This window comes from Corella eumyota, chromosome 7 (genome assembly GCF_963082875.1).
Source record: "Corella eumyota chromosome 7, kaCorEumy4.1, whole genome shotgun sequence".
Classification (NCBI taxonomy): Eukaryota; Metazoa; Chordata; class Ascidiacea; order Phlebobranchia; family Corellidae; genus Corella; species Corella eumyota.
This window is the reverse complement of record NC_137496.1, coordinates 5,126,852-5,270,123: the sequence shown is the minus strand read 5'-3', so window position 1 is coordinate 5,270,123 and position 143,272 is coordinate 5,126,852. Positions and strand designations below refer to the sequence as shown.

Below are 143,272 nucleotides of genomic sequence, written 5' to 3'. Positions count from 1 at the left end.
ATTAAAAATTTATGAAATCTTAAAACCTAAAATTTTGTATTTTATTAGACGCGCATTGGCCTAACTAACATTCAAGATAAAACATTTCGCGAAAATTTTCAGTAAAACAAAAGTTTGAGGTAATTTTTATTTTGGGTTTAATTAGGTCACGTGATATTTTTGGCCAATGGTATTGCATACAAATTTTTTTAAAAAAAACAACAAATTTTAAATCGAAAAATAATTGTTGTGTTAGAACCGCACAGGTCCGATTATCGTGTTTACAAAATATTTTTCGAAAATATTAATATTCATAAAAGTTATGAAACTTTTATTAAAAATTTATGAAATCTTAAAACCTAAAATTTTGTATTTTATTAGACGCGCATTGGCCTAACTAACATTTAAGATAAAACATTTTGCGAAAATTTTCAGTAAAACAAAAGTTTGAGGTAATTTTTATTTTGGGTTTAATTAGGTCACGTGATATTTTTGGCCAATGGTATTGTATACAAATTTTTTGAAAAAAAATTAAAAATTTTAAATCAAAAAATAGTTCTTGTGTTAGAACTGCACAGGTCCAATTACCGTGTTTACAAAATATTTTTCGAAAATATTAATATTCATTAAAGTTATGAAACTTTTATTAAAAATTTATGAAATCTCAAAACCTAAAATTTTATATTTTATTAGACGAGCATTGGCCTAACTAACATTCAAGATAAAACATTTCGCGAAAATTTTCAGTAAAACAAAAGTTTGAGGTAATTTTTTTTTGGGTTTAATTAGGTCACGTGATATTTTTGGCCAATGATATTGCATACAAATTTTTTTAAAAAAAACAACAAATTTTAAATCGAAAAATAATTGTTGTGTTAGAACCGCACAGGTCCAATTACCGTGTTTACAAAATATTTTTCGAAAATATCAATATTCATAAAAGTTATGAAACTTTTATTAAAAATTTATGAAATCTTAAAACCTAAAATTTTGTATTTTATTAGACGCGCATTGGCCTAACTAACATTCAAGATAAAACATTTCGCGAAAATTTTCAGTAAAACAAAAGTTTGAGGTAATTTTTATTTTGGGTTTAATTAGGTCACGTGATATTTTTGGCCAATGGTATTGCATACAAATTTTTTTAAAAAAAACAACAAATTTTAAATCGAAAAATAATTGTTGTGTTAGAACCGCACAGGTCCGATTATCGTGTTTACAAAATATTTTTCGAAAATATTAATATTCATAAAAGTTATGAAACTTTTATTAAAAATTTATGAAATCTTAAAACCTAAAATTTTGTATTTTATTAGACGCGCATTGGCCTAACTAACATTTAAGATAAAACATTTTGCGAAAATTTTCAGTAAAACAAAAGTTTGAGGTAATTTTTATTTTGGGTTTAATTAGGTCACGTGATATTTTTGGCCAATGGTATTGTATACAAATTTTTTTAAAAAAAACAACAAATTTTAAATCGAAAAATAATTGTTATGTTAGAACCGCACAGGTCCAATTACCGTGTTTACAAAATATTTTTCGAAAATATTAATATTCAAAAAAGTTATGAAACTTTTATTAAAAATTTATGAAATCTCAAAATCTGAAATTTTATATTTAATTAGGCGAGCATTGGCCTAACTATCATTCAAGATAAAACATTTTGGAAAAATTCTGAGTAGAACAAAAGTTTGAGATAATTTTTATTTTGGGTTTAATTAGGTCACGTGATATTTTTGGCCAATGATATTGCATACAAATTTTTTGAAAAAAAATTAAAAATTTTAAATCGAAAAATAATTGTTATGTTAGAATCATACAGGTCCGATTACCGTGTTTACAAAATATTTTTCGAAAATATTAATATTCATAAAAGTTATGAAACTTTTATTAAAAATTTATGAAATCTCAAAACCTAAAATTTTGTATTTTATTAGACGCGCATTGGCCTAACTAACATTCAAGATAAAACATTTCGCGAAAATTTTCAGTAAAACAAAAGTTTGAGGTAATTTTTTTTTGGGTTTAATTAGGTCACGTGATATTTTTGGCCAATGATATTGCATACAAATTTTTTTAAAAAAAACAACAAATTTTAAATCGAAAAATAATTGTTGTGTTAGAACCGCACAGGTCCAATTACCGTGTTTACAAAATATTTTTCGAAAATATCAATATTCATAAAAGTTATGAAACTTTTATTAAAAATTTATGAAATCTTAAAACCTAAAATTTTGTATTTTATTAGACGCGCATTGGCCTAACTAACATTCAAGATAAAACATTTCGCGAAAATTTTCAGTAAAACAAAAGTTTGAGGTAATTTTTATTTTGGGTTTAATTAGGTCACGTGATATTTTTGGCCAATGGTATTGCATACAAATTTTTTTAAAAAAAACAACAAATTTTAAATCGAAAAATAATTGTTGTGTTAGAACCGCACAGGTCCGATTATCGTGTTTACAAAATATTTTTCGAAAATATTAATATTCATAAAAGTTATGAAACTTTTATTAAAAATTTATGAAATCTTAAAACCTAAAATTTTGTATTTTATTAGACGCGCATTGGCCTAACTAACATTTAAGATAAAACATTTTGCGAAAATTTTCAGTAAAACAAAAGTTTGAGGTAATTTTTATTTTGGGTTTAATTAGGTCACGTGATATTTTTGGCCAATGGTATTGCATACAAATTTTTTTAAAAAAAACAACAAATTTTAAATCGAAAAATAATTGTTGTGTTAGAACCGCACAGGTCCAATTACCGTGTTTACAAAATATTTTTCGAAAATATTAATATTCAAAAAAGTTATGAAACTTTTATTAAAAATTTATGAAATCTCAAAATCTGAAATTTTATATTTAATTAGGCGAGCATTGGCCTAACTATCATTCAAGATAAAACATTTTGCAAAAATTCTGAGTAGAACAAAAGTTTGAGATAATTTTTATTTTGGGTTTAATTAGGTCACGTGATATTTTTGGCCAATGATATTGCATACAAATTTTTTGAAAAAAAATTAAAAATTTTAAATCGAAAAATAATTGTTATGTTAGAATCACACAGGTCCGATTACCGTGTTTACAAAATATTTTTCGAAAATATTAATATTCATAAAAGTTATGAAACTTTTATTAAAAATTTATGAAATCTCAAAACCTAAAATTTTGTATTTTATTAGACGCGCATTAACCTAACTAACATTCAAAATAAAACATTTCGCAAAAATTTTCAGTAAAACAAAAGTTTGAGGTAATTTTTATTTTGGTTTTCATTAGGTCACGTGATATTTTTGGCCAATGATATTGCATACAAATTTTTTGATAAAAAATAACAAATTTTAAATTAAAAAATAATTGTTGTGTTAGAACCGCACAAGTCCAATTACCGTGTTTACAAAATATTTTTCGAAAATATTAATATTCATAAAAGTTATGAAACTTTTATTAAAAATTTATGAAATCTCAAAACCTAAAATTTTTGTATTTTATTAGACGCGCATTGGCCTAACTAACATTCAAGAAAAAAACATTTCGCGAAAATTTTCAGTAAAACAAAAGTTTGAGGTAATTTTTATTTTGGGTTTAATTAGGTCACGTGATATTTTTGGCCAATGATATTGCATACAAATTTTTTGAAAAAAAATTAAAAATTTTAAATCAAAAATAATTTTTCTGTTAGAAGGGCACAGGTCCAATTACCGTGTTTACATAATATTTTTCGAAAATATTAATATTCATAAAAGTTGTGAAACTTTTATTAAAAATTTATGAAATCTCAAAACCTAAAATTTTGTATTTTAGTAGACGCGCATTGGCCTAACTAACATTTAAGATTAAAGATTTCGCGAAAATTTTCAGTAAAACAAAAGTTTGAGGTAATTTTTATTTTGGGTTTAATTAGGTCACGTGATATTTTTGGCCAATGTTATTGCATACAAATTTTTTAAAAAAAAACAACAAATTTTAAATCGAAAAATAATTGTTGTGTTAGAACCGCACAGGTCCAATTACCGTGTTTACAAAATATTTTTCGAAAATATTAATATTCATAAAAGTTATGAAACTTTTATTAAAAATTTATGAAATCTCAAAATCTGAAATTTTATATTTAATTAGGCGCGCATTGGCCTAACTAACATTCAAGATAAAACATTTTGCAAAAATTCTGAGTAGAACAAAAGTTTGAGATAATTTTTATTTTGGGTTTAATTAGGTCACGTGATATTTTTGGCCAATGATATTGCATAAAAATTTTTTGAAAAAAAATTAAAAATTTTAAATCGAAAAATAATTGTTGTGTTAGAACCGCACAGGTCCGATTACCGTGTTTACAAAATATTTTTCGAAAATATTAATATTCATAAAAGTTATGAAACTTTTATTAAAAATTTATGAAATCTCAAAACCTAAAATTTTTGTATTTTATTAGACGCGCATTGGCCTAACTAACATTCAAGAAAAAAACATTTCGCGAAAATTTTCAGTAAAACAAAAGTTTGAGGTAATTTTTATTTTGGGTTTAATTAGGTCACGTGATATTTTTGGCCAATGATATTGCATACAAATTTTTTGAAAAAAAATTAAAAATTTGAAATCGAAAAATAATTGTTGTGTTAGAACCGCACAGGTCCAATTACCGTGTTTACATAATATTTTTTGAAAATATTAATATTCATTAAAGTTATGAAACTTTTATTAAAAATTTATGAAATCTCAAAACCTAAAATTTTGTATTTTATTAGACGTGCATTGGCCTAACTAACATTTTGCGAAAATTTTCAGTAAAACCAAAGTTTGAGGTAATTTTTATTTTGGGTTTAATTAGGTCACGTGATATTTTTGGCCAATGATATTGCATACAAATTTATTAAAAAAAAATTAAAAATTTTAAATCGAAAAATAATTGTTGTGTTAGAACCGCACAGGTTTAATTACCGTGTTTACAAAATATTTTTCGAAAATATTAATATTCATAAAATTATGAAACTTTTATTAAAAATTTATGAAATCTTAAAACCTAAAATTTTGTATTTTATTAGACGCGCATTGGCCTAACTAACATTTAAGATAAAACATTTCGCGAAAATTTTTAGTAAAACAAAGGTTTGAGGTAATTTTTATTTTGGGTTTAATTAGGTCACGTGATATTTTTGGCCAATGATATTGCATACAAATTTTTTGAAAAAAAAATTAAAAATTTTAATCGAAAAATAATTGTTGTGTTAGAACCGCGCAGGTCCAATTACCGTGTTTACAAAATATTTTTCGAAAATATTAATATTCATAAAAGTTATGAAACTTTTATTAAAAATTTATGAAACCTTAAAATCTGAAATTTTATATTTAATTAGGCGCGCATTGGCCTAACTAACATTCAAGAAAAAACATTTCGCGAAAATTTTCAGTAAAACAAAAGTTTGAGGTAATTTTTATTTTGGGTTTAATTAGGTCACGTGATATTTTTGGCCAATGGTATTGCATACAAAATTTTTTAAAAAAAACAACAAATTTTAAATCGAAAAATAATTGTTGTGTTAGAACCGCACAGGTCCGATTACCGTGTTTACAAAATATTTTTCGAAAATATTAATATTCATTAAAGTTATGAAACTTTTATTAAAAATTTATGAAATCTTAAAACCTAAAATTTTGTATTTTATTAGACGCGCATTGGCCTAACTAACATTCAAGATAAAACATTTCGCGAAAATTTTCAGTAAAACAAAAGTTTGAGGTAATTTTTATTTTGGGTTTAATTAGGTCACGTGATATTTTTGGCCAATGATATTGCATACAAATTTTTTTAAAAAAAACAACAAATTTTAAATCGAAAAATAATTGTTGTGTTAGAACCGCACAGGTCCAATTACCGTGTTTACAAAATATTTTTCGAAAATATTAATATTCATAAAAGTTATGAAACTTTTATTAAAAATTTATGAAATCTTAAAACCTAAAATTTTGTATTTTATTAGACGCGCATTGGCCTAACTAACATTCAAGATAAAACATTTCGCGAAAATTTTCAGTAAAACAAAAGTTTGAGGTAATTTTTATTTTGGGTTTAATTAGGTCACGTGATATTTTTGGCCAATGATATTGCATACAAATTTATTAAAAAAAAATTAAAAATTTTAAATAGAAAAATAATTGTTGTGTTAGAACCGCACAGGTCCAATTACCGTGTTTACAAAATATTTTTCGAAAATATTAATATTCATAAAAGTTATGAAACTTTTATTAAAAATTTATGAAATCTCAAAATCTGAAATTTTATATTTAAATAGGCGCGCATTGGCCTAACTAACATTCAAGATAAAACATTTTGCAAAAATTTTGAGTAGAACAAAAGTTTAAAATAATTTTTATTTTGGGTTTAATTAGGTCACGTGATATTTTTGGCCCATGATATTGCATACAAATTTTTTGAAAAAAAATTAAAAATTTTAAATCGAAAAATAATTGTTGTGTTAGAAGCGCACAGGTCCAATTATCGTTTTTGTGAAATATTTTTCAAAAATATTAAAATTCATAAAAGTTATGAAACTTTTATTAAAAATTAATGAAATCTTAAAACCTAAAATTTTGTATTTTATTAGACGCGCATTGGCCTAACTAACATTCAAGATAAAACATTTTGCAAAAATTCTGAGTAGAACAAAAGTTTGAGATAATTTTTATTTTGGGTTTAATTAGGTCACGTGATATTTTTGGCCAATGATATTGCATACAAATTTTTTGAAAAAAAATTAAAAATTTTAAATTAAAAAATAATTGTTGTGTTAGAACTGCACAAGTCCAATTACCGTGTTTACAAAATATTTTTTGAAAATATTAATATTCATAAAAGTTATGAAACTTTTATTAAAAATTTATGAAATCTCAAAACTTAAAATTTTGTATTTAATTAGACGCGCATTGGCCTTACTAACATTTAAGATAAAACATTTTGCGAAAATTTTCAACAAAACAAAAGTTTGAGGTAATTTTTATTTTGGGTTTAATTAGGTCACGTGATATTTTTGGCCAATGATATTGCATACAAATTTTTTAAAAAAAATTAAAAATTTTAAATTGAAATATAATTGTTGTGTTAGAACCGCACAGGTCCAATTACCGTGTTTACAAAATATTTTTTGAAAATATTAATATTCATAAAAGTTATGAAACTTTTATTAAAAATTTATGAAATCTCAAAATCTGAAATTTTATATTTAATTAGGCGCGCATTGGCCTAACTAACATTCAAAACAAAACATTTTGCAAAAATTTTCAGTAGAACAAAAGTTTGAGGTAATTTTTATTTTGGATTTCATTAGGTCACGTGATATTTTTGGCCAATGATATTGCATACAAATTTTTTCAAAAAAATAACAAATTTTAAATCGAAAAATAATTGTTGTGTTAGAAGCGCACAGGTCCAATTATCGTTTTTGTGAAATATTTTTCAAAAATATTAAAATTCATAAAAGTTATGAAACTTTTATTAAAAATTAATGAAATCTTAAAACCAAAAATTTTGTATTTTATTAGACGCGCATTGGCCTAACTAACATTCAAGATAAAACATTTCGCGAAAATTTTCAGTAAAACAAAAGTTTGAGGTAATTTTTATTTTGGGTTTAATTAGGTCACGTGATATTTCTGGCCAATGGGATTGCATACAAATTTTTTTAAAAAAAACAACAAATTTTAAATCGAAAAATAATTGTTGTGTTAGAACCGCACAAGTTCAATTACCGTGTTTACAAAATATTTTTCGTAAATATTAATATTCATAAAAGTTATGAAACTTTTATTAAAAATTTATGAAATCTCAAAATCTGAAATTTTATATTTAATTAGGCGCGCATTGGCCTAACTATCATTCAAGATAAAACATTTTGCAAAAATTCTGAGTAGAACAAAAGTTTGAGATAATTTTTATTTTGGGTTTAATTAGGTCACGTGATATTTTTGGCCAATGATATTGCATACAAATTTTTTGAAAAAAAATTAAAAATTTTAAATTAAAAAATAATTGTTGTGTTAGAACTGCACAAGTCCAATTACCGTGTTTACAAAATATTTTTCGAAAATATTAATATTCATAAAAGTTATGAAACTTTTATTAAAAATTTATGAAATCTCAAAACCTAAAATTTTGTATTTTAGTAGACGCGCATTGGCCTAACTAACATTTAAGATAAAAGATTTCGCGAAAATTTTCAGTAAAACAAAAGTTTGAGGTAATTTTTATTTTGGGTTTAATTAGGTCACGTGATATTTTTGGCCAATGATATTGCATACAAATTTTTTGAAAAAAAAATTAAAAATTTTAAATCGAAAAATAATTGTTGTGTTAGAACCGCACAGGTCCAATTACCGTGTTTACAAAATATTTTTCGAAAATATTAATATTCATAAAAGTTATGAAACTTTTATTAAAAATTTATGAAATCTCAAAATCTGAAATTTTATATTTAATTAGGCGCGCATTGGCCTAACTAACATTCAAGATAAAACATTTTGCAAAAATTCTGAGTAGAACAAAAGTTTGAGATAATTTTTATTTTGGGTTTAATTAGGTCACGTGATATTTTTGGCCAATGATATTGCATACAAATTTTTTGAAAAAAAATAACAAATTTTAAATTAAAAAATAATTGTTGTCTTAGAACCGCACAAGTCCAATTACCGTGTTTACAAAATATTTTTCGAAAATTTTAATATTTATAAAAGTTATAAAACTTTTATTAAAAATTTATGAAATCTTAAAACCAAAAATTTTGTATTTTATTAGACGCGCATTGGCCTAACTAACATTCAAGATAAAACATTTCGCGAAAATTTTCAGTAAAACAAAAGTTTGAGGTAATTTTTATTTTGGGTTTAATTAGGTCACGTGATATTTCTGGCCAATGGGATTGCATACAAATTTTTTTAAAAAAAACAACAAATTTTAAATCGAAAAATAATTGTTGTGTTAGAACCGCACAAGTTCAATTACCGTGTTTACAAAATATTTTTCGTAAATATTAATATTCATAAAAGTTATGAAACTTTTATTAAAAATTTATGAAATCTCAAAATCTGAAATTTTATATTTAATTAGGCGCGCATTGGCCTAACTATCATTCAAGATAAAACATTTTGCAAAAATTCTGAGTAGAACAAAAGTTTGAGATAATTTTTATTTTGGGTTTAATTAGGTCACGTGATATTTTTGGCCAATGATATTGCATACAAATTTTTTGAAAAAAAATTAAAAATTTTAAATTAAAAAATAATTGTTGTGTTAGAACTGCACAAGTCCAATTACCGTGTTTACAAAATATTTTTTGAAAATATTAATATTCATAAAAGTTATGAAACTTTTATTAAAAATTTATGAAATCTCAAAACCTAAAATTTTGTATTTTAGTAGACGCGCATTGGCCTAACTAACATTTAAGATAAAAGATTTCGCGAAAATTTTCAGTAAAACAAAAGTTTGAGGTAATTTTTATTTTGGGTTTAATTAGGTCACGTGATATTTTTGGCCAATGATATTGCATACAAATTTTTTGAAAAAAAAATTAAAAATTTTAAATCGAAAAATAATTGTTGTGTTAGAACCGCACAGGTCCAATTACCGTGTTTACAAAATATTTTTCGAAAATATTAATATTCATAAAAGTTATGAAACTTTTATTAAAAATTTATGAAATCTCAAAACTTAAAATTTTGTATTTTAGTAGACGCGCATTGGCCTTACTAACATTTAAGATAAAACATTTTGCGAAAATTTTCAGTAAAACAAAAGTTTGAGGTAATTTTTATTTTGGGTTTAATTAGGTCACGTGATATTTTTGGCCAATGTTATTGCATACAAATTTTTTTAAAAAAAACAACAAATTTTAAATCGAAAAATAATTGTTGTGTTAGAACCGCACAAGTCCAATTACCGTGTTTACAAAATATTTTTCGAAAATATTAATATTCATAAAAGTTATGAAACTTTTATTAAAAATTTATGAAATCTCAAAATCTGAAATTTTATATTTAATTAGGCGCGCATTGGCCTAACTAACATTCAAGATAAAACATTTTGCAAAAATTCTGAGTAGAACAAAAGTTTGAGATAATTTTTATTTTGGGTTTAATTAGGTCACGTGATATTTTTGGCCAATGATATTGCATACAAATTTTTTGAAAAAAAATAACAAATTTTAAATTAAAAAATAATTGTTGTCTTAGAACCGCACAAGTCCAATTACCGTGTTTACAAAATATTTTTCGAAAATATTAATATTTATAAAAGTTATAAAACTTTTATTAAAAATTTATGAAATCTTAAAACCTAAAATTTTGTACTTTATTAGACGCGCATTGGCCTAACTAACATTCAAGATAAAACATTTCGCGAAACTTTTCAGTAAAACAAAAGTTTAAGGTCATTTTTATTTTGGGTTTAATTAGGTCACGTGCTATTTTTGGCCAATGATATTGCATACAAATTTTTTGAAAAAAAAATTAAAAATTTTAAATCGAAAAATAATTGTTGTGTTAGAACCGCACAGGTTCAATTACCGTGTTTACAATATATTTTTCAAAAATATTAATATTCATAAAAGTTATGAAACTTTTATTAAAAATTTATGAAATCTCAAAATCTGAAATTTTATATTTAATTAGGCGCGCATTGGCCTAACTAACATTCAAGATAAAACATTTTGCAAAAATTTTCAGTAGAACAAAAGTTTGAGATAATTTTTATTTTGGGTTTAATTAGGTCACATGATATTTTTGGCCAATGATATTGCATACAAATTTTTTTAAAAAAATTAAAAATTTTAAATTAAAAAATAATTGTTGTGTTAGAACTGCACAGGTCCAATTACCGTGTTTACAAAATATTTTTCGAAAATATTAATATTCATTAAAGTTATAAAACTTTTATTAAAAATTTATGAAATCTCAAAACCTAAAGTTTTGTATTTTATTAGACGCGCATTGGCCTAACTAACATTCAAGATAAAACATTTCGCGAAAATTTTCAGTAAAACAAAAGTTTGAGGTAATTTTTATTTTGGGTTTAATTAGGTCACGTGATATTTTTGGCCAATGTCATTGCATACAAATTTTTAAAAAAAAAACAACAAATTTTAAATCGAAAAATAATTGTTGTGTTAGAACCGCACAGGTCCAATTACCGTGTTTACAAAATATTTTTCGAAAATATTAATATTCATAAAAGTTACGAAACTTTTATTAAAAATTTATGAAATCTCAAATCTGAAATTTTATATTTAATTAGGCGCGCATTGGCCTAACTAACATTCAAGATAAAACATTTCGCGAAAATTTTCAGTAAAACAAAAGTTTGAGGTAATTTTTATTTTGGTTTTCATTAGGTCACGTGATATTTTTGGCCAATGATATTGCATACAAATTTTTTGAAAAAAAAAAACAAATTTTAAATTAAAAAATAATTGTTGTGTTAGAACCGCACAAGTCCAATTACCGTGTTTACAAAATATTTTTCGAAATATTAATATTCATAAAAGTTATGAAACTTTTATTAAAAATTTATGAAATCTCAAAACCTAAAATTTTGTATTTTAGTAGACGCGCATTGGCCTAACTAACACTTAAGATAAAACATTTCGCGAAAATTTTCAGTAAAACAAAAGTTTGAGGTAATTTTTATTTTGGGTTTAATTAGGTCACGTGATATTTTTGGCCAATGATATTGCATACAAATTTTTTGAAAAAAAAATTAAAAATTTTAAATCGAAAAATAATTGTTGTGTTAGAACTGCACAGGTCCAATTACCGTGTTTACAAAATATTTTTCGAAAATATTAATATTCATAAAAGTTATGAAACTTTTATTAAAAATTTATGAAATCTCAAAATCTGAAATTTTATATTTAATTAGACGCGCATTGGCCTAACTAACATTCAAGATAAAACATTTTGCAAAAATTTTCAGTAGAACAAAAGTTTAACATAATTTTTATTTTGGGTTTAATTAGGTCACGTGCTATTTTTGGCCAATGATATTGCATACAAATTTTTTGAAAAAAAATTAAAACTTTTAAATCAAAAAATAATTGTTGTGTTAAAACTGCACAGGTCCAATTACCGTGTTTACAAAATATTTTTCGAAAATATTAATATTCATTAAAGTTACGAAACTTTTATTAAAAATTTATGAAATCTTAAAACCTAAAATTTTGTATTTTATTAGACGCGCATTGGCCTAACTAACATTCAAGATAAAACATTTCGCGAAAATTTTAGGTAAAACAAAAGTTTGAGGTAATTTTTATTTTGGGTTTAATTAGGTCACGTGATATTTTTGGCCAATGTTATTGCATACAAATTTTTTTAAAAAAAACAACAAATTTTAAATCGAAAAATAATTGTTGTGTTAGAACCGCACAGGTCCAATCACCGTGTTTACAAAATATTTTTCGAAAATATTAATATTCATAAAAGTTATGAAACTTTTATTAAAAATTTATGAAATCTCAAAATCTGAAATTTTATATTTAATTAGGCGCGCATTGGCCTAACTAACATTCAAGATAAAACATTTTGCAAAAATTCTGAGTGGAACAAAAGTTTGAGATAATTTTTACTTTGGGTTTAATTAGGTCACGTGATATTTTTGGCCAATGATATTGCATACAAATTTTTTGAAAAAAAATTAAAAATTTTAAATCGAAAAATATTTGTTGTGTTAGAACCGCACAGGTCCGATTACCGTGTTTACAAAATATTTTTCGAAAATATTAATATTCATAAAAGTTATGAAACTTTTATTAAAAATTTATGAAATCTCAAAACCTAAAATTTTGTATTTTATTAGACGCGCATTAGCCTAACTAACATTCAAGATAAAACATTTCGCGAAAATTTTCAGTAAAACAAAAGTTTGAGGTAATTTTTATTTTGGTTTTCATTAGGTCTCGTGATAATTTTGGCCAATGATATTGCATACAAATTTTTTGAAAAAAAATAACAAATTTTAAATTAAAAAATAATTGTTGTGTTAGAACCGCACAAGTCCAATTACCGTGTTTACAAAATATTTTTCGAAAATATTAATATTCATTAAAGTTATGAAACTTTTATTAAAAATTTATGATATCTCAAAACCTAAAATTTTGTATTTTAGTAGACGCGCATTGGCCTAACTAACACTTAAGATAAAACATTTCGCGAAAATTTTCAGTAAAACAAAAGTTTGAGGTAATTTTTATTTTGGGTTTAATTAGGTCACGTGATATTTTTGGCCAATGATATTGCATACAAATTTTTTAAAAAAAATTAAAAATTTTAAATCGAAAAATAATTGTTGTGTTAGAACTGCACAGGTCCAATTACCGTGTATACAAAATATTTATCGAAAATATTAATATTCATAAAAGTTATGAAACTTTTATTAAAAATTTATGAAATCTCAAAATCTGAAATTTTATATTTAATTAGGCGCGCATTGGCCTAACTAACATTCAAGATAAAACATTTTGCAAAAATTTTCAGTAGAACAAAAGTTTGAGATAATTTTTATTTTGGGTTTAATTAGGTCACGTGCTATTTTTGGCCAATGATATTGCATACAAATTTTTTGAAAAAAAATTAAAAATTTTAAATCGAAAAATAATTGTTGTGTTAGAACTGCACAGGTCCAATTACCGTGTTTACAAAATATTTTTCGAAAATATTAATATTCATTAAAGTTATGAAACTTTTATTAAAAATTTATAAAATCTTAAAACCTAAAATTTTGTATTTTATTAGACGCGCATTGGCCTAACTAACATTCAAGATAAAACATTTCGCGAAAATTTTAGGTAAAACAAAAGTTTGAGGTAATTTTTATTTTGGGTTTAATTAGGTCACGTGATATTTTTGGCCAATGTTATTGCATACAAATTTTTTTAAAAAAAACAACAAATTTTAAATCGAAAAATAATTGTTGTGTTAGAACTGCACAGGTCCAATTACCGTGTTTACAAAATATTTTTCGAAAATATTAATATTCATAAAAGTTATGAAACTTTTATTAAAAATTTATGAAATCTCAAAATCTGAAATTTTATATTTAATTAGGCGCGCATTGGCCTAACTAACATTCAAGATAAAACATTTTGCAAAAATTCTGAGTGGAACAAAAGTTTGAGATAATTTTTATTTTGGGTTTCATTAGGTCACGTGATATTTTTGGCCAATGATATTGCATACAAATTTTTTGAAAAAAAATTAAAAATTTTAAATCGAAAAATATTTGTTGTGTTAGAACCGCACAGGCCCGATTACCGTGTTTACAATATATTTTTCGAAAATATTAATATTCATAAAAGTTATGAAACTTTTATTAAAAATTTATGAAATCTCAAAACCTAAAATTTTGTATTTTATTAGACGCGCATTAGCCTAACTAACATTCAAGATAAAACATTTCGCGAAAATTTTCAGTAAAACAAAAGTTTGAGGTAATTTTTATTTTGGTTTTCATTAGGTCACGTGATATTTTTGGCCAATGATATTGCATACAAATTTTTTGAAAAAAAATAAAAAATTTTAAATTAAAAAATAATTGTTGTGTTAGAACCGCACAAGTCCAATTACCGTGTTTACAAAATATTTTTCGAAAATATTAATATTCATAAAAGTTATGAAACTTTTATTAAAAATTTATGAAATCTCAAAACTTAAAATTTTGTATTTTAGTAGACGCGCATTGGCCTTACTAACATTTAAGATAAAACATTTTGCGAAAATTTTCAATAAAACAAAAGTTTGAGGTAATTTTTATTTTGGGTTTAATTAGGTCACGTGATATTTTTGGCCAATGATATTGCATACAAGTTTTTTAAAAAAAATTAAAAATTTTAAATTGAAAAATAATTGTTGTGTTAGAACCGCACAGGTCCAATTACCGTGTTTACAAAATATTTTTCGAAAATATTAATATTCATAAAAGTTATGAAACTTTTATTAAAAATTTATGAAACCTTAAAATCTGAAATTTTATATTTAATTAGGCGCGCATTGGCCTAACTAACATTCAAGAAAAAACATTTCGCAAAAATTTTCAATAAAACAAAAGTTTGAGGTAATTTTTTTTGGGGGTTTAATTAGGTCACGTGATATTTTTGGCCAGTGATATTGCATACAAATTTTTTGAAAAAAAAATTAAAAATTTTAAATCGAAAAATAATTGTTGTGTTAGAACCGCACAGTACCAATTACCGTGTTTACACAATATTTTTCGAAAATAATAGTATTCATAAAAGTTATGAAACTTTTATTAAAAATTTATGAAATCTCAAAATCTGAAATTTTATATTTAATTAGGCGCGCATTGGCCTAACTAACATTCAAGATAAAACATTTTGCAAAAATTCTGAGTAGAACAAAAGTTTAAAATAATTTTTATTTTGGGTTTAATTAGGTCACGTGATATTTTTGGCCAATAATATTGCATACAAATTTTTTGAAAAAAAATTAAAAATTTTAAATCGAAAAATAATTGTTGTGTTAGAACCGCACAGGTCCGATTACCGTGTTTACAAAATATTTTTCGAAAATATTAATATTCATAAAAGTTATGAAACTTTTATTAAAAATTTATGAAATCTTAAAACCTAAAATTTTGTATTTTATTAGACGCGCATTGGCCTAACTAACATTCAAGATAAAACATTTCGCGAAAATTTTCAGTAAAACAAAAGTTTGAGGTAATTTTTATTTTGGGTTTAATTAGGTCACGTGATATTTTTGGCCAATGTTATTGCATACAAATTTTTTTAAAAAAAACGACAAATTTAAAATCGAAAAATAATTGTTGTGTTAGAACCGCACAGGTCCGATTACCGTGTTTACAAAATATTTTTCGAAAATATTAATATTCATAAAAGTTATGAAACTTTTATTAAAAATTTATGAAATCTTAAAACCTAAAATTTTGTATTTTATTAGAGGCGCATTGGCCTAACTAACATTCAAGATAAAACATTTCGCGAAAATTTTCAGTAAAACAAAAGTTTGAGGTAATTTTTATTTTGGGTTTAATTAGGTCACGTGATATTTTTGGCCAATGTTATTGCATATAAATTTTTTTAAAAAAAACAACAAATTTGAAATCGAAAAATAATTGTTGTGTTAGAACCGCACAGGTCCAATTACCGTGTTTACAAAATATTTTTCGAAAATATTAATATTCATAAAAGTTATGAAACTTTTATTAAAAATTTATGAAATCTCAAAATCTGAAATTTTATATTTAATTAGGCGCGCATTGGCCTAACTAACATTCAAGATAAAACATTTTGCAAAAATTCTGAGTAGAACAAAAGTTTAAAATAATTTTTATTTTGGGTTTAATTAAATCACGTGATATTTTTGGCCAATAATATTGCATACAAATTTTTTGAAAAAAAATTAAAAATTTTAAATCGAAAAATAATTGTTGTGTTAGAACCGCACAGGTCCGATTACCGTGTTTACAAAATATTTTTCGAAAATATTAATATTCATAAAAGTTATGAAACTTTTATTAAAAATTTATGAAATCTTAAAACCTAAAATTTTGTATTTTATTAGACGCGCATTGGCCTAACTAACATTCAAGATAAAACATTTCGCGAAAATTTTCAGTAAAACAAAAGTTTGAGGTAATTTTTATTTTGGGTTTAATTAGGTCACGTGATATTTTTGGCCAATGATATTGCATACAAATTTTTTAAAAAAAATTAAAAATTTTAAATCGAAAAATAATTGTTGTGTTAGAACTGCACAGGTCCAATTACCGTGTATACAAAATATTTATCGAAAATATTAATATTCATAAAAGTTATGAAACTTTTATTAAAAATTTATGAAATCTCAAAATCTGAAATTTTATATTTAATTAGGCGCGCATTGGCCTAACTAACATTCAAGATAAAACATTTTGCAAAAATTTTCAGTAGAACAAAAGTTTGAGATAATTTTTATTTTGGGTTTAATTAGGTCACGTGCTATTTTTGGCCAATGATATTGCATACAAATTTTTTGAAAAAAAATTAAAAATTTTAAATCGAAAAATAATTGTTGTGTTAGAACTGCACAGGTCCAATTACCGTGTTTACAAAATATTTTTCGAAAATATTAATATTCATTAAAGTTATGAAACTTTTATTAAAAATTTATAAAATCTTAAAACCTAAAATTTTGTATTTTATTAGACGCGCATTGGCCTAACTAACATTCAAGATAAAACATTTCGCGAAAATTTTAGGTAAAACAAAAGTTTGAGGTAATTTTTATTTTGGGTTTAATTAGGTCACGTGATATTTTTGGCCAATGTTATTGCATACAAATTTTTTTAAAAAAAACAACAAATTTTAAATCGAAAAATAATTGTTGTGTTAGAACTGCACAGGTCCAATTACCGTGTTTACAAAATATTTTTCGAAAATATTAATATTCATAAAAGTTATGAAACTTTTATTAAAAATTTATGAAATCTCAAAATCTGAAATTTTATATTTAATTAGGCGCGCATTGGCCTAACTAACATTCAAGATAAAACATTTTGCAAAAATTCTGAGTGGAACAAAAGTTTGAGATAATTTTTATTTTGGGTTTCATTAGGTCACGTGATATTTTTGGCCAATGATATTGCATACAAATTTTTTGAAAAAAAATTAAAAATTTTAAATCGAAAAATATTTGTTGTGTTAGAACCGCACAGGCCCGATTACCGTGTTTACAATATATTTTTCGAAAATATTAATATTCATAAAAGTTATGAAACTTTTATTAAAAATTTATGAAATCTCAAAACCTAAAATTTTGTATTTTATTAGACGCGCATTAGCCTAACTAACATTCAAGATAAAACATTTCGCGAAAATTTTCAGTAAAACAAAAGTTTGAGGTAATTTTTATTTTGGTTTTCATTAGGTCACGTGATATTTTTGGCCAATGATATTGCATACAAATTTTTTGAAAAAAAATAAAAAATTTTAAATTAAAAAATAATTGTTGTGTTAGAACCGCACAAGTCCAATTACCGTGTTTACAAAATATTTTTCGAAAATATTAATATTCATAAAAGTTATGAAACTTTTATTAAAAATTTATGAAATCTCAAAACTTAAAATTTTGTATTTTAGTAGACGCGCATTGGCCTTACTAACATTTAAGATAAAACATTTTGCGAAAATTTTCAATAAAACAAAAGTTTGAGGTAATTTTTATTTTGGGTTTAATTAGGTCACGTGATATTTTTGGCCAATGATATTGCATACAAGTTTTTTAAAAAAAATTAAAAATTTTAAATTGAAAAATAATTGTTGTGTTAGAACCGCACAGGTCCAATTACCGTGTTTACAAAATATTTTTCGAAAATATTAATATTCATAAAAGTTATGAAACTTTTATTAAAAATTTATGAAACCTTAAAATCTGAAATTTTATATTTAATTAGGCGCGCATTGGCCTAACTAACATTCAAGAAAAAACATTTCGCAAAAATTTTCAATAAAACAAAAGTTTGAGGTAATTTTTTTTGGGGGTTTAATTAGGTCACGTGATATTTTTGGCCAGTGATATTGCATACAAATTTTTTGAAAAAAAAATTAAAAATTTTAAATCGAAAAATAATTGTTGTGTTAGAACCGCACAGTACCAATTACCGTGTTTACACAATATTTTTCGAAAATAATAGTATTCATAAAAGTTATGAAACTTTTATTAAAAATTTATGAAATCTCAAAATCTGAAATTTTATATTTAATTAGGCGCGCATTGGCCTAACTAACATTCAAGATAAAACATTTTGCAAAAATTCTGAGTAGAACAAAAGTTTATAATAATTTTTATTTTGGGTTTAATTAGGTCACGTGATATTTTTGGCCAATAATATTGCATACAAATTTTTTGAAAAAAAATTAAAAATTTTAAATCGAAAAATAATTGTTGTGTTAGAACCGCACAGGTCCGATTACCGTGTTTACAAAATATTTTTCGAAAATATTAATATTCATAAAAGTTATGAAACTTTTATTAAAAATTTATGAAATCTTAAAACCTAAAATTTTGTATTTTATTAGACGCGCATTGGCCTAACTAACATTCAAGATAAAACATTTCGCGAAAATTTTCAGTAAAACAAAAGTTTGAGGTAATTTTTATTTTGGGTTTAATTAGGTCACGTGATATTTTTGGCCAATGTTATTGCATACAAATTTTTTTAAAAAAAACGACAAATTTAAAATCGAAAAATAATTGTTGTGTTAGAACCGCACAGGTCCGATTACCGTGTTTACAAAATATTTTTCGAAAATATTAATATTCATAAAAGTTATGAAACTTTTATTAAAAATTTATGAAATCTTAAAACCTAAAATTTTGTATTTTATTAGAGGCGCATTGGCCTAACTAACATTCAAGATAAAACATTTCGCGAAAATTTTCAGTAAAACAAAAGTTTGAGGTAATTTTTATTTTGGGTTTAATTAGGTCACGTGATATTTTTGGCCAATGTTATTGCATACAAATTTTTTTAAAAAAAACAACAAATTTGAAATCGAAAAATAATTGTTGTGTTAGAACCGCACAGGTCCAATTACCGTGTTTACAAAATATTTTTCGAAAATATTAATATTCATAAAAGTTATGAAACTTTTATTAAAAATTTATGAAATCTCAAAATCTGAAATTTTATATTTAATTAGGCGCGCATTGGCCTAACTAACATTCAAGATAAAACATTTTGCAAAAATTCTGAGTAGAACAAAAGTTTAAAATAATTTTTATTTTGGGTTTAATTAAATCACGTGATATTTTTGGCCAATAATATTGCATACAAATTTTTTGAAAAAAAATTAAAAATTTTAAATCGAAAAATAATTGTTGTGTTAGAACCGCACAGGTCCGATTACCGTGTTTACAAAATATTTTTCGAAAATATTAATATTCATAAAAGTTATGAAACTTTTATTAAAAATTTATGAAATCTTAAAACCTAAAATTTTGTATTTTATTAGACGCGCATTGGCCTAACTAACATTCAAGATAAAACATTTCGCGAAAATTTTCAGTAAAACAAAAGTTTGAGGTAATTTTTATTTTGGGTTTAATTAGGTCACGTGATATTTTTGGCCAATGATATTGCATACAAATTTTTTAAAAAAAATTAAAAATTTTAAATCGAAAAATAATTGTTGTGTTAGAACTGCACAGGTCCAATTACCGTGTATACAAAATATTTATCGAAAATATTAATATTCATAAAAGTTATGAAACTTTTATTAAAAATTTATGAAATCTCAAAATCTGAAATTTTATATTTAATTAGGCGCGCATTGGCCTAACTAACATTCAAGATAAAACATTTTGCAAAAATTTTCAGTAGAACAAAAGTTTGAGATAATTTTTATTTTGGGTTTAATTAGGTCACGTGCTATTTTTGGCCAATGATATTGCATACAAATTTTTTGAAAAAAAATTAAAAATTTTAAATTAAAAAATAATTGTTGTGTTAGAACTGCACAGGTCCAATTACCGTGTTTACAAAATATTTTTCGAAAATATTAATATTCATTAAAGTTATGAAACTTTTATTAAAAATTTATAAAATCTTAAAACCTAAAATTTTGTATTTTATTAGACGCGCATTGGCTTAACTAACATTCAAGATAAAACATTTCGCGAAAATTTTAAGTAAAACAAAAGTTTGAGGTAATTTTTATTTTGGGTTTAATTAGGTCACGTGATATTTTTGGCCAATGTTATTGCATACAAATTTTTTTAAAAAAAACAACAAATTTTAAATCGAAAAATAATTGTTGTGTTAGAACCGCACAGGTCCAATTACCGTGTTTACAAAATATTTTTCGAAAATATTAATATTCATAAAAGTTATGAAACTTTTATTAAAAATTTATGAAATCTCAAAATCTGAAATTTTATATTTAATTAGGCGCGCATTGGCCTAACTAACATTCAAGATAAAACATTTTGCAAAAATTCTGAGTGGAACAAAAGTTTGAGATAATTTTTATTTTGGGTTTCATTAGGTCACGTGATATTTTTGGCCAATGATATTGCATACAATATTTTTGAAAAAAAATTAAAAATTTTAAATCGAAAAATATTTGTTGTGTTAGAACCGCACAGGTCCGATTACCGTGTTTACAAAATATTTTTCGAAAATATTAATATTCATAAAAGTTATGAAACTTTTATTAAAAATTTATGAAATCTCAAAACCTAAAAATTTTGTATTTTATTAGACGCGCATTAGCCTAACTAACATTCAAGATAAAACATTTCGCGAAAATTTTCAGTAAAACAAAAGTTTGAGGTAATTTTTATTTTGGTTTTCATTAGGTCACGTGATATTTTTGGCCAATGATATTGCATACAAATTTTTTGAAAAAAAATAAAAAATTTTAAATTAAAAAATAATTGTTGTGTTAGAACCGCACAAGTCCAATTACCGTGTTTACAAAATATTTTTCGAAAATATTATTATTCATAAAAGTTATGAAACTTTTATTAAAAATTTATGAAATCTCAAAACTTAAAATTTTGTATTTTAGTAGACGCGCATTGGCCTTACTAACATTTAAGATAAAACATTTTGCGAAAATTTTCAATAAAACAAAAGTTTGAGGTAATTTTTATTTTGGGTTTAATTAGGTCACGTGATATTTTTGGCCAATGATATTGCATACAAGTTTTTTAAAAAAAATTAAAAATTTTAAATTGAAAAATAATTGTTGTGTTAGAACCGCACAGGTCCAATTACCGTGTTTACAAAATATTTTTCGAAAATATTAATATTCATAAAAGTTATGAAACTTTTATTAAAAATTTATGAAACCTTAAAATCTGAAATTTTATATTTAATTAGGCGCGCATTGGCCTAACTAACATTCAAGAAAAAACATTTCGCGAAAATTTTCAGTAAAACCAAAGTTTGAGGTAATTTTTTTTGGGGGTTTAATTAGGTCACGTGATATTTTTGGCCAGTGATATTGCATACAAATTTTTTGAAAAAAAAATTAAAAATTTTAAATCGAAAAATAATTGTTGTGTTAGAACCGCACAGTACCAATTACCGTGTTTACACAATATTTTTCGAAAATAATAGTATTCATAAAAGTTATGAAACTTTTATTAAAAATTTATGAAATCTTAAAACCTAAAATTTTGTACTTTATTAGACGCGCATTGGCCTAAGTAACATTCAAGATAAAACATTTTGCAAAAATTTTCAGTAGAACAAAAGTTTGAGATAATTTTTATTTTGGGTTTAATTAGGTCACGTGATATTTTTGGCCAATGATATTGCATACAAATTTTTTGAAAAAAAATTACTAATTTTAAATCAAAAAATAATTGTTGTGTTAGAACCGAACAGGTCCGATTACCGTGTTTACAAAATATTTTTCGAAAATATTAATATTCATAAAAGTTATGAAACTTTTATTAAAAATTTATGAAATCTTGAAACCTAAAATTTTGTATTTTATTAGACGCGCATTGGCCTAACTAACATTCAAGATAAAACATTTCGCGAAAATTTTCAGTAAAACAAAAGTTTGAGGTAATTTTTATTTTGGGTTTTATTAGGTCACGTGATATTTTTGGCCAATGTTATTGCATACAAATTTTAAAAAAAAAAACAACAAATTTAAAATCGAAAAATAATTGTTGTGTTAGAACCGCACAGGTCCGATTACCGTGTTTACAAAATATTTTTCGAAAATATTAATATTCATAAAAGTTATGAAACTTTTATTAAAAATTTATGAAATCTTAAAACCTAAAATTTTGTATTTTATTAGAGGCGCATTGGCCTAACTAACATTCAAGATAAAACATTTCGCGAAAATTTTCAGTAAAACAAAAGTTTGAGGTAATTTTTATTTTGGGTTTAATTAGGTCACGTGATATTTTTGGCCAATGTTATTGCATACAAATTTTTTTAAAAAAAACAACAAATTTGAAATCGAAAAATAATTGTTGTGTTAGAACCGCACAGGTCCAATTACCGTGTTTACAAAATATTTTTCGAAAATATTAATATTCATAAAAGTTATGAAACTTTTATTAAAAATTTATGAAATCTCAAAATCTGAAATTTTATATTTAATTAGGCGCGCATTGGCCTAACTAACATTCAAGATAAAACATTTTGCAAAAATTCTGAGTAGAACAAAAGTTTAAAATAATTTTTATTTTGGGTTTAATTAGGTCACGTGATATTTTTGGCCAATAATATTGCATACAAATTTTTTGAAAAAAAATTAAAAATTTTAAATCGAAAAATAATTGTTGTGTTAGAACCGCACAGGTCCGATTACCGTGTTTACAAAATATTTTTCGAAAATATTAATATTCATAAAAGTTATGAAACTTTTATTAAAAATTTATGAAATCTTAAAACCTAAAATTTTGTATTTTATTAGACGCGCATTGGCCTAACTAACATTCAAGATAAAACATTTCGCGAAAATTTTCAGTAAAACAAAAGTTTGAGGTAATTTTTATTTTGGGTTTAATTAGGTCACGTGATATTTTTGGCCAATGTTATTGCATACAAATTTTTTTAAAAAAAACGACAAATTTAAAATCGAAAAATAATTGTTGTGTTAGAACCGCACAGGTCCGATTACCGTGTTTACAAAATATTTTTCGAAAATATTAATATTCATAAAAGTTATGAAACTTTTATTAAAAATTTATGAAATCTTAAAACCTAAAATTTTGTATTTTATTAGAGGCGCATTGGCCTAACTAACATTCAAGATAAAACATTTCGCGAAAATTTTCAGTAAAACAAAAGTTTGAGGTAATTTTTATTTTGGGTTTAATTAGGTCACGTGATATTTTTGGCCAATGTTATTGCATACAAATTTTTTTAAAAAAAACAACAAATTTGAAATCGAAAAATAATTGTTGTGTTAGAACCGCACAGGTCCAATTACCGTGTTTACAAAATATTTTTCGAAAATATTAATATTCATAAAAGTTATGAAACTTTTATTAAAAATTTATGAAATCTCAAAATCTGAAATTTTATATTTAATTAGGCGCGCATTGGCCTAACTAACATTCAAGATAAAACATTTTGCAAAAATTCTGAGTAGAACAAAAGTTTAAAATAATTTTTATTTTGGGTTTAATTAGGTCACGTGATATTTTTGGCCAATAATATTGCATACAAATTTTTTGAAAAAAAATTAAAAATTTTTAATCGAAAAATAATTGTTGTGTTAGAACCGCACAGGTCCGATTACCGTGTTTACAAAATATTTTTCGAAAATATTAATATTCATAAAAGTTATGAAACTTTTATTAAAAATTTATGAAATCTTAAAACCTAAAATTTTGTATTTTATTAGACGCGCATTGGCCTAACTAACATTCAAGATAAAACATTTCGCGAAAATTTTCAGTAAAACAAAAGTTTGAGGTAATTTTTATTTTGGGTTTAATTAGGTCACGTGATATTTTTGGCCAATGTTATTGCATACAAATTTTTTAAAAAAAAACGACAAATTTAAAATCAAAAAATAATTGTTGTGTTAGAACCGCACAGGTCCGATTACCGTGTTTACAAAATATTTTTCGAAAATATTAATATTCATAAAAGTTATGAAACTTTTATTAAAAATTTATGAAATCTTAAAACCTAAAATTTTGTATTTTATTAGAGGCGCATTGGCCTAACTAACATTCAAGATAAAACATTTCGCGAAAATTTTCAGTAAAACAAAAGTTTGAGGTAATTTTTATTTTGGGTTTAATTAGGTCACGTGATATTTTTGGCCAATGTTATTGCATACAAATTTTTTAAAAAAAAACAACAAATTTGAAATCGAAAAATAATTGTTGTGTTAGAACCGCACAGGTCCAATTACCGTGTTTACAAAATATTTTTCGAAAATATTAATATTCATAAAAGTTATGAAACTTTTATTAAAAATTTATGAAATCTCAAAATCTGAAATTTTATATTTAATTAGGCGCGCATTGGCCTAACTAACATTCAAGATAAAACATTTTGCAAAAATTCTGAGTAGAACAAAAGTTTAAAATAATTTTTATTTTGGGTTTAATTAGGTCACGTGATATTTTTGGCCAATAATATTGCATACAAATTTTTTGAAAAAAATTAAAAATTTTAAATCGAAAAATAATTGTTGTGTTAGAACCGCACAGGTCCGATTACCGTGTTTACAAAATATTTTTCGAAAATATTAATATTCATAAAAGTTATGAAACTTTTATTAAAAATTTATGAAATCTTAAAACCTAAAATTTTGTATTTTATTAGACGCGCATTGGCCTAACTAACATTCAAGATAAAACATTTCGCGAAAATTTTCAGTAAAACAAAAGTTTGAGGTAATTTTTATTTTGGGTTTAATTAGGTCACGTGATATTTTTGGCCAATGTTATTGCATACAAATTTTTTTAAAAAAAACGACAAATTTTAAATCGAAAAATAATTGTTGTGTTAGAACCGCACAGGTCCAATTACCGTGTTTACAAAATATTTTTCGTAAATATTAATATTCATAAAAGTTATGAAACTTTTATTAAAAATTTATGAAATCTCAAAATCTGAAATTTTATATTTAATTAGGCGCGCATTGGCCTAACTAACATTCAAGATAAAACATTTTGCAAAAATTCTGATTAGAACAAAATTTTAAAATAATTTTTATTTTGGGTTTAATTAGGTCACGTGATATTTTTGGCCAATGATATTGCATACAAATTTTTTGAAAAAAAATTAAAAATTTTAAATCGAAAAATAATTGTTGTGTTAGAACCGCACAGTTCCGATTACCGTGTTTACAAAATATTTTTCGAAAATATTAATATTCATAAAAGTTATGAAACTTTTATTAAAAATTTATGAAATCTTAAAACCTAAAATTTTGTATTTTATTAGACACGCATTGGCCTAACTAACTTTCAAGATAAAACATTTCACGAAAATTTTCAGTAAAACAAAGTTTGAGGTAATTTTTATTTTGGGTTTAATTAGGTCACATGATATTTTTGGCCAATGATATTGCATACAAATTTAAAAAAAAAAATAAAAAAATTTTAAATCGAAAAATAATTGTTGTGTTAGAACCGCACAGTACCAATTACCGTGTTTACAAAATATTTTTCGAAAATATTAATATTCATAAAAGTTATGAAACTTTAATTAAAAATTTATGAAATCTTAAAACCTAAAATTTTGTATTTTATTAGACGCGCATTGGCCTAACTAACATTCAAGATAAAACATTTCGCGAAAATTTTCAGTAAAACAAAAGTTTGAGGTAATTTTTATTTTGGGTTTAATTAGGTCACGTGATATTTTTGGCCAATGTTATTGCATACAAATTTTTTAAAAAAAATCAACAAATTTTAAATCGAAAAATAATTGTTGTGTTAGAACCGCACAGGTCCAATTACCGTGTTTACAAAATATTTTTCGAAAATATTAATATTCATAAAAGTTATGAAACTTTTATTAAAAATTTATGAAATCTCAAAATCTGAAATTTTATATTTAATTAGGCGCGCATTGGCCTAACTAACATTCAAGATAAAACATTTTGCAAAAATTCTGAGTAGAACAAAAGTTTAAAATAATTTTTATTTTGGGTTTAATTAGGTCACGTGATATTTTTGGCCAATGATATTGCATACAAATTTTTTGAAAAAAAATTAAAAATTTTAAATCGAAAAATAATTGTTGTGTTAGAACCGCACAGTTCCGATTACCGTGTTTACAAAATATTTTTCGAAAATATTAATATTCATAAAAGTTATGAAACTTTTATTAAAAATTTATGAAATCTTAAAACCTAAAATTTTGTATTTTATTAGAGGCGCATTGGCCTAACTAACATTCAAGATAAAACATTTCGCGAAAATTTTCAGTAAAACAAAAGTTTAAGGTAATTTTTATTTTGGGTTTAATTAGGTCACATGATATTTTTGGCCAATGATATTGCATACAAATTTAAAAAAAAAACTTTTAAATTTTAAATCAAAAAATAATTGTTGTGTTAGAACCGCACAGTACCAATTACCGTGTTTTCACAATATTTTTCGAAAATATTAATATTCATAAAAGTTATGAAACTTTTATTAAAAATTTATGAAATCTTAAAACCTAAAATTTTGTACTTTATTAGACGCGCATTGGCCTAACTAACATTCAAGATAAAACATTTCGCGAAAATTTTTAGTAAAACAAAAGTTTGAGGTAATTTTTATTTTAGGTTTAATTAGGTCACGTGATATTTTTGGCCAATGTTATTGCATACAAATTTTTTTAAAAAAAACAACAAATTTTAAATCGAAAAATAATTGTTGTGTTAGAACCGCACAGGTCCAATTACCGTGTTTACAAAATATTTTTCGAAAATATTAATATTCATAAAAGTTATGAAACTTTTATTAAAAATTTATGAAATCTCAAAATCTGAAATTTTATATTTAATTAGGCGCGCATTGGCCTAACTAACATTCAAGATAAAACATTTTGCAAAAATTCTGAGTAGAACAAAAGTTTAAAATAATTTTTATTTTGGGTTTAATTAGGTCACGTGATATTTTTGGCCAATGATATTGCATACAAATTTTTTGAAAAAAAATTAAAAATTTTAAATCGAAAAATAATTGTTGTGTTAGAACCGCACAGGTCCGATTACCGTGTTTACAAAAATTTTTCGAAAATATTAATATTCATAAAAGTTATGAAACTTTTATTAAAAATTTATGAAATCTTAAAACCTAAAATTTTGTATTTTATTAGACGCGCATTGGCCTAACTAACATTCAAGATAAAACATTTCGCGAAAATTTTTAGTAAAACAAAAGTTTGAGGTAATTTTTATTTTGGGTTTAAATAGGTCAAAAGGTCGCGCGAACAATTCAATGTGCGCGAAATAAAAAAATGTTTTTTTGTTCTTTTAATTATTTTCGAAAATTTCTTTATCTTGAGCATTAGTTATACCAAAACAGTTCTAAAAAAAGTTAAAAATCAATGTCATAAATTTTTCATAACTCTCGGAAATATTATTGTTTGCTAAAAATTTTTTGCAAGCACCGCTGTCAGAACAGTGCGGTTTTATTGGTATAGTGATCTTTTGATTTAAAAAAAAAAAAAAATTTTAAAACCTTTTTACTAGTGTGCTAGGTCACGTGATCATATGACCGGCCCTATGTACGCAAAATACAAAAAATTGGTAAGTTGATTATTTTGAGGAGTCTAAGTTGGGAACCATACCTCGGAACTCAGTACTGAGAGTTGTTGGCCTTTCGCACTGAGCTAACTGTCACGACGTTTCAATGATGCAAAATTGTATACATAGCTTAAGTAAGCACTTGTAATAATAAAAAAAACTAGATTTATTTGATAAATAAAAAATTGTTTGAAAATATTTGATTATTTTTAATATAAATTTTTATAATAAAAAAAGATATGCATATCCATTAACTAAGAATATTACAAACCTTTGATTTTTAATAAACAGACAAGCATTTATATATATAATACAAACAAAAACTAATATTTAACCAAGTTTTAAGTTGGTGATATTAGGATATAAATTATAGTAAATTTTAAATTCTTAAAATTGATTTTTATTAAATAAACAAGCATTTAAATATGATAAATAAACGAAAGTTATTTTTCTAATATGTTTTTTAATTACTTATATTATAAAATACATCTTACCAGATTTTTAATGCTTAATGTCAAACTTTAATTTTTAATGAACAAACCAGCATTTAAATATAAAAAACAAGCAAGAATTATTTTTTAATTTATTTTCGAATTATGAATATTATAAGATAAAACCGACCAAAATTTAAAAACCTAAAAACAATCTTTAAATTTAAATAAACAAACACCTATTAATTAGTAATTAGTGACAAAAATTAAATTCGTTTTTAAGTTAATAATATCATGATATACAATTGACAAAAATTTAAAAAATTAATAACAACCTTTAAATTTTAATAAACAAACACATATTAATTAGTAATTAGTGATAATTAAATGTTGTAAATAGGAGAATGAAAACATAATCTGATAATAAACAACATACTAAAACTTCAGATTTTAAATTCTAAGGAACTAAAGATATCTTCTTTCAAAATTGGGACTAGAAAGAATAAAAATAATAAAAAAAATAATAATAAGTATAATGACAATAACAATATGTTTCGAAATCTAAGATTTTAAACCATAATAAAGCGTCATTAATAATGTCGTAAAGACGCTTAATAAATTGTATTTAGAAATAAAATAGCAAAATAAACAACTGATGATTGATATTAATTTTAAAAGGGTTAAATAAAATAAACTGTTTAATCGGTTTAAAACTGGTTATATACCTTAAATTACCTTGGAAAAATGCTAAAAGGCGAAATCTCGGAACAAAAAACGCAGAAAACGGAATCTTAATTTTTACAATTTATTAATGATGTAAATGTTTATTTACACAACTTACATTTAAAAATTATCAATATTTACGTTAAACCAGTTATACTTTTATTCTTCTACAAATATTTTTTATGAGAAAAGGTTATTGTCTTATAGTAGCAAATGTTTTATTACCAAATATTGTTTACTTTACATAAAGCAGATTGGGTTTTTAAGTTACATTGGTAAGAGTTTAAATCAAGGAAAAAGTGCTTTAATAAGGGGGCAGGCACAAAATGTGAGGAGCGCTATTTTGAAAGGTTTAAACCAGGGGGGGATGGCGGGGGTCATTTAAATCTGGGGTTACAAAACGCAAGTAGTGCTCTTACCAAAAAGGGTTAAATTAAAAATAGAACTTAAAGGGACACGAAACGTGCTTTTTCGAAAAAAAAATAATAAAAACTTAAACTGGAGAAGAGGGAAATGTTACGTTACTTTAGTAAAAGAGGGGTTTAAATCAAGAAACTTAGGAAGACAAGCCCAAAATGATGGGAACACTGTGTTTAAAGATCTTCTTTAAGGGGAAAAAATAGCTATGTTGTAATGGGTTGAATCAAGAAGCTCAGAGAAAGGTGAGGGAGGGGACAAGTTGTTGGGGATATTTTATTAAAAGGAATAGCCAAATTTTTAGTGGGTTAAATTAGGCTTTTAATCCCCACTTTCAATCCGTCCGAAATTATAGGGTACCAGAACATCAAGATGGGTGTTCAACACTTAGGTTCTCTCGTACCCATCTAAACTCTTTGCTGTATAACCTAATGGCAAAGATCAATTAGGTAATAATATCCCAAACTGGCAAAAATAACCTTATGTTTAGGCCGTAAGGTTTGCTTTCTACACCTACAATAAATACAAAGCACACATTTTCAACACAATACAACACAGCGCAACAAAATAACACAAAAAGCAAAAATTTACAGCACTGCAACACATAGCGATGTTATTTGTCTCGAAGTACGAAAGACCAACTTTTACATGATATCTCTTTTTTTGTTGTTTTTTCTGTGTCCCGAGAATTAGTTTTGTTCTTTGGGTTTTCCGTATCTCTAAATAAATGCATACAGATCCTTAGAAACTAAAATAAATCAAGATTTGTCGTTATTAAAAAAGAAAAAAGGGGCATTTCCCAATTACTAAATCATAAAATAAGGAAATCTTATTCTTTAGCTATTGCAAAGGTCTTATAAGCTAATGTATTAATAAAGTAATTTTTTTACTACATGGAACAAACTTATCCAGTAAACTAATTAAACAATTAAGAAATTGTACTTACATGCTTCCTAATCGGTTTCAAAAAATGTTGCTAAACATGGTTTTCATTGCTTTGCATGGTTTTGTAATCACCATTTCATGCCACAAACTTTTGTCTTTTTAACTTTTATCCACAGTTGATGGAAGTAAACCAGTTTCAAAATAAAGATGCAATATCAATATATGTAAAAAAAAATCAAATTTATAATTTGAAGCAAGTCAAATATTTCAATATAGTCACTTTGCCTTATAGTACTATCAGACTAACAGTCTATTAAAACATGAACCATTTGCAATCGCCTTAAACAAACTTAAGTTTAAACAAACAAAAATTTAAATTCTGTTCATAAGAAAATATTTAAAGGTTTATGAATTAAAATAAAAACGTTGGGTAAACTTTTACACTAAATCTGAGTTAAAAATAACAAATTATTTTAAACAAACTTACCTTTAGGATTTTAATCTTTCTATAAGTTGAAGGTTTGAAGTGGAATTAAACTCTAAAAAATCAGCAAATGACAGAAGGCCTGTGTCTGTGTGTTATGAGTTTAAAACAAATATTTAAAAACAAACAAGGGCTAACAATAATTTAATTAAATATACCAAACATTAATTGATAGTAGCTAAATAAAATCAATCCAATCACAATAAGAAAAAAAATTGGTATATTATTCCAATTAACAGATTAACAAAAACATGTACTTACACTATCTGACTATTTTTAGCAAAGCCTGAAAGCGTAATGCCTGGCGTCTGTGACCGTCTGAACGTCAGAATTGTCTGATTGTAAAACCAAAAAAGTAATCTGCTTTTCATTAATTCGGACAGATGTTTTTTTCAACTATTATACCATTTTGCTAACATTATTTTTTTTTTCTTTGGTATTGTTTGTAAAAACACGTGATTGTCAAAAATCCAAAAAAATGGTAGACACTTTTTCTTAAATTAAAAAAAGAGAAAATTTCAATTAAAGGTAACAATATTTTTAAATATGTAGAAATTTACTTGCATAAAAAATCTCACAAAAAAAATAAAAACTGGAAAATATTTTAGACAAGTATAGTTGCGCAAAATAGCCATCATTAATTTTAAGAAGAACCCAAAGATTTTAATTCTTTTTCTTTTGCCATTTTAAGAGCTGTTAATAAAGCAAGCCGTTTTTGGGAATTCAGCAACTTGGAGCTTATAGATTCGTATCCAATGTCCACAATGGAAGGAACCATAGCAGTTTTCCCGTAAAAGCCTATTTCGATCGTTCCATCCTTTATTAAAAATCAAATAGGTAGAGTTTCTTATGTAGTTTTATACCAGTCATAAATAGGTAATGGGTCAAAAGATTTTGGATTTGATCAGTACCAATGCCATTCAACAGCCCTTGAAACCGGCATTTAAAGCAAGACTAAACCCTATCGCTTTAAAAATGTAAAAAAATGCCTTAATTTACTAAAATTAAATAAATTTAACAATTCTTACCACATATGCATACTTCAACAAATAGATTTTTAACAACCATAACGAGACCGTTACAAATATACAACATAGAAAAAAGCGCCAATTCAAAAACTTCAGGTAATACATTTTTTCATATTTCATTCAATTAGGTATTATAAAAATTTATTTGCAAAACCCTTATCTATAAAACGAATTCATTTGTAATCTAACGATATTACCATTTCATGTCCTGACAACATCTTTATACTTCTTTTTATAGGCAATATCCTGTTCTACTCAGGTTACTAAATATACAGTAATACATCACTGTTTTGTGAAAATGATTTTTTTACAAAATTAATTTTTTTATTAATTTACGTAAAAAATGTGCACGAAAGAAAGAAAAACAAAATACTAAATATAACCTTACCATAACGGAAAAACAGTATAAAAAATACCACTTAGCTTTTACTTAGCCGCTTCGGCCTGCCAGTAGCTACACCAATCGCCTTGCTCTCAGTATTTTCTTAGGCAGACGACACTTCGTCTGTTTTGTTAATATCGTTACTCTCACATTTATGTAAGCAGTATTTCGATTTAAGTCTAGGGCTTTTCAGTTCAACTTCACAGACAAAACACTAAGCAAATTAAATTAAAAAACTAATTTAATTGTCTTACAAGAGTGGACTAGAGTCATAACTTACCCTAAACTATATCTAAACTGTTAAAGTTAACAAAACTTTAAAAATTTGAATACCCATTGTTTCTTTTTAACTTCAGAAAGTTCGGACCTGTGTTTTTCCTCCAAAACTTTAACTTTGTCATCGAACAATGCTTGTAGCTGTAAAAACATATTTAAAAACTTTACATATTACTAAACATTTTCTTTTACACATTTATTTATCCTTGTGTAGGAAGGTCGACTACACGACCTGAACATAGAGTAACATAAGTTACCCCGACCCGGTCTGCCAAAACTTCATATCCTTGTTGTAAAGCAAAAACGTTATATCCTTGTTGACTTGAGCAAAATATGTTAACTCAAATCCTGCGCAATAGCTGGTTAATAATAAATAACCCTTGCCTGTAAATAAATTAACGTTTATTTTAATCATTTGTTGCTATTTTTAACCTTTTCTTGTAAAATATGTGACTAACGCTTTTACTACGCAAATTAGTAAATAGAAAATAATCTACAACATTAACCGTTTTACAAAGCTTTTTTTTTGTTGTTTTACAAAGCTTTCTTAAAGCACATTTAGTTAACTTTTCAATAATGTAACGTTTTAGCCAGGATTTGTAATGGTATGCTTTGTAACATTATGTTTACATGATGTTTAAAACATTTTTTACGCTGGCGTTGATTGCTCTGAGCGTATACCGACGACGCGCAAATACTCTTTTTTTTCGGCATTGTTTTTATTGCAAATAAACTGATTTTAATAAAGAGTATATCAAATGAAGTATAACGCTTGTTTATTTATATGTAGCAAAAGGCAGACCTATAAAGACAGTTAAAACGTAACAACATTTGCAATGCATTTAAATAATTTTCCTGTCAAAACATTTTTGACTATACAGCCTTCGCCAAATTTCTTTTAATTTTTTTCAGTCAAATTTAAATAATTTATTTATGCAATTTAACCGATTTTATTCCTTAAATATACATCCTGAACCCGAAATATATTTAAAGGTTATCAAAAAGAGGTAATGTCCTTAGTATAATATGCCTACCTGAGATCATATTCCAAACACACAAAAAATGTTGTATTTTGTGTTTTATTGCACCGCAGATATGTTTTTTTTACATTTTACATTACTATGATCGGTTCATGTACATAAAAGCAATGTTATATAACACATACAAAGCTGTAGCACAGTTTAAAATGAAAATATTTGCAATTACACATTATGATCTAATATTATGTACTGACGTGTTGGCAAAAAGGTTAACTTGCCTTTATTTTTATTGTGTAATACAGTGTGCTTTGTTTTGGTATCGATGAAGGAAGGTCTTTATACGGCGACCATTGAAGCAAATGCTACTTCGCCCTGAGTTTGGCCGACTATTTCCCAAGCGTTTGTGGCCTGATCGAACATCTCGATAGAGGTAACTGCCTGGTCTTCAGGGCTAATGAAAAAATATGTAACTGTTTTATCTGTTACAGGATTTTTAATTTATTTTAGCAATTTGCTACATCAAAATGTAAACGCTTAGGTTACAAAAAAATAATGCAAATGTATAAAATAATTTAGTGTCTTATTTACGAAACTATAATGTAGTATACTGTAACGAATCCGCCATCTTATTGTTTACGCCAAGGTCTTATCTATTCTGCAGATCACGTGTTTACACCTATTGCCGATCTGTTACTCCTTATCTCTATCACGTGGCTTAATCACGTGATGTATTAGTTTAACTGTTTTGGATGTATTTGTTATTGGTGGTACAAGCTTGTGAACGGTTGTATGTGTATCTTTCCGCAATAATAAACTATAAATTATAATACGGCTTTTCTTACAAAAGACAATCAGACTCGATTGTTATAATACTATGTAGCCTATGCGTAATTTTATATAATAGGCTAAGTAAATTCTTAAGTTGACAATTGTGCATTAAAATACGACAGGTTAAGTCATTTTATTGGATCAGAAATATCTCAAGCGGCTAATTACTGGCAAAGAAAACTTAAAATTGGGCTATTTTAACAAAAACTACACTTTGTAAAGCCTACAAAGGCATGCCTTTTACATCAAAGATAAATCAATATATATTGATCAAAATATATACCTTTTCATACCACCAACTACATATATTTTTCCTCTGGCTACTGTAGCACAATGCTTCCATCTTGCCATGCAAAGTGAAGGTACCTTTCGCCAGTGCGACCTTGTTAGGTCATATCTCATGACTGAAGACATTGGATCATCGTCGTTACTCCAACCTCCTGCACAAAATTAACGTTAAGGCTTTAAACCCAAAAACGGGTAATTTGTAGAAAAAGGTGAACTCAAAAATAGGTATTTTACTAAAATAGGTATTTACTATTATACAGAATTTAAAAATGACTCTATTTACTGCAAAACAAGTACACATTGGGCTTTATAGTCTACCAGCAACATATTTGACTTGTTGTTATATTTATTATTTTACCGATAACGTATATGTTGTTTCCAAGAAACACTGCCGCGTGAGCACTTCGCGTATACCGCATAGCAGGCAGGAACGACCAAGATTGAGTCGCTGGGTCAAATGCCTCACAAGATTTTAAATTTCCATCCTTTTTATTCCAACCCCCAGTAGCATAAAGTTTACCTAGAAAGTACGTAGTTGATTACTTTTTTAACTACTACTTGAATTATTGGTTTAAAAGGTACAGTATATGATATTTGCTATGATTAAAAAACTAAACTAAAAATTGTAAAAACTAGATTTGCTAATAATGAAATCAAAAAGGGGTTGACGTCTTTTGTAATAAAGTACGCCATTTACTTAAACCTGAATTTGTGTTTCTGTAAAGTATCGTTAATATGTCCTAAAAAGTTTTTATATGCCAAAGTAAATTATATGACGGTATTTCATATTTTTAAATAACATTTTTAGTTTGGGAAATTTAAGGATAAATTTAAATGCGAAATGGCGTTTACCTTCAGCTGCTACCAGCGCAAAATTTCTTCGTGGCACATTCATGTCAGGAATTGAAATCCATTGGTTTGATTTGGCATTTAACATTTCGCCTGATGCCATTATCTGATTATTCTCGTCGCAACCTCCGACTACATAAATGCATCCTAAAGTCTTATAAAATTAGATTCGAATTTCGGTCATTTAGTAGGTTGTTTGCATATACAATAAAATGATAACTTATATAAATTGATAATTCCTGGTTTCTGGCGTTATTGCAATCCTTCAAAATAAAGACTACTTTTTGCTGGTATTAAAAGTTAAAAAAACATTGACATTTATAATTTAAATCTAAGTTCTTATTGGTACGTTTTGAGTACAAAATATTAACCGTTGAGAATAGCAGACGATCCCCTATCTCTAGGCCTGTTCAATGGGACATGAAATGTCCAGGTAAAGTTTTCAGGTGTATTTGCTTTGGAAAAATCCGCACATTCGACCGACCTTAGACCGCGTCCACCTATTACCATAACCTTCTGGTTAAAGTTAACAGCAGTAGAAGCCCACCTTGGCTCTATCGTCTCCTGACAAATAAATCAACAAAAAATAACTTTAAAGGATCATCTTGTTAGTAATTTTTTTAACGCCAAGATAACCCAAGACTAAATTGAGGCCAAAGAAATATTCATTGATTAAAAATCTTTGTTATCTGATAGTAAAAAAACTAACACTAAAAAAGATAAATTTTGAACTATTTACCTTAACATTTTGCCATTGATTGGTAATAGTATCATACAGTAACACATCTCTTTCGTGGGTTAGCCTTCCACCAATGGCAACTAACTTGGTACAATCTATAAACAAACAAAACCACAAATTTTAGTAGAACTATGCTTGGTAAAGAAGTTATTTTTAATCTTACCGTTAAATGATTGTAGAGGGGGATCTAACCCAACTGAAAGTGGAATCTAAAAATTTAATAAAATATGTTTTTTAATGATCCTAATGAGAAATTTAATTAAATATTTATATGTAAACACGTACCTTTGGACATGTAAAATCGCGGTGTGAGATTTGCTCTGTGAAAAGTTAAGTTTATCGATAAAATCGAAAATGTATCATTTCACTGTTTATCTTGGCTAAGACTCACAGTTTTTAATTATATAATTTACCTGTTAAGACATGATTTTTCTACTGTTTAAATGAGATACAATATGTATCAAAAACCTACCTCCTTTGTATAAATCTAATGTTTCGGTATTTCTTAAATTTCTTTGTGTTGGTTCATTGCTTTAAAAAACATTATAGTAAAAAAGTTAATAGTGTAGGGTTTGTCTAAATATACCCCACGTGACCAACAATAGGTTGATCGGAGAATAAAATACGCCCCTTGATCACAGATTGATCTCAGTTAATATAAAAATAATACCGATAATGGGCCCAGAATTGCAACTGTGTAACTCGACTGATACAACAATTGAAATACTCTACAATGTATTCAATATTCAGTACACAAGAAAAACAATTAACAAAAAACAATACTGGCTTAACACTTACAAATCAATATTACTTTTAACAAAAAACTAACTAAAGACCATTTATGAATTGTTAGAACAGGGCGAATCGTATTCTAAATATATGACGTACTAAAAGTAGAATTCCCGAATTATTCCAAGTTACGATACAAATAAAGACAAAAAAGGCGAAACACAAATCACGTGACTAAGAACGCTGGAAAAAAGGGAAAAACTTGAAATGACCAGGCGATAAGGCGATCCAAAAAGAAGTGCACAATAGCGGCTAATGGTGTCCAACCGAGTGTGAAATTGTATTTAAAATTAATGAGAAAATATAAATCAGTTTTCATATAAATGGACTTAACATTCCGGCCCCAAATGACCGAGTACACAACAAAATATACGAAGTCATTTCACAATAAACAAAGTACATTATATCAAAAACGAAACCAATATACACTGTGAGCATGCAGCAAACAGTATGACGTGAGATAATCGTCAAAAAAAATATTACATTATAATAATATACGATAATCGTACACATCAAAGGGTAAGAAAATACGAAAGTTCACACGAGTGACATGAGGTGAAATGATAACGATACATGCAATAATGAATGAAAGAAAAATGGCGTTTTAAGTTATTGCTGCGCTTCGAGAAGGCACAGCTTTCTAATATCCCGCCAAAGGACCGTTGTGGCGGTTTTTACACGCACGCGTCGTACAAGTCCGTTACAGTCACTTTCACATTGTTCTATAATTCCCTTCGGCCAGTATCCTCTTTTAATTGTGTCATCCACAATCAACACTACGTCACCAACAGCAAAATTTCTCACGGGCCGAAGCCATTTTTGTCGCAATTGCAAAAGCGGCAAATATTCTTTTAGCCATCGCGTCCAGAATTGATCGACGACTAGTTGGGTCAGGCGCCATGACTTTTTATAACCATCCGCTTTTATAAATTCTCCAGGGGGCAATGACATATCGATTGCTCCTTTTAAAACCATACTTGGAGAAAGCGTTTCCAAGTCTCGCGGATCATCACTAATAGGGGTTAAAGGTCGGTTATTCAAGATCCTTTAGTCGTCAAGAGGCCGTAGTCGTCAAGAACTCGTTCACCGGTGATTGAACGTATAATTTTTTGAACTGTTCTTATTATACGCTCCCATACTCCGCCTTGATGGCTTGCAGCAGGGGGATTAAATCTCCAATATATTTCATTCTGCAACATAGCATCATGCATTTGTTTTTTATTCCATTTCCTTATACCCATACGCAATTCACGTTCGGCACCGACGAAATTAGTGCCGTTGTATAGAGGCTACCACATGCAAGGTTCCGGAATGACCTTGACGTATGTGATGAGACGAAATAATGAGGGCAGTGACAGGGTGGTTTGAAGGCAAGATCATTTGATGCTTTGCATTCCTATCAACCAAAGACTTTTGTAATCTTCCTCCAACATAGATTACATTATTGACCAAAATGGGTGACAACTTTTGCAACGAGCTGAGAACTTTTGAATTGCGAAGTTCTCCTTTACTCATTACTACAGGCGACTGAAAGTTCTCATGGCTAGAAAGCAACTTAATAACCTCGGGAAAAACGTCGTGCTGAACAGCATGTACAATAGCGGTAGTGGCAGCATCTATCTCCTGACGACTAAGAAAATTGGTGTTAAACGAAGTTGAACTTGCTGCTAAATTTCGAGTTTCAGCCTTCCACCTCAGGTATTGCTTATAACGAAGAAGCCATGCCACGCAGCGTGGTAATCGGGAAAAAGATGAATAGCGAGAAAAAAGGCGCTCAATGCCAGTGCTGCTAATTTCTTTTGTGAAATTGCACTTTGTTGGTTCTTGTTTCAACTCAGGATCGTCGTTGGCAAGCGGTGGCAAAACTTGTGGGCGAGCGGGCCATTCATTAACAACTTGACCCAAAAACTGCGGGCCATTAAACCAAATTTCGGCCTTATCTACTATGTCTGGCATAAGACCTCGAGATGCTATGTCAGCCGGGTTACGTTTGGTGTCAACGTGTCTCCATTGACACGGCTTAGAAAGACCGTGAATAAATTCCAATCTATTGGCAACGAAAGTGTGGAATCGTGTTGATGTATTAAGAATGTATTGAAGCACCGTCGTCGAATCCGTCCAGTAGAAAATGTCGCCCAGCTTATACTCAAGCTCTTGCTGAATTAGCGTGCTTAGTTTTACGGCAATAACAGCTGCCGTAAGCTCAAGTCTCGGCGTGCTTACAGGTTTCAAAGGTGAAACGCGAGACTTGCCCTCAACAAAAGAACATAAAATCACATCATGCAAATCAACAACACGAAGATAACTAACGGCTCCATAGCCAATACTGCTTGCATCACAAAACGTGTGCAGCTGAATACTTTTTAACATGCTTAAAGAAGACTTAAGGCATCTGGAAACGCTTATACGCTCCAAAAGGGTTAGATTACGTAACCATGCATTCCATTTAGTGATATGACTGTTGGGTAACAGATCGTCCCAACCTACTTGTGAATTGCATGCTTCCTGAAGTAATTTACGTGCAGGTAAAATGAATGGTTGGGCAAAGCCCAATGGGTCATAGACCTGACTTACCATAGAAAGAATACCACGTCTAGTGGAAGGTTTTAATTGAACGTTTACCTTCACCTTAAAACAATCAAGGGCGGTGTCCCAATAAACACCTAACGCTCGTTTAGTTGGCAACTCATGTAAATCAAGATTTAACGTTGACGATGCCAACTCTGCAGAAGGAACAGAAGCAAGTATAGTTTTGTCATTACTAATAAACTTAGTTAAATGGAAGCCGCCGCTTTTAAGAAGCGGTTGAATATCACGTAACAAATGCAAGGCTTCATTTACACTACTACACGATTTTAACATATCATCAACATAAAAATTTTGCCTTACAGTACTCAGGGTTTGTTCGTTCGCACCAGTCAGGTTGTCGTCAGCTGTCTTACGTAATGCAAATGCAGCGCAACTCGGCGATGACGTCGCGCCAAAAATATGAACGTTCATGCGGTAATCAACCGGAGTTCGCGACAGGTCGTTTTCTGGCCACCACAAGAACCTAAAGGCATCCCGATCATTGGGATCAACGAACACCTGGTGAAACATGCCCTTTATATCTGCAACTAAAGCGATTTTTTCCTGGCGAAAGCGCAAAAGTACGCCAACCAGATTATTAGTTAAATCAGGCCCCTGTAACAAATAGTCATTAAGAGATAGGCCTAAATGTTTAGCAGCACAATCAAAAACAATACGAAATTTAGGCCCTGTAAAATGGTGAGGTATATAATATTTAAAGTTACTTAAATTCCTAATTTCACCATCTAAAATCATTGTGGCATGGCCACTATTTACATATTCAGTAACCTTATCCCTATACCTGGAAAAAAGTTCAGGGTTAGCTTGCAATTTCTTCTTTAAGTACTGAAGCCTTCGCTCAGCCATTTTCCGATTATTCGACGGTCTTGCAAGATCGTCCTTCCACGGTAATCCAATTTGGTAATGACCGTCAACCTTTTCAACGGTCGATTTCATTATTCCCAAAGCCCTTTTATCCTCTATTGAGGCCTCGTGGCGTTGAACGTCGTTTAAATCCTTAAAGTCTTGATTAAACGAGTTGACCAATATTCTACAAGAAGCGTCAATGCCATCTAGGCTATGTAGAAAATTGATTTTTCGTGCATTGTTATCTGACCTATTAGAGTAGTCAGAACCAAATAATGTCCAGCCAAGCGCTATATGCAGGCCAAATGGCTGACCAGGTTTACCCACACGTTGCTCCTTTAACCTGAAGGCTTCATGTACATTGTTACCAAGAAGCAATTCAATTTTTGCGTTCTTAAGTCTCGGAAACGTGAGATCATTAAGATGCGCGTAGCGGTTTGCTACATCTTTAGTGGGTATACTTTCACTTACATCAACCAGGTCGTTTAAAACAATAAGCTCGTCTACATTAAATGACTCGATTTCATTAATGCCTTGAATATGCATACCTCCAACAATGGTATCATATTCGGTAAGTGAATTCGCTGTAAATAGCTGTACATGGCGGTCGATTTTGTTAAGCCCCAATTGATTGGCTAACGTTTTAGTACACATACTTGTGTCGGAACCGTCGTCCAAAAATGCATAAGTTTGGACGATTTTGTTTGGGTCGCTGCCCCAAACCTTTACTGGAAGCACCTTGAACCGTTTCACATTTTTACTTTTCTGTGTACCGCAGGCGGTGACAGCTCTTTCTTCGGCGTTCTCATTATTTGTAGGTGCGTTTAAGTTTTCATTCGGTTGTGGTTTGTTGTAATGAAGCAAAGTGTGATGTTTTTTGCTACATGTTTTGCAGGCCATTGTTGTCGGACAATTGTTATTCATGTGGCCTTCTCTTAAGCAATTGAAACACAACCTTTTATTTTTCACGAAATTTATCGATCGATCGACGTTTTCTTTTTAAAGATTTCGCAACGCCACAGCTGGTGTCCATTCCTACACAAAGGACAGCATACAAATGATAATGGCGCCGAACTTATAATGGCGCCGAACTCCTTCACGTTAAAGCTCTTGCTGGCAGGCCGATTTGATTTCGATTGAAATCGCCTCCCTTTCATGTCGGAAAATTTTTTATTGCATTGCTCAAAATGAATGCGCTGGTAGTAATGCCTTGATGATCGGGCCAACTCCCTTACGAACTGTAACAAATCATCGAAGGTTGTTTTCCTACCGGTTTTTTCTTTATCTTTTGAAATTTTTATAAAATCACGCCGCACTTGTTCGGGCAATCGTCGATAGATTTTGCTTATTGTCTCACGGCTGTTTAATTCGGACTCATAGCCTCCCGCATTTAAGGTACAGCTGCAGTAGTACATGCTGTCTGCCAATTTATTCCAAGCATCGGAATCTGACTCAGAAATGGGAGGCCCAATTAGTATGGTTTCTATTGCCGCCTCCATGATAAGATCACTGGCACGAAACTTTTCATCAAGTCGTGATCTCGCTTCTCTGTAAGCCTCTGTTCGGTTACGAATAACTTTGCAACCTTTAATTGCCTCAAACGCCTCGCCAGTGCAATACTTTAACAAAAACTGCAATTTGGCGCCGTCATCCGATATTTTACAATCCATAAATTCATCAAACTGCATGATGAAAGAATCATATTCTAAAATGTCGCCATTAAAATTGTCAATCGTAATTCTTGGCAAGGTGGCGTCTTGCGCTAAGTAGCTTGGCAAATATTGGCTACGGGGCACACTTTGCTGGGTTTCTTTGACAATAGGCGTGGAATCATACACCGGCCCCGTTTGGGTAACTAAGATAGGGGTCGGGTCACTCCGTTTGGGTGATAAGCTGTTAATGGCTTGATCAATCCCCAAAGCAGCTGGTGAAGCGAATTGTCGAAGCGAAATTGATGGCCTTTCTACGAATCCGTCAGACCCAAAAACGCTACCCTCTAAATCGGCTTCGGCTTCAAGAACTTTGGATTGAGCCCTGGTTACTTCCTTTTCAAGCTCAATTTGTGCGCCCATGCTTTTAAGGGCCGCAGTGCGCTTTTTCCGACGAGCCCTAGCTTCGGCCTCGCGGACTTCTTCTTCTGCTTCTTCCTCTTCTTGTTGCTTTTGAATTTCAAGCTGACGAAGACTTAATTCAGCTTCCTTTTGAACTTGTTCGGCTTGAACTTTAAGCGCCTCGACGCTACCTCTGCTTCTTTGCGAGCTAACTAATCCAGAATGGCGGGACCCAATTACTGAGGGAGCTCCATGTGTTGGTGAAGCAGAGGTTACACACAAAGATAGAAAACTTTGATACCTTTCGTTCATTGTCGCATATCGGCTTTTAACTTCATTAATTTTGGCCTGTGCTTTTGGCTTTTCAACTTCAGCTTGAACAGCCAAGAATTCGTTGCACGCCGATAAACATTTATCGTAGGCGGTGTCGAAAACTGCTTTGCATCCAGTGACCAGCTTTGCCTCCTTTTGAGCATTGATTTCTTTAAGGAGCTGGTTTTCAATTCGAGTAAGATTTGCCAAAGCACTTTTTCGGGCAGACTTCGGATCGACACTGGGTTCTTCGACAGGCTTCGATGTCGAAGCTTGACCGCTGGTACTTGGTTCCAAATTCATTCTTATATGTAAATCCAAAAAATCCTTTCGAAATTATATATCCCAATTTATAAATCCAAACTTGATCTTAAGTCAAACAATCTACAAATCTAACTAACTCTACTAACTCAATGATATGACCAAATGTCATACAATTCATAAATAAATGTAGGGTTTGTCTAACTATACCCCACGTGACCAACAATAGGTTGATCGGAGAATAAAATACGCCCCTTGATCACAGATTGATCTCAGTTAATATAAAAATAATACCGATAATGGGCCCAGAATTGCAACTGTCTAACTCGACTGATACAACAATTGAAATACTCTACAATGTATTCAATATTCAGTACACAAGAAAAACAATTAACAAAAAACAATACTGGCTTAACACTTACAAATCAATATTACTTTTAACAAAAAACTAACTAAAGACCATTTATGAATTGTTAGAACAGGGCGAATCGTATTCTAAATATATGACGTACTAAAAGTAGAATTCCCAAATTATTTCAAGTTACGATGCAAATAAAGACAAAAAAGGCTAAACACAAATCACGTGACTAAGAACGCTGGAAAAAAGGGAAAAACTTGAAGTGACTAGGCGATAAGGCGATCCAAAAAGAAGTGCACAATAGCGGCTAATGGTGTCCAACCGAGTGTGAAATTGTATTTAAAATTAATGAGAAAATATAAATCAGTTTTCATATAAATGGACTTAACAAATAGTAAATATAGTAAAGTAAAAAAAAAGTTATAGTAAAAAAGTTAAATACAAAAAAATGTTAAAGTTTTCTTACTACATTAAAATTTTAACTCTAACCTTGTATAGAAATCTTGTGCTTCGTTTGTTTGTCTAAATAGTTCATACAAATGTACAAGAAGCTGGGGATGTTTCCCAGTAAAAACATTTAAGAATTGATCCCAATCAACCTAAACAGTAATTTTAATTCCACATGATAGTTCTTAGTAAATTACCGAAGTTAGTTTAATACAAATTGTTATAGTTACCTTATTTAGTTTAGGGTTATATCCCAGCGTGCGGTTGACAGCTTCAGGGTAGTTGTTATCACGCAGATGCACTGCCTAAAAATGTTGATTTGGACGTTTAGTTGCCTACTTGTATGCAATGGCATAAACAAAACTTACTAAACATCAGATATGCTCTTAGAACAACAGATAGTTCAATAAGTTTTGCACAAAGTAACAAACTTAACCTTGTTTCTGATGGCCTTTATGAGTTCGTTTACATTTCCACATTTGGTGATAGGATAAGTAGCGTTAGTTACAACTTCTTTTGGTAGATCGTTAAGCAATATTTCAAACCTCGCTGTACTCGAATTTGTATGGGACAAAAGTCTAGTGTTAAAATGATTAACATCATCGGCGAGTTGTGCCCATTTAGGCTTTGCAAGTACACCGCTCAACTCCTGTATCAATCAATATATTTTCTATGCCGAAGAATCTTATATTTAAAAACGTCAATTTAAATTAAAATACAAAAAGCTTAAGATAGGTTAAATGCAATATTAAAAATGTATTTATAAAATCAAACCTTGTAAAATTCGATTTTCTTTTTTGCCGACCAGAAAAAAGGATGACAAGCTACTTGCTCAATGTTTAATCTTTCTTCAGGCTCAAAAAGAATCATATTTCGAATCAAATCACAAGCTGTAATCTTCTGCTCTTCGTTTACTAAATGTTTAACAAAAACTATAACGTATCACACAATTTCTTGAAAATAATCTAAATTCCTTAAAAAAATCGTTAGGTTTATGATGAGGCATCAGCAAAATGTCAAAAGTATGCAAAACCGGTTGTTGAAACTTTAAATAGGTAACTTATAAACACAGACTGTAACTATCCTCAAACAAAAGTAAAATATACATACAAAAGCTATCAAATTTAAAATGCAGAAGAGTTGGTGGCTTTCCACGGCCGATTCTGTAAGGATGCTCATACGTTTTACTTCCGTACGGGTGATCTCCATTGGAGAGCACGTGATACAGAACAATTCCAAGAGAGAATATGTCAGATGATAAATTCTAAGATAAAATTGAACAGGTTAAAACGAGCAATTACTTTTAAAGTTCAACGTTTCAATTTAGTTAACCTCAATTTGGTTAGCTGTAATTCAATATGCAAACTCACTATTTTTTTCTCATCTATGTAGTATTCAGGAGCTCGGTATGATTGTGTACCTCCTGGTTTACTGAAATTGTAGTAACTTCCACTATCTGTTAGTTCAACGCTTTGTCCAAAATCTGCCACTTTTACTCGGGACTCGTTTTTGGTGCGAAGCAAAAGAAATTTTGAAGGTTTTATATCTCTGTGGACTACAAAAAATAGCAACTAAAATAATTGTCCAAAATTAAAATTTATTTAAAAAAATCTAAACTGAAATAAAAATTTTAAAATTTTACAAATGTTTTATTTTGCATACCGAGCTTGCACTTTGTGTGAAGATACTGAATTCCTTTTACTGCTTGCTGTACCAAGTCTAACGGACTTAAGTCGTTGAAAAATTCTCTTGCAGGTATTTTTGTTGTGTTTGAATCTCTGCTTAAAGCAGACTGGAATGGCTCGTTTTTTACATACTAAATATAAAAAGTTTTAATTTGTATTGTTGATATATTTTTGACCTGACAATTTAAAAAATGGAGGTTTCAATAATAATGTTTATCTTTTCCATAGATATGTTTCTTATAAGAAAGATTTAAAACAAATCATGGTATTGTGATCACCCCTTTCGGATTTTTTGTATAAAAAACAAATATGTTAAATATTTACTTGTTGGATAGTTCCATCACAAAGTGTCATCAGAAGAACCTTCTTTTTACTGTCAGCCTAAAACATTAGTTTTAATAAAAATTATTGTAATAAATGGAAATATTTTCAATGTTTAGTAAATAAAGTAGCATAAAAGCTTTTGTAAATTTAAATTTCGGTTGTAGTTTCAACATTGGTAATACCCAGCCTATTTTAGAATGTAAATACTTTGACTTACGACTGATTTAAAGCCTATGTAATGAACGATATTCTCGTGACTTTCCGCTGCATTTTGCATAACTTTGACTTCTCGCAAGTAGTCATCATCTCTTTCCGGGTCGATTTCTTTTCCAGCAAATTTTTTCCCAGTCGAGATTTCCTCATATCTGGTAAAACACAAAAAACACACAACTTTTAAATTTACATAACCGAGTAACAATTTAACCCACACTATAACGTTTACTTTGGTTTATTTTTTATAAAAACTGATTGTTAGTTTATTTTATGATCGCTCAGAGTTACAAACAAACGTAAGCTTGTATCACAGACAATACAATTTCAAGCCTAAAAACGACAATTCAAGTGATAGAGGTAGGTGTGTAGATATAGACTACTAATTACAAAACGCATAAAAATAAAACAGCATTACAGTAAACTAGATGTTATGTCCATTATCGATCTTATTAAAAATTTGAAATGATTTATTAGCGGGAGGTCACTTTTAGTGAGCTTCGGCGTTTCATGCTGAATCATTCGGCTTGATCCCAGCTGCGGGAGATTTTTCACTCCCCATCGTCATTTATGACGCAATGGTTGTTCTGTTTATCGATAATGCTTTGTATTTTCTTTATTGTTTGTAAGCGCTTTCTCCTATTTTATTTCGCTTTAAATAACTGACAATATAGCTTTTTGGTCAGTTCGCTGGACGTAAAAACTCATAAATAAGTAAGGCCGAAGTAAGGTTCAACACACAATTAGACTTTCGCTTTTATACTTAATTTGTTGATTATATACTTTATAGTTTGTGTTTCATGTCATATTTTTGTGTCGCATTTATTTCGCATTTTCTGTAGTTTCAATTTTGATTAAAAACCTCTTGTACAGATTACATTTGGTAGATTGAATCCTTGGGCAGGTTTTGGTAATAAGTTAGCGAGTTTGATTTAACACGACTATTTTGTGTATTTTAATTAAGTGTGGCTTTCTTATCGATGCTTATCTTTACAGCGTACTCTATTGGGGTTTAATAATTGTTTAAGCCATAGTAGGAGTGTATTAGATCCTACATTGCGAGATTTATGAGTTTTACCTTAGTAAGATTTGGAAAGTTGTTAGGTATTACTTGTGCGTAGTTAAAAGTATTTTTTATGTGCTAATTTGTGATAGTTAGCTTTTGTAAAGTTGTTGAATATAAGATTCAATAACTTGTGTGTGTGGTTAATAATATACATAGGGTTTTGTTAATTAAGTTGTTAATTAATTTTTGTGAAATATGGAGGAAGGAAACGTCACTTCTCCTGCCGTAACAACAGAAGGTATGGTTGTTACTTCGTCCACCACTGTGGACACTTCGACTAGTAAAACTGTTACTAAGTCGGGACCCTTGGGGTCAAAGGAAGAGCGTACATATGCTCTATCGGCATTTACCCGATGTGAGAACAAACTTTGCAAAGAAATAGAAGCAGAGTGTTCTGATAGTAAAGAAGTCACAAGGTTAAAGGGTGATTTTGATACGGCCTACGAAAGAGTTGTAGGCGCGTGCAAGAACTATATTTCCCAGTCAGAGGGAGATGTAAGAACCTCCGCTACTTCAAAATTGAAGGAAGTAGAACAGCGGATAGTTGTAGCTGACAATCGGTACCAGGCATATTTGGAGACCTGTGTCCGAAAAACTTCTTCAAGAGCAGGTTCTGTTGCCGGACGGTCGATTAGATCTGGTCGCTTGCACCGTAGCAGACGAAGCGTTGAAGCTCTCGAAGAAAATGTGGAAGTTGTCCGCTCGACAGCCGAGTTTATGAAGAAGCACCACGAAATCGACAAGCTTCAAGACGAACTTGAAGCGCAGCGTCAACTGCAAGAAAGAGAGCGTGAAGCGCAGCGTCAGGAACTTGAGGCCCAGCAAAAAGCAAAAGAGCTGAACAGAAAACGTGAAGAGCTGAAGATGCAAGAACAAATTGTTCATGCACAAGAAAAGGTTCGTTTTGCTGAGAGATACGAAGATAGCGAATTTGGCTCCGACATCTCTGAAGTTTTACCTTTAAGGCTGAAACAATATGCTGCAAAGCCTGTTACCGAACCAGAAGTGAACTTTAATGAAACATCATTGTCGCATTTACGGATCTACGAAGGCGACAAATCACCTCGCTCAATAAAGGCAGCGGGGCCGGCACCAACTGCAGTTTCACCGGCATTGGCACATCGACCAAAGCCGTCCGTATTAGCGGACCCGAAGGATTATCTTTCCGGCCAAGAGGATCGTGTTTATGACCGACCTCAACCTGTTCAGCAGCATCAGCCGCCATTTTCAAGTTTTGATTTTGCCACGCCAAAGATTGAATTGGATAGTTTTAGTGGCAACGTGTTACAATACTTGGGGTTTATAAGACGTTTTGAAGAATTTGTTGAACGTAGAATACACGATAACAGTGCCAGTTTAAGTTTTTTACTTAAATATTGTACTGGCGAGGCCCTACAAGCGATTCGCGGTTGTGACGTCATCGCAGACCGAACAAAGGCATACCGTGAGGCACGACTAAGACTGCATGAAAAGTACAATCAGCCTGATATACTCAAAGAAGCTGCAATGAATAAAATAGTGAATGCACCAAAACTAAAGGAGTTTGATGCCGACGGCTGGAACACATTTGCCGACGACCTTTACTTTTGTGCTTGTACTTTAAGTGCAGGTGGATTTGAATATGACCTTAACAGTCAAGACACAATCTTCAAAGTCTTACGAAGATTTCCAGAAAATGCTTGGAAAAGTTACAAAGAATTCGCTAATGACATGGAAGATCATGGCAAGACACCAACATTTAAAGATGTTATGTTGTTCGTAAAAAAAATTGCGAAACATCAACGTCGATCTTTACACCGCCTGCAGGTCAAAGGTGCCCACTGCCCAATACACCGCTAGAGGTAGGGCAACCCGCCCTGGTCGTGTATTCGCTTCTGTTGAAAAGAAAAGCAACAAAAGAAGATATAATGGTCCTGTGCAAAAGTGCACATCTTGCAGTGAACACCACCCTTTATGGCAATGTGGAGTTTTCAAATCAAAAACCCCACAAGATCGACGTGAGCACGTAAAAAACAAACGCTTATGTTTTCAATGCCTTCGAGCAGGACATCAATCCCGAGATTGTAAATATGACAAAGGCTGTAGGGATTGTGGCAAGAGACATAATACTCTCTTGCATATTAATATTCCGTCAAGTAACGCCGAGGCTAGTGCGGAGCCGCAAAGCGAGTCAGCTATTGTGGCATGCAACGAGGTTTCCCACAACAGCGTAAAAAATGTGAAACGTTTCAAGATTGTACCAGTTAAAGTTTGGGGCAACAATCAAAGTAATTTAGTGGAAACTTACGCTTTTCTGGATGACGGTTCAGATACAAGTATTTGCACTGCAAGCCTTGCAAAGAAATTGGGTCTCAAGGAGACAAATGAACATATCGAGCTCTACACAGCAAATTCAGTAACAAGCCATGGGAGCCGAGTTGACTCGTTATATGTAAAGGGGATCAATGAAACCGAATCGTTTAATGTCGAAAAACTTTTGGTACTCGACCATATTGTCAACGTAAGTGACAGCATTTCTACGGAAAAAGTGGCAAACATGTATCCGCATCTGCGTGACCTGAAGTTTCCTGAACTTAAATCAAAATCAGTGGAGCTACTTCTGGGAAACAACGTTCACGATGCATTCAGGGTTTCTGAATGGCGTTACGGCAAAAGGGGCCAGCCTTTCGGGTTACACACGGCCTTAGGCTGGACATTATTTGGCTCAGACCATAATATAAAGAAACAATCGCAACGAATAAATGTTAACTTTATGCATGAACCTGAACAAGTATCAGCATCATGCAGCGACATTTTAAATGTCTTGTCGAGCGACTTTCATGACCTTGATTGTGAGCAAAGGAGCGAAATGTCATTAAACGACAAAAGGGCGTTGAAAATTATGGATAAAACAGTTTCGCGGAACAGCGAACACTATGAAATCGGATTACCATGGAAAGAGGAATATATCAAACTTCCGAAGAATAGGAAAATGGCACTTCAAAGGCTGCAATCTTTGAAGAAGAAGTTTATTGCTAACCCTGATATTTTTAGGCAATATAGGGAGAAAATTGATGAATATGTAAAATTAGGACATGCCACTGTATTGGCTAATAGGAACTGTGTAAATGATATAACGTGGTATATACCACACCACTGTACGGGGCCTAAGTTTCGTATAGTGTTTGATTGTGCTGCGAAGCACTGCGGTGTTTCGTTAAATGATGTTCTATTACAGGGGCCTGACCTTACTAACAGCCTGGTGGGAGTGCTTTTGCGCTTTTGCCAAGAGGCTATTGCCCTTGTGGCAGATATTAAAGGCATGTTCCATCAGGTTTTTGTGAGACCATGTGATCGTGATGCCATGCGATTTTTGTGGTGGTCCGATAATGACCTTGCTCGAGCCCCAGTTGACTATCAGATGAACGTGCATATTTTCGGTGCAACTTCGTCGCCAAGCTGTGCGTCATATGCGCTTAGGAAAACTGCTGACGACAACGCAACAAAAGCAGATAAGAATGTTGTAAATACTGTTAAGCGTAACTTTTATGTAGATGATTTGTTAAAGTCGTGTAAGTCTGTTGATGATACTGTAGAACTTATATCTGCTATTTCACCGCTTCTTAAAAGCGGTGGCTTTCATTTAACAAAATACATTGGTAATAACAGGTCCGTACTATCGTCAATCCCAGCGTGTGACTTGGCATCTTCGGTGGTAAATTTAGACTTACACGAACTGCCAACCGAGCGAGCGCTTGGTGTGTATTGGAACACCTCTTTAGACTGTTTCGAGGTAAAAGTAAACGTTCAAACTAAATCGTCCACGAGACGCGGTATACTATCGATGGTAAGTCAGGTATATGACCCATTGGGTTTTTCTTCTCCATTTATTCTTCCCGCACGCAAACTTTTACAGAAAGCATGTTCTGCACAGTTGGGCTGGGACGATCTGGTTCCAGAACAACATATTAACACTTGGAATAATTGGCTTAACACTCTTGTTGACTTAGAGCACATTAGTATACCCAGATGTTTTAAGCCTGTAAATGTTGATTATTGTTGTATTGAGCTGCACACGTTTAGTGATGCTAGCAATGTGGGTTACGGTGCTGTTAGTTATTTACGCATGATTGATTTGCATGGTAATATTTATTTGTCTTTTGTAATGGGGAAGGCACGAGTTTCTCCCCTTAAGCCTGTAAGCGTACCCCGACTCGAACTTACGGCGGCCGTGGTAGCCGTAAAACTCAGCAACCTTATACGTCGAGAACTGGAATATAAAATTGACAATGTTTATTTATGGACTGATTCTACAACCGTTCTCCAATACATTACAAACACATCAACGCGATTTCAAACCTTTGTCGCTAATCGATTAGAAATGATTCATTCGCTTTCGAAACCAGAACAGTGGATGCATGTTGACACAAAGCGAAATCCCGCTGACATTGCATCAAGAGGCTTAATGCCTAATGAACTGCACAAGGCAGACCTGTGGTTTAAAGGCCCAACCTTTCTTTATAAGGCAGTCGAACATTGGCCGGTTCGCCCTGCTATCTTGCCGTTATTGACCGCTGATCCTGAGGTCAAGTCAGTGACCTTGTGTAATGTTGTTTGCAGTGATCAATTTAGCTTACTTCGTTTGTGGCGTCGTTATTCTTCGTTTACAAACCTACAACGAGCAACCGCCTGGATTCTGCGATATCGCACCTTTTTGTTATGGAAGGTGTCTCAACGAAAAGCTAAATCTAACGACGAATACGCCATTCCTGAATTTTTATCGCTAAAAGAACTAAATAGCGCAACAGCTGCCATTGTGCGGACAGTTCAACGACAATCTTTTTCCGAGGTGATCAATCAACTTTATGACCACCAAACATTTGACGAGCCTTTACAATTCAAGTCTAAGCAACATCCAAATAAATCAAAACAGTTTAGCACTTTAAGAAAGCTAAGCCCGGTTTTAGTTAAAGGCATTATGTACGTTGGTGGCAGGCTACATAATTCAACCGTCCCTTTAATCACCAAACATCCGATGATTCTTCCATCTAACCATGTTGTAACTGAACTTATTGTGACAAACTATCATAACAGGCATGGGCATTCGGGAACAATTCATGTCTTGTCCGCCATTCGAGAACGTTTTTGGATTCTACGCGGACAAGCCACTGTCAGAAGGATTCTACGAGGCTGTAGAAAATGCCGATTTTGGTCTGCTAAAGTGGGGGAACAAATTATGGCCACTTTACCGATGCCGAGGGTCACTTCAAATAATCCTCCATTTTCATGTGTGGGAGTTGACTACATGGGGCCAATTCTCACAAAAAGTGGAAAAAGTCAAGTTAAACGATATGCTTGCATTTTTACTTGCATGGCTACTCGGGCTATTCACATCGAAGTAGCCCAATCCTTAGAAACAAGTGCTTTTATTGATGCTTACCGCCGATTCTCGTCTCGCCACTTGGGTCCAAAAAGAATTTATAGCGATAACGGCACAAACTTTGTTGGGGCCGAGAGAGAGCTACGAGAAGGCATCAGGAGATGGAATAAAAAGCAAATTCACGACGCGCTCCTACAAAACGAGATTGATTGGAGTTTTAATCCGCCAGCTGCGAGTCACCAAGACGGAGTTTGGGAGTGGATGATACGATCCGTTCGGAAAATCATGAGGCTAATAATGGGCGAAACCATTCTTGACGATTTTTCACTTTTAACCTTGATGGCTAAGGTGGAACAAATCTTAAACAGCAGACCTCTGGTGCCACTCAGCGACGATTGCAAAGATGAATTGGCATTGACGCCAAGTATGTTGCTAAAAGGAGCAATAGACAATGACCTGCCTCCAGACACGTTTGTCAAGGCAGACGGTTACAGGCGATCGTGGAGGTTGGTTTAACTTCTTGCTGATCAATTTTGGGACCGATGGACCAAAGAGTATTTGCCTTTGTTACAATTGCGACAAAAATGGCTTCAACCGATGAGGAATTTCACGGTTGGCGACGTGGTTTTAATCGTTAATGAGAACGCGAAGAGAGGACTCTGGCAGAAGGGGGTTATCGAGAAGTGCATTAAAGACAAGAACAGGATGGTGCGCCGTGTCCAGGTGCGCACTGCATATGCTACCTTAACCCGACCCATTCGCAAAATTTGCCTTTTAGAAGGGGTCGCATAAATTTGTATTTTCGATGTTTTATTTGTGTTTGTATTTACGCCTGCATGCCTCACAGTTTTTCTTCTTTACACTTTCATATCATTTTTGTAAAACGTATTTTTGTGATAGGTGTGCCTTGTATTGCATGAACTGACACACTTGCTACCTTATAGATGTAGCGTTAGTTTTATCGTTATTATATGTTATACGTAATGTTAACTGAATACTTTGTATTTTTGTTGAAGTTTCGAATGCATAGTTATTGTGTTTATTTCTTGTATTTTGTTATCGTATAATGAACATTTTTGTTGTTAAATGCCCCCGTGTTATTACACTCTGTCATTTGGGGCCGGTATGTTATGTCCATTATCGATCTTATTAAAAATTTGAAATGATTTATTAGCGGGAGGTCACTTTTAGTGAGCTTCGGCGTTTCATGCTGAATCATTCGGCTTGATCCCAGCTGCGGGAGATTTTTCACTCCCCATCGTCATTTATGACGCACTTGTTGTTCTGTTTATCGATAATACTTTGTATTTTCTTTATTGTTTGTAAGCGCTTTCTCCTATTTTATTTCGCTTTAAATAACTGACAATATAGCTTTTTGGTCAGTTCGCTGGACGTAAAAACTCATAAATAAGTAAGGCCGAAGTAAGGTTTAACACACAATTAGACTTTCGCTTTTATACTTAATTTGTTGATTATATACTTTATAGTTTGTGTTTCATGTCATATTTTTGTGTCGCATTTATTTCGCATTTTCTGTAGTTTCAATTTTGATTAAAAACCTCTTGTACAAATTACATTTGGTAGATTGAATCCTTGGGCAGGTTTTGGTAATAAGTTAGCGAGTTTGATTTAACACGACTATTTTGTGTATTTTAATTAAGTGTGGCTTTCTTATCGATGCTTATCTTTACAGCGTACTCTATTGGGGTTTAATAATTGTTTAAGCCATAGTAGGAGTGTATTAGATCCTACACTAGAACAAGGCTGATGTGCCGTTATAATACGCCAAATTTTGGGTTCAATAACGCATGTAATAAATTAAATGACAGAATTAATTAAGTGATAAAAACCTTCACCTGGCCTTGTGATACGTACGAGTTATTTTTTAAGTTAAATATGCAAATTTAAAGTATTTATTGAATATCTTTTTGTATTCGTTTTAATGATACGAGTTTAAAATTGAATTTAACAAAACTGAGGTTTTGTTTTGAATGGTGAAATTTAGCGTCAAGAAATATTTTGAATAAGGAAAAACAACTTTACGACTATCAAATATTTGTTCAAGGCCTTGTTAAATAGATATACAAAGGCTTGTACGTAACCGATGTTTTATAGCAAGTTTTATTAACTTTGAATTCTTACCTTTAATCTAGACCTACTTATTTTATAATACTTCAAACAATACTTACATGTAAACAACTCCAAATTGACCTTTTCCTAAAGAATTGTCGTGCTTTTTGTATTCACCACCGAAGTCTGTTCAGAAATACAATTTTTTAATTTATTAACAACATCAATGGTTAAAAATATAGTTTATTTTATATGCAATTTTTGTTTTATTTTAAGTCAATTTACACTTTACTAAACGTAGTGGGTTTACATACTTTACAAATAAACAACAACTAACCTTGATTAGTTTTTGAAGTTGATCCGAAAGTTGGGTTTGTAATTTCACATTCACTTAAGTTAAATGCATTGCCAGCAACATAAGTTTGGTTATTAACTTCAGTTTTGGAGAACTGCCGTTTGTCTTCAAATGAGACTTGAAAATGGAGGTTTACATGACGTCCTTAACAGTAACAGCCTAAGTGAATTAAGGTCTAACTTAAGCTGTAAATTTAATTAAAAAAACATATGTCATTAGATTGTAATTACCAGTTTCTGTTAGTGGAACCCTTTCTATTTGTTCCTGAAGACTTTCGGTCAATTCAGAAGCTAGTTCTTGTTCTACTTCTTTGGTATTTAAATTCTTCAAAAACACCAAAAAATATATTAGCCCCGAGCTGTGCAAGTGTTTTTTTTTAACATAAACAAGTCTACCATACTGTATATAACATAGCAATATTTGAGAAATTAATTATGTTATTTTCATTAATGTGTTTACCGAAGTGAATGCTTCCATAGGATTACCAGGAACTTGGAAACCTTGTTGTTCAGATGATTCACTTGTAGATTCGTTGTTGTTCATTTCGTAGTGTTGAAACCAAGGCCCAACAAACAACTTTGTTGATTGCTTACATAAAATTTTTTTTGGTTTTATTTACAGAAAAAGGAGGCTATTATAATTTTTAACGCCGTTGAAAGACTATCCAAAAAAAATTCCAATGTCTTTAAAACACAATTACTAATTTTTATAAAATATTTTAAACGATATTTTCAATGCGTGATAAGCAAAGCAGTTAATGTTGTTTCAAATTTTTCTTAGATATAATCCTACTTAATTTCTAAAAGTTTTGTAAGCCACGGCCTAAAACTTAACTAACTGGCCTAACCCACACACATAAGATTTGACCTTTAACATTCAGTGTAACTTTTATGCATATAGTTTTGTTATCTAAGCCACCGTTAAACAAGAAGTGTTTTAAATGCGAAGGTGGGTTAACTCAAATCTCTAGTTTTGTTTTTAGACCCGTTTACTTAACCGCTTTAAAATAAAACTTAGACTATTTTAATAACTTAGTTATGTTAATTTAATACTGCATTCCACATAAAAAAATTTCCCTATCAAAACGTACGCTATAATTTTTTTTATTAACACCCTCTTTCTGAACTTTCGTAAATTTTCAAAAAAAATGTTTTTTTTTTGCCACAAAGTTTTAATATTATATGTGATAATCTTACGTATATAAATTCTTTAAATATAACACAGACGACATATGGCCCATGCCATTTTCTTTAACCACATGAATGTAACAAAACTTTAATGAAGGCCTAGTACATTTAAATCTAAATACATATCGCTTACACAAACAACGCGTGTAGCCTAACCTGGGAACGAGAATTCCCTTTCCTTTAATATAAGCCAAATTGTTTCCGATACCAATACTCAACTATTTACAAGCACTAGAAATGTTGTATTAGAACTAACTTTACGAGCATAATGTCTCCTTCAGTAGTAACAAAGTATTACGTTTTACTTGTTTTGTAAAAAAAACGGATCACGCATGTTGTCCGACTAAACAAAACAACGTTCCGTTCAACGTAGGAAAGAATTTAGGAGGACCGTAGTGTAATTATGTTTTGTGTCGAATTTTTATGTGTTCTTTCAACTTGTAAATGTGTAATTATTAACATAAAGTGCAATAAATAATAAACATTAGGTATAAATTACTACATTCTAGTGTAATATAGTTTAATTAAACAGTTGTAAGTTTGATAACGTTTTAAATTAGGCAGTATGCTTGTTGCTAATTAGTAGTCGTCAGACAAGACCTATTGTTTCAAGTTTGCGACTTTACTGAACACCGACGATTGTTTTGCAGACAACATCTAATTCGTTAAAGAAGTGGTTCGGTCGCAGAGTTTCTTTTCTAATTATGTTGGAATTTTTCCAACTTACACGAGGATACCATTATATTAAAAATTGCTCGAGCAGTTTTTGAGATATCGGAATTTGAAGGTAAATATTGTAAAGAGGGAAATTCCCTTCGCTCGCGAGTCACGTGACGCACAACGTCATCGTCGTAAGTTCATATTCTGGCAGACATAAGAAAATAACCTTATTTTGCCCTCTCTGAGCCGTTTGTTGTACTTTTTTAAAAAAAAATTTTGCAGAAAACAAACTTAACATGAAAAGCAAAATTTATCCATATTATATAAGACAGTTGTTACTTTTTAAATATTTTTAATTGGGTAGGCCGTCTTTAAAAAAAATTTAACAATTTATGGGTATGCTGTTAATTTTGAAAGTTTACCAGCCAAAAACGCTTACAAACACTTGCAAGAAAGAGGCAGGTCAACTTAGTGTAATCGAAGCAAATTTGCTGTAAACACAGTCTTAGTTTTGTTTAAAAGAAAATCACTTCAACGTTGTTAACTACGACATTGTCAAATTGTTAAAGTTAGCTTATATATAAAGCCTATACAAACGATATAGAATTTTATTTTGGTTATATTATAAAAATGATTTTGGGTATATTTTTACAAGTGTAAAGCACAAACTAAAAGTAAGAAAGGCAGCAAACACTAATATTTGTTGCCAGGGGTACAAGTACTTACGTATATTGTAGGTTATAATAAAAATTGTTTGGAATTATCAATTAAAAAAAAAACATAAAAGATGTTAACCAGAATATTTACTGTTTATAGTTTATTGATGTATAATATACATATGGGTCTTAACTCATGTGACGTTTAGTGATTAGAACTATTTTTATACAATACCCAATACAATCGTCGGTTAAATTAAGTTTTAAGTAAAACTTAATGTTCTTACAGGTAAACTTTGCTTCAGTAACACTTAGTTAAACTATCTGTTTCTTGTAAGTGTTTTTGTGACTGAAAAATTTCCGTTTGTGACTGAAAAATTTTCAAAATTAACAACATAACCTTAAATTGTTAAAATTTTTCAAATACGGCCTACCCAATTAAAAATAATTTAAAAGTAAAAAATATCTTATATAAAATGGATAAATATTTATTTTTATGCTAAGTTTGTTTTCTGCTTAAAAAAATTTATAAGAAGTACAAAAAACGGCTCAGAAACCTTTCTCCGACCGAAATCTCTTTAAATATTTATACCCTTACCCCAACCCTATCTAAATTTGTTGTTGTTTAGAAGACAGGCTCCCAACAAAGTGTGTCTGCTAGTTAAGTCTGTAGACAGCATCAAACATTATACAAACCCTAAATATATATATACCCTTACCCCAACCCTATCTTTATATAAAATTGTTTCTTTATGAGTTCTTATGTAAAATTTTTTTTTTCTAATTGTTTTAATAAATGATTGTTTCGTCTGAACTTGTGTTATAGGTTTTTGAAGAGTAAATAAGTGTCAGAGTTACGTTAAGTAATTTTTAAAGTTAGATTTAGCCGACAGTAACCGGTAAAGTACGTTAGAGAAAACAACGTTCCGTTTATACCGCTGGAGAGAATTTAGGAGGAGCGTAGTGTAATTATGTTTTGTCTACAACCGGACAATATACGTTACTCAAAAAAAAAAAACAAAGAGACGAATCTAAAACTTACCTAATTCTGTTTTAAGATGTCACTTATTTATCTATTAAAAGTTACAAAGCCTAACTGTAGCAAACCTACTTTCTACAGCGTTTGACAGCATTCTAGTCGGGAAATTCCCTATTTTTTAATTTGGGCGCCCCCATAACTTAAAATTGCCCCAACTAGTAAACAATTTAAAAAAACTACATTCAGTAAAATTTAAATGTTTAAAACTTTAAACTTTAATTAACTAATTTTAAATTAATTTCTGAAATGCGTAAACAATTTCAGCATTTCAAAAAAATAAAAGTATTTTTAGTTTGTCTTACCTATAAACGGCAATGTCAGGATATTCAGCTTTCCTTGATGAGAAATTATAGATTTCCTAGCTTTAGGTAGAAGAGACATCATAAGTTTTGACGTCATCAGTGTATTCTTCCTTAATGTCAGATTAATTTACCTATATTAAAAGTTTAATTATTTTAAAATCCTAATTTCCTAAAATTCAAAATGATAGTTAAAAAAATTAAATATTTTAAAAATCTTATTGGTTTTATCTTAAAACAGTAATGACGTTTATTTTACATATGTTACCAAATTATATGCTTAAAGCAAACTCAATACTATTAGTTTTAGTCTAAAACCTTAAACTAACGGCACACCGAAAGACCAATTGTAACCTTGTCAATAGGAAAGTGCAATTCGGTAAACGCTATTACAATTAATTGATAAAATATAAAACGTAAGCTTAAAAGTCTAAAAATAAAATACAATAACAACTATTGTGTAATACTAAGCAACCGTACAAAAACAGAGACTCAAAAAATACGTCTATATGCCAAGTACTCAGGCCAGAACTGCCAAAATAAAAGCAATAAATAAGTAGACCGGCAGTGTCACGTGGCTTCCAAATTACACTGCCCTAAGAAAATACAATTGATCACGAATTCAATGAAGGTCTGCATCGCAAAGACTGCGCCAGGCAACCTGCACCAAAATTATTTAACAAACGCTACATATTAAAAATGTATAACTGTTTTTAATTTTTTTTACGAACGGCCCTAAATTTAAATTCAAATTTAACAAGGCAAACTTTACTCCAGTTGCTTGTCAAAAACACGAAACTTCACAGATTTATAGGTGGTTACATAACTTTGTACCGAACTGTGAATATATGTAATGTAATAGACATATAAGCACACATAGCTTTTTACATATATAGATTTTAAGAGATGTTTTAAAATATGTTTTTGCTTCTGTATATTAACCAGGTATATTTGCACATTCTTATTAAATAATGACAATCAGCAACTGCACAACTTTTAGTTGGACTATTTACAATTCGATGATAAATATCGAGGAAATTTTGTAAATTGGATGTTGGTTCTTCACGCTAACTGAGTTTATATTTGCACTTTCCAATCCAACATATACTACCGGCAACGTAGTTGATGTACAGCAACTCGTTGGTGAATTGCAAGTGTTGTTTAAAGTATCCGATTGTTACATTATATTGAAATAGTTCATATATCCAATTCCCAATTAATTTTTTTAACCGTAAAGTTGTAGCAAGTCATTTAGCCTTGCCAACCTGTTTTTTAAAAAAAAATTGAACATGTGTATATAAAAGTCTGTGTAAGAAAAATACCACTCAGGTTAAGTTTAAAAGCATATGCTTTTGACCAATTATTTTGCTAATGTTTGTTGTTTACAAAAATATAAAATTATCATATATTTCTTTTGCTGCACATCAAAAATAAGTTCTAAGTCAAGATGGCGGATTTTGGATAGAGCGTTAAACTTGCAGACGACCAAATGACAAAGAACCCAGTAAGCCAGAAGGCATTTAATTGTTAAGAGCACACAAGGCCAACTATACTAATGAAGTAGTACGTTGACAAATTTTTAGTTAAGGTTTTTAAATAATTTAAAAAAAAAGATTTTGCTGTTCTTTAGATTGGGTTTTTAATGCTCTGGATATCTATGAAAAAATCTGCTGATGTTACTTACTTTTTAACAGTTATATCTTTTATGATGTAGCCCAATACTTTTTATGATGTAGCCCAATAAAACATACACATCTTGTTTTAGTAGGGAAACAACAAAAGTTTACAGCCTGTGATTTGATTCCGATTTTGTTTTCCGTTTTTGTTTTGCTTAATTTATATTTTATTTGTAACACGTTGCCGGAATTCAATCGTTTAGTTTTTAAGCAAAAACTATAACGTTAGGTTATGGTTTAAGTTATCCAAATTTTGCAAAATTTTGAACAAATGCTTTAAATTCTGTTACAAATTAAATAATTTTCTCGCAAAACCGAAATAGGAACGTTAAAACAAGAACGTAAATAATAACAACACATTTTTTCGACAAATACATAAACTGAAAAGTTTAAAATTGCACATGATAAAAAACTGATTAATAAGAAGGTTGTTACTTTATGTACTTTAAACCAATTACTAGAATATAATCCCGATTTAAATAATGTAAACAAACTAATAATTAGCGTTATTTTATTTTACTTATTTATTTAAGTTTATTTGTTTTTTTTTAATAATTTTAAATATCGGATTAAATTATTGAATGTTTTTACTGGAAAACATTTCCAGCTCCTGGAACATTTGTTTAAGTTGTTTAGGCAAACAAAGGAAGCATGTGATTTTATACAAAGTAAACTTGATATTAATTTTATATAATAAACAGACTCTGTACTTTATAATAAACAAATATTTAGAAATCGCTTTACAAAAAATTGTAAATGTATTTTAATTTTTGGTAAATAATTGAACACTAGTTTAAGGTAATATCTTTAAAAATACATGTTATATTACTTTTTTTTAATAGCGCCAATAATCAAATAATCATAAAATGTAAGCATGTAAATCAAACATACGCCATCCATACGCCTTACACACACACGTACACATATCTTTTTATAATAAATAAAAGTTTAGTAAAACCTGAACCATCATTTATTTGTCAAAGAAACTTATCAAAACTAACATTTTCTTGTTGATATTTCTATGTTAAATTAAGTAAATAAAAAAACCTTCGATAAATGACGAAATCAGTTTAACATTTTATTACTAAACAATAAAGTTAAACATTTACATACCTCGCCTGTTTGCCAACTTTATTTAAATTATGAACATGTAACTCAAACAAGGCCCCCGTAAACCGGTTCAAACACACACAATACACGTTACTTATTAACTTCTCAACAAAAAAAAACAGAAAAAGACATACATAAACCTAGCAGTGTTTTAAAGAGGTGTAAGTTACAGCAAGTCTTTTTGCCTTGCCAACTTTTCGTTCTAAAAATATATAAATGTACATAAAAAGTTGTGAAGAAAAAAGCCTATTTAGTTTGAGTTTAAAAACACTTGCAAATTTAAATACATATGCTGGCTTAGTTAGCTACAGGCCGCTTTAAAGTGGGTTGAAAGTTACGCCCTTTTTTAAAACACTTTAAAATGATTAATTCAGTAACAAAAAAAATAATAGTCGGAAGGTTTTTTTAGTTAATTTTAGAGTGTTTAATGTACTGAATCCTTATACAAATATTAAGGCTTGTTAAAAATATATTATAACTTAAATAACAGTTGGGGCTGAAAAAGTTTATTAAATCAATTAAAATATGAATAGTTCAGAGTCAATTAATTTATCCCAAAACACAATGCGCAACTTCAAATTTGTTTCGAAATGGTCATCATCGCTTAATATTACCAGGGGTTATAAACTCTAAACGGCTGTGTTTTAATATTTAAATTAATGATTCATGTTTTTGTTTTGTAGAGTGAGTGCACAGTTTAATAAACACAGATGTCTTAAAAATTTAATGTTTACTATTTATGTAAGAGTCTTTAAAAAACAAAAATTCAAATTCAGAAATAATAATTGTGTAAAAAAAATGTAGTTTGAATTTTATTGGTGAAATCTCGTTAATTCTATTTTGTTTAAAAACATTTTTTGTTTGATTAGGATTGACATACGAATAAAGCTATTTATTTAATTAAAGTAACATAACAGACCAATATTTGTTTTAACTTTAAGACGTTGAAAATGGACCTCAGCAAATTTACGGGTGAGCCTCCCGAGAGACAAATTGTTGAGGCTCCAGATAGTTCTTCTTCGGTGAATATTAAATTCAATAGTTTTCACTAAATTCCTTGCAACCAAATTCCTTCTTAAGATGGTTTAAGTTAAAATCCTATCATAAACTTTGTACAAATAGACTTTCTATATTTAAAAAAACATTTGTACCTTTTTAACTAAAGTCTCAAATAACTAAATACCTTTTTTTAGTTTCTAACAAACAACTGTCTACTTACAAACAACGTTAAAAGATTAGGGTAGATGTTTGTTTAATTTGTAGGTTACAATAAATTTTAAATAGTAGAAAACAATAAAAACAAATGGTAAATCACTATATTTTTATAAATTTGTTGTTTTTGTTTAAAGAATTTAAATGCAATAGAAAATAATAGGGAGTTAATAGCTATTAATGCAGGACAACAAACAGATAAATCAATTAAACCACTTATATCCTAAGTTGTTTTGAAGTGTTTCCTTTTGTAAATATTAAACACAATAGTAAAAATTACAAATGACAATTTTTTGGTTTGACCTCATAATAAAAATACATGCATAAATTGTAGTTTTCTTAATTGATGTTTTTTTAAGGATATGTTTCCCATTGAAACAGTGAATAAGGAATTAGCAAATCTGACGGCAGAAAACTATAAACAAAATTTAGAAAACAATCATCAAAAATATTACGGTATGTAGATTAATTTTTACTGACATACAGATTTATGTTATTACCAATTTTTTTTTCAAAAACTCATCGCTCAAATTTGATTTTAAAAAATGTTTAAATTTATGGTTATGAAGTTGATACACTTGTAATTCTAAACAACTATACGGAAAATCCAAACATACGAACAAATATGGAAGAAACAGGTAATAGCTAAAATGGTTGTTTTTTAAAGCCTAAAAATATAAAAATAGGTTACTGTACAATAAAGAAATCAATCGTAAAAAAATTTAAAAACGTTTTTGTGAATTTTTAAAATAATTTAAAATATTTAATGTTCTAACAAAAGGAAATCATCAGTACCGAAGACTAAGGCGTCTAGGAAAGGGGCAATTTGGAATTGTTTACAAGTAAGTATTGTGTAAAGTAGATTTTTAACATGGCATTTATCATGTTGTATTGTGTCCTGATTTCCTTTTAAAACGGTTAATTTCTATTTTACTTGTGAGGCCCTTTTGTAAAACATCATAGTTAAATGAAGACACGCCAACGTTTTTTATTGAATAGAAATAATTATATTATATAATTAATTGTAATAATGACCTAAGTTATGGTTTGCAGTGATATACATTTCTAGTGTTTTATTCTTTTAGGTCATGTGCTACTAAAAGTGTTTATAAAAGCCATGTTTTTAATTTCCTGCTGACAGATACGAGGAAATCTCGACAAGAAAAAAATTTGCAGGAAAGGAAATCGACCCGGAACGAGATGAAGACTACATGCAAGAAGTTAAAAATATGACAGATTTTGGAGAAAGTTACGAAAATATTGTTCACTATATCGCCTTTTTATCAAACGTAAGAAAAATAAATTTTGTTTTAAATTGGGTTTGCCTATTTTCAATGTTAATAATTACAGTTTAATTGATATTGTAATTAGTTATGTTTTTAATAAAAGTGGTCATTTTAACATTTTTTTAAATGAAGCGATTTATTTAAAGCGGTTACTAACATTATATTATTATTTATCAAGGCTCCAAGCAAAAAAATGGTACTTTTAATGACTTTATGCGATTGTACCATTGAACAGGTAAATGTTTAAATTAATATTTTCAATACATATTTTAATTGACTAATATTTGCCATGATATTGACTAGGTATTGATTTTAATAATACGATTGTTGTGTTCTGTATTAATCTTTTAACATTGACAATATTTCTGAATTTTTCACAATTAAGTATGTGGACAACGAACCAATTCGACCTGCATTAAATGAAGATGAAAACACAACTGAAATACTTGCAAAAGAGTTTTTTGATGACCTTAAGCCTTTAGACTTGGTAAAGCAAGCTGTAAAGGGGATTCAGTATCTTCACACGGGCAACCGTGTTACCAAAAGTAACCTCTTGTCAATTTGGTCTAAATAGAAAAAAACGTCCCTTTCTACATAGATTTCTTTAGTTAAAATAAAGTTTTAGCTTATTAAACACATTTTTAAATTATTTAGTCTTGTATCTTATATCCCTTTTAACATTAACGATTCGTTAAAAGTTTTTATTTCCAGCTATATGTAATAGTATACACCACTTAAAATTACACAAAGTTGAAAACAAATTTTATTAAAATGTTTACCAATTATTTTGTAGTACATAGAGATATAAAGCCATCAAATTTTCTTTTGCAACAAATCGAAGGCAAAACTCTCGTAAAAGTGGCAGACTTTGGACTGACCGTTCAACTAAAAGTTAATAAAAGTACCTACAATACAGATAAAACTGGCGGTACTGCATCTTACCGGGCTCCAGAAACCTATGATGGGCCTAGCGTGGTACGTTTGCGCATTTTTATACTCAAGTATTAAATATTTTAGGTAGTAAATGAGTAAACTCAATTATAATTACTTTTTTATTTAGAAATTACCTTCAGACATATTTTCTTTGGGTATTGTCCTATATTACGTGCTTTCCAAAGGAGAACATCCGTATGGAAGCGATATACACGACCACAGCCACAAGATCAGAAATGAAAAACCAAAGAATATTTCTCATGCTCAAATTTCCTGTAATTGAAAATGAATTTTATATTTTTGTTAATATGGTTTTTTGAAAACATTCTGAAGTTGGCTATCACCGACATCGTAGTTCTGTTGTCGGGGCATTTGGCGTTACTACATGAGGTCCTAGGTTTGATACCTACCACTCCCGTGCTGAGCACCCTTAAGTAGGCGCTATCTACGATAAAAACTCCTGCTTAACCAACACGTAATCAGATTATCGCGTAATTATAATCTATAATATTCTAAACTGGCAAAGGCAAATCGAGACTATAAATCGGGGTAACTGATGGTACTCTGCATATAGGTTGTGAAGTTAACCTTTCCATATCGACGATAAACAAATCCTTTTAAGCCTTTTAAAAAACGCTACAACAAAGAGAAAAAAAGTTCAAAATCCACACTATTTTTATGTAAACATATACTTCGTGTTTTAGTAAGCGAAGAGCAGAAGATTACAGCATGTGATTTGATCAGAAATATGATTCTTTTTAAACCTGAAAAGAGATTAAGCATTGAGCAAGTAGCTTGCCATCCTATTTTTTGGTCGCCAGAAAAAAAAATTGAATTTTACAAGGTTTTATTTTTTATTTTTTGTATATACATTTATCCTTGATGTAGGAAAGTCGAATGCGCGACTTAAACATAGAGTAACATTAGTTACTCCAACCCAATCTCGAGTTGCCTGTGGCAGTTTGGGATATTATAGATTATAATTGCCCGATAATTATACTGCTAATTAAGTGCTGGCTCAGCAAAAACTCAAACAGTTTATAGCGCCTTACTTAAGGGTGCCACAACATGAGACCAGTGGGGAATAAACCCACGACCTCATGGTGGTGTAGCAAGTGTTCTTACCACTACACCACGCTGCCGTTTTTTTGTTATTTTTTTTTTGTTATTTTGTTTTACTGATTTTTAAATATTACTTTTATTTAATTTTTCATGCACCAATAAAACTAACAAGAACAAATAACTTTACATTAATGCAGTGAGAAAAACAATAACAAAATCATGATTTAAAACATGTCTAAATTGTTAAATAGCTATATATGATTTAACAGTGTCATATTGTAAGGTCACCAAACCCATTTTGACCTAAAAGACATAGCACAAACCTTATTAAAGATATTTTTAAACTCTTCATGATATGTAAAATTTGTTAATGTTTTACATAGGAATTAGACGTTGCGCTAAATAAATCTAATACAGCACCTACTGGAGATAAGGTAAACCAATTCACAACTAGCCTTTTGTCCGAAAAATTCAAAACAACAAAAAAGTTTGAAATATCACTGTCGGATATCCCTCAAGAAATCAGACAAATTAAAGATTTTCCCATAAGAAAATGTGCAAATGTGGAACAGTTGGTTAAAGTTATCAGGGATAAGGTTATGTTGCTTTACTTGACTAACAAGTTGTTGTTTTAGTAAAATATTTTACATGCACTCAATACTTGTGTGATTTGCAATTAAACTTGAAAAATGTATTATAGGCAGAGCATGTACGTGATGACAAATACGAAGAAGGTGTAAACCGCATACTCGGATATGACTCCAACACAAAAATTGTATTATGAAAATTATAAAAAAAAGATCAAACCTGTTTTATGTTTTAAGCAAACTTTAATAAATAAATATTAATTTTGAGGTCGATTGGAGCAAATTCCTAAATGTTTTTACTGGAAAACACCCCCAGCTTCTTGTACATTTGTATGAGTTTTTCAGAGGAAATATTATGTTGCAGGATTTTTATACCAGGTATCGGAATAGCAATTTTTTTAATAAAAAAATATTAATGATTTTTATTTTTTTAAGAAATGATCCGAAAAAAGAGAATTTAAATACAAACGAACCTATTGAGGAAAACGAAGGCGGTACGTTTATTAATTTTTTTAAATTAAAAATTATTTTTAAAAAGCTATAGCTATTAATAAGTCAGAGAGAAAAATATAATGTCTGTGTATGATGGTATGTGTACATGGTTAATACAAAAACACCAAAAATACTTTAAATTAAATAATTATTAATAGTTTAGTAATACGTTATTAGTAGAAAACTAAAATCAGGTAATTGTATTTACAATAAATATCACGCCATAGAGAAAATGTTACTCCAGGAATTCTCATTTTATTTAATAAAGCCATATAAGCAAAGTTAAACATTAATTTAACCTTAGCTATCAATCATGTTAGTTAACCTAAGCTATATTAAATATATATTACTAGTATTTCGTGTTAAATATTAATGATTACTCGCAATGCAGTTTTGATTGCCGCATATCAGCATATTGCTTTTAAGATGCTTTTAGTAAGCTTGGACCCGATTGGCGGAGAAAAGGTGGGGCATTACCCACTTCGAAGCGAGTTGAAAGATGCGAACCGTCTGCTCGGGTATTTTCATTAACGCTTAAAGCATTTAATGGAGCAACTTATTAGTTGCTTCAGGTTTCCTTCAGGTCTTTTAGGTGATGTTTAAGCGATTATTTTTAACCGGTAGTGACGTGTAGTATTCAAAACACTTTCTACACTATTAAGGTTTTGGGTTCGACAACAATAAATCCCGCTGAGTCAGCCCTTCGTCAGCAGCTAGATTATCAGGCAACTAGAATCTATAAACTAACCTGCTAAAGTTGCTGACTGTGCGACCTAGGCATAAAAAATAACCTGGGCAACAATAAATTGTTTCTCCATGTCTAGGTCGTGTAGAAATGTACCAAAGATTTATTTATTTAAAAAAAAGTAACAATTCTCAAATTAAGATTTAGGGTTGCGTAATATTTTAAAATATTTAAAATTTAAATATGTTAATAAAAATAACCCAGCAGACGAAGCGCATCTGTTAACTCGCTTTAAAGCGGTTAATGACTAACTAGTAACCTGAAGCTTGACTGTTGCAATTATTGGTTGCTGAATATTCGGTTTTCTTTAGCCTATAGCATGTTCGTTGACAGTTTAACTAATGCAACCTGTCCTTTTAAAAGCTTTAAGTTTAAGACGCTGTAAGGTTTATTAAAGGGGGTGTTTTTATAAATAACGAATTAAATTTTTTTAGCCTAAAGCTTAATCAATTTTTCCAGTAAAAAAAGTTTAACAATGAGCAACTGTTTATATTCTTAGATCAACTCAGTTCAAGTTCAGCCTGTGTTCCTGGTTGCAGCAAAAATTAACATATCAGATTATTTTGCATGATAAATCTGATAGATTTGTAACTCTTCAAACTTCCAAACGCAAAAGTTCCTAAATGTTAATAATTTTTTTACTCGTTGGCTAACTGTGTCGACTATATGTAATTTTTATAAAGTCCAATTTTATATGACCATCAAAAAAGAAAAGGGGCAATTATGCAATGTATTTTGCATTTATTAAAAATATTATTATAATGGTTTTATTTAATGTATTAGCAGAAGATCATTTTAGCGGGCTTTGATTTTTGTATATAGCTAAACCATAAACAAGATTGCTTTAAATAATAAAGAATCGACATTGTCAACTTTCTAGCACGAAAAATTAGCTATTAGTTTTTTGATTGTGTTTTATTTTGATCATCTTGCAATTTTTTTAATGAAAAGTATATATTTCATATGTTTGCTAATTTTTAAACAAATTATGCACAATTTTTTTAACTAGTTCCATAAAAGTAGAAACTTGTTAATAAAATAAAAGGTTATTGTTCAATTTACAGGTTTAACGAACCTTTTTTATTTTATATTAAAATCGTTTTAATTCATATATATTATGTGTTTGTTTTTATTTTCTTTTACATATTATGTAACTTAGATTTAATTAAAAGCCGCTTGTAAAGCTTAAATTTAATGAGTTTATTTTTTACAGGTTTTGCTATTAGTCAACAATAAATAATTTCCGCCACCATACTTTGTAAATTAAAATTTTCATATAGAAAAGGTTTTATTCTTACATTAAACTTAATTAGGTTATGGTAGGAGTGTATAAGATGATAAGTACTAAACTATTTCACAAAAAAACAATTTTTTTTTAAATAAATTTATCCTCGATAATACATTACTGATCCCCGTTAATTATGCTGCTGATTAAGTTCTGGCTTAGCAGGAGTTTAAATCGTTTATGACGCATAACTAATGGGTGCTACAGCATGAGAGCAGTGGGAGTTTCAACCCACGACCTCATCTAGTGTAGCAAGTGTTCTGACTACTACACCACGCTGGAGGTTACAATAAATAAACTAATACTGACGTCAAATATACAATAATATGATGCAAAATTAAATTTAAAAAAATAAATATTAAATACCCTTTCAAAAATATAGGACCACTTGTAGTTTACAGTCTTTCAAAATTTTTAAGAAAATTGTATAAGAAACAACAATATTTATTAGTATTGCATTTATTAAAAAAATAATAACCTATTTTAAAGTACAAAGTAATAATTAAGTTAGAATCAATCTATTGAGAGTAGATTGGCTAGGACCGTAATAGTAAAAAGTTTGTTTAAAGACTGTAAACTTCAAGTAATTTGAAATTTATTTCTAAATTTGAAAACTTTGAAAAATTTTTGGATTTATTTTATTTTTAGATTTTGTTTAAAATTTGTGCGGGCCAAATTTATACTCATGTGGCGCCGTAACACGCCGTAACACCTTTCATGTCCCAATAAACAGGCCTAGAGATAGGGGGTCGTCTGCTATTCTTAACGGTTAATATTTTGTACTCAAAACGTACCAATAGAAACTCAGAGTTATATATTTTAAATGTTACTGTACTTTTAGTTATTAGTACCAGCATAAAGTAGTCTTTATTTTAAAAAGATTGCAATAACGCTGAGACTAGGGCATTTTTTGTATAAATTTTTATCCTCGATGTGGTAAGGTCGAATGCGCGACCTAAACTTAGAGTAATTGTTTAGTAATAAAGTGTTCATTCTTAATGTCAGATTAGTTAACCTATATTAAAAGTTTAGTTATTTTAAAATCCTTATTTTCTAAAATGCAAAATGGTAGTTAAAAAAATTAAATATTTTTAAAATCTTATTTGTTTTAACTTAAAACAGTAATGACGTTTATTTTACATATGTTACCAACTTATATGCTCAAAGCAAACTAAATACTTTTGTACTAGTTTTAGTCTAAAACCCTGAACTAACGGCTCACCGAAAGACCAATTGTAACTTTGTTAATAGTAAAGTGTAAATTCGGTAAACGCTATTACAATTATTTGATAAAATATAAAACGTAAGCTTAAAAGTCTAAAAATGTAATACAATACAACTATAGTGTAATATAAAGCAAAAGTACAAAAACAGAGACTCAAAAAACACGTCTATACGCCAAGTACACTGGCCAGAACTGCCAAAATAAAAGCAGTAAATAAGAAGACCTGCAGAGTCACGTGGCTGGCCAAATTACACTGCCCCAAGAGGTTACAATGATCAAGCATTCGACGTGTAACAATATTGGACTGTCGTTATCTATTGTTTAAATAGTGTTCTTATAAAACGTTATCGTTTCATTCTGCCGTTAGTTCGGGGCAATATGTTTAAAGGCACAACTCTTGTTATCGTTTTTCTTATCAACCCTGTCACCTTGTCTGGCTTACTTTGTATAACTTTTCAGTGTTTAGCTAGATGTTTTGTTTAAGTGTGTTTTATTAGATTAATTGTTCTTTGTAAATACTTTATATTAATAACCTATTTAGTAAATAACTTGTACTTTTATTTTGATTCTATTTGAATAAGATTACTGTAATATTAGTTAAAACCATTAATAAAAACTTGGATTGTAAACAACCGTTTGTTACAATAGTTAGAAATTAAAAAAGTTAATAGAATGGTCTTTTAAAACAAAATTAATTAGGTAAGTTTAAAGATTCATCTCTTTATCTAGATTTTTAATAATACATGTTAAATCAAATGTTATTTTTTGTTACCAATACGGAGGCCATTCTGCGCGTTAAGTTCGTTAAAATACAACATTCATAGTGCGTACTATAAATAGCTAAAGTATTGGTATCGGAAACCATTTGGCTTTTATTAAAGAAAGGAAAAATGTGTTATCAGGTTACATGTGCTGTGTGTAAAGGAGAAGGAAGGTTGCAAAATCACAAGCACTAAAGCTGCTCGTCCGATAGTAATTGCGGATGCGTAAATAACGTAAACAGCGACCAGGCAAATACTTAAGTTTACCAATACAACTGTAGTTAATTTAGTCCTTAGGCTCCTGCAATACGAAGACGCGCAAATACTCATTTTTGTAACGTGCAGTAGTTAGATTTAACTTTAAATATTATAAGTTTGGCACTGTTTTTATTGCAAGTAAGCTAATAATATAACATTTGTAATGTATTTAAATAATTTTTCTGTTCAAAACATTTTTGACTATACAGCCTTCGCCAAATTTCCTATAATTTTTTTCGATCAAATTTAAATGATATATTTATGTAATTTAACCCATTTTATTCCTTAAATATAAATTCTGAATTCAAAATATAATAAAAGGTTATCAAATTTTGAGCGCAATAAAAAATGGACACTGTTCTTACATTGTTACCAAATTATATGCTCAAAGCAAACTCGACACACCGAAAGACCAATTGTAACCTTGTTAATGGTAAAGTGCAAACTCGGTAAAGGCTATTACAATCATTTAATAAAATATAAAACTTAAGCCAAAAAGTCTAAAAATGTAATACAACTATAGTGTAATAATAAGCGAAAGTACAAAAACAGAGACTCAAAAAACAGGTCTATACGCCAAGTCCTTAAGTCAAAACTGCCAAAATAAAAGTAGTAAATAAGAAGACCTGCAGAGTCACGTGGTTGGCCAAATTACACTGCCCCGAGAAGTTACAATGATCAAGCATTCGACGTTACACAAATTAAAAATGTAACTGTTCTTGATAACTTTCACAAACAGCCTTAAATTTAATTTTCAATTTAACGAATGCTATTTTTACTTACTATAATTGCTTGTCAAAAACCAGGAAACTTAACAGATTTATAGGCGATTAAGAAACTTGGTACTAAACTGCGATTATAGAAAATGACAGGGTTTTAAATTTGAAGGTTATTGGATGTTAGGTTAATAAAGCGATTAACACTCTTTACAACAAATGGTAAAATACGAGTTTTGGCTACTTGTATAAACTTTCACTACTTGTATATATAAATTTGGTACTTGAAAATAAATATTATTCAAAATCAAACAGTAACTAAAATTGTATACTGTAAAAACCCCTTGGCAAAGAGATGAATAGAAATTTATCTTTGTATTCAAACCCAGTCAGAAATTTTTCTCCGGGCCTTATTGGATTTATCCCCCTATTTCCAAGGCCCATATTATGTCCCCCAGATAATCACCGGTCAAACATCCATGATTTATACATGCATTATACATTGAAATGAAACCGGACCGAGTATGGCGCTTCGCCAATGGCTCGTACAATAAAACCAAGGGATCACCAGTTATAAATCTAGAAGATTCAGGTATAACCCTCGGAAGAAACATAAGTTTCCAAACAACACTTTCAAAATTATTAAACAGTAAACATCTTTATTTTAATCACAAATGCTACACAAGGTATGCATTAGGAATTACACAGTACGTAAGATCGCACAAGATTTACAACAATAGCAGTAAGAAAGAACTGAACAAAATCCACAGTATAAGATTTACAACAATAGCAGTAAGAAAGAACTGAACAAAATCCACAGTATAAGATTTACAACAATAGCAGTAAGAAAGAACTGAACAAAATCCACAGTAGGGAAGAACAAAATCCACAGTATTAATTTTTGTAAAAAAGAATCACAAAAAAATACAAAATTACAGTATTTGTGGGTAAAAATGACTGAAAATAGCCTGTTTAGTTAACATCAAAGGTGGGCACAGTTATTCTAAAGTAACTTAATCAACTCATGTAACTAAAATAGCTTTAAAAATAGCAATATTTCAAGTTTAATATTTAAAAAATTCTGTCAAGGGGGTTAGGATAGAAACATGATTTATAGAAATAACAGTTATTAACATAACTGTTTAGATTTAACTTCTTCATTAAATTACAAAATAAAAAAAATTACATTAAACTATGAATAAATTAAAATTAACTTTAGTGAATTAGCAAACTATTTCAATGGTCTACTGTTAATACCACAATGTAGCTGATGTTATCCTTTAAAAGCTTTTTTTATATTATTGCATTTAAAGGATAACATTAGCTACATTGTGGTATTTAGAGTAGACCATTTAAATAGTTTGCTAATTTACAAAAGTTAATTGCAATTTATTTTTAAAATAAAAAAAACTAAACCTATGTATAGTCTCTAGTGCCCAGCTTTAATATTAACTAAAGAGAACTAGGAGCTGAATACGGGCGCCGCATAGCTCTTCCTCCATCCCAGTCAGGTACTCCGTTAAAAACCACTTGAATGGCACAGGCTATCTCAGAGTGCCTTGATGTTGAAAATTCGGTAGAACTGAGCACATCTGTTAAAATAAATTCAACAAAACTTATTTTAGAAAAATAAATTCAACAAAACTTATTTTAGAAAATAGAACTTACTTAGGAGTATTTGATAGATTGGGTGATCTCGAAATGATTCCTTTTTCTTCATTCGTTTAGTACCCAAACCTGTCCACGAAAACTTAAGGGCCAGACACTTTTTCATGAATACTTTAATAAAATTACGCACAGTTCCCCTTAAAGTGTCGGATATTATGTAGCATGCCAAACCATCAATGTCCTAAAGTACAAACCATAAATCAATAAACTGTGAGTTAATTTTTTAGTTAAGTGTCCACAAACAACAACAGTATTGCATTATTAAAACAAATATTTATAATTGTTATATTTTACCATGTTTTCCTTTATTATTTCTTGAAGACTTTCAAGAGTGTCCGAGGGCTTCGGAAAATCCCATTGAGTTTTTTTCGGAGTATCAAGTTTTGTTAAAATGATGTCTAGTTTTTCCTCCAACTTTTCTATTTTTTTAAAAACTTTTTGCACATCAACTTCTGGTAATGAATTTTCACTTTTCCTTTTTCGAGAAAATGGCAACTGCGGCACACGAAATTCAAAATCTTCTTGTTTTTCAGTATCAGAAAAGTAATCTCTAAAAAAATTCCCATTTAAAGCATTGTTTTGGTTAATTTACTGATACATTATTTCAGAAAAAACCTAAAGTTACCTGAATTCCTGAATATTGCGACATGCTTTAGTTCTTTTAAGCTTGTAATTTGGAGGGGATTTATCATCTGCCGAGGATTCTTCCGACTCAGTTTCCAAATTAGTTGCGGCATATGCCCTTCTCACACACTTATCCTTAGTAGCTAAATAAATATGTAGTTGTTAATGAAAGTATTGATGTGTAAACACAAACAAACTTATAAGCTTGGCAAAGTATGGCACATGAAAATGCCTTCCAATCCTTTTGTGGACTGATTCTATTCGACACCATCATTTGAACATTTGCATTGCTTGATGATGGGGGCCACAAGCACTCAGTGGGGGATAACATCCACTGCTTTGGAATAACATCAGTGGTTTGATTTTCAAATTTTACACACACGAAATTTTTCATTTTTAATACAAAAATCTAAAAAAAAACATTTTCCGTATTTTTAAAATATCACAACTTTTAAAGTACTTTTACGTTATGAAATTAAAATTTAAACAATTACAGCATGTGAACTAAAGTACATGCAAGAAACTTTTTTTTGTAAGGAATACATAAACATTTGATTGGCATGCTTGACATCTCTACAATAGAATAATTCTTGGATAAACAAGATACTAATAATATACCCACATTTACCGATGGACATGGGTGATTAAAAAGATTTTCCACTTTTTCATATTGTTTTAAAATAAAATATATTTTTTTATTATGTATAACAATATCGCACACTTCAGCCACATTAAAGGACTCAAAAAGTACTGTACTGTCTCCTTCGGTTTGTCTTCTAATTGTACATTTTTTAATTGTTATTTTGTCATAATGGGCTACAGGAAATTCATCATCAAAAAGTCCTTCAACACCATACTCACGTAAACCTTTTGGAGTTGGAGCTATGTTATTTTCAATGGTCTTTTGAACATTTTCATTTAAAAAATGAGCATAATTTGCTACCTGTTGCAAGGGCTTAAATCCAGATCGAACACAATTTTTTAGACGTCCAAGATAACTTTCAAATGGAAAACAACTAATTAAATCCAATGACCCAAAATTTTTATAATCGTCAGCCAAGTGTGATAAACTGTGAATATTGTATGTTACAAATGCATTCCCATAAATTGTAGATGATTCATCTACAAATTGTTGTAGGAGTTGTGAAGACAATAATATGTCACTGGGTTTAGTTTCAGAAGAAACTAAAAACCTTAATGCTATAGCAAATTTTATAAAATGATTATATTTTGCCTTGCTCAATATTTTTTTACTCTTAAGCATAGAAAATCCAGTATACAAAAGAAATAACCGAAACTCCGATGCCTTCCAGTACGCCAAGTCTGATAAACCTCTCAATTTTCTATTAAATTCAATAGGAATAAATACTTTTGCCTTTAAAATTTTTTCATTGAATCGAGAAATTGCTCCCAGAGACATCTTAGCACCCAGCTGCCTTTAAATATACAAATAATGCATTACTACTAGTAAATAATGGTATAATATATTTTTAAACATTTAAATTTATAGTTTAAAATATAGGGCTAAAATACAGTTTTAATCAATCTTTTTAGTAACTTCTTTTTAAAATTTTAAATAATTACCGAGGAACTCCCTTCCACCAAAGTAATAGTCTTTTCATCACACCGAGACAACACAAATGCATATAGTCTAACACAAAGTGAGAGACCATATTCACACCTAGACTGGCCAAAATAGATTTTTTAATATGATGATTAGTATCCGAACATTCCAAAAAATCACTATTTAACCTCCTATCACAAAAATTTATGGAACATGTGTTTGGTCTCGTAGTAGATAACAACGTTACACGATTGGAGTGATATTCGCCATGAATTTTGCAACGTTCACAACTGCTATATCCAGTGTGAGATTTTATGCATTTTAAAATAGATCTTGCTGGGGCATCGCATACGAATATACCATAGGACTTCAAACAAAATTTAATACCATTAATGATAATTGAATTTTCATAAATTCGGGAAAGATCTGTGATAAATTCGCGTAAAAAAATGTCAGGAGGTGGCATTTCACGTCGCAAACATTTATGGCTGCAATAAATACCAGCACAAATTGGTCGAGATTGAAAACCATAAATTGTAATTAAAATTGGGTGAATATTAAAGTCTGGCGAGTGTTGAAATAATGGTAAACCATCAATGTTTATTAAAAGATCAATATTGCAAGTCATTCCAACACTTTCTTTTAAACTGAAAGTGTGAAGCAAATTTGATAAAGAATTTATCCAGTTGGGAAAATGAACATACTGACCATCACCCATTTCTCTAAAATTTAGATTTGAAGAAGGTAAAAGCGTTGAAAAACTACGTGGTAAACTTGGATGAAATTCATGAAGAGATTGAAGCAATCGAGTTATGCTGGCTTTAGGAACATTAACTTCATTTAATGCCCAATTTTGAACAACTTCCAAAATGGTGTATTCTTTATCACTAACCATTGTATGGTTATCAGAACATACACTTTTACTTTGCTCATTTTCAGATTCATATACTAAAGATTTAACAGACTCTGCTGAGTCTTCACTGGTTGAACTTGGTGGAGTTTTCTCCATAACTATAGGCACCGAAGTATTTAATAAATATTGGTTTACAGTATCATTTTTATTTCTTTTCGTTCTTCTCCATTTTTGAACCTTCGACAAATTTTCAAATCTTTTGTAATAACTTCTTTTGGGTTTCCTTTTTAACATATCTTAAACAAAAATACTTAAATGGGCGTCTAATACTTAAACATATAGCAATAATACCTAGCTTTTTTAAAAGGTTTTCTAGGCTTTATAATTATTTTTTTCTATTATACCTTACCCTAAGCACTTTAAATAAAAAATTAAGTTAGTTAAAGTTACAAAAGCTTGTGTTAGAATTTTCTTCAGTGTATAGATTGGTCAAGGAACAACCCCCTTTGTGTTATTTGCTTATGCTTGCCTTATTTGCTTATGCTTTTATCTATTTATGTAAGATCTGAAAATATCTAAATATACTAATAAAACCAATACGATGACACATTCAAACCAGTTATTTATAAACAACCCTAGTAGGAAATGTGCACTAATTTTCCAAGTTATCACTACTATTAACTTTAACTATACTTGCTTGCCAGCTTGCCCGAAATATATAAATGAGTTTAATTTACGACCCTACTTGCTCAAACCCTAGGTAATATCTACTCTTTTTTCGATAAAAGAGGTAATAGTACTACATTATCTATCACTAAGCATACCTCGCAAAACATAAGTTTTAAGTTAGCCCGCACCAAACGCCCTAAAAAGTTCAAAAATAAATTTAAATTGCGACTCAAAGACAAATGCCACAAATAAAATCCCACGTTTTTAAAAATGCTTTTGATTGGGTGTTTTACGCACGTGACTTATTTCAATTTAGTTTATCCTCTTTTTAAAACTACATAGTTCTTTCGACGGATATAAATTTAAAACAACTAAGATAACACACGCTTAATTTGCACTTAGGTAAAAATTATAGTTTATATTAATAATGTCTACATATACAACATAAATAATGTAGTGTTACGCATTAGTATCACGATTACATGTGTGTGTTTTTTTAAACGTTGATTTATTTACTTTTTTATTCACACATCAATAAACAAGATTTTAGCAGCACACTGACCATAATTTTATAAAGTTTTCGTTCGCAATACAAAAAAAGACGGTACAAGACTAAAGGCAAACCTTGCATAAAATATATAAAACCCGTTACAGTTTTTCTATAATAGGCCGAGAGTTACATAAGCCAAACATGATCTATTTAAGTTTATCTGATTTGGCCATCGGTTGGTTATGCCAAACAATTGCCGTGAGTTTCCGATTGTCGGCCACAGAAAAATCGAATATAATTTCTGACTGGGAAGGCTTCGGTTGACTTATGTTACAAAGGTTTTTGTCACGCTACAAAAAGACCCAAACTATTTTGGCTGAATAGCTGAATCACGACTTTGCTACACTAGTTGAAAGTTATTCAGTTTTTTAAATCCGTGTTATTTTAATGAAAGACAACTATAAAATTAATTTAAAAAAGAGGTCATAGGTTGTAGACAGTTTAAATTTAAAAGAAACAGAAAATTCAGATAATGATTTCTATAAATAAAAAAATATATAAAAATCAGATAATAATTTTGTAAAATGTTAAAAAAGTAATAGACCATCACAAATTAATTTAAAAGAAAACAAGAACTAAAGGAACAGATGTTATTTTAGCGAAGTGTTAGACCAGGGGTTCCCAAACTTTTTAAAAAAATTTCCATGACGGACCCTTAGTATTTTTTTAATATTTTTTTTCAGTTGCTAACTCTTAATAGTCTTTTACTTTTGTTACTTTGATAGAGTGTAGCGAATTTATTAATTTTAAGAACTGTCCTTAGTTATTGGTTGTTTACGAGAATATAAAATTCTGGTTAATTTCTACGGAAATAAACACTGAATTTAAGTAAAATCGAAATCCATATTTATTGAGTGGCTTCCGTTCAGTAGAACGAAATTGCCAAACTGTTTTTTAAAACAAACATTTGCACCATATATAAAGCAGAAGTGAATCGTTAAAAAAATAATTTAATACCAGAAAAACGTTTTAAAGAGTTGTAAGTTACAGCAAGTCATTTTGACTTGCCAGCTTCTCCTTTAAAATATATATAAAAGTACATAAAAAGTTGTGAAGAAAAACTACTATTTAGTTTGAGTTTAAAAACACTTGCAAATTTAAATACATATGCTGGCTTAGTTAGCTACGGGCCGCTTTATAGCGGGTTGAAAGTTACGCCCTTTTTTAAAACACTTTAAATGATTAATTAAGTAACAAAAAAAACAATAGTCGAAAGGTTTTTTTAGTAAATTTTAGAGCGTTTAATGTACTGAATCCATATACAAATATTCAGGCTTGGTAAAAATGTATTATAACTTAAATAACATTTGGGGGTGGAAAAGTTTATTAAATCAATTAAAATATGAATAGTTCAGAGTCAATTAATTTATCCCAGAACACAAAGCGCAACTTCAAATTTGTTTCGAAATGGTCATCATTGCTTAATATTACCAGGAATTATAAACTCTAAACGGCTGTGTTTTAATATTTAAATTAATGATTCATGTTTTTGTTTTGTAGAGTGAGTGCACAGATAAATAAACACAGATGTCTTAAAAATTTAATGTTTACTATTTATGTAAGAGTATTTAAAAAACAAAAATTCGAAATTCAGAAATAATAATTGTGTAAAAAAAAATGTAGTTTGAAATTTATTGGTTAAATCTCGTTAATTCTATTTTGTTTAAAAATATTTTTTGTTTGATTAGGATTGACATACGAATAAAGCTATTTATTTAATTAAAGTAACATAACAGACCAATATTTGTTGTAACTTTAAGACGTTGAAAATGGACCTCCCCGAATTTACAGGTGAGCCTCCCGAGAGACAAATCGTTGAGGCTCCAGATAATTCTGATGAAGAACCTTCTTCGGTAAATATTAAATTCAATAGTTTTCACTAAATCCCTTGTGTTAATAATCATAATATCTTGATTATTCTTGTAAGTTTATTTGTAGTAGCCACGAGGTTTTTAGAACCACAACTAATAAAGTATAACGTTATTAAAAATGCATTATGGGAACAAAGACAATGCATGCGTTATGACGTTAATATAAACACTTTAATCAACATCCCTTTTTTTTAGAAAAACAAAATAACTAAGTTAAAATCAAATATTACATGTTTTATATAAAGTACACTAAACTTAGCCAATATTAGTTTAAGAGTTAAGTCATACGTTTTGACAATTAGAATGAAATTAATAAAGAAACAAATGTACAAAATCGTAGTACATATATATACATAACAATAACACATAATAATACAATTAATATCTCACATAATCGTTCAAATATCGGGGTGTTTTATGAGATCTACGGGGTCTGGTATTAACAACATTACTATTACGAACATCATTAGGTGTTGTTTGTGTATTACCACTAACTTGTGTATTACTTGTGCTCTGTTGCGATGTGATTGTATGTAAATCAGGAACGTTAAAATCATAATCAAATCGGGTACCATTATCAGGTCCTATGTGTACTCTATTTCGTTTGTACGTTGCACCACCAAGGTTACGAATCACGTATGTACGTGGAGCAATTCGTTTCAGTATTTTTCCCTTTTCCCATCCACGTTTCGAAGGGTGCTGAAAATATATACGTTGGCCTTGTCTTAGATCAGCCATATCTCTTGCACTTTTGTCATATGTATTTTTCACTTGTTCTTGTCGCATTTTCCGTTTTTTTAAATTCATGTTAGCAGAGCTGGTTTTAAACATGGGTATTACTGATCTTGTTGCTCTACCAAACATTATTTCTGCAGGACTTGTGTTTGTATTCTGTCTTGGCGTATTTCGCATTTCAAGAAGTCCAAGAAATTGATCGCAGTTGTCACGCAACGATTTCTTGATAAGATTTTTAATCGCTTTTACACCGGCTTCTGCCTTGCCGTTACATTGCTGATGTTCGGGTGATGATGTAACATGGTTTATTCCCCATTCTTTGGTAAACTCATTAAACTCATTAAATTAAACTCGTGTGAAGTAAATTGTCGACCACAATCTGATACCACACATTTCGGAATACCATACATTGCAAAATGTTTTTTTAGGCAAATTTTTACCTGAGAACTCGTCATTGTAGTTAGTAAATCAACTTCAATAAAATTTGACAAATAATCCACAGTGATTAAGTAGGTACGATTTTCGTATTCACATAAGTCTATTCCAACATTTTCCCATGGTAGTGTACCTTCACTATGCTGTTGAAGAGATTCTTTCTGATTTTTTGACTTCAGTTCTTGACAAATATCACAAGACTCAGCAATTTGTTTTACTTCTTGCAACATACCCAACCAAAATATAGCAGAACGTGCTCTACTCATCATGCTATTATAACCAATATGTGCGCTATGCAATCTATTTTTCATATCAGGACGAAGTGATCTTGGTATAAAGATTCTTTTTCCTTTTAAAATAATTCCATCCTGATGACTCAGCGTGTCGCGAATACAATAATATGGCTGTACTAGCATAGAAAGTTCACATCTGTTATCTGGCCAGCCATTTTTTATTACCTTTAGAAGCTGTTGCGCTTCATTATCATGTAGCTTGCTTTATTCTTGACATCTTGCGTCAGGCATTTCAATAATAACATCTATGTTCATTATTCTTACGTCATCAGTCTCTCTTATGACGTACGCTCGACTAAGAGTGTCGGCTATCACCAATTTTTTACCGGGTGTGTATTGAAATACAACATCGTTACGATATAAACGCATCATTAGCGCTTGCAATCGCTTCGGTGCTTGACTAAGAGGTTTTCGTAATATTGTCTCCAGCTGTTTATGGTCATTCTGTACATATACGAGTCTGCCATATGTATATTGATCAAATCTTTCCAAACCAAAAACTACAGCTAGAGTCTCTTTTTCTATTTGAGCCCAGTTACGATCTGACGACGTCAACGCACGAGACGCATACTCGATCGGTTTTCCATCTTGGAGTAACACTGCACCTAAACCGTCTTTTCTGCTATCCACTTGGATATCTACTTTTTTACTTTGGTCAAAGTAGGCTAAAAGTGGCGTCGAAGAAACTTTTTCTTTAATTTCACAAAATTTTTCTTCTTGTTCTGCATCCCACTTCCATTCAACGTCTTTCCGAACTAATGTTCGAATAGGTTCAAGATCCATCGATAAATTTGGCATGAATGTCGCCAAGTACTGGATCATACCACAAAATCGTCGAACACCATTCACGTCAGTAGGACGAGGCATCTTTAATATTGCTTCCACCTTTAAGCTATCCGCTTTTATACCATTGGCTGTTATACGGTGTCCCATAAAAGTCATTTCGGTAACGACTGCTTTGTTTTTATTGAGCTTTATATTTTGTTCTCGACAACGATTTTTCAGGTTCTTTAGATTTATTTCATGATTAAGTTCAGCTTGCTCATCTGTTGGACCACATCCAACAACAACAATGTCATCGGCTACACAGATTACACCTTCTAAGTCTATCAAGGCATGAACAAGCCGTTTTTGAAAAAATTGAAAAAAAAAATTTTTCTTTTTTTTACGTTTTTTTCGCTGATTCAAGAGAGTGTACTATTTTCTTACACTTTTTTTGAAAGTGATTTCTTCCCTGACACCTTGAACAAGTTTTGCCCCAAGCAGGACAAAAAATTCTACCCCACTTGTGTGACGTTCCACAAAAATTGCAGTTTTTTATCATTTTTTCGTTCATTTCTTCTAGAGTCTTTCTCCGATAGTTACCACTAGATTTTGCTTCAATTCTATTTACAAGCTGAGACTGGGATCGCATGCTACTAGACGACAATTCGTTTGCTTGTTTTACAAACATTTCACTTGCACGACATATCTGTACGGTTTTCGTTAAATTTAAGTCTACTTCGCGAAGTAATAATTCTTGCAGTTTTCCAGTGACTGTAAATACAATTTTATCTTTTATCATTCTGTCTTTATCTTGAAAATTGCATGCTTCTGCTCTTGTACGCAATTCATTTAGAAAGGTATCAAAAGGTTCTTGGTAAGCCACATTCCAAAAGCGATATGTTTGTACCACCACATTCTGTCTAGGTGTACAATAGTTTTCTATGGCCTTTAACATTTTATTAGGATCATCTCGATCTTCAGGATCGTCAAATTCAAAATGTTTAGCAATGTCAATTACTTGAGGTCCCGCACAATGTAAAATTATAGCTGCGCGTATCTTTTTGTCTTTTGTTGAAGCTCCACTTGCCAGCATGTAAACATCTAACTGCTGTCGCCAATTTCTAAAAGCTTCCGACAAATTACTATCATTGACATTTAATATAGGCGGTAATCGAAAATTAGCGTCTGCCATCTTCTTAAATTCGAATCCGTTTAGCTGCAACCATGTTAATAATTATAATATCTTGATTATTCTTGTAAGTTTATTTGTAGTAGCCACGAGGTTTTTAGAACCACAACTAATAAAGTATAACGTTAGGAAAAATGCATTATGGGAACAAAGACAATGCATGCGTTATGACGTTAATATAAACACTTTAATCAACACCTTGCAACCAAATTCCTTCTTAAGATGGTTTAGGTTAAAATCCTATTATAAACTTTGTACAAATAGACTTTCTATATTTAAAACAACATTTGTACCTTTTTAACTAAAGTCTCAAATAACTAAATACCTTTTTTTAGTTTTTAACAAACTCACAAACAACGTTAAAAGATTAGGGTAGGTGTTTATTTAATTTGTAGGTTACAATAAATTTTGAATAGTAGAAAACAATAAAAACAGTGGTAAACCACTATATTTTTATAAATTTGTTGTTTTTGTTTAAAGAATTTAAATGCAATAGAAAATAATAGGGAGTAAATAGCTATTAATGCAGGACAACAAACAGATGAATCAATTAAACCACTTATATCCTAAGTTCTTTTGAAGTGTTTCCTTTTGTAAATATTAAACACAATAGTAAAAATTACAAATGACAATTTTTTGGTTTGACCTCATAATAAAAATACATGCATAAATTGTAGTTTTCTTAATTGATGTTTTTTTAAGGATATGTGTCCCATTGAAACAGTGAATAAGGAATTAGCAAATCTGACGGTAGAAAACTATAAACAAAATTTAGAAAACGATCCTCAAAAAAAATACGGTATGTAGATTAATTTTTACTGACATACAGATTTATGTTATTACCAATTTTTTTTTCAAAAACCATCGCTCAAATTTGATTTTAAAAAATGTTTAAATTTATGGTTAAGAAGTTGCAACACATTTAATTCAAACCAACTATACGGACAATCGACAAAACGTATATAGCCTAACTGGTAGCACTATAAATAATCTAACCATACAAACAATGAACAATCAAGAAACAGGTAATAGCTAAAATGGTTGTTTTTTAAAGCCTTAGTTAAAATAGGGTACTGTACAATAAAGAAATCAATCGTAAAAAAAATTGAAAACGTTTTTGTGAATTTTTAAGATAATTTAAAATATTTAATGTTCTAACAAAAGAAAATCTTCAGTACCGAAGACTAAGGCGTCTAGGAAAGGGGCAATTTGGAATTGTTTACAAGTAAGTATTGTGTAAAGTAGATTTTTAACATGGCATTTATCATGTTGTATTGTGTCCTGATTTCCTTTTGAAACGGTTAATTTTTTTTTATTGAATAGAAATAATTATACTATAAAATTAATTGTAATAATGACCTAAGTTATGGTTTGCAGTGATATACATTTCTAGTGTTTTATTCTTTTAGGTCATGTGCTACTAAAAGTGTTTATAAAAGCCATGTTTTTAATTTCCTGCTGACAGATACGAGGAAATCTCGACAAGAAAAAAATTTGCAGGAAAGGAAATCGACCCGGAACGAGATGAAGACTACATGCAAGAAGTTAAAAATATGACAGATTTTGGAGAAAGTTACGAAAATATTGTTCACTATATCGCCTTTTTATCAAACGTAAGAAAAATAAATTTTGTTTTAAATTGGGTTTGCCTATTTTCAATGTTAATAATTACAGTTTATTTGATATTGTAATTAGTTATGTTTTTAATAAAAGTGGTCATTTTAACATTTTTTTAAATGAAGCGATTTATTTAAAGCGGTTACTAATATTTTATTATTATTTATCAAGGCTCCAAGCAAAAAAATACTTTTAATGACTTTATGCGATTGTACCATTGAACAGGTAAATGTTTAAATTAATATTTTCAATACATATTTTAATTGACCAATATTTGCCATGATATTGACTAGGTATTAATTTTTATAATACGATTGTTGTGTTCTGTATTAATCCATTAACATTGACAATATTTCTGAATATTTCACAATTAAGTATGTGGACAACGAACCAATTCGGCCTGCATTAAATGAAGATGAAAACCCAACTGAAATACTTGCAAGAGAGTTTTTTAAAGACCTTAGCCCTTTAGACTTGGTGCAACAAGCTGTAAAGGGGATTCAGTATCTTCACACGGGCAACCGTGTTACCAAAAGTAACCTCTTGTCAATTTGGTCTAAATAGAAAAAAACGTCCCTTTCTACATAGATTTCTTTAGCTAAAATAAGGTTTTAGCTCATTAAACACATTTTCAAATCTTTTAGTCTTGTATTTTATATTCCTTTTAACATTAACGATTCGTTAAAAGTTTTTATTTCCAGCTTTAAGTAATAGTATACACCACTTGAAATTACACAAAAGTGAAAACAGATTTTATTAAAATGTTTAACAATTAATTTTGTAGTACATAGAGATATAAAGCCATCAAATTTTCTTTTGCAACAAATCGAAGGCAAAACTCTTGTAAAAGTGGCAGACTTTGGACTGACCGTTCAACTAAAAGTTAATAAAAGTACCTACAAAGCAGATAAAATTGGCGGTACTGCATCTTACCGGGCTCCAGAAACCTATAATAGTCCTAGCGTGGTACGTTTGCGCATTTTTATACTCAAGTATTAAATATTTTATGTAGTAAATGAATAAACTCAATTATAATTACTTTTTTATTTAGAAATTACCTTCAGACATATTTTCTTTGGGTATTGTCCTATATTACGTGCTTTCCAATGGAGAACATCCGTATGGAAACAATATACACGACCACTGCTACAAGATCAGAAATAAAAAACCAAAGAATATTTCTCATGCTCAAATTTCCTGTTATTGAAAATGAATTTTATATTTTTGTTAATATGGTTATTTGGAAACATTCTTAAGTTGGCTATTACCGACATCGTAGTTCAGTTGTCGAAGCATTTGGCGTTAGTACATGAGGTCCTAGGTTTGATACCTACCGCTCCCGTGCTAAGCGCCCTTAAGTAGGCGCTATCTACGATTAAAACTCCTGTTTAACCAACACGTAATCAGATTATCGCGTAATTATAATCTATAATATTCTGAACTGACAAAGGCAAATCGAAATCATAAATCGGGGTAACTGATGGTACTCTGCATATAGGTTGTGAAGTTAACCTTTCCATATCGACGATAAACAAATCCTTTTAAGCCTTTTAAAAAACGCTACAACAAAGAGAAAAAAAAGTTCAAAATCCACACTATTTTTATGTAAACATATATTTTTGTGTTTTAGTAAGCGAAGAGCAAAAGATAACGGCATGTGATTTGATCAGAAATATGCTTCTTTATAAACCTGAAGAGAGATTAAACATTGAGCAAGTAGCTTGCCATCCTATTTTTTGGTCGCCAGAAAAAAAAATTGAATTTTACCAGGTTTTATTTTTTATTTTTTGTATATATCTTTATCCTTGATTGTCACGTTTTAAACAAGTGTAAAGTCTAAAGACGTAACGGTGGAAACAGGTTTGACTGGCACTACTTTGAATGTCTATAGAAGGCCTTGTAGATTTGAAGTTATAATGACACAGTTAACTTAGCAAAACACGTTTATTAAATAACGGCAATAAGTATCTCAACAATTTCAAACGCTGAATGGTCCCCTTAACGGAATGTGTACAGATTTTATAAACCACAATAGCGTGGCGGGTACTTGCGAGTTTGTCCAACAATCGAACAATATGACAGTGTGATAAAGCTACAAGTCTGATAAGGTCAAAGTGCGATAAATCTATTGTTCAATTTTAAAGTTGTTAAAGTCGTATCATTGTTTCTACGGGAAAGGCGATTATTGATAACAATTACAGCTGTTAAGATAAAACGATTTGTGACATCACTCCCCATTTCAAGAGAATAGTTTAAACAATTCGATAAAAATATACATTAAATAAAATCACAACATCGTTAACAAAACAGACAAATATACTATAAATTTATATACGGCTCAAATAATCGGCGCCGCTATTTTCCGCTCCTTTTATATATTCAAATTTAATGCGGTAATTTTGTAAGAACATTGCCCATCTCATTATACGATCATTAATAAACTTTGCCTTGTCAATGTGGCTAAGAGGTTGATGGTCTGATTGTAAAATAAACTTAGCCCCGTACAAGTAGTTCATAAATTTCTTGATCGCCCATACGACTGCCAGACATTCCCTCTCGATTGTTGAATACTTAGTCTCGGCATTTCTCAACTTTTTACTTGCAAAGCTCACTGGTAGGTATCGGTCGTTGTGTTTTTGGCACAACATCGTCCCAATTCCTTCGCATGACGCGTCGGTTCGTAATATGAATGGTTTGGACGTATCGGGTAGTTGTAGAATTGGTCTTTGTAGGAGACGTTGTTTCAAGGTCTGAAAAACCAACTCTTGTGGTTCTTTCCACCGAATTGTGTTTGGCTGACCCTTTCTTGTGAGATCCGTCAATAGTACAGCAATAGCCGCATAGTTGGGTATGAAGTCTCGGTAGTACCCTGTTAAGCCAATAAATGCCCTGACTTCCTTTTTCGTATTTGGGCGAGTTGCATTTTTGATCTTTACGAAATTATCATTGTGTAAACTTATTTCGTCTTTATAAATGTTGTACATAAGATAATCCACGTTGTCTGTTCCTATAATGCACTTAGATGGTCGAGCTGTAACATTCGCTTGTCGCATTCTGATAAATAGCTCGTGGAGACATTTTAGATGTTCTTCCCAGCTGTCTGTGTGAACAATTATGTCATCGATATAGCTATCCACGTGGTTCATTCCATTTAGAATCTTTCTCATTCCTCATACAAAGGTGGCACTAGAATTGATCATATTGAACGGCATTCGAAGAAATTCGTATGCTCCTTTGTTCGTGACAAAGGCGGTCTTAAAGATATCGTTCTTTGCGACTGGGACTTGTCAATATCCTTTTGCCAAATCTATTTTTGTGAAGTATTTACTTCCGTTAAGTCTGATAAATATTTCGTTTGCGGTGACCATAGGTTCCGGGTCAAACTGTGTGATCTTATTGAGTTTTCGATAGTCTATGCAAAATCGGTTTGAGCCATCCTTCTTCCTCACCATAACGACTGGAGCTGCATAGGGAAACTGCGATGATCTTATAACGTTCATCTTAAGCATATTTTTAATTTCTTCTTCAAGCGCATCTCTTATATGGAACGGAACTGGGTAAGGTTTTGACCGCACCGGCCTGTTATCTGTTAATTTAATGTCGTGTTGAACTAGCATGAAATTTCCCGGTAAATCTGTGAATACGTCACCATACTTGTTTAATAGTTTTTTTAGCTGAATCCCGTTGAGGTTATTCTAGGTTTTCTCCATACGCAATGTCTTTACTGGTCTCCTTTGAAGTTGTTGCGTTAAGTTCCAGCAAAGCATCGTCGTCAACGGAATCGGTTTCGCTGGTCAAGCATGCAACGTTTACCCTATCTATGTCTTTGGCGGTAGGATCTATACAATGGCCCCGTTGAATATATTTCTTTAAAAGGTTTATATGGAAAATTTTTGTTTTTCAATTAATCAAGATCTTGTAATCATTTATTCCAATTTTGTCGAGTATGTTGTATGGTACCTTCCATTGCATTAACAACTTGTTGTTATCTGTAGGTAACAAAACCTGATCTCCCGCCTCAAAACTCCTTGGCTTCGTTTTCCAATTGAAATACTTTTTATGACGGTTTTGCGATTTCTCTAACTCTTCTTTAGCAATTTTTAAAGTCTCTTCCAGTCTTTCGCAGAGGTTAAGGACATAGACATAACTATTTGTTACTTCCGCCTCCACTGATGTATTCGTGAACATTTCTTTGAGAATCTGCATCGGCCCCCTATAGTCCGACCGTACAATAGTTCAAAAGGCGCAAAACCTGTTGATTCTTGGGGAACTTCCCTATATGCAAATAATAGAGCATTGATGTACCTATGCCATTGTAGGGGTTTTTTAAAGCAGAGTCGTTTCAACATATTCTTCAAGGTCCAGTACATACCGATGGCCTCTTTCGCTTGGTGGATAAAACGGCCCAATAAGATCAACATCTACTCTTTTAAATGGTGTATCTATCAGAGGCATTTGTTGAAGTGGTGCCTTGACAATCTTTCCCTTGTGAACAGTTCTTTGGCATATGTCGCATGATCTGCAAAAACGCTTGATGTCGTCCTTCATTCCCTTTTATTAAAAACTGGTGAGTATTTTGTCACACGTCTTTTTTATGCCCATGTGTCCTCCCATCATTGATTCATGTGCGACCCCCATAACTTTTCGTCGGAAAACAGTAGGAACAACAAGTTGTCTTATGCTTTTTCCATAGTTTACCTTGTATGTGTAAACTCTCGACATAAGATGTCGTTATTTTCTAGGAAACGTATCGTTTGATCTCCCTTTATCTTTGGCTCGGTGAGTTGGCGCAGTGCTTCCAGCGTTTTATCGTCTTTTTGTGCATTGACGAATCCAGTTTTATCCAAGAAAGGCCATTTTGTGGATTCGTCATTTTTAATGGAATAATTTTGTCCCCTTTGGCGGCCTGGGAACGAGTAACAACATATGCTCTAGTTGTCCAGTTTAAATTAGGGTCATCAGCGTTTCGAGCTCCAGGGATGTTTCCGATCACCAAATCATATACTGTTTCAGGTAGGCACAATGCCTTTACTTCACCTTTGTAGTATGGAGTGTCGATACCTGTGCCTCACGCACCGAAGCATCCAAAAAACTTATATAACCAAACTCGTTGGTCAACTGGTTTTCTTTAACAATTTTTTTTTTGATTATAACTCCGGTACATCCAGTATCCCTAAGTGTGTTGACTGTATGTAACCCGACTTTTTCTTGGACGACTGGTAATCCCATCTTTGATTGTTTGCAAACGCTGTTAAAAATTTGTAATTTTTCTCCTGTTGGAAGTATGACATAACTTCCCGAGTTATTTTTGTGGTCCATTTGTGCCTCGTTGTTGCTTGTTTCTGGTCTCACATTGGCAGCTGTAGCTCTAGATCTGCATTCGCGTGCTATATGGCCGCTCTTGTTGCAATGAAAACATCTTCTTGCGTCTCTTATTTCTGCTCTTCTGCAGTTGCTTGAATAATGTCCATATGAATTACGTATGCTGCATTGGATCTGGTTCACTGCTGTATAATTTTGAATGTTGCTTCTAAAGTTAGCTTTATTGTTGACTGAAAGGTTTTTTTCATGTGCTGTCAAAAATTGGTCGGCAATTGTGGTAAGATGACTGAGAGTTTTAGGGGCTTGTTCTCGTAGGTGTATGGATAGTTCTTTGGAACAAGAGTTTATAAACTGCTCCTTAACAAATAGATCACGTGCTCCTTCCCACATCGTTGATGTTCCCGACATCTCAACCCACTTAGTTAAGTAGTTCTTAAGCCTTACCACAAATTGTTCAGAACTTTCGCATGCTTCTGGTTTTGATGTTCTAAATTTATTACGATATCCGTCTTCTGTAAAATCGTATCGCTTTAAAAGCGACTCTTTTACACGTTCATACCGAATGGCATCATCATCAGATAACCTTGAGTATACGTCCACGGCTTTGCCGGTCAAAAGAGCACTGGGAGACGTAGCCCAATCTCGTTTCTCCCAGCCGCTTGCCACGGCGAACCGTTCAAATCGGAGAAGGTAGCTGTCCAAATCATCTTTGCCATCTACGAAAGGCGGCAGCTTCGGCGCTTTGGCCCTGGCGACCATATCTCCATTTTGCGACCCATTACGTTCTACTAACGCAATTTCAAGTTTTTTCATTTCTAACAAATGTAAATTAGATTTTTCTTCGGCTTCTCTGGCTTCTTTTAGATCTTTTTCTTCGACTACTCTGGCTTCTTTTCGAGCTTTTTCTTCGGCTTCTCTGGCTTCTCTCCGTTCCTCAGCGCGCTCCTTGCGTTCACGAGCTTGTTGTTCATTAACGAACGTCCTTAACTCTTAGCCTAGCATCTGTCCAGCTGCTATGTGTTTTTCCATCTCTTCGGTAACTTATCGGGAATATTTTGACTTCTTTCTGTAGCTTTCAAACAGTCTGCTCCCGGACGAGCCCTCAGATGTCACGTTTTAAACAAGTGTAAAGTCTAAAGACGTAACGGTGGAAACAGGTTTGACTGGCACTACTTTGAATGTCTATAGAAGGCCTTGTAGGTTTGAAGTTATAATGACACAGTTAACTTAGCAAAACACGTTTATTAAATAACGGCAATAAGTATCTCAACAATTTCAAACGCTGAATGGTCCCTTAACGGAATGTGTACAGATTTTATAAACCACAATAACAATAGCGTGGCGGGTACTTGCGAGTTTGTCTAACAATCGAACAATATGACAGTGTGATAAGGCTACAAGTCTGATAAGGTCAAAGTGCGATAAATCTATTGTTCAATTTTAAAGTTGTTAAAGTCGTATTATTGTTTCTACGGAAAGGCGATTGATTATTGATAACAATTACAGCTGTTAAGATAAAACGATTTGTGACATCGATGTAGGAAAGTCGAATGCGCGACTTAACATAGAGTAAAATTAGTTACTCCAACCCAATCTCGAGTTGCCTGTGGCAGTTTGGGATATTATACATTATATTTGCCCGATAATTATACTGCTAATTAAGTGCTGGCTCAGCAGAAGTTCAAACCGTTTATAGCGCCTTACTCAAGGGTGCTACAGCATGAGACCAGTGGGAATTAAACCCACGACCTCATGGTGGTGTAGCAAGTGTTCTTACCACTACACCACACTGTCGTTTATTTTTTTTTTTTTTTTTTGTTATTTTGTTTTACTGATTTTTAAATATTACTTTTATTTAATTTTTCATGCACCAATAAAACATGACAAGAACAAATAACTTTACATTAATGCAGTGAAAAAAACAATAACAAAATCATGATTTTAAACATGTCTAAATTGTATATCTATATATAAGAAATATCTTTATATGATTTAACAGGGTCATATTGTAAGGTCACCAAACTCATTTTGACCTAAAAGACATAGCACAAACCTTATTAAAAATAATTTTAAACTCTTCATGATATGTAAAATTTGTTAATGTTTTACATAGGAATTAGACGTTGCGCTAAATAAATCTAAATCAGCACCTACTGGAGATAAGGTAAACCAATTTACAACTAGCCTTTTGTCCGAAAAAGTCAAAACAACAAAAAAGTTTGAAATATCACTGTCGGATATCCCTCAAGAAATCAGACAAATTAAAGATTTTCCCATAAAAAAATGTGCAAATGTGAAACAGTTGGTTAAAGTTATCAGGGATAAGGTTATGTTGTTTTACTTGACTAACAAGTTGTTGTTTTAGTAAAATATTTTACATGCACTCAATACTTGTGTGATTTGCAATTAAACTTGAAAAATGTATTATAGGCAGGGCATCTACGTGATGACAAATACGAAGAAGGTGTAAACAGCATACTCGGATATGACCCCGACACAAAAATTGTATTATGAAAATTATAAAAAAAAAGATTAAACCTGTTTTATATTTTAAGCAAACTTTAATAAATAAATATTAATTTTGAGGTCGATTGGAGCAAATTCCTAAATGTTTTTACTGGAAAACACCCCCAGCTTCTTGTACATTTGTATGAGATTTTTAGAGGAACAAACGTGGCACAGAAATTTTATTCAAGGTAATTATATCATTGAATTTATTTGAAATTCAAACACATTCATTTTTATTTTTTCACATTCAATTATATTTAAGAAATGATCCTAAGATATTAATAGTATTTTGTGTTATATATTGAAAGTGTTAAATAGCCCGTAGTAATTCGGGGTAAGAAAAACATTTAAAAAGACTTTCTAAATTTTTAGATGAAGTTACTTCAACCTGTGTTCCTGGTTGCAGCAAAAATTAACAAATCGAATTATTTTCTAAAATAAGTCTACTACATGTGTAATTCTTTAAACTTCCAAACGCGAGAGTTCCTGAATGTTAATACATTTTTTACTTGTTGGCTTTGTCGACTATGTAATTTTTATCAAGTACAAGCTTATATGACCATCAAATAAGAAAAAGGGAAATCAATGTATTCTACATTTATCAATTATATTATTATAATGGTTTTTATTCAATGTATTAGCAGAAGGTCATTTTAGCGGGTTTTGATTTTTGTATATAGCTACCCACTAAAATTGCTTTTAATATCAAAGAATCCACATTGCCAACTGTCGAGCATTACAAATTAGCTATTAGTTTTTTTGATTGTGTTTTATTTTGATAATTTTTTAATTTTTTTAATGAAAAGTGAATTTTTCATACATGTTTTCTTAACTTTTAACACTTAAAAATTTTTGTCTTGCCCCCTAAAAGTAAAAACGTGTTAATAAAATAAAGGGTTTTGTTTAACTTATTGGTTTTACAAGACTTTCTACATTTTATTCTCAAAATGTTATTATTCCTATATTTGATGTATTTTTTTTTCGCTTTTCTTCTGCATATTATGTAACTTTAGATCAAATTAAAGCCGCTTTGTACAGTTCACATTTAGAAAACTGATTTTTTACAAGATTTCTCTATAAAATGGCAAAAAGTGCTTGACAGAACAAGACTAAAAAAAGTAATATCACTTAACCTCCAAAAAATGTTCACAAAAATATATAATCACTTGTAGTTCACATTCCTTTAAAATTTAAGACAGTGAAAGTAATTAAGTAAGAGAACCGTAAAAGTAACAACAATATTTATTAGTGTCGCGTTTATTAAAAAAATAATAACCTATTTTAAAGTATTTAGTAATTAATAAGTTGAAAGTAATCTATTTAGAGTAGATACATAGTAAGAGTATATAAATGTATATTTAAAAAAAAAAAACTAAAACTAATGGGAAATTTTGCCAGGATCGTAAAAGTGAAGAGTTTGTTTAGGGACTGTAAACTTCAAGTAACCCAAAATGTATTTTTAAAATTTAAAAACTTTAAAAAAATTCGTGAATTTATTTTATTTTTAGATTTTGTTTTGGATTTTAAATGGGCGGGCTAAATTTATAACTTAACACTTGCGGCGCCGTAACACTGTAAAGGTTTATTGCCAACGGTTTCGACTGAACAGGCACATACTTCTTCACACATTTTACTATTCTTGGTGTAGTAGACAGAGAGTCTTTCTGATTTGTTAACAACCGTAGAATAGGCAAAATTAGATATACTTAACGTATATTGTCAGAAATTCATAAGTGTAAACAGAAAATGTACGTTAGTAATTTACAGAGAATAATAGTTCTAGGTTTAAAAATAAGTAGTTTTATTTACTGGTTAATCTTATGTGGTCTATTCAAGGGCGTTGAAATGTTTATTAAAAAGTTTTTTTACTACAAGAACAATAGAGTTTTAATGTAGTCAAACAACAAAATAGACTAGTATAGACCTTTGTCAACATTAGAAAATGAATGAGAATGAATCTACTAGTGAATCTTCTGAACAACATGCTTCCCAAGTAACCGGTAATCCTACATCGGTAAATACCTTGATAAAAAATTAAACAACTTGATATTAACTTTATTTTAGTGTCGTTATGTTATATCACAGCATGGTTTAAATGTAATTGAATAGTTTACTTTTAAAAATGCTTGCAAGGCCTGAGGCTACTATCTTGTTTTTGTATTTTTAAAGAGTTCAAATGCCAATGAAGTAGAACGTGGATTAGCCTCTGAATTAACTGAAAGCCTTCAGGAACAAATCGGAAATTTACCCCAAGCAAGAAATGGTAATTTTACTAATATTATAATATATATATATATTTTCATAAACTAAAACTTACAACTTAAGTTAGACTTTGAAACATTTGACTGTTTAGGGCCTCCTGTAACTTTAAAAGTACAAGTCTCATACGAAGACAAGCGAAAGTTCTCTAAAACTGATGTTTATAAGCCAACTTACGTTGCTGGCAATGCGTTTAACATAAGTGAATGTGAAATTACAAATCCAACATTCGGATCTTCAGAAAACAATAAAAGCCAAGGTCGTATGCTTTTTAATAAAATAACTGTACGTAAAAAATGACTTAATTTAAACAAAATGATAGTAGTAATATCTAAACGGGTATCCAAAACTGACATTTTACCTGTTTAGGTTGTTTTTAATAAGAATTTTCATTATTTTTTGATAGACAGTATTGGTGATTACCGAAGGCATGACAACTTTTTAGGAAAAGGACAATTTGGAGTTGTTTACGTGTAGGTATACTGTACCAAATATTAAATGAAATATTAAATTACAACAGCAGCACTTATGTATTCGCTTTTGTATATGTAGTGAACAATAGGTTTAGCACATATTGAATGGTCTCAAAGTAAGTTAAACTATTGCGGTTTCTTTTCGCTAAAGTAAAACTGTTCAAATCAAAACAACCGCGTTGTTAAGTTCAAATTTAAAATCACAACAGCGAAACGAATCTAAAAAAATCAATTTGAAACGAACAACTGTTAAGTCATTCATATATTTTACATCATTTAATACTCTAAAATTTGCGTATTTAACTCACCTAATCATTTGTTTTTTGCATATATCTTTATTCTCGATGTGGAAAGGTTGAATGCGCGACCTCAACATAGAATAACAACAGTTACCCAGACCCAGTCTTGAATTTCCCTTTGGCAGTTTGGGATATTGTACAATATAACTGCCCAATAGTTATGCTGCTGATTGAGTGCTGCAGATGTTTATATTTAAGACCGTAACAGCATGAGAACATGTAGGGATTAAACCCACAACTTCAAGTGGTGTAGCAAGTGTTCTCACCACTACAGCACACAATTACTATTCACAGGATAAGTTGGCGGTTGTTACTGGCTAATTGTTTGTACTATAACATTAATCGTTTCCCCAAAATATATATAACTATCAGTAAAACAAACCATGTATATTCAAAATGTTACTGGGTTCAAAAGTAAACGTATTGTAACAAATCTTCCTTTTTATTTGAATGTAGCTATCTTTTTACGCGCTTTGCAATTACTGGTCTAGCTAGACCATCGTCTCTATCACGTGTTTTGCCTTTCTAACGTTTGGAATCATTTGTAAGTGGTATCTGTGATGCAAGTCTGTCGACGGTTGTTTGTAATTCTGCGCAATAATAAAATATTACTAACAGCACGTATACAAAACAGCCAATACAAAAACGTTACAGTATGGGTTAAATTGTTAACTCAATTTTGTAGATATAAAAGTTGTGTTTTTTATTTTTCTGCTTTAACAGATATGAAGAAATCTCCACCGGAAAAAAGTTTGCGGGAAAAGAAATCGACCCGGAAAGAGATGATGATTATTTGCGAGAAGTCAAAGTTATGCAAAATTCAGCGGAAAGTCACGAAAATGTTGTTCATTACGTGGGCCTTAAATCAGTTGTAAGTAAAACTTTTTTTATTTCATATCAAGTTGGGTCTTACCAATGTTGAAACTATAGTTTCGTTGATTATGTAATAAGATCCACAATAGATATCATGTTATACTTCGTATTTACAAAACTTTAGAAATATTTAAATACAATAGAACCCTTTTTAAAGCTACTGACTGTTTTAGGCTGACAGTAAAAAGAAGGTTCTTCTGATGACACTTTGTGATGGGACCATCCAACAAGTAAATATTTAACAAATTTGTTTTTTTATGCAATAAATCTGAATGGGTCGGCTACAATACTATTATTAGTTTTAGATCTATCTTGTTACAAATATATCTATCAAATATATAAACAATATCATTAAAAATAAATCCATTTTTAAAATTGTTAAATCAAATATATATGGATAACAAAAATCCAAACATTTTGTATTTAGTATGTAAAGAACGAGCCATTCCAGTCTGCTTTAAGCAGAGATTCAAACACAACAGAAATACCTGCTAGAGAATTTTTTAACGACTTGAGTCCGTTAGACTTGGTACAGCAAGCAGTAAAAGGAATTCAGTATCTTCACACAAAGTGCAAGCTTGGTATGCAAAATAAAACATTTGTAAAATTTTAATTTCAGTTTAGATTTTTTTAAATGAATCTTAATTTTGGACAATTATTTTAGTTGCTATTTTTTGTAGTTCACAGAGATATAAAACCATCAAATTTTCTTTTGCTTCGCACCAAAAACGAGTCCCGAGTAAAAGTGGCAGATTTTGGACAAAGCGTTCAACTAACAGATGATAGAAGTAGTTACGATATAAGTAAACCAGGAGGTACGTTATCTTATCGAGCCCCCGAAAACTACAGCAATAAAAAAGTGGTAAGTTTGCACATTGAAATATAAAAAAAAAACTTAAGGTTTACTAAATTGAAACGTTGCATTTAAAAAATGATGATGACTCGTTTTACCCTGTTCAAGTTTATCTTAGAAATTATCATCGGACATATTCTCTCTTGGAATTGTTCTGTATCACGTGCTTTCCAATGGAGATCACCCGTACGGAAGTAAAACGTATGAGCATCCTTACAAAATCGGCCGTGGAGAGCCATCAACTCTTCTGTATTTTAAATTTGATAGCTCTTGTATGTATATTTTACTTTTGTTTGAGATTGATACTGTCTGTGTTTATAAGTTACCTATTTAAAGTTTTAACAAACGGTTTTGCATACTTTTGACATTTTGCTGTTGCCTTATCATAAACCTAACGATTTTTTTAAGGAATCCAAATTATTTTCAAGGCATTGTGTAATACTTTATGATTAGTGGATATAATACTTATACAAATTTTGTTGAACATTTAGTAAACGAAGAGCAAAAGATTACAGCATGTGATTTGATCAGAAAAATGATTCTTTTCAAACCTGAAGAAAGATTAAACATTGAGCAAGTAGCTTGTCATCCTCTTTTCTGGTCGGGAAAAAAGAAAATCGAATTTTACCAGGTTCCACTTTGATAACACTTTTTTGATATTGCACAACTTATTCACATATCTTATAATATTGTATTCTGATTCAATTGACGTTTTTATGTATAAGGACCTCCAAATAAACAAGATATTGATTTATACAGGAGTTAAGCGTTGTATTGGCAAAATCTAAATGGGCACAACTCGCCGATGATGTTAATCATTTTAACACTAGACTTTTGGCCCATACAAATTCGAGTACAGCGAGGTTTGAAATATTGCTTAACGATCTTCCAACAGAAGTTGTAACTAACGCTACTTATCCTATCACCAAATGTGGAAATGTAAACGAACTCATAAAAGTCATCAGAAACAAGGTTAAGCTTGTTTCATTATACACTACTTATTAAACTATTTTCTTATTGTAAAAGCATATATTTTGTAAAAGCATACGTGTAGTTTAAATTTGTCTTATGTCATAGCATATAAAAAGGCAACTAAAACATATTTAGGCAGTGCATCTGCGTGATAACAACTACCCTGAGGCTGTTAACCGCACGCTGGGATATAACCCTGAGCTTAACAAGGTAACTATAACAACTTGTGTACAACTACCTTCAGTAGTTTACCAAGAATTATAATATTAAATGAAAATTACTGGTCTAGATTAATTGGGATAAGTTCTTGGATGTTTTTACTGGGAAACATCCCCAGCTTCTTGTACATTTGTATGAACTATTCAGGCAAACAAACGAAGCACGAGATTTCTATACAAGGTTAGAGTAATAATTTAAATTTAATTAGAAACTTTACTTTTTTACTGTGACGTTTTTTAAAGCAATGAACCAACGAAAAGAAATCCAAGAAGTACCGAAACAGCAAATCCAAACCAAGAAGGTGACTTAATAACATCCTTATCTTTTCTATTATATATTCATGTCATAACAAATATATTAACAATCAAATATTTTAAGTAAGGTAAACTTATGCAAAACAAATTTAATTTTAAAAAATACACCTAAATTTTTACAGAACAAGTTTCATCCCATGATTTTACAATTCCAAAGGTATGAATTGCTAACATCAAAATCAAAAATGTAACAGCGCTTTGTTTTTAATTATGTTTAAATAATTAACAGATTCCACTTCCAGTTGGGTTAGATCCCCCTCTACAATCACATAACGGTAAGAATAAAAATATTTTTCATTAAGCAAAATTTACTAAACATCTATGGTTTTGTTTGTTTATAGACTGTACTAAGTTAGCTGTCATTGGTGGAAGGCTGACCCACGAAAGAGATGTTTTACTTTATGATACTATTACCAACCAATGGCAAAACGTTAAGGTACATATTTTAATATTTATCTTATTTGTTAAGAGTTGTTTTATTATCATATAACAAAGCTTTGTATTTATTTTTATGCTATAGGTCTAAAAAAAAGAATCGTTACATATTTCTCTCAATGCTAAGCTAGTCTTATATTACCTTTGATAAAAATAATATTTGTTGATTTTATTTGTCAGGAAACGATAGAGCCAAGATGGGCTTCTACTGCTGTTAACTTTAACCAAAAAGTTATGGTAATAGGTGGGCGCGGTCTAAGGTCGGTCGAATGCGCAGATTTTTCCAAAGCAAATACACCTGAAAACTTTACCTGGACCTTTCATGTCCCAATGAACAGGCCTAGAGATAGAGGGTCGTCTGCTATTCTTAACGGTTAATATTTTGTACTCAAAACGTATCAATAAGAACTTGGATTTAAATTTTAAATGTTATTGTACTTTAAGTTATAAGTACCAGCATGAAGTAGACTGTATTTCAAAAAATTGCAAGAACGCCGGGAAAGACTTTTTTGGTATAAATCTTTATCCTCGAAGTGGTAAGGTCGAATGCGCGACCTAAACTTAGAGTAACAACAGTTACTCCGATCCAGTCTCGAGTTGCTTGTGACAGTTTGGGATATTATAGATTGTAATTGCCCGATAGTTGAGTTGCTGATTAGGTGTAGGCTAAGCAGAAGTTTGTACCGTTTATAGCGGTACAGATTATCAATTTATATTAGTTATCATTTATTATACATGCTAACAACCTATTAAATAACCGAAATTTGAATCTTATTTAACACGACTTTAGGGTGCATTTACGTGGTCGGAGGGTGCGACGAAAATAATCAGATCTTGGCATCAGGCGAAATGTTAGATGCCAAATCAAACCAATGGATTTCAATTCCTGAGATGAACGTACCGCGAAGAAATTTCGCGCTAGTAGCAGCAGAAGGTTTTCTTAAACTAAAAATAGCATTTACAAATAATAAACAGAGCTATTTAGATCACTTTGGCATATTAAACATTCTTAAAGGCACATTGACAAGACTTTTCGAAAACAGTTATTAGTAAATGGCATTACAAAAAAACATAAGGACTTTAATTGGCTTTCTTATTAGCAAAATGTTTTTCAATCTTATCTGTACATTACATATTGGCAAAAAATTCAATTTAGTTTTTAAAAATTTCAATCTATTTTTAAAACATAGCACTATAAATATCATACACTGCACATTTAAAAACCAATAATTAAACACAAGTTGCCAAATGATGTCAACTACGTACTTTTCAGGTAAACTTTATGCTACTGGGGGTTGGAATAAAAAGGATGGAAATCTAAAATCTTGTGAGGCATTTGACCCAGCGACTCAATCTTGGTCGTTCTTGCCTGCTATGCGGTATACGCGAAGTGCCCACGCGGCAGTGTTTCTTGGAAACAACATATACGTTATCGGTAAAATAATAAATATATCAACAGTTCAGATATGATGTTGGTAAAATATAAAACGTGAGATATTCTTGTTTTGCAATAAGTAGGGTACTTTTTAAATCGGCACAATATACAAACTATAGAGCTCCATATGATAACAAACTCAACATTTTATTGTTTATACTAAATGTATTATTTCGTTAGGTATTTTAAAGTAGTTGTCTAAACCCTTAAAAGTGCATAAAATAATGACCTATAAATTAAAAAGAAATACGTAGCTGTATAAACCCTTATTAGAGCAAACATTTAATTAACCGTTTTTAGGTTCAAATCCTAAATTCAACAACTGTATTATATTATTAATTTTAACTTTAGGTGGTTGGAGTAACGACGACGACCCAATGCCTTCAGTCATAAGATATGACCTAACAAGGTCGCATTGGAGAAAGGTTCCTTCACTTTGCATGGCCAGATGGAAGCATTGTGCTGCAGTAGCAAGGGGAAAAATATATGTGGTTGGTGGTATGAAAAGGTATAACATTTGGTCTTTTATTGTCGATGTAAAATGTGGGTCATTATAGGGCTTAACAAAGATGAACCTTTTTAAATATTTATCCTCGATGTGGGAAGGTCGACTGCACGGCATAAACATAGAGTAACATCAGTTAAGCAGCTGATTTAATGCTGGCTTGACAAGAGTGTACACCGTTTATAGCGCCTTACTCAAGGGCGTTACACATGAGAGCAGTGGGGATGGACCCACGACCTCATGTGGTGTAGCAAGTGTTTTTTTATCACTACACCACGCTGCTTTGTAAGCCTAGCACATTTTTATAATTTCTTTGCCAGTGATTAGCCAGTATACTGACCTAGTAAAATGACTTAACCTGTTGTATTTTTTTGCAATTTTGTCAACTAATGACCCTGTTTTGCCTATTATATAAAATACGCGTAGGCTACATAGTAGACTACATCATAGTTTCGTAAATAACATACTGAATTATTAAACACATTTTCATTATTTTATACAATCTAAGCCGTTAATTTTGTATGTTATATTTTGAAAAAAAATGACAAATCCTGTAACTTAAAAAAAACAATAACATATTTTCTCATTAGCCCTGAAGACCAGGCAGTTACCTCTATCGAGATGTTCGATCAGGCCACAAACGCTTGGGAAATAGTCGGCCAAACCCAGGGCGAAGTGGCATTTGCTTCAATGGTAGCCGTATAAACACCGTAATCAATACCAAAACTAGCCACACTGTATTACACAATAAAATTTGAAACAGGTTGACCATTTACTAACACGTCAGTACACAATATTGCATCATAACTTATAATTGCAACTACGTATTTTAAACTGTGATGTAGTCTTGTATGTTTATATAACATTGCTTTGTACATGAACCGTCCACATTTGTCTAAAATGTAAAAAAAATATATCTTCGGTGATGCAATAAAACACAAACTACGATTTTTTTTATGTAAAGCACGAATCGCGTGTTTATTATAAAGGAGTGAAAATAAAGTATATAGAGCTGCTGACTTCATCTAACCTTATAGTAAACCGGATTTGCGTAAATTTTGTTTCTAATTTTTGTAACGAAATTATTAAATTCTGAATATAAACAGTTTTCGTGTGTTTTTAATTACCTCAAAACCGTAAAAATGACGGTCTTCCTGATGACCAAATGTAATATCTGTATACAAAACGCCAATACACAACTGACCATATCAAAATTAATTAAATAATCAAGTATTTTAACAAACGAATTTTGGTTAAATTTTAAAAAAGGGTAAAAAATGAGCAACCCTAACAGTCAAGCATCTGATAATAAGCAATCCGCTACCAAGGGCAAATCTTCTGACGTTTTAGGTGGAGCTGCAAAGTTGGCAAAAATCGGCGTTAGTGCTGCAGTGCCTAGCGCGGGAGCTGTGTTAAACCAAGATGGCAAAATCGACGGAAAACCTGAAGACTCGAAACCCATAAAACAGTCCGATAAGGCCATAGTGGTTAACAGTGCAATTAACCTAGCTAAATTTGGACTAGTTGCTAGCGTACCTGGAGCGGGGGCAATAATAGGGGACGAAAACACCAACGTGATAGGAGTCGGGACAAATGCTTTACAGATAGCATCGGTCGTTGGAAAGAACTCGATAGGATTGGCAGGCGGTGCAACCAAGTTAATCAAGAAACAAGCAACCAAGTTAGGGGAAGGAAAACAGAATGCATCAGACGACCAAGAAATCCCAGTCGCTCCATCAGCTGGTAAACTTTTGGGCGGTGCTGCTAAAATGCTAAAGAAGAATGCGGGTAAGGGTAAAAACCGACTGTCCAGCAAGTCGGACGAATAGACGTTTAAGTATAAAAAAATTACCTCAAAAACAAATTATTAAACCTCTGACTATGTAACATATTAACTTACTTATCTATACTCATGTACATAAACTGTATATAATCAAGTGTTTTTTTTATTTGCATAACAATTGTTTTTCTTACATAATGTTAATTTATATATTTAGACCCTCTTGTTCTTGTAAACAAAATTAATTGCTTTATTTTTTTGTACATATTATTTTTCTTGCCACTGTATTAAAAACTAAATAAAATATTTTATATCACTAAAGATTTATCTACAATTTCAGGGATTTTAAAATTTTAAAATTTTACAAATGAGTCCAAAAATACAGTTAGCAAAATAAATAAATATAATCTTTAAATAAAATTTAAATTACTGCCGATCTTCTGGCGATTCATTAAGATCGGCCACATTTTCGTTTTCGGTCACAATTTGCCGATCTTCTGGCGATTCATTAAGATCGGCCACATTTTCGTTTTCGGTCACAACTTGTCTATCTTCCGGCGATTCATTCAAATTGGCCACATTTTCATTTTCGGTCACAATTTGCCGATCTTCTGGCGATTCATTAAGATCGGCCACATTTTCGGTCACAATTTGTCGATCTTCTGGCAATTCGTTAAGCTGTGTTACGCCTTTTTCTATAGAGTTCAATACGTTTTCAGTCCTTGGTGAATCGCATTTAGATGAAACCAACTTAGGTGAAAACCAAGACATATTTCTAATCAGCACTAATCTATTTAGTTGCTATCATATATTAAAGGCCAAACAAAACACTAACTAAACTGTTGTATAACCACACTATGCCCTGCATAACAGGAAATTGCTATCTAATATAAAACTACGTGTCTTTTACATAGCCTACTTGTCATAATTAATTGGTAATGTTTTTGAAACAAACTATACGATAGTTCCGGATATAGGTTTTATTTTTGTTTACAACAATCATTTATGGGCTATATATTTAGGCTATTAAATTTTAAATTAATTGTTTTAAATCAACACACAATAAAATATAAGTGTAATTTTTTTTGGATAAATTAAAAAAAAAATGTATAGGCTACTTTCTTGAATATATTTTGTCTTGGCTATATAATATTAGCTACAACACATTAAAAAAGCTTGCATAGATTAAACATTCTTTAAATATAAGGCAACGGTAAAAAGCTATTTCGAACTAAAATAAAATCGTAAATTAAATTTTCTAAATTTCTAGTTTTGATTTCGCTATAGCGGCAATAGATTTCATGTTTTCCATGGCTTCGTCCAAGTTAGCCCCTTTGCCTGATATAAAGCCCTCGTGGCCTGGCGCGCCAGACGAAATAGAAATCGTTGTAGTGTTCGTAACGTCGTTTTGTGATGTTTGTAAAGTAGTGGCCTCAGTTTCTTCATTCTCAAAATCGCCAGTCGTGTCATCGTCGAAAGTTACATTCTTTTTTGGTGTTAAATTTGGTTGATCATTGCTTATTATGTCGGTAGCAGTTAAGGAAGCAGCATTTTCTGGGTTAACATTTGGTGGTTGTTGCGCTTGAGGAGTTAGGCTACTCGATCTAGGAGATGCTTTTGGGCTTGTAAGTTGGTCCGGCGTTGCAGGGTTCTTAGCGATTTTCGCATAAACTGGTTCTTTATTGGCGACGACGTCACCTGCCTTTAAAACTGGAATATCTCTTTCGGGCTCAGACAAAAACGGTATGTTATCTACCCCTGTCAAATCCTTAGCCGTGTCCAGCAGTTGACCATCACTCGCCAAGTCATGAACAACAGGAATGTTACCCGTAATATCAGACGCTACTTGATTTTGAATATCACTTGGAATAGGATTTAACTCAGTTAAGTTGCTTGCCTGTGGCAAACCTGACGATATCGGCGCTAAAATTTGATCCTTCTTAGAGTTTAATATGTTGGGGGCTTGCTTCTTGACTTTCGAAACGGCGTCATTAATAGTATCTTTTGCCGTTTCAGCAGCATTAGTTATTTCTGTATTAACAAACTGTGAAGTCTTCTTCAACTTAGGAGATTTTAATGCCTTTGTAACCCAACTCGACATATTTTTGATTTGTTAAATCTTAAAAACAATAATTACTGATTAAGTTTGAATCATTTATTTTATACTCCTTATATGCATACAGGTTTTGTTGTTAGTAGTCATATTTGTCACAAACGTTGTAAAACAACCCAAATTTACCGTCATTTATTGTAAAGACACGTAAAGATGTCGAATTACTGTTTGACTACGCTATTACAGTAAATCTATGCAAAATTACGTTATACATTTAACAACCTTTCGATTTATGTAAAATCAGTTAATTCTAGCATTAAAAGTGTTAACATCACACATAAAGATAACTTTTTAAACAAACTTTTTGTAGTTCCACAAAATATGCCACAAAAAACATGTGGCGTTGCTAAAGCGGGCAGACTGGGTTACAATGATTACTCCAATACAGCGATTCTCAATCTTCGGGAATTCTCAAAAGTGAAAACGGGAAATTCTGACAAATATCGTAAAAATAGACTAATGGGGTACTTTTTTATGGTGTAACGGTACCTTTTAATAACTAAAATAAAAGCCGTTTTTTTGACTAATTACCGCGCTTTTCTGCTTATATAAACAAACAGAAAAAGCACAATTACCGTTTTTTCCGACCTTTTTAAATCAAATTCGGCGAATATTTTTTGTAGATTTAGTTAAATACCTGACAATTGAAACACAAAATATGTTTTCTGTCAACGGAGCAGCAGAGCACCTTCAATTTCGGCCGTGGTTAGTTCAACAAATCTCCAGCGGTAAATATAAGGACTTGGAATGGATTGACGACGACCGAAAGCGAATATTTAAACTGCCATGGACAAAAAAGAACTACCCTAATTGGGAGGAACATCATCAAATATTCATTGTAAGTTTTTTTTAGTATTATTGCTGGTTTAACTAATCTTTATTATAAAACTCAATTTTTTTTATTCAAGAGACTAACGATTGCCATTCTTTTCAATTTGACTTAAATTTCTGCCATTTACGTCAATTTTTAAGTGATCCGGCAGCGTGGTGTAGCAGTAAGAACACTAAGTACACTACACATGAGGTCATGGGTTCAATCCTCACTAATCTCATGCTGTAGCGCCCTTGAGTAAGGTGCTATAAATGATACGAACTCCTGCTGGGTCAGCATCTAATCAGCAGCTTAATTATCGGGCAATTTTAATCTATAATATTCCAAAACTGCCACAGGCAATTTCGAGACTGGGTCGGAGTAACTGATGTTACTCTATGTTTAAGTCGCGCATTCGACTTTCCCATATCAAGGAAAAAGATATATACAAAAAAAAAGTATTTTTCAGTAGCTATATTAGGCCAAACCCTCAAGTTGCGCAGTTAACCCAATATTCTAATTTTGTATGGTTGTGTTTTTTTGTTAATTGCACCAAATCTGTGTTTTGTACTTACAATAACAATATCATAACCTAAACATGTCAGAAAATATTGCACACCAAAATTTTGAATTTTTTTAGGCTTGGGCAAAACACCGCGCCAACATCAAGAAAGATGCCGTAGGTGGGGAAGGGGATACCCCCACCCTTAAACACGTCAGTTTGCTGAAGAGTAATTTCCGAACGATTCTGCGGAAGTGTTGCGACATCGAGGAGCTGCAAGACTTCCACCAGCTGGGACTTCAAACCGGGAACTACAAAGTCTACAAAATTCTGGACCCAGAAGAAGCACAACGTAAATTTAACCAAAAATTTGAAAACCTATGGCCAAGTTAATTTGTCCAACAAACTGCACATATTTTGCTAAAGCCCAAACGAAAACTCTTCAAATTACATTTTTTCTATAACAAAAACTGAATGTGCCAAACACTTTACCTAAAAATTAATTTATACTAACCAAGCTACCCTGTACTGGACCCCTAATCACCTTCAATTTAGTATTTAAAAGTTACTTTGCCAAAAATTTTGTTTAAAAAAGATAATTTCACAAATGGCTCAATGATTTTAATTTGCATTTTTAGATTTTTGTAGTATATAAATTAATGTTATTTTTCAGGTAAGCGGTCTGTTATTAAAAGACAAAAATCTGCCGAACCCAAAACCATTGACATAGTAGAAATAACGACAAAACTAAGTGACCCAACTACAGAAATAAACAACTGGCTACCTGGTAAAAAAATATATAATAAAGCTTATGTCCGATTTATAGGCCTACAAAAAAATAAAACTGCCCTTTGCGGTAAAGTATTGCAAGCAAATATTACTTAAAAGCTGCAACTATATTTCGACAATTAAAATTTTGAGCAGAGGGCAAGATATAAACTAAAAAAATGAATATTTTTTTAGATGGTAGAATACCCAATGAGTGGATAGCAGCATCTGGCACAATGGGTTTGGCTGTCTTAGACCAGAGCAACAATAAAAACACAACCAAAAGCGAACAAAACATGGAACCATCTACAGCAGAAATGGACACCTTTGTCGTACCAGACAAAATAACACAAGTACGACAATATTTTAAACAAAGTTTATATACCAACAGCGAGGTGTAGTGGTAAGAACACTTGCTACACCACCATGAGGGCGTTGGTTTAATCCCCAACGCCCTTATGCGGTAGGGCCCTTGAGTATGAACTCCTGCTGAGCCAGCACTTAAACAGAATAATTACCAAGCAATTGTAATCTCTATAATATCCCAATCTGCTAAAGGCAACTGTAGACTGGGTCAGAGTAAATGATGTTACTCCATGTTAAGGTCGCACATTCGACCTTTACACATAACCACATTTTCTAAATTTTAAGTTTTTTTTTACCAATAGCAAATTTTATTTTGTTAACAAAAATTTCAATATTTAGAATTTACATAAATGTTAGCAACCGCCCCAATCAAATTTATTTAAATGTTTAACATACAAACCCCCCCAAAAAGCTTAGACCAATTAAAAATCTTAGTTTTTTATAATCTTTAAAAATAATCACATATTAATTTTGTAGTACAAGCGCTTAGACCAATTCAAAGTTACAAAACCACGACAATCGCCGACGAAACTCGAAAATGACGAATCGATGTTCGACTCCAAGGAGGTAGTGTTTCTTCCCGATCAGTCAATCGGAAGCCAGGTAGTAATTTTTGATGACTCGGCTCCTGGTTTTGTAAACATGGAAGAAAATGGCGCAGACAATGGATTTCAGATGTTGTTGGAGGCTGCAGAAATATCAGGTCGAGTCAATGCTAATATTGTAAACCAATAATTTTTTTATAGGCGTGATAATGAAAAAAATTATATGTGAGGTCCTGTTTTAAATTTGGATTTGAACCCATGACCTTAAGTAACAAGCTTGTATTTCTATTTGTTTAGATGATACACTAAATGAGCCAATGGCTGTGGAACAAGAAATACCAAATTATTCTAATATTCAAAACATCAAAGACATTCTTAAAGAAATGAATATACCAAGTAAGTGAATTTTAATTTTTTCTTCTTAGTTAAACAACCCACCCCAGGCATTATTAGGGGGCTACTGAACAACCAAAACCCCCCAGCATTAATAGGGGGCTACTTAACAACCAATAACTCTCTGCATTAATAGAGGGCCTACTAAACATCGAATACCCTGTAATAGAGGCCTACTAAAAAACGATGTCCGATTTTATAGCCCAACAGAATAAAAAAACTGCCATTTGTGGTGCGCAGGTAAATTTTTGCAAACAAAAATTAGTTGAGAGCTGCAACCATATAACAACAAATAAAACATCGACCAAAGGGCGGACTAAATTACATGAGGTTTATGTTTTAATTTAAATAATTTGTATTTTACTTAAATTCAGTCGAACAACTTGATCAATATGAGATCAGAATAAGTTACAATCAAACTGAGGTTATAAGCAACATATTTGACGAAATGGTTAGTGGGTATCGAATCCACTACGGCGACCATGCAGATCAAAGGTTCTGGGTCCGAATCGATGAACCGGAACGTCTCAACCTCAAACAGGACTTCGACAGAACCCCAATCACCTTACCCCACCCTGTAGCTGACCCCCTTAGCAAAATGACATCGTCGTTTATGACCGTTTTGGAGAAGGTAGACGCCGGGGTAGTTCTATATTCTGACAACCACCACCAATTGTATGGAAAGCGCCTCTGCCAAAGCCGGGTTTTCGCTTTCTCCGACTACGGAGACTGCACAAGAGACGAGATCTTCCAAATGGAGAGGTATAATGTCACGTCACTTTTTTCCTACCAGAATTTTCTGGAAGACGTCTCGCAATACATCAACGGTAAGGGTGAAGCCCCAGACTGTGAGATCAAACTGGCGCTGGGTAAAAGGCCGCGGGATCGACACAGCAAGATTTTTATCGGGGTCTCGATTATCCCGAAAGCAGCGCAAACGATTTTGGAAATGGTTGAGCAAAACAACAACACAGACGAATTGTGTATCAGCGAGGAAAAGTCAATCGACAAAATTATAAGATTTTTCATGTAACCAAAAAAAACTGTAAACCCTTTTTAATAAGAGGTTTTAATTACAAATCATGACCAGAAAGCAAGCAGGTTTACTAAAAAACACCATTTGCTGCAAAAATTTGTCATAGTTTACACTTTATTTCTGTTATTTGTTGTCATGCTTTCAAAACTGTATTATAACAACTTACCCAGGCAAATGCAATGTCATTTTTTCTACAAATAGTTAAGTAGGGCACTTGAATGTCAAAGTGTCATCGCCTTGCATCAGATTGTGTAATTGTAAATAAATAGCGTATATATATGTGTATACAGTAAGCTATCACAGTCTATCATTACACCATTAACCTTATTTTTAATTATTAACTCAACCAATAAACTGCAAGCTCAATTTTTGTTAGACCAATTACGTTACAACAATGGTAAAATACTCACAAGACTTTTAGTTGTTAATATTCTGACCAATCTATATCCTCCAACGATTAGATAAATCCCATGTTAGTTATATGAATATAGTAATAATAACGAAACTGTAAACATGAACCTATCAGTTGTATTTTTTGCTATCTACCAACATAAATATATATAAGTTATATATAAACAAATGGAATGAAAAAAATGCAAATGAGATAAGACAAGACGAGCGCTTTGCAGCATTAGTGCAAATGGTACCAACAATAAACGAAGAAAAGCAAGGTAAATAGATTGAATAAATAATAAATATTTTAAATGGGAAAATTGCACATTTCACTTGATTTACATTATATAAACGCAGACGAAAAATACGACAAAAAATAGAGTACGGTTGGGTGTATGTATCTTGCTAATAGGCTGAAAAGAAATGTAGCGTTGTACGATATGTTTAAATTACCGAAAATCAAATTTCGAAACTACATTTTACCGAAAATAGGGTTAACATATATTTAAGGGTATTTATCCAGAAGAGGATTACGGTATAGAAAGTGTCTCATTGTCGGTAAAGTAGCGTTTCAGGCTATAGATTGTAGTTTTCGGTCAAATGTGTATTCGGAAAAACAGTTTTCGGTTATATGACAGTACTCCATATGAAATGCATACAACAGACTGAGGTGCCGCTTAAAATCATTTTAACGTTGAGCATTGTAAATATTCCAACATTCCCAAAGTCCTTAAAACGCATTAGATTTTAGTGTAATATAAGCATAAGTATGAGAATGTTACTTAACCCACAAAACCAAATCAACACAATAACAGTATTCTACGAGCCTAAAAATGAAATAGAAATATAACACACGGTTTAAATGCTGTCTAAAAGGTCAAACGAACCCGACATTTGTAAATAGAAAAACCCTATTAGAAAAAAAACATATAATAACCTGTAAACAACAACATGGCAAAGGTTTGCTGTGTTGTCATGACAATTGCTTCTACAAAAAAGACTGTGTAAGAACAAGCTAGTGATTGCCTTTAAAAAGAATTGTGGTCATTTATAGCTTGTAGATCAGAAAATTTCCCATGTCAAAAATCCAGTTTTTTTCACTTCGCAAATAGATTGAAATTTTTTTGTTAAATATTTAAAGAAATGGGGGTGATGGATCCCAATAGAATAATAAATACTCCACTTGATGAAAACGCGTTGATAATTCTTTAACATTACCAACAGATTTTTGTAAATATAAATAAATTAAAGAAAAAAGACTTAAAATCTCAATAAAAATAGATATAACCTAATAGGCCTAATCAAAATATAAGCTGTACAAAATACACCTAGAGCTAGTAAGAACAGGAAAAAAGTTTGCCCAACATTAGATCATTCATCTGTTGTTGTAGTGGTTGCTTCAGAAGTTCTGTAATCTGTTACTTGGGGCGGTTCAGCACATTCCTAAAAAAGGACAATTAATTATAGACTTGATTAGGTATGCATTACTTAAATAGGCTGGCTAGGCATGAATTAAAGGCACTAAACATAGTTATGCAAAATCCTAGGGACAATTTCAACTGCTTTTTTGCTGTAGCACCATTAAATAAAGAACTATAAAATGTAACTAAGCTGTGAGAAGGTGGCCTAAAAGCCTAAACATACTAGAACTTTTGTTACCAACTTATTATTGATTTATTCTGCCAGTTTGGAATTTTTTAAGGCTCAGCAAAAATTATGTCTGTTTATAGCACTCTTTTTAAGGGTACTACAACATAAAAGCGGTGGAAAATGTACCAGTAACAGAGCTAAGCCCAAGGTTTTAACTAAAGATAAAACAGAGAGTGGGTCTATAAAATAATAAACACTTATCAAACAAAAGATTAAACTAAAAATTTTCTATGTTTAATACCTGCATAGATCTTCCTTTTGTTTCAATAGGTAAAAATAAAGAAGCAACCGCCGCAATAAAACTAATGATCGCGTATATAGATACAGCTAACGGCATTGAATATTTAAGCATAACCTAAAAAAAATCAAACAAAAATTTAAAAAAAAATTTTCAATATTTTTCAACTAAGTTTACATAGATTCAATTTACCTGTGCGATAAATGGTGTAATGATAGCTCCGACCCTAGCCATTCCACTACACGTGCCTAAACCAATGGCACGAACCTTTGTAGGGTATACCTATACCAAAAAAACATCCAACTTTTAGTATAACATTTGACTTTAATGTTGTATTGAATTAGTAAAGCACTTACCTCAGGAGTGTATACATATGCAGCTTGAAAGGCTCCAGAAATAAAAGCGCGAGCAGCAAACAGGAAAAATATCATAACCCCTCTGGTAGGGTATTTGGGTTATAAAGTTATTTTAAATAGTAAGTATATAAATATAGGTAACTTAATGATAAAATAAAAAATATACATAAGAAAAACTAATGATTAAAGTATAAAATGGCAATAATAAAAAAATATGTAAACTAAAAATTTATAATTGAAAAACTAAACAATATAAAAAATACATAAATATAGCTATAATATAGGCCTATAAAATAGAATAATACTAATTTAATCATACTTAATTTAGTAAAATTAAAAAGTAGTAAAATTTTGTTAACCTAACTTAATATAAAGCTTAAAAATAAAAAAATTGACTTATTATATTTACCTAGATGTGCAAATAATTAGACAAAAAGTAAAAATGGTGAAGCCAAGAAGATCGATTGCGATTGTCTTTTTTCGACCTAGTTTCTCGATGATGGCAAGCGTAATAAAAATACCTAAAAAAATTTATTATTAAAAAAATGAAATAGTATAACTGAAAAATAAAAATTTACATAACTATATTTCATACAAATATATCAACTTAATAAATAATTTAGTGTAATTTATGCAAGGTACATCTAAAATGCATATTACTGCTATTTAAATTACTACTGAGAGTAAGGGCAAGCAAGGGTCATTTTTATTTATTTGTTTTATATCACCTTAAGATGATAAGTTTTTGTATTTTATTGGGGAAGGGTGTGTTATTGGAACCCTTTTTAAGTAAATGCTAGGCCTAAGGGCTCTTTTGGTTTGTAGTCTGCTGCCATGTTAATCCATTAATAAAGCTTAGAGTCTGATATATACATATACATATAAAAATTTGTCCAATTTAAAGGCCTTTAAAATAAAAGAAATGGTGTTTGTGATGTGAAGGGTAAATTATCAGTGCCATACTTTAGTTAAATTAATACAATATCACGACAATTAAAATGCATCCTGTGGAGCAAGCAATTAACCAGTAGTGATAATAACATGAATAAGCATTTTAGAAACTCAAAAATAAAAACACTTTAAAGCTACCTGGAAATTCGGCTAAAGTTGTCCATAACAAATCGGTGTAATCTTTAGTAGTAAGTGTACGGCATTGTAAGTTGCAATCCAGTGATGTGGAATTCGAAACAGCTAAAATAAAATCATAAACTTTAATTATTTTTGCATATACATTTACAAATTTAAACATGAAAATTTTTTAAACTTAAAATGTGATTTTTTTCTGTTTCTTTTTTTAAATTTGGCAGAATCGCCTTAATGTTATAATACAATTTATGTCAATAAATTTATATTTTCTGCAGAAGTAACTTCCGTTTCTATAAAACTTTTTCAAATCATTAATTATTATTAAAAAGTTACACCAATGACAAAGCAAAAGTTTAGTGAACAATATATTTAAAAATATATAAAATCTATGTTCCACTTGAATGCTTTTAAATTAAAAAAAAACTGCCGTTTGTGGTGCATGGGTAAATTATCACAGACAAATGTTAAATCCAGTTTTTATACAACAATTTAAATGCATAAGTTTTTCAAGTTGTGTTTTTTTTTATCATGTTATACACTAATAACAATCTATTAATCGGGGTTTTCATAGAGTTTATAACACTATAGGTACTTACAAAAACATTGTTGCCCTTCCGTCTCTTCCACTTGAAACAGTTCTGTGGTCATTAGAACGAGTCCGTAGTACGCAAACGCACAATTAAACCTAAAAACAGAAATTAAAAAAATGAAAAAAAAAAAAAAGAAAAAAAAAAAGTTGATCACATAATTTTGTTTAGGTAAACTGGTCATTAGCCTTACCTACAGTTAGGATTTTATTTGTGCCCATAATAATTTACCACAAACAGCAATTTTTATTGATTTTGCAGGACCATTTAGTTAGCTCCCTATACATAGATTATAATTTTTGAGTTTTCTATTTAATTGTCTATACAAACAAGCATTAATTATTAAACAAGTAATAGAAAAAAAACACAAAAAATTATACCAAAAAAATTGCTATAATTAAATCTACTTATCCATTATAAGAGACTCTTCTAGTATTTAAACCGTACCTTTTAACATCTACTTAAATTTAAAAAAAAATCTTACCATATTATCCATAATAATATTGTTGTTTTCGTGAACTCTTTTGTTTCGAACAAATCTTTTATTCTTCCTCGTTTTTCCTTTAATATATAAAGCAGAAGTTAAGTTAACTATAGTATTTGTATTCAATTATACTTAATAATGAATATAATAATTTACAGTCTAAACAGTTAACAGGTTCAATTATCATTTTTGTTAAAAATAATACATTAAAAACTTCTGTTAAGCAAACACTTAATCAGCAGCATACATATCAGGCAATTATAATCTATAATATCCAAAAAAAGCCAACTTAAGACTGGGTTTACCTGTTTTAAGCATACAAGTTTTCCTAAAGGCATTGCAGCTTTATTGTCAATGGCAATCCGTTTTAAAGTCTCGTAAGCTTTTTCTGGTTTTCCTGATAAGACATGATACCTTGGGCTCTCAGGAATCCACTAGAAAACAAAAGTTAGCATTTCAAAATTTGTTCAACAAAATTTTTGCCTACAGTTGTATACCCAAAAAAAATTGGAATAACCGGCAGCGTGGTGTAGTGGTAAGAACACTCGAGGTCGTGGGTTCAATCCACACTGATCTCATGCTGTAGCGCCCTTGAGTAAGGCGCTATAAACGGTATGAACTCCTGCTGAGCCAGCACTTAATCAGCAGTATAATTATCGGGCAATTATAATTAACGATATCCCAAACTAGCACAGGCAACTCGAGACTGGGTCGGAGTAGCTGATGTTACTCTATAATTAAGTCGCACATTCGACTTTCCCACATCGAGAATAAAGATATATACGAAAAAAAAAAAAAATTTAAATTTAAACGCATGTTATAAAAAAATTCAAAAAGGCAATTAGTTGGATTTTGATATTTAAAAGATAGTAATGAATTAATTTTATTTTTTAAGGTAAATTTACATATCGCCTTAAATTTTTTAAATATACAACATTATTTTATGTTTAGCAATATGCTAATTTTAGGTGTTTTTAAGTATAAGCTTGTTTTGTAGGTGAACCAAAAATGAAAAGTATTTGTATAAACAATCATGCCAAGATACGTTTACTTAACCTTTAAAATTATTGTTTTAAATGCCCTTAAGATAAACAAAATTAACATGGCGTATTTTTTACAAACTTAAAATAAAAAAAATATCAGTCAAACTACTAATTATATAGTTATCTGAGAGATTTACAGTATTACTAAAGCTGCTCTGACCATATACCTAAAAAAAAATTTAAAACAATAATTTTTTAAAATTAATTTACTTATTTTTTTGAGAAATTAAAAACGTATTTCCTAAAAAGATTATTAGGATAAATTGGGGCCTATAAAAAAGAGGTTGTCGGTCAAATGTTATTTTTAATCAAATATTTTGTTAATAGGACAGTGACCTTAATTCAACAGAATGCGAATCATTTTTGTTATCATAAATTATTTATAAAATAATTTGGAATTTTTAATCATGGTTTTCTAGTTCATAAGAGGGCATGTTATCTTCAAATTTTAATGGAAATAAATAATTAAAAATTCTGTGACGACTTTGCAAGAAACAGTATTTTGTCCATGCATCATTTTTATTAATTAATTATGCATATTTTTATAAAATTTCTCTGTAAAATTTAGTGTACTAGTGCAATCTTTAAAAAATATATTTTAAATTTACATATCCCTGAAAGTTTACAGTCCTCCAAAATTTCTTAGTATATTTAGGGTTCTTTAAAATATATATTTAAATGTTCCAACCCTATGTGGGTACTCCTTTAAAACATATATATACCTTAACCCCGACCTTAACTATTCACTTTATATATAATAACAGGTTAATATTACTTTTATAAACGCATTAATTATCATATATGTTGTATTTGTTCATTTTACCTTAACTTTTTAAAAAGCCGCAAACTATAAGTGATCCATATATTTCATTTAGTATATACATTACTTTACCTTCGAAGCCATAGAGAAGAGCAGCAGTGGCAGAGCACTGAGACCTAATAACCATCTCCATCCAAGTGTTGGCATTACTATTAGAGCTAACGCTACTTCAAAGCAAGTTCCTATTGCCCAGAATAACTAAAAAATATACATAAATAAGACAATTTTTAACAAAAACTGTAAGATAACAAATAGTTTCATTGAGTTATTCCCAATTAAAATAAAACTAATTTTAAAATAAAAGTATTTTTAAAGCATATTGCCCAAAAAAGTTATTTAAAAAAGTAATTCTTTTTATTTTAAAACACAATTAAAACAAAATCAAAACTATATATTACATAATTTTAAAACGCAAAATTATAGCGGGCCTTCTAAATTGATAAGGCCTATAAACAACACAATTTTATTAAAAAAAACACTCTTTAATTTTAGAGAAAGGGAATAATATTTTACTTACGTCAATAAGCATTATACAAGCTGCTCTTGATTTAACAGGTAAAAATTCAGCATATAGGGTTACACTAAAATCAATACAAATTAATCATGAATTCTTATAGTCTGGATTGCACAATTTGTTGGCAGCGAATTAAAATATTAATCAATATATTTTGAATAATCATTAAATTTATGTTGTCTTATTTTTTAAATTTGAAATAATTTTTTCATTTTTAAGTTAAGAAATTTTTACAAATTTTTTTTTTTAAGTTAAAAAAAAAGAACAATTTTTTTTGTAAAGAGGGGTGGGGTAACTTTTAGGGGCACATTTTTAAGGGGGTGAATAATTTTAAATTTTTTTAAAAATTAAAAAAAAAATTTGGAGGGGAGAGGAGAAGGGTTTTGGCAAAAATAATTATTTGGGGGATTAAGAAAAAATTAATTTTAAAAAGAAAAAGGTAAAAATTTATTAACAACTCACGATTGAGGTACACCCCCAACACCGAAACCCACCAGACCTCTCAGTATTAAAATCCAGGTTAAAGTAGGTGAAAACGAGCTAAGTAAACCCATGTAAAAGGTCCACACAACACACATAATCAAACCCTACAAAAAATTAAATTATTACAAAAAACATCAAGAACGATAAAAAATAAAAATTTATCTTGAAATAAAAAAAAAATGCAAAAAATTATCATTTTTTTGAATTTTTATCTATAAAAAAAGACTTTTTATTTACCGCTCTTCTTCCATGTTTATCGCAAATATTTCCCCACATCGAAGAGCTCAACATCATCCCGACAAACACAACCTAAAAAAAAAATTAATTCTGAAATTAAAATTGTCTTATTTTTTCATATCGAATATATAATTCTATAGTGTTACTGTAACAGACATTTTTTTGGAATATATTTATCCCCTATATGAGGTCAAATTCTCAGCCTTAATACATAGGCCTATAGAGTAACATTTATTATGCAGACCTAGTCTCAAGTTGCTGTTGGCAGTTTAAATATAATTAATGATCTTGTTGCCTGATAATTATGCTGTCAAGTACTTTTGGCCAGACAGGAATTGGTTTTGCCTTACTTAAGGGCACTACGATACAAAAGCAGTGGGGATCAAACCTATGACCCCATATAGTGAAGTGAGGTTTTTTAGCTCTAATTACTCTATACAAACTAAACTACCAAGACATCAACATTAATGAGTGTTTAATAATTAATTACAAGTTTCTACTTACAGTGGTAATTAGTGCTTCCTGCCAAGCGTATAATCTCCATTCACACTTGAGCTGAGGAGATATTATACTTAATATCATTAACTCCATCGCATCGGCCATCTATGAGTAAATTAACATTTTATTAAGCTTGTTCACAATTTGTAGTCAGTCCACTTTTTATATTTATTTATCGTTGATGACTTTAACATAGAGTAACATTAGTTACCTAACCAAGTCTAAAGTTGCATTTGAAAGTTTGATTATAATAGCATAATAATTAATCTGCTGCGCCTTACTAAAAAATGCTTTAGCAAGAAGGCAGTAAAGTTTATAGAGTGTTAATTTATAAAGGTTGTATAGTTAAACAAAAACTTAGGCATATATACTTCATTTAAAACAGATAAAGGTTTCTGCATATTCTAAATTTGTTTTGAAGTTTATAAATATTTCTGTTTTTTTAGCCCCCAAATAGGTAAGGCCTATATATAAATATAATATTATTTTTGTTTTAGGTGTATAACTTACCCAGGCGCATCCTGTTAGCATCGATAATTTCCATTGAAATCTTCCAAATCCGATTTCTTCAACCGCTTGTTCAACTGTAAAAGTATCTAAAACAAAACAAATTCTAATGGCATTATCGTTCATGCAGAAGGTCAATATCTAAGTCTAATTTTAGGAAATAACTGTTTCTTCATATGGCAGAAGAAATTTTAGCCATTGTGGTTTGCAGTACTATCAGTGCTTAATCCCAGATTGACATATTAAAAAACCGGCAGCATGGTGTAGTGGTAAAAACACTTGCTACACCACCCATGAGGTCGCGGGTTCAATTCCCTCTGCTCTCATGCTGCAGTGCCCTTGAGTAAGGCGCTATAAATGGTATGAGGTCCTGCTAAGCCAGCACTTAATCAGCAGCATAATTACCGGGCAATTATAATCTATAATACCTCAAACTGCTGAAGGCAACTCAAGACTGGGTCGGAGTAACAGTTGTTACTCTATGTTTAAGTAGTAGTAACAGTTGTTACTCTATGTTTACTTCCATTCGACTTTCCCATATCGAGAATAAAGATATATATATACAAAAAAAACAAGCAATTATATTGACTTTAAGACATTGGCATTGTAATATAAAAATACCCAGACATAAACATTTTTTTAATGATTGCATACCATCTGTTAGGTTGTTTAAATGTGCGTAGTTGCCATTTCCAGTTGGAGTAGAATTTCTTTTTGGTTGCTCCACATTATTTTCATCAAGAATGGCTTCTTTGTCAGGAGCGACCATGACCGTCTTCAGACAGTAAACGAGCAGACAATGGCACAGTTATCTTAGTTTAATAATATGTCACATGCATTTAACAATATTTCCCTTAGCAAAATCTGTAATTTAAGCACAAAGTTAACACTTTATACGCAAAAATTTACTAAATATATAAATTTATTTTAAAAATTTATATACGGTCTGACGATCCCTTTTTCTCTTTTACTACAGTACAACAACCATTTAAAGACTACCTGCAATTACGAAAAGTGGGTAAATCACCCCATAACGACCTCCCAAGAAATCTTTAAGCTCCTACCCCCTTACAACTTCCAATTTAGGGATCTCTATTAGTTTCGCACGCCCTTAATGAACAAGGCGTTATAACCTAAGTATGGCAAATGTGCCACCAGATTTTTTAAAATCTGAAATGACGTCATAATTTTACATCGCATGACGTCATTATTTAGGCGTTTATTCTCAAAAACAATAAAAATTAGTTTAAAATATGTTTAATGAATTATTAATATTACCCAACAAACTACCCTTGACTTATTGGTTAATAACTCACGGCAATAAATTACCCCTGACACATTGGTTAATAACTCGAATTTTAGTCAACCAAATTAAACAATTTAAAGTTTGCACGAAAGAAGAAGACTTCACCCACAGCAATCACCCATCAAGTTAACTCTATCGACCCCAAGCGAAAAATGCGTAAACTTTAAATGTTAAAATTGAGGACATATTTAGAATAAAGTCGCCCAAAAAATTTCTAAAGTTGGTAATGTCAATACCTTATATTACAACATGTGAATTAGAATTTGTTTTCACTATTAACCAATAAAAAATAAAAGAAAAAAGAGGTGTGTTTATTAACCAATGAGAATAAATTCTAAATTAGTTCGATAAGAAAAAAGGGAATGGCAACAGCTCATATAAGAGCCGCAACACTCTCACTTATCATTGAAAATTTATGCAAAAGAGATAGCAACAGAACAAAAAGAGAAGATGACTACCAAAAGCAACAACAATTCTACGAGCTTCACGAACTATGGGCAATGGGGAGCCAACATGACCCAAGACACCTCCTTCCGAGCCAGAAAATGGTGTTTCACGGTGCCCTTGTTGTTTCGGCGTCCGTGCCGGTTCTATTTCCTTCGAATACTAGGATTCCTTTACGTCTGCCATATACTAACATGTTATTGTACATTGTTGGTGCCCTTATCATCCGTGTTAATTGGCGTGGATGGGCTGCACCTCCGCCACTCTCTTCTGTCGCCGCCATTTTGTTGGCTGGCTCATCCTCTGTGCTGTCGGGTTGCATTGATCGTTTCATAATGTTGGGGAATGCTTTTGCGTCTGGTACTAACAGTTGTCTCAGCCCGTCTGAATCAAGTCCCAGTTGCTTTGCCTCACGATCGAATTTCGCCTTCTTGTGTTTGTTGACCTGTCTTTTCGCTCCCCAAGAAAGGCCTTCTCTTTTCTCTGAAGTTGATGGAGCAAGTATATGTTTTGCCCGAAAGAAAGAATTAGCAATAAAGCTAACAGGGCCAGGGATGTTATTTGTATTACGAACAAATTGTTCGTCTGCTTTGTTGTAAGTATAGTAAGCTTTTGGACCAAGTTTACTATATTGTCTGTCGTGTTCGTTGCAAGCTGCATCTAACTCACTATTTGATGTGCCGAGTTGGTTAAATGGACCACAATGTGGATATCCTGGTAAAGTATTACAACCAACTTTTAAAAACTTAAAAAAGCTACCGTTCTGTTCCAATATCGCGGTTTGAAATACCCAGATAACGGGGGCAAAGGAGGTGGAAGATCAATTCTTTTATTTATTCTTTTATTCATTTTTTTAAATCTACAATATAAATAACATAAAATGATAAAATCCTTAGCTTTACACAAGAATCAAAAAGCTACTTTTATAGGTAACCTTGTTTTAAAAAATCAGAACTAATACAAATTGGTTAACTTCTTACTATACATGCTCGTTGAAATAATCTTTATATTTCAATAGTACCTACAGATGCTCAAAATTAAAACACATAAACCTCGTGGAAAAGTTAGAACGTCTGCAATGAGACTATATTTTTTACATGAGGCTTTATTGTTAAAAAACAATTAGGACTGTGACGAAATAATAATAAAAAAGCTAAACTACGAATGTATATTTTATGTATTTCTATGTTTTCAATCTTGTGATTTTTCTTTATTTAATTAGTATTAAAATTAGCTGTGATGTTAGTTTAAAATAGTGTACTTAACTATTGGTGCTATTATTTTAGTAATTTTTTTAAATATGACCTGCCAATGATTATACAATATACTTTATCTGCAATTTTAACGCTCTCGCATTTTCCGCTTGAGGGCGATAGAGTTAATTTGATGGGTGATTGCTGTGGGTGAAGTGTTCTTCTTTCGTGCAAACTTTAAATCGTTTAATTTGGTTAACTAAAACTCGAGTTATTAACCAATTTGATACGGGTAGTTAGTCGCGGACCAAAATAATATTGTTAAGTTATGTTTTTTTGCGGAACTAGTTTAATGGTCTATAAAATCTATTTGGGTTGGGTTAGAAAGCTATAATTTTCAGAAGTTGTTAAGTAAATCAATTTAAATGCAACACCAACTTTAGAAATTTTTTGGGCAACTTTATTCTAAATTTGTCCTCAATTTTAACTTTTAAAGTTTACGCATTTTCCGCTTGGGGGCGATAGAGTTAACTTGATGGGTGATTGCTGTGGGTGAAGTCTTCTTCTTTCGTGCAAACTTTAAATTGTTTAATTTGGTTGACTAAAACTCGAGTTATTAACCAATGTGTCAGGGGTAATTTATTGGCGCGCGTATCTACATTTGTAAAAACGCGATATTTCGCGGGATAGTTTAATGGTCTATAAAATCTATTTGGGTTGGGTTAGAAAGCTATAATTTTCAGAAGTTGTTAAGTAGATCAATTTAAATGCAACACCAACTTTAGAAATTTTTTGGGCGACTTTATTCTAAATTTGTCCTCAATTTTAACTTTTAAAGTTTATGCATTTTCCGCTTGGGGGCGATAGAGTTAACTTGATGGGTGATTGCTGTGGGTAAAGTCTTCTTCTTTCGTGCAAACTTTAAATTGTTTAATTTGGTTGACTTAAACTCTAGTTATTAACCAATGTGTCAGGGGTAATTTATTGCCGTGAGTTATTAACCAATAAGTCAAGGGTAGTTTGTTGGGTAATATTAATAATTCATTAAACATATTTTAAACTAATTTTTATTTTTTTTGAGAATAAACGCCTAAATAATGACGTCATGCGATGTAAAATTATAACGTCATTTCAGATTTTAAAAAATCTGGTGGCACATTTGCCATACTTAGGTTATAACGCCTTGTTCATTAAGGGCGTGCAAAATTAATAGAGATCCCAATTTAGGTCCTCCGCAAAAAAATAACATACTTAAAATTTTAAGACGACAAAAACAAGACTTGTAATCGAAGTGCGACACTTCAGTCAAATTTGATTTACCTTGTTTATTTATCCCCGACATTGAAAAGCCGACTTTATTATTCTTGGCATAAGATGACATTTGTTTCCCTTCTAAAACTTAATTTTCCTTTAGAATTTTTAACATCGCCGTCCGGATAACATTGCAGGATAATTCGATTTCCTTACAATCTTGCTTATAGGTGCTACGACATGAAAGCAGTGGAGATCAAACACAAGACACTATGTAGCCATAATAAAATCAAAATTCTTTAGTAATATTTTTTATTTAGTTTTTAAATAACATGTAAAATAATGCACGTTTTGTCTTCTTTTCCATACAAGATCTTTTTTTATTAAAAGGGTAAAGAAAAGAGTGAATGTGTGATACAAAAGATATTGTATTTTCGCAATAATAATTTCATACAATAATAAACAGAGGCTAGTGTTAAGTGTTTTTTTTAGACAAAATATATCTAATTAAAACACAATTTTAAATTTATTGGCAAGGCATTATAGCCCGAACCGTTTAGGAGTACGCCTGGGTGTAGATATTCTATCCAAATTAGAATGGCCAGGCGTAGCTATCAACGACCTTAAAATAAAAAAAAACATGTGAATATTTTTGTTTAAAAATTAGAATATATATTGGTTATAATTTTTTATACCTTTTTGTTTCAATTTTTCTCTGTTCTTCCTGTTCGAATTTTCTCTTTTTTAATTGCTCGTCAGCCATTTGTAATTCCTCTTCCATTTGTGACACGCGTGCCTTCGCGGCTGCTCTCTTTTCCTAATAATAAAAAAACAAAACAATATAATGTAGATTAATCAAGGCATAATTCCAAAGCCTTAACAACATAGGGTTCTCGGTTCAATTCCCACAGCTTCCGGACAGTAGCGTCGTTAAGTAAAAAGCTGTAAACGATAATATCTCAGTAGAGCCGAAAAGGCAATCGGTAGATTAAAAATCCAGTGTTTTCAGGTCAAATATATTTAACACTAGCAAATGCAACTTTTGGACCCAAATATAGAGTAACGCATGTTACCTTGACCCGGTCTAGATTTGGTCTATAAAACTTTTTACACAAAAACAAAGGCTACTCATATTAACTTACATGTCTTGATTTAGCCGATTCCTTAACACTGTAAAACATAGGACCCAGTTCCGCCAACCATTCGCCTTCCACCGCTGTCACAGATTGCATGTACTCACGTGACGTCATCACGAGTTCGTGATACACGACATAGTCAGGCGTGAAGCCCATACCAAATAAGGCAGAGGTCGGATGAAGGTGGCAAGGCATTCCAGTTCTTAAGTTAACGTATTCCCCAATACCCTAAAAAAATTAAAAATACAAATGATCGGTTTCGGGGATTTTTTTTATTTTATATATATTCATCCTCGATGTGAAAAGTCGACTTTATGACCTAAACATAAAGTAAAATAAGTTACTTCGACCCAGAATCAAGTTGCCTTTGGCAGTTTGAGATATTATACATTATAATTGCCCAATAATTAAGCTGCTAATTAAGTCTTGGCTTTGCAGAAGTTTATACCGTTCAGGGAACGAAATAACGGGTCGCTATTCGCTAAAAGCGAATCGTTTTTTAAAATTAGCGAATCGTTTTTTACAAATATATTAGAAATAGCGAATCAACAAAAAAAGGTTCAGGCAGTGATAAAACTCTCGTGTATATTTTTACGATCTATTTTACACCGGTTTCACACTAATTTAATTACATCATCATAATCCTGCGTAAATGTAGGTTACTATAGGTCATTTAATAACGATAACTTTCCATGTTTTGGCAATGCGTAAATTTAGCTCCCGAGATCGTTCAGTTGTTGCGCAATTTTTTAAATGCATAACACAGCCTTAAAAGAATTAAAAATGTCTCGTTTTTCGTGCAAAATTTTCTTAACGATTGTTTAACAATACGTTACATTTTAAAAATGCCATGACTTGAACCTAATAATTACTCTAAAAATGCGACCTCATTTTTAGCGAATCGTTTTTTAAACGTTAATTCGTACCCTGCCATTCATAAGCCTACTAAAAGGCGCTACAGGATATCAGGTTTTTAAAGTGTACTGGGTTCGATTCCCACTGCTGCCATGTTGGAATTTCCCTTTATTAAGATACTTAAAGTACTAACGGCAAAAATTAGCATATAATCGAGTTTATAATGGGCTTTTCTGGGCGCACCAATAGCACACTTTTCGCCCTTGAGCCCGGCGTATATGTGGGGTGTTGTTGTGATGTGTTTAATAGCTTAAACACATCACAACAACACCCCATTCAACAAAGATATGAAAAAGTAATAATCCAAAATTTTACAAAACAAAAGTACAGGTTTAGGGTTTAAGCTGCTCCAACGACAAACTACTTTCCCTTAAGCCCGGCATTCAGGGCTAGATTAAATACACTTCATAACAACACACCTTACCTATACCCAAAAAATAAACAAATAAACAAATTTCTCAAAAAATTACAACCAAATCACCTTTAACGTAGCGGCATGGTGAAAATACGCAGCACAAATACATTTTCTAATCACGTCCCAATCGTTTCCAGCAGACACTAAAGGCATCTTCTGTTGGTCGGCAATCTCTTTTAACTGTGATCTTACTTCTCTGACCTTTCGCATGGCCTTGGCGTGGATAAAATGCTCGTTACACCAACTGTTAGAATACCTTAAAAATATAATAAATTTAAAAAAAAAAAGTTTTTAATTATTAATTCTTGACGTGAAAACCCTAAATGGGTGCATTGGGAATCCTACCCGAGACCTCGGGTAATGATAGAAGGGTTAAGCGGCTATGCAGTTAAACTGTGGACAGCATGAGATCAGTGGAAATCAAACCGAGGACCTTTTAAAGAGAAGCCCATGGATTTTCCTTCCACCACTTCATTGTGTCCAAACGCTTACTCAAACCCGTCACAGCACGAGAGCAGTGGGGATCGAACACAGGACTTCATGTAGTAAAACTATGTTGTTCTACCGCTACTCCATCCTGCCTTAAGCGCTTACCCAAACGCACTACAGCATGAAGACAGTGGGGATTAAACCTAGGACCTTGTGCAGTAAACCCAAAAGATCCCACTGCTACGCCATGCTGCCTTAAACGCTAGTAAAAATGCGCCACAGCATAAGAGCAGTGGGGATCGAACCCAGAACCTTATGTAGTGAAACCAGGTAGTTTACTGCTAACTTCCTTGAGTAAATTATTATTAATTACAGTAAAACAACAGTTATAACCATTATTGTCCTTACCCGTTAGCTTTCCATTGCTGATAGACGTTAAGCAAAGTCATGTGATCACTTTCCGGTACACTGAACTTCTCTCGTTTTGTGTCGCTTTCTTCTTCTCTCCCACTTGGCCGGTAGAATATGGCAGGTACAGACAACATGGAGACAATAATCTAAAATGAAGATTCAAATTAAGTTTGGTGATCATGCAATAGTATACTAAACAATAGCATGCGTAAAAATAAATAACTTTTTTTTAACCCATAGTTTTTTTCATGTTTTCTTATCGTATCTTGTATTTTGTCCGCCAGGATGTTTTAGTGGTCAGAACACTTGTCTTTACTACGTGAGGTTATGGGTTCGATCCCCACTGCTTCCATGCTCTAGCACCCCTAAGTAAGGCCCTATAAACAGTATCCTGCTGAGCAAATACTTAATCAGCAGCCTAATTATCTAGCAACTGTAATCTATATAATAACCCAAACTGCCAAAGGCAACTCGAGACTGGGTCTGGGTTACTGATGTAACTATATGTTAAGGTCGTGAAGTCGATCTTTCCACATCAAGGATAAATAAATATATAAATTACCAAACAATACACATTAAAAATTTACCAAAATTTCGGTGCTGCAGCCCATCTCACAAGACACGATCATCATTTTAGATAAAGGAGGATCCAAAGGAAATTCGACCATACTCCTTCCACAAGTTGTAAGTGCTCCCGTGTTGTCCAATGCACCCAAAATCCACAACTGGTACATCGAGTTCAATATATTGTCCTGAAAAATATTGTCAAATTAGTTGTGGTAGATTATAGTGTATAGATAACAGCCTGATATGTTCAGTGTTTATTTCTTATTTTATTATCCTTGATTTAAAAAGGACGACTGGACAGCCTTAAACTTAGAGTTACATTTTTTACTCAAGCCCAGTCTTAAATTGACTTTGTACGTTTGAATATTTTTAATCTTATTGCCCATTATTTGATGTTCTGTTTTTTTTTTGACTTGGCAGTGGTTCGTATCATTTTATAACGGCTTACTAGAAAGAGCTACGACATTAAAGAAGTTAAGAATAAACCCAGTACATGTTTCAGTGTAAAGTTAAGATATCTGTCCAATACAGTATGTAAAATACAAAATACGGTAGTGTGTATAACAGGTTATGACATTAAACTACAAGCTAAAAGGTTTCGGGTTTGAGCCGCACCAATGTCACACCATTCACCCTTAACCCGGCGTTTTCGGATAGCTCAAAATATGTCACCACAGCGAACCCTTCCCCCAAAAGAATATAAAACCTATCACCTTGAAGTAAAACAAAAAGAAATCGAACCTAGGACCGTAGTTAGTATAGCCCTGTGTCTAACCCACCATAATACATAACACATTTAACCAAAATTGTTAAAAATATCTTGCCTGTGGTGGAGGGTCCATAAAATGAAATTTGAGTAAATCTTGAACTCCGAGTGACTTTAGAAGAAGGACAACATTGGCAAGATTGGTTCTCTGTATTTCAGGTATGGAAGTGATCAGCATTTCGTTTTTATACTGGTTAAGAGTGTAGAGTCTGTATGCAACACTGTAAGAAAAAATATAATGTAACATTATTGAATTTTTTGGATGACTTTGCAGATCTTGAAAAAATATAAAACTGTAAATGAGGAGAGAGAATTAGCTAGGACTGCAAAATACATAAATTTTTCTGAGAACTGTAGAGTGATCAAATTTTTGTGATTAAAAATTTAAAAAAATAAAATTTAAAAAATTTAAAAAAAATTTTAGGCTAAAAAGTTTGATAACTTTAAGAAATTTTTTCTACCCTGCTTCTGTTCTTCCAGCTCTGCCAGATCGCTGTCTTGCGTTTGCTTGTGAAACAGGAAATACAGATAAGGCATCCATACCAATACGTGAGTTAAAAACCTTCATCTTACAATACCCAGGGTCAACTACGAAAGCTATTCCATCAACTATATAAAAAAGTTTTTTAATTTTACAACATTACCAGTAGTTTAAACAAAATTCAATTTTAAGAAAATAAAATTATCCAAATCAAAAGACAAAAAAACAATGTTAAAAGGTCAGCCCATAGTTTTTTAATTGAACTGGAAATCGCCACATGAGATTTTGGGTTTGATTCCAACTGCTTTAATGTGACAGAGGTATTAGGTAAAATGCTATATAAACAGTGCTAACTTTTGCATAGCCCAAAAAAAACAGATATAAAGTCAATAATATTCAAAAATAACTAAGGAAACATAAAGTCAATAATATTCAAAAATAACTAAGGAAACATAAAGTCAATAATATTCAAAAATAACTAAGGAAACAAAAAAATAAAAAAGACAGCTGCAACATTGTGTTTTAAACAAATAAAAAAATATAACTATATCGCGATTAACATTTATTAGAACATTCTAACCACTAAATAAATGGGAGTAATATAGAATTAAACCCTAGACCCCTTGTACATGATACCAATAAATTAATCACTTTACCACCTACCTGTAAGTGATGTTTCAGCAATGTTAGTAGCTACCACACATTTCCTAATCCCATCCGGAGCTTTCTGAAAGATCTTGGCTTGGAGATCAGATGGGAGTTGGGAGTAAATCGGAAGAACAGCTAAAGGAGCAACCTCATCTAACTCATTGATGCGGTCTGCAATTTTTAAATTTTTTAAAAAAACTTCAGTTTTTTCCAATTATTATATTTTGGCCAACTACTTTTATTCAATTGCTTCATGTATACAAAAATTAATTTTTTATATCACATGCCTAATTAGTATTTTTAGTCGATTGGCCGCCCTAGAAGCTGCATTTTAATAGCTTGTTGCATTAAAAACAAAAAATGAAATTTTTTTATAGATATTAAACTACTGTAAACCTGTTAATGTTTCACATGTAACTTCAATATCTTCTTGCCCGGGCATGAACACTAGAATATCACCTGTAACAATTAAAAAAAAAATAAAAATAAAATAAAAATTCCCCCAAAACAAATATACAAAAATAATCTGATTCACTAAATTTGACCATCAAAAAAATTATTTTATCCAATTTACAAAATTTAAACCTTTTTACATTTATTTATCCTTGGTGTGGGAAGGTCGACTTTATGACCTCTTTTATAGAGGTAAAATAAGTTACTACGGCCCAGTTTTGAGTTGACTTTGGCAGTTTAGAATATTAAAGATTATATTTGCCTAATAGTTAAGCTACTAATAAAATGTTGGCTCAGCAGAAGTTTATACCCTTTAAAGCGCCTTACTCAAAGGCGCTACAGCATAATAACAGTGGAGATTAAACCCAAGACCACATGTTGTGAAGCCATGGTTTTGACCACTACACCATGCTGCCAGTCTTTTAAAATTACCAGAAAATGGTTATGTCTTAAAAAGTAACTTTACCCTTTCTTCCTCCAACATGGATTTGCAGAGCTTGCTTGACAGCTGCTTCCACATAATCTTCAACCACAATTTTACTAAACAAAATATCAACAGGGAAGGTTCGACCAGGAATCTAGATGTTAAAAAGTAATGCATGCTAACCACCATTTCTCTTACTACATATTCACTGTTAGATTTGCTTGTGATGTTTTTATTCTTTCAACAAAAAAAAACACATTATTTTATTCTTTATTGTATTTATTTTGTACTTAAAATATTCACTTTTAAACAAGGCAGTCCATGTATTTAAACAGGTCATGCCTATGCCACCGTAATTTTCACTGTAAGTGTGCTGTGCAATAGTTTGTTGTTCCAAAAGGCAGTCCATGCTGATAACAGGTCATGCCAAACTTGTGAAACAGTTTTATTTCCTAATTTATTTTTTACTAACCTTTTCACTAAATTTGTAATTGCATTATTCCTTGACTGCACCTCAGTACTCACAATAAATATATATATTTTTTTTTGTTTTTTTTTATGTATTTTTTATATATTTTTTTTCTGTTACACTGTGTGCTACAATTCCAGAACTCCTCTGCTTAATTACCCTTTAAAATTTTGCCAAACCCAATGTCAAAACACCAAAGTAGCATCGTTTTCAATAAATTACCAGTAAATTATCCTTATAAATACATTAACTAAGAACTTATTACTGCCGAGAATTTTTTTGTTTTTTCAGACTGGGCTCTCAGACCATATACAAAGCAACACCAACCTTACCATATACCTCCAACCTTACCATATACCTCCAACCACCCTGAACAAATAATTTGGACCATACAAAGCCACTTATTCATTCAGCTACTCTAACACTTTGCGTCACAAACTTAACTTAATTATGCAATCTTCCTTTAAACTATCAATGTAATATATTTTAATTTATCAAGTTTCCTCTTTCTTTTCTATTATTAACTAGTTTTAAACATTTATATTTACTTACTCTATATACGTGAACCCCCACTAGTTGGTGGGTTGTTTAATATTTTTGTGCGTTGTATGTGATATACGTTGTGAAAGGCCATTCTGGGACGTTTTTTCTTTAGGTAGGTTTATTTCGGTTAGTCCCTTTATCACATGCAATTTATCGTGACCAGTTCGTGCTTTCCTACTAGAGCCATACTGGGTTATATTAAATGTAATTATTATTTTCTTTAAGTTATTTTTTACACTGTAACTACCATCGACAGTGATTGCTCTACTATTATAAATCAAATGTGTCGTAACTTTCTTTTTTTTTCGTACAATTTTATTTTGTTATTTCGTCACTCCTTTGTTATAGTTTTATTTTTTTGGTGTATATTTTGTAAAATGTATTTTATATATCGCATTTATTAATAATATAATCTATACTGGGTTTGGTGACCATGCCATAAAATAATTAAAATCTTCATGTAAACGTTAATACTTTTGACATGTTTTAAATCATTAAATTGATTTTGTCATTTTTTCCCGTCGCATTGTTGTAATATTAATTGTATATCGTATTTATTATTTACTTTTATCAATGCGCGAAAAACCAAAATAAAAAAAATAAAATAAAAAAAAAAAAATCGTTAAATTAGACAATTTGGAATATTACGGAATATAATTGTCCGATTTTTAAAAAGCAGATTGGTTTTTGGCTTAGCAGGAATTTATACTGTTTATAGCATTTTACTTAATCGCGCTACAGCTTTGAAGCAGTGAGGAACTGATGATCGAAATGATAATAAGTTGCAATACTTTAAGAATGGACAACATAACAACAACATGGCATGTAAAAATGGCCATATTTAGAAAAGATTTCACTAAGTAGAAATATGGGACAAATCTAATCACACAAGCATTGTTTTTTTTCTGTAAATTCTTACATTACTTAAAAAAAATCCAATAAAAGTTTTTAAACTTACTGTATAACTTGGTACGTTGCCGAAAAAATGGGCAAACTTTTCAGCATCCATCGTGGCTGAGGTCACAATAAGTTTGAGGTCACGCCTTCGAGTCACGACCTCTCTTAATAACCCAAACAAGACGTCGGTGTTAAGTGACCTCTCATGAGCTTCGTCCATAATAATACAACTGTATCCATCGAGATCAGATTCTCGTAAAGACTCCCGGAGTAAGATACCATCGGTCATGTATTTAACAATTGTTTTCTAAATAAAATTCAATTTTGATTTGTTTTTATGTATATCTTAAACCTTAATGTGAAAAGGCCGACTTCATGGCCTAAACATTGGTTTAGATTTGTAACCCCACCCAGTCTTGGGTTGCCTTAAAAAGTTTAAGATTTTATTGACCTTATATTAAAATTGTTAGTCATGAAAGTAGTTGGGATTGAACTCTTAATCTCATGTAGTAAGGCCAAGTGTTCTAACCACCACACCGCGCCATTATTAGCTTGTTAGTTACACGCACAAAGGTCAAATAGGGGAAATCTAACTTCTAAGATCATTTATTTAAGAGAATAAAATCTTTAAAAACATCAACTCAAGAAATAAACTTACTTCACTAGTTACGTCTTCAAATCGAATAGCATAACCAACTTCTTCACCTGAAAACAAAAGTAATTTTATAATTTTCCATATTATCTTTACGTCATAAGTTGAATATTTTATTGTGAAAAAGTGTACTGTTAAAAAGTGTTCGAGTTATCTATAACAGATAGGTTTTTTTTTTTTTGTATATACATTTATCCTCGATGTGGGAAAGTTGAATGCGCGACTTAAACATAGAGTAACATAAGTTACTCCGACCCAGGCTCGAGTTGCCTGTGGCAGTTTGGGATATTATATATTATAATTGCCCAATAATTATGCTGCTGATTAAGTGCTGGCTCAGCAGGAGTTCATACCGTTTATAGCGCCTTACTCAAGGGCGCTACAGCATGAGCTTAGTGGGGTTTAAGAGCATATAACAATATGGGCCTTAAATTTTATAGCGCCTTACTCAAGGGCGCTACATCATAAGCTCAGTGGGTTTGTTTGCAAAATGTTGCAACCTTTTTATGTCAAGTAATTAAATGTAAACTGAATGTGGTAAATAAGCAACCAAAAGGGCAGGCAATTGTAGTAGTTACTTAATATTAAACAAAATTTGATTTAGTATATCATTTTTATTAAATTACAATCCATTAAAAAAACTTACCAAGAACGCAATCCATTTCCTCGCTGACTCTTTTTGCAACCGACATTGCTGCCACACGACGGGGTTGTGTACATCCGATCATACCATATTTTGAGTAACCATCCTCATGCAAATACTGAGGATAAACAAAAATATTTAATTTTTATTTTATTTACTTTTTTGTTTATTAATTTTAAATTTTTATTGGCTGTAAATTTTATTTAAGCTAAATAAGTTTATTCTTTTAATTTGATTTTAATTTCTGGCTAAATTTTCCAATTAGTTTAAATTCTTACCTGAGTTAGTTGCGTAGTTTTTCCTGAACCAGTTTCTCCGATAATGATCACAATATTGTTGTCTCTCACTATGTTTAACAACTAAAACATATAAAGTAATTTAAGTAACAACCAACAGTATGACCATTTACAACTTAGCCATAAAACCTTATGTTGAAATTTAATTAGAATAATGCTGTAAAGATTTTAAAATTGATAATGTGGTGTAGTAGTTAAAACACTAAGCAACACAGCATGAGGTCCTGGGTTTGATTCCCACTGCTTTCATGTTAAAGTGCCCTTGAGTAAAGGCTAGAAATGTTACAAACTTCTGTCACAACCAATGGACTAGAAAAATTTCTGTTATATTTAAAACTCCCAAAAGAAATTTTGAGACTTGGCCAAGGTAACAAATGTTAACCTATGTTAAGACCAGGCAGTTCCACATTGAAGATAAAGGAATTAAAAAAAAACCAATGCATATTTATTAATATTTTTTATTTATTTATTATGTGAGAAGGCTGACTTTACAATCTTAACAAAAGAGAAGGCATTTTTTCCTCAGCCCAGACGTATATGTATTTTAAAAATGTGTAAAAACTTAAATATAAAAAAAATTTAAAAAAATTTTAAATACAAAAAATTAGATGACCAATTACTCACTTCTTCCTTTACAGCATAGATTGGCAGATATTGGCGCTGTTCTCTTAAACTTTTTGACTTCGCAAAATCACTTGATCCTTCGGTTTTCTTACCCATGTGTTGAGCAAATCTTTGCGAGGATTTGAAATCACTTTCATCACCTTGGCCTGGCTCCTTAAAATTAAAAAAACAAATAATTTTTTTTTTTTTAACGTAGTAAGGTTAGAAGTATAAAAGAATTCTAATAAGTAAATTGGCATAAAAATAAATAAATATTCAGATAAAACACAACTACATAAATACCAGTTACAATATTTTAATTAGCAAGTTAAAAAAAAGTAAATTCATGGCCAAATATTATTTTTTAACAGTCCACAGGCTAATTATTGAATAACTTAAATTGTCCTAACTAAGCCCCAAGTTTTTTGCGATTTTAAAATATTAGAATCAAAAGTAAAAAGTGCTAGTCGATGGCTCGCCCTATGGTCCTCTTTTGTAGTGTAATCACAACTCTCAACTAATCTTTTCCTATGATAATTTTTCCCAAGCACCACAAGTGAAAGTTTTTTTTATTTTGCAGCCTAATAAACTAAATATATACATAAACATATATCGTCTCAGCTCCATTAAATATTTTGTTTTTACTAAAAGTTAACTAAAATGTTCATTTTATCACATAAGCTGTGGCAGTTATTTTTTATTGTGTAGAGCTTTAAATTGAACATATTTATAAATATATCTTGTCCACTAAACTTCATTATAAGCTAGCAAAAGCTAGCAAATTTTACCTCCTTGTCGTCTTTCTTTTCAATCCCTAGGATATTTCCCAAGCTTGTTCCAGCTAATTCCCAATCCTTATGTTGAGCTTTTTTTCTCTCCTTCTGCTCTCTGTGTTTTCTAACAAGTAAGCTTCCGTTTCTGGACAACACGGCCATATCACAAGTGTTGTCCTGTTAAAAATAAATTATTTTAATATTTTATAAAGAATTTTTTATACTGACAGTAGATTACACTAGACTTTTATTGGATATAATATTTAAGAAAGTCAAATAAACAAATCGACTTCTGCCAAGTTAAAAATGCAGGTGAGTTAGTTTTCAATATGCTAAATAATACAAAAAACTGCAAAAGTCAAATCCAGGCTGGATTGGAGTAACAAATGTTACTTTATGTTTGGGTCATGAAGTTGGCCTTTCCACATCAAGAATAAAGATACACAAAAAAATTCACTTTTTTCCCAATCACTTTTTTCATACCATCTTAAAAGGATAGGTTTTATATTTTATATTAAGAAAGGGTGTGTAGTTGAAACAAGGCTATCTGTAAACACCTGGCTTAAGGGTAAATAGTGTGGCATTGGTGTGGCTCGAACCCAAAGCCTATTGGCCAGTAGTTTAAAACTATGATCGCTATACCACACTAACATACTAGAAGATTAGTTATTGCTCATTGATTGACAAAATATAATTCAACAAAATTAAAACAAAAATTTTACCCTAAGTGGAATAATTGGTTCAAATTGTTTCGTGAAAACGATTCTTCCATCAAGGAAAGGAGGAACAATGTTGTGCACAAATAAATGAACTCTAGCGCCACCTTGCTCATTTAAGTCGCTGTCGTCGAACTTCAATTGTTGCACGACACCGCTGCGCATCATTCGATTCGTTTCCCATCGATCGTTATCCTGTTCAACAAAACAAAACAACATTTAAAATTTTTTGCTAAACTATTTTTTGTTTATCCTTGATGTAAAAAGGCTGAAAATACCACTATAAAATACTGCGTAACTTTGATTACTATGGGCCAGCTAAGTCTTAAGTTATCTTTGTCAGCTTTAAATATAATTGATCTGACATTTTGCTGTATTGGTATCTTGATAATTAGTGTTCGGGTTTAGTTAGAGTTGATACCATTATAAGAGCCTTAATTGAAAATTACAACATGAAAGTGATGGAAATCAAACCATGATACCTATTGCTAGGATCATGTATTAATGACCAGTACATTATCAAAAGTGATACCTAAAGGCCTATGAAAACCTAGTTAGCATTTTAGTAGTGATAATAAGTTAGAACAAGTGAGTTTTAAGCATTTGATTTCTATTCGACCGTTATCCTACAAACCAAAACTACTTTTTAATGCATTTATATCACTAGTCTATAGCCTGCCTTATGACTTAGATTTTAATAGAAGTAATATGGTCGCAACTAGCAAATAGCCATAATAATTTATCCCAGCACCACAAATGGCTTTTTTTTATTTTGTAAGCCTAAAAATTAGATTATCATCCAATTACCTCATTTATTTGTTTTCTGTGCGCAGACATTTTCTCTGCTTTCTGTTGTTTAAGTTGTTGCTCACGTTTTTGAACGTATTCGTCTGATGCATTTGAGAATGGATTGTGACTTTCGTCATAACCCTCATCTAACATATACCTTGATACAAATATTTTAAAATTTACTTAAAATTTGTTTAAAAATTGCAAATTTAAAAAATTAATCCTATTTTTTTATAACGCAAGAATGAAAAAATCTTTGCAATTTCAATGGATCTTAAAGGGGATTTTTAGCACTTCTAACCCAGCCTTAAATTGTATTTGCCATTTTAAGATATTATTTACTGAGTTTTTTCAGCATTACTCAAATGTGTGTTACAAGATTGCAGCAGTGAAAAGTAATTTAAATACCTTACACAGTTATTTTATGCGCCATTATCAATGTTTTAACTTTAATTTAATTTTTTTGGATATATCTTTATCCTCGATGTGGAAAGGTCGAATGTGCGACCTACACATAGAGTAACATAAGTTACTCCACCCAGTCTCAAGTTGCCTGTGGCAGTTTGGAATATTATAGATTATAATTGCCCGATAATTATACTGCTGATTAAAGGGGCTACAGCACAGTAGGGATTGAACCCACAACCTCATTTGTGGTGTAGCAAGTGTTTTTACCACTACACCACACTGCCAAGATCATATTGATTAAAAATATATTACTGGACCTAGCAAACTAACAAAATTACAAAGAAATAAAATTGTTGTAAATAAAAAGATGAGTATATACCAATCACGATCAGCTTTCATTTGATCTTCTTCCCATTTCTCCTGATCCTTTCCAATTCCTGAATCTTTATCAGTGTCTATTTAAAAAAAATTTGTTAATTTATTTTAAGATGACTATTTACAGTTGGCACTTGACTGCTACAACAAAAACGAAATTAAACCAAGAATTATCAGTGTCTTTTTCAAAATTTTAATTTTTTCAAAGAGTTTTTAAAAAAAAAATTAAAAATAAATAACCAACAACCTCTTCTCCTAGTGCTTCCCACTCCCCTTCTTTCGTTATGCCATTTATTCTGTTTGTAAGTGGGGGTAGGCAAAGGCGTTTCATTTGACCTGTTCGATCTAAAAAAAATTAAAATTAAATTTAATAATTTCAATATTATATATTTACTACATAACCAAACAGTTAAAAAAATTTAATTTTCGCATATCAATCCTAAGGCAATGATTTTTTTATAATAGAGACAAAGTTTGTGCTGTTGTAACGTGTTAAGCTAACAGTAAGTACAACCTCAAGTTCTGCTACCACACTTTTCTTCATCATAATAAAATATTTATAATGTAGCTTAGTGGATAATATATATATAGCTAATTTTTAAGCTTTTAAAATAAATACAACTGCCATTTGTGGTGCACAGATAAAATATCGCGGACAGTTATTAGCAACAAGTTGCAACCTTATTACAGTGATTAAAATGCATTCTGTAGGGTGGACTGTTGACTAGTTATATAACCAATAAAGTTTTTGTACAACAAATAAAGTTCATTATAATGAATAAACTACCATTTGTGGTGCGATGGCAAATATTTGCTGCAACCATATAAAACTCCTACCAATTTATAAAAGTAACAAATGAAATAAAATGTAGCCCAGAAGATAAAGGTTTAGTTCACAGATAAAAAACAGTCTAATTTAAAAGTATGATTTTTTTCTAACCTGTAGCCGGAACTTTCTCTCCCACTTGACCTTGTAGATGATGGGGGTCGAGAGTCACGACCTCTGTGTATCGAGGGTGAAGGTGACTCCCATGACTTTCTGCTTGACCTTTCACCGTCGTCCTCTTCCCACGATGAATTTTGGCCTATTTAAAAGAAATCAATTTGATTCAAAAAATTTAATTTATCTGTACAAATATTTGACCCATTACTCCCTATTTAACCCCTTATTCACCCCTTAAGGAAATTTAAAACTGCTAAAAATTACTTTAAAAACAATTTTTATGTATCTCTTATCTTCTACGTTATGGAGTACTTATTTATTTATGAATGTTTTTAGTTTAAATTTGCAATTTTAAATTTAAAAAAATTATTTTAAATATTTTAAAATTAGATTTTTTCAGTAATACCTCTTGTATGTAATCTTGGGGTGTCGGGGTAATTACTGGACCGTGATCGCCCTGGTGTCTCTTCCCAGTCTCCCCTTCTCGAAGACCTATCCCCTCTCTCACTTCTATTTCTTCTTTCACTTCTCTCACTTCGATCATGTTTGCTTTTTTTACCTAAAAAACAAATATGTTAAATGATTATTATTAGTCGATTGCCAACTCTAAAAATCAGCAACTTAATTGTCAGATTATGGTTGCAACCTGCAACTAATATTTGCCAATTAAAATTTACCCATGCACCACAAACAGCAGTTTTTTATATTTTGAAGACGTGTAAATAGATTATATTACAATGAGCTTTATTAAAAATAAATTTTAAAATTTTAATTTAAATGAAATAAAAAAAAAATTCCGGTAATGTGGTGTAGCATCATGGCAGTGGACTACAAGCAAAGGGTTTTGAGTTTAAACTGCACCAATGCCACACTATTCGCCCTTGAGCCCGGCACTTACAGATAGCCTAAAATCCAACCCAACAGTTTACCCTGCCCTAATAAAAATATAAAAATCTATCACCTTAAAGTGATACAAATAATAAAATAAAAATAAATAAAAGTCACAAAAGGTTAAATATATAAATATTTTTAATTTAAAAAAACAATCCTTACTTGGTTTAGATGATGCATAAACACCCTCCCTCCTTTTTTCCTTTTCTCTTTTTGTTTGTTTGTCTCTGTAGTCTTCATTTACTCCTCCAGTGTAAGTTGGGGTTTCCAGTCTTGCAGGTCGATAATGTCTAAATTTTAATATTAAAGTATTAATTTTACCTAAATTTTAAAAACTGGTTCCAATTTCATAGTTGAATAAGATTTTAAATGGGCAATGAGATTGATTTTAACCTATTAATATTGCTTAATCGCACATTTGTCGGTCAGTTTTTGAGCTTAATAAGACCAAACACAACAGATAATGCAACGTTCCCACTTCATTAATTTAATCATTTTTACAAAAAACATCTTGTTGCTTATACTGTTTTTCCAAATCTCTTATTTTTATTTTTTTTATTTTGGTTTTTCACACATTGTTAAAAGAAAATAATAAATACGATATACAATTAATATTACAACATTGCGACGGGAAAAAATGACAAAAGCAATTTAATGATTTAAAATTATTTCCCTTTAACTTATTACTTTTGCAGCTTTATGAATTTTAGATAACTTGTCATGATTTAATACAACTGGCACCCTACCAAAAGTAATACGACATAAAAGATTTAGAATCGAATGCTGAACTATTTTATTTAGAAATATAATCGTTCATACCTGTCATTGCTTCCACCTTTTGATTTCCATTTTTTAGTGGATTTATTTTCATTTTCATCTCTCTAAAAAATTAACAAAAAACGTTAAAAGTGTCAAAAGTTTCACCATTATTTATTTTAAAAACAAATTACTTTGGAAGCTGCAAGTTTGTCGAGCCCCAACAACGAAGGTTTACTTTCTGGTTTCTTAAAAGTGTAAGTTTCACTTAATTCGGTGTTCACTTTCTTTTTCTTGATTATCAGACCTCCAACTTGATTTTCGCTGTCCGTACCTTCCAGACGATGTACTGAAATCTTACTAAAATGACTGCTAGCCATTATATATGATTTTTACTCGAATTTCGAGTAGAATTAAACTTTTTGAAACTCCTATAAAAAATTTCTAGACGTCGCGTGTTTTCGTTTTCCAAAACTCTGGGAATTCCCCACTAGTAAACACTTTATTTATTTTTTTTTAAATAAACTACTAATAGGTTATCCTCGTTATAAAGAGTGGACAAATTTCTAGTGCAACAGCTATCTGGCTAAACTATTTCCATTAAAACTGGCACATTATTTAAAAAATGATAGTTTATTAAGTGAAATAATGTGTAACCGGCAGCATGGTGTAGTGGTAAGAACACTTGCTACACCACACATGAGGCCGTTGGTTCAATCCCCACTGATCTCATGCTGTAGCGCCCTTAAGTAAGGCGCTATAAACGGTACGAACTCCTGCTAAGCCAGCATTTAATTAACAGCATAGTTATCGGGCAATTATAATCTATAATATCCCAAACTGCCACAGGCAACTCGAGACTGGGTCGGAGTAACTGATGGTACTCTATGTCTAAGTCGCACATTCGACTTTCCCACATCGAGGATAAAAATATATGTATACATATACAATGTGTTTAAAAAAAACACAACAGAAACATAAAACAAAGCGGCAAGACACAAAAAATGTCATTAACATTACAAACTAAAGCTAACAATGTGGTGTAGTGGTTAAAACACTAGGCTTCCAAGAATAAGGTAAAGTGAAGCTGGGAAGTGGTTACACTATCCGTAAACGCCAGACCTAAGGGCAAATAGTTTGGCATTGGTGCGGCTCAAACTCGAAAGTAGATTGTTATTGCGCCTTATTTAGTTTTTGCATTAAACTGATCCTAAATGGAGAATCAACAATTTCACATCCATTTGAAATCATAGCAATGTAGACTCCTTGCTTCTCTGAAAATCAGTAAAATAGAAATGTTTAAGAAAAGCTTCAATATTTGTGCCTAACAATTTTAATTTTAACGTACCTGGTTTAAAGGTACTGGTTTGAGACAAGTTACATAAAAGGGCCTGGGCTGGTAAGTGTATAAAAGCCTTATGTAAAGGTAAAAGTTTATTATGGTTTTTCCATAGCGTAAATCCATAATCGATGAAAAAAACCTGTAAAAATATAATATCCTAAATTCTGAAAGGTTTTAAAAATCAACCAAATTAATGAATTCAAAAATCATAACTACCTTACAATCTTTAGCATAAGGGGTTCTGAATAAAATTGCAACTCTGTAGTACACTTGGTTATATCGGACTGCAAATATTTCATCACTGCTTTGAGTAATTAACTGGTTTGCTTGTCTAAATATATAACTTAAAATTTGTAATTTTTTTGTAACAAAAAAAATTTAAATAGTTTAATAAATTTCTTGTTTAATAGTTTACTTATTAATTAATTGAAAACTGCAACTTGAGACTGGATCAGACTGTCAGAGTAACAACCAACTGGAAATTGGGTTAAAAAAAGAAGCCTTTTAATATTAAGAATAAATAAATAGAAAAAAATGTCTTAATATAGAGAATAAATTAAAATGATATTTATTAACTGGCAGCGTAGTGTAGTGGGAAGAACACTTGCTACACCACACTTGAGGTCGTGGGTTTCAATCCCCACTGATCTTATGCTGTAGCACCCTGGAGTAAGGCGCTATAAACGGTATAGACTCCTGCATTCGACTTTTCCACATCGAGGATAAAGATATATACAAAAAAAAAATTATATCAACCTTGGGTTTCTTGACAACAGCTGAGAATAATAATTAGCCATATCAGAATTAAGTGCTTCTAATCCCCTTTGATAACTAAAATCTTCTGAAATATTAATCAAAAGTTTAACATACAAAAAACCATTGAGTTTGTTGTACCCTTATAGTACCCTTATAGTACCCTACTTTTTTGGCAATTTTTTTAATTGCATAATTCTTTAATTTTAATAGAAAGAAATAATTTTAAACAATGGATTTTTTTTTACACAAAAAATTAAGTTTTTACCCAAGTTAAAATGTGATGGACTCGTAAAACTTAGGTCCTGAAGAATCTGAACATAGAAACTTTTATTCGAATGATTAGTAGTTGTTACTTTGACACACACAAAACAATTCTTCTTCAAACTAATTGTAGGAATGTTCCAAAGCGACAAAACCTACATAAATAAATAACTTAAATATCCCCAGATTTTTATAAATTGTCAAATTCAGTAATATTGGTGGATATTAGAACCTGTCTCATAAGTTACCTCAGCCAAGCCCGGAGTTACCTTTAGCAGTTTAAGATATTATTGATTAATATTGTTCAATATTTAGGCTGCTGATTTAGTGTTGGCCTAGCAGGAGTTTGTACATTTGAAGCGCCTTACTCAATGGCGCTACAGCATTAAAGCGCTACAGCATTAAAGCGCTACAGCATGATGTTGGGATCAAACCCGGGACTTCATGTAGTGAAACCAAGTGTTCTGACGAGTAAGTTATTTTATTAAAATAATCATAATAAGGTTGTTACCGGAGTAGTTTGTATAACAGCAGAGTTTGGATTGTGGTGTGAAAAATTACAATTTCTTCCACTCCAGCAATCTCCTCGGAGATAAAACTTACAAACTCTAATGTCGTCGTAGTCTTGCTTCTCCACAGCAACACAAGCATTGTCAACATTAACCAAGTAACTAAAACAAATTACATTTTAATGTAATAGATAATGTAACATATTTTTACGACACATTGTCACTAATCATATGTCAATAATAATGTTGTGACCATGCCATAATAGAATTAAAATCTTTATGTAAACATTAATACTTTTGGCATGTTTTAAATCATTAAATTAATTGTGTCATTTTTTCCCGTCGCATTGTTGTAATATTAATTGTATATCGTATTTATTATTTACTTTTATCAATGTGCGAAAAATCAAAATAAAAAATATATATGTTTTTGCATGCTAAGTGGTGTTATACTTTTTTTGCTATACTGCAATTTATTTGTTTATAATTTTTATACTCTTTAGTTAAATGTTTCATTTTGTTGGTTTTGACCTAATGAAATGCTTTTTTTGTATTATTTATAATAAATTTGCTAAAAGATTTATATTTTAATAACTCCAACCCAGCCTTAACTGTTTTTTTAAGTTATTGACTTTATCTCAATGTCAACTTTAGTGCGATACAATGTGTAAGCAGAGGGAATCAAACCCAAAACCTCATTTAGTAAAGCTTAGTGTTCTAACCACCACATAGCCTATAATATTGAAAACTGGCTATAATAGGGCTAAAACAAAATATTAAAAAAACAAGAATTTTAGAAATTATACCAACTTGTTTCTTTCAGAACTAAAATCTTCGAGCATTGGATTCCAGCCT

The 143,272-nt window shown here is 30.8% G+C and overlaps 11 protein-coding genes and 1 pseudogene across 14 annotated transcripts; 5 read left to right on the top strand and 7 right to left on the bottom strand.

Moving 5' to 3' along the window:
- Window positions 1-38,361: 38,361 nt before the first annotated feature.
- Window positions 38,362-41,659, bottom strand: LOC145760160 (uncharacterized). Its single transcript, XM_082574038.1, has 3 exons — window positions 40,670-41,659; window positions 38,618-40,507; window positions 38,362-38,514 (listed from the first exon to the last, which is right to left on the bottom strand). Exons 1-3 carry the CDS (start codon window positions 41,657-41,659, stop codon window positions 38,362-38,364), a joined length of 3,033 nt encoding a protein of 1,010 aa, XP_082430164.1.
- Window positions 41,660-44,956: 3,297 nt separating this feature from the next.
- LOC145760158 (serine/threonine-protein kinase/endoribonuclease IRE1-like) lies at window positions 44,957-46,848 on the bottom strand. Its single transcript, XM_082574037.1, has 7 exons — window positions 46,826-46,848; window positions 46,415-46,562; window positions 46,198-46,254; window positions 45,851-46,004; window positions 45,559-45,743; window positions 45,299-45,452; window positions 44,957-45,102 (listed from the first exon to the last, which is right to left on the bottom strand). Exons 1-7 carry the CDS (start codon window positions 46,846-46,848, stop codon window positions 44,957-44,959), a joined length of 867 nt encoding a protein of 288 aa, XP_082430163.1.
- An 820-nt stretch (window positions 46,849-47,668) lies between these two features.
- Window positions 47,669-53,348, top strand: LOC145760157 (uncharacterized). Its single transcript, XM_082574036.1, has 2 exons — window positions 47,669-49,227; window positions 49,280-53,348. Exons 1-2 carry the CDS (start codon window positions 47,669-47,671, stop codon window positions 53,346-53,348), a joined length of 5,628 nt encoding a protein of 1,875 aa, XP_082430162.1.
- Window positions 53,349-64,575: 11,227 nt separating this feature from the next.
- LOC145760156 (serine/threonine-protein kinase/endoribonuclease ire-1-like) lies at window positions 64,576-68,772 on the top strand. The gene is made up of 11 exons (XM_082574035.1): window positions 64,576-64,617; window positions 64,768-64,927; window positions 65,176-65,357; window positions 65,443-65,590; window positions 66,020-66,105; window positions 66,761-66,973; window positions 67,078-67,152; window positions 67,233-67,342; window positions 67,400-67,458; window positions 67,848-67,921; window positions 68,701-68,772. The coding sequence occupies exons 1-11, from the start codon at window positions 64,576-64,578 to the stop codon at window positions 68,770-68,772; spliced, it is 1,221 nt and encodes a 406-aa protein (XP_082430161.1).
- A 5,126-nt stretch (window positions 68,773-73,898) lies between these two features.
- On the bottom strand, window positions 73,899-75,132 carry LOC145760155 (uncharacterized). The gene is made up of 5 exons (XM_082574034.1): window positions 74,932-75,132; window positions 74,740-74,873; window positions 74,409-74,664; window positions 74,115-74,295; window positions 73,899-74,038 (listed from the first exon to the last, which is right to left on the bottom strand). Exons 1-5 carry the CDS (start codon window positions 75,130-75,132, stop codon window positions 73,899-73,901), a joined length of 912 nt encoding a protein of 303 aa, XP_082430160.1.
- Window positions 75,133-75,228: 96 nt separating this feature from the next.
- LOC145760154 (uncharacterized) lies at window positions 75,229-77,449 on the bottom strand. The gene is made up of 2 exons (XM_082574032.1): window positions 76,323-77,449; window positions 75,229-76,174 (listed from the first exon to the last, which is right to left on the bottom strand). The coding sequence occupies exons 1-2, from the start codon at window positions 77,447-77,449 to the stop codon at window positions 75,229-75,231; spliced, it is 2,073 nt and encodes a 690-aa protein (XP_082430158.1).
- Window positions 77,450-80,042: 2,593 nt separating this feature from the next.
- On the top strand, window positions 80,043-94,145 carry LOC145759218 (serine/threonine-protein kinase/endoribonuclease ire-1-like). Of its 2 annotated transcripts, none has more exons than XM_082572990.1 (14): window positions 80,043-80,227; window positions 84,365-84,461; window positions 84,574-84,687; window positions 84,827-84,887; window positions 85,128-85,275; window positions 85,451-85,504; window positions 85,655-85,814; window positions 86,064-86,245; window positions 86,331-86,478; window positions 86,910-87,049; window positions 92,715-92,927; window positions 93,032-93,106; window positions 93,188-93,297; window positions 93,482-94,145. In XM_082572990.1, exons 1-14 carry the CDS (start codon window positions 80,144-80,146, stop codon window positions 93,483-93,485), a joined length of 1,590 nt encoding a protein of 529 aa, XP_082429116.1. In that variant the 5' UTR covers window positions 80,043-80,143; the 3' UTR covers window positions 93,486-94,145. The 2 variants fall into 2 exon arrangements, with proteins under 2 accessions (XP_082429116.1, XP_082429115.1); XM_082572989.1 differs by having other exon boundaries at window positions 84,571-84,687.
- On the bottom strand, window positions 88,970-91,414 carry LOC145759500 (uncharacterized; annotated as a pseudogene).
- A 780-nt stretch (window positions 94,146-94,925) lies between the features above and the next one.
- Window positions 94,926-102,687, top strand: LOC145759038 (uncharacterized). The gene is made up of 22 exons (XM_082572770.1): window positions 94,926-95,123; window positions 95,279-95,372; window positions 95,463-95,627; window positions 95,775-95,841; window positions 96,864-97,011; window positions 97,187-97,243; window positions 97,441-97,594; window positions 97,694-97,875; window positions 97,985-98,138; window positions 98,358-98,497; window positions 98,626-98,838; window positions 98,974-99,048; window positions 99,128-99,237; window positions 99,300-99,358; window positions 99,494-99,528; window positions 99,601-99,646; window positions 99,713-99,807; window positions 99,987-100,179; window positions 100,597-100,740; window positions 101,080-101,241; window positions 101,593-101,749; window positions 102,337-102,687. The coding sequence occupies exons 1-22, from the start codon at window positions 95,052-95,054 to the stop codon at window positions 102,449-102,451; spliced, it is 2,637 nt and encodes an 878-aa protein (XP_082428896.1). The 5' UTR covers window positions 94,926-95,051; the 3' UTR covers window positions 102,452-102,687.
- A 3,586-nt stretch (window positions 102,688-106,273) lies between these two features.
- LOC145760117 (interferon regulatory factor 8-like) lies at window positions 106,274-110,603 on the top strand. 2 transcript variants are annotated; one of them, XM_082573987.1, is made up of 7 exons: window positions 106,274-106,477; window positions 107,091-107,304; window positions 107,626-107,739; window positions 107,916-108,073; window positions 108,564-108,789; window positions 108,929-109,027; window positions 109,399-110,601. In XM_082573987.1, the coding sequence occupies exons 1-7, from the start codon at window positions 106,298-106,300 to the stop codon at window positions 110,055-110,057; spliced, it is 1,650 nt and encodes a 549-aa protein (XP_082430113.1). In that variant the 5' UTR covers window positions 106,274-106,297; the 3' UTR covers window positions 110,058-110,601. The 2 variants fall into 2 exon arrangements, with proteins under 2 accessions (XP_082430113.1, XP_082430114.1); XM_082573988.1 differs by lacking the exon at window positions 107,626-107,739 and having other exon boundaries at window positions 109,399-110,603.
- On the bottom strand, window positions 110,575-119,816 carry LOC145760119 (synaptic vesicle 2-related protein-like). Of its 2 annotated transcripts, XR_014286575.1 has the most exons (17): window positions 119,611-119,816; window positions 118,960-119,045; window positions 118,456-118,554; window positions 117,952-118,023; window positions 117,694-117,818; window positions 117,235-117,298; window positions 116,790-116,915; window positions 115,160-115,288; window positions 114,855-114,931; window positions 114,380-114,468; window positions 113,787-113,888; window positions 113,107-113,218; window positions 112,698-112,779; window positions 112,534-112,623; window positions 112,345-112,458; window positions 111,391-111,896; window positions 110,575-111,182 (listed from the first exon to the last, which is right to left on the bottom strand). XR_014286575.1 is itself a non-coding variant. In XM_082573989.1 (16 exons), exons 1-16 carry the CDS (start codon window positions 119,723-119,725, stop codon window positions 111,825-111,827), a joined length of 1,554 nt encoding a protein of 517 aa, XP_082430115.1. In that variant the 5' UTR covers window positions 119,726-119,816; the 3' UTR covers window positions 110,575-111,824. The 2 variants fall into 2 exon arrangements, 1 of the variants encoding a protein (XP_082430115.1); XM_082573989.1 differs by having other exon boundaries at window positions 110,575-111,896.
- Window positions 119,817-123,500: 3,684 nt separating this feature from the next.
- Window positions 123,501-139,991, bottom strand: LOC145760096 (pre-mRNA-splicing factor ATP-dependent RNA helicase PRP16-like). Its single transcript, XM_082573965.1, has 26 exons — window positions 139,744-139,991; window positions 139,613-139,674; window positions 138,956-139,083; window positions 138,309-138,461; window positions 137,900-138,044; window positions 137,207-137,304; window positions 136,964-137,039; window positions 136,195-136,333; window positions 135,394-135,582; window positions 134,687-134,848; window positions 133,920-134,072; window positions 133,278-133,358; window positions 133,003-133,117; window positions 132,363-132,409; window positions 131,766-132,011; window positions 129,838-129,949; window positions 129,315-129,377; window positions 128,934-129,089; window positions 128,251-128,398; window positions 127,848-128,010; window positions 127,044-127,208; window positions 126,454-126,602; window positions 125,683-125,872; window positions 124,293-124,514; window positions 123,846-123,967; window positions 123,501-123,772 (listed from the first exon to the last, which is right to left on the bottom strand). Exons 1-26 carry the CDS (start codon window positions 139,927-139,929, stop codon window positions 123,691-123,693), a joined length of 3,552 nt encoding a protein of 1,183 aa, XP_082430091.1. The 5' UTR covers window positions 139,930-139,991; the 3' UTR covers window positions 123,501-123,690.
- Window positions 139,992-143,272: the final 3,281 nt, after the last annotated feature.

Excerpts from the sequence above, each read along its gene's own strand:
- LOC145760096 (XM_082573965.1), bottom strand. The coding sequence starts at position 139,929 with ATGGCTAGCAGTCATTTTAGTAAGATTTCAGTACATCGTCTGGAAGGT. Across the intron at positions 133,118-133,277 it reads AAACTACGCAACTAACTCAG|TATTTGCATGAGGATGGTTA; the intron begins GTAAGAATTTAA and ends GTTTATCCTCAG. Across the intron at positions 132,410-133,002 it reads GGAAATGGATTGCGTTCTTG|GTGAAGAAGTTGGTTATGCT; the intron begins GTAAGTTTTTTT and ends TTTTGTTTTCAG.
- LOC145760157 (XM_082574036.1), top strand. The coding sequence starts at position 47,669 with ATGGAGGAAGGAAACGTCACTTCTCCTGCCGTAACAACAGAAGGTATG. Across the intron at positions 49,228-49,279 it reads ACATTTAAAGATGTTATGTT|GTCAAAGGTGCCCACTGCCC; the intron begins GTTCGTAAAAAA and ends CACCGCCTGCAG.
- LOC145760160 (XM_082574038.1), bottom strand. The coding sequence starts at position 41,659 with ATGGCCTGCAAAACATGTAGCAAAAAACATCACACTTTGCTTCATTAC. Across the intron at positions 40,508-40,669 it reads GGGATAAGGTTACTGAATAT|GGGCCTGATTTAACTAATAA; the intron begins GTAAATAGTGGC and ends TATTTGTTACAG. Across the intron at positions 38,515-38,617 it reads ATTCCGGAACCTTGCATGTG|AATGAAATATATTGGAGATT; the intron begins GTAGCCTCTATA and ends GCTATGTTGCAG.
- LOC145759038 (XM_082572770.1), top strand. The coding sequence starts at position 95,052 with ATGAATGAGAATGAATCTACTAGTGAATCTTCTGAACAACATGCTTCC. Across the intron at positions 95,124-95,278 it reads TAACCGGTAATCCTACATCG|AGTTCAAATGCCAATGAAGT; the intron begins GTAAATACCTTG and ends GTATTTTTAAAG. Across the intron at positions 100,741-101,079 it reads CGCGCTAGTAGCAGCAGAAG|GTAAACTTTATGCTACTGGG; the intron begins GTTTTCTTAAAC and ends CGTACTTTTCAG.
- LOC145760154 (XM_082574032.1), bottom strand. The coding sequence starts at position 77,449 with ATGTTAAAAAGGAAACCCAAAAGAAGTTATTACAAAAGATTTGAAAAT. Across the intron at positions 76,175-76,322 it reads TGGTGGAAGGGAGTTCCTCG|GCAGCTGGGTGCTAAGATGT; the intron begins GTAATTATTTAA and ends GTATATTTAAAG.
- LOC145760158 (XM_082574037.1), bottom strand. The coding sequence starts at position 46,848 with ATGGACATAACATCTAGTTTACT. Across the intron at positions 46,005-46,197 it reads GTGATGGAACTATCCAACAA|TATGTAAAAAACGAGCCATT; the intron begins GTAAATATTTAA and ends TTTTATATTTAG. Across the intron at positions 45,744-45,850 it reads TCACACAAAGTGCAAGCTCG|TCCACAGAGATATAAAACCT; the intron begins GTATGCAAAATA and ends TATTTTTTGTAG.
- LOC145759218 (XM_082572989.1), top strand. The coding sequence starts at position 80,144 with ATGGACCTCCCCGAATTTACAGGTGAGCCTCCCGAGAGACAAATCGTT. Across the intron at positions 80,228-84,364 it reads CTGATGAAGAACCTTCTTCG|GATATGTGTCCCATTGAAAC; the intron begins GTAAATATTAAA and ends TGTTTTTTTAAG. Across the intron at positions 93,107-93,187 it reads ATGACCCCGACACAAAAATT|GTCGATTGGAGCAAATTCCT; the intron begins GTATTATGAAAA and ends ATTAATTTTGAG.
- LOC145760155 (XM_082574034.1), bottom strand. The coding sequence starts at position 75,132 with ATGAAAAATTTCGTGTGTGTAAAATTTGAAAATCAAACCACTGATGTT. Across the intron at positions 74,665-74,739 it reads CGCAATATTCAGGAATTCAG|AGATTACTTTTCTGATACTG; the intron begins GTAACTTTAGGT and ends GAATTTTTTTAG. Across the intron at positions 74,296-74,408 it reads AAATAATAAAGGAAAACATG|GACATTGATGGTTTGGCATG; the intron begins GTAAAATATAAC and ends TTTGTACTTTAG.
- LOC145760119 (XM_082573989.1), bottom strand. The coding sequence starts at position 119,725 with ATGGTCGCTCCTGACAAAGAAGCCATTCTTGATGAAAATAATGTGGAG. Across the intron at positions 113,889-114,379 it reads GGAAGGGCAACAATGTTTTT|CTGTTTCGAATTCCACATCA; the intron begins GTAAGTACCTAT and ends ATTTTATTTTAG. Across the intron at positions 112,459-112,533 it reads TTACACCATTTATCGCACAG|GTTATGCTTAAATATTCAAT; the intron begins GTAAATTGAATC and ends GATTTTTTTTAG.
- LOC145760117 (XM_082573987.1), top strand. The coding sequence starts at position 106,298 with ATGTTTTCTGTCAACGGAGCAGCAGAGCACCTTCAATTTCGGCCGTGG. Across the intron at positions 107,305-107,625 it reads GGACCCAGAAGAAGCACAAC|GTAAGCGGTCTGTTATTAAA; the intron begins GTAAATTTAACC and ends GTTATTTTTCAG. Across the intron at positions 108,074-108,563 it reads TACCAGACAAAATAACACAA|TACAAGCGCTTAGACCAATT; the intron begins GTACGACAATAT and ends TTAATTTTGTAG.
- LOC145760156 (XM_082574035.1), top strand. The coding sequence starts at position 64,576 with ATGGTACTTTTAATGACTTTATGCGATTGTACCATTGAACAG. Across the intron at positions 64,618-64,767 it reads GCGATTGTACCATTGAACAG|TATGTGGACAACGAACCAAT; the intron begins GTAAATGTTTAA and ends TTCACAATTAAG. Across the intron at positions 65,591-66,019 it reads TTCTCATGCTCAAATTTCCT|TAAGCGAAGAGCAGAAGATT; the intron begins GTAATTGAAAAT and ends TTCGTGTTTTAG.